The sequence below is a fragment of the Sciurus carolinensis genome, chromosome 16 (assembly GCF_902686445.1).
Source record: "Sciurus carolinensis chromosome 16, mSciCar1.2, whole genome shotgun sequence".
Classification (NCBI taxonomy): domain Eukaryota; kingdom Metazoa; phylum Chordata; class Mammalia; order Rodentia; family Sciuridae; genus Sciurus; species Sciurus carolinensis.
In genome coordinates, this window is record NC_062228.1 from 53152391 (window position 1) to 53285385 (window position 132995).

A 132995-nucleotide genomic window follows, 5' to 3' on the forward strand; every position below is an offset into this window, starting at 1 on the left:
TTAGCTAAGAAAGAGGCAGGATAATTGGGAAAGTCAGAGCATGTCTGAACTAACAGGAGCTGATAAGCAGGAACTATAAAACTGTCCTGTAAAACTTCTGATACCAGATTCCTGACCAAGGACAGAGTAAATAGGATGAGATAACAAAGGACTGTAAATGACAAAGTAAAATTATGGCTTGTGAAGCGTGTTATCCTAAGTTCTGAGCCGCTCTGACCCCCACCCCACCCCCAGGAAGGTTATCCTTAACAAGGTTCCTTCTCAGGCCTTCACAGATAAGGTGAGAGAAGTCTGTGTTTATACATTCTTTAATGTATATTAAAGAATATACATTAATATACATATAATTGCTGCGGGCAATTAGGGAAAAACCGGTGTTTATGCAGGTGCGGAAGCGCGAGGCTGCGGGTAATCTGGGGAAGCCTGTGTCTCTGTCTGTGTCTCTATCTATCATCCCCCCTCTCCAGTTAAAGTAAATTCATGGCTTTCCAAGGATATCTAAATGCTGGATTCAAAATAACCAATAAGAAATCTGTTGCTTACCGCGCGTGAAAGCTGCCCCTTTACCCTATAAAAAACCTGTACCCCAAAGCCCGGTGTGCCAGTTCACCGAAGCTCCGGCTGAGGTTTTGCTGAGCACCCACAGGCGCCTGTGTACCAAATAAATAGCCTCTTGCTTTTGCAGCCAGTGTCTTTGCGTGATCTTCCTTGGACAGGGGGACGGAGGGTCTTTCATTTGGAGGTTCCACCGAGATGTGCTGCCCCGAATCCCTGCCCGAGGAACTTCTGGAAGAACTACTGGGAGGTAAGCTGGCCAGCTCGAGCTCGTTGTCGTGTTGTCATATTTCTTTGCATGTCTGTTTCTACGTTTCTTGAGCGCAGCGTTTGTATGATCATGCGTGGTCACTTTGTACTTTGGGCAGCCCGAGAAGGAGTTGACGAACTCAGACTTCTCCCCTGCCACCCTGGGAGACGTCCTAGGGGTCTTGGTGCCCGATTCGTCGGGACTTGTTTGGTGCCCGATTCGTCGGGACTTATTTGGTGCCCGATTCGTCGGGACTTGTTTGGTGCCCAATTTGTCGGGACTTGTTTGGTGCTTGATTCGTCGGGACTTGTTTGGTGCCCGATTCGTCGGGACTTGTTTGGTGCCCAATTTGTCGGGACTTGTTTGGTGCTTGATTCGTCGGGACTTGTTTGGTGCCCGTTTCGTCGGGACTTGTTTTTGGCCGGAGGGGCTTGCACTCTCCGACATTTGATTTCTTCGGTCCGTGCCGAAGACGCGCAGCGTTTGTAATCTGTTGTCTGGTCTGTGTTTTCTTGTGTCCTGTGCCTGTTTCTTAAATTCCTTTTTTTACCAGCAAGACTGAAATGGGGCAATCCATGGTAACCCCCCTGAGTCTCACCCTCGACCATTGGCAAGACGTCCGGAACTGTGCCGGCAACTTGTCGGTCGAGGTCAAAAAGAAGAAGTGGGTAACCCTCTGCACTCTGAATGGCCAGCCTTCAACATAGGCTGGCCCAAAGAAGGGTCTTTGCGACTCTGTCGCATTTGAGTGACTCTCACATCTGAGCAGCTTTTGTGCTGCATTCTGGCAACTTGTCGCTTCTGGTTAACTCTTGGCCCCATTTGGGCATTGTGTTGCGCCTGGGCAACTCTATGATATAATTGGAAATTGTTTGTTTTTATTGACAAAGTACCAGCTAGTCAATTTTTGATTTAGCACGCTATGTGTCTGTCTGTGTATTGTACTATATGGTCTTTACTCTTGCCTTCTATTAAATTCTTTATTGTGTTAATCCGATCTTAGGCTTAGGGATACTCATTGCAGGGTACTTTACAGTCCTTCTCCTTGTTCCTGAGAGATTTGTTTACTCCAATCCCCCTAGGCAGAGAGCTCAGCAGCTCCATTCCTCAAAAGTAGTGAGAAATGATGTTTTGTGATCTTCTGCATTCAAACCTAACCTGATTTCTCAACCAGGAAGAAAAAGGGTTAAAAAGTCCTGGGTAATCCCCCCCCCCCCCCCCTCTGCCTGGCCTTGCCAAAGCCTGCATTGGAATGTAAACTGCAGCAGTCTCAGCGGGAAGGGGGGGGTAACCTGAAGAAGAAGAAAAAAAAAAGGTGTCCGTTTTAAACTTCTACACAGAACTAACTTATTTTCTAGGATTCTTTGTTTGTTTTGTTTTTCTCTAATGCTGTATTTTTGAGCTCATAATTTTGATCCTGCATACCTAGGTTAATGATCTTTTTCTTTTTGATCAGTTCTATTTTTATTCAACTAGAGTTTTTGAACATCTGTTACATTGCAATGGAGATAAAGTTACAAGGCCTTTGATTTTGTGTTATTTGTATGTCGTACTAATGTCATGTTTTGTCTGTATCAAAACTGAGCGCTCCTAAAATTAAAATTTAAAAATGGATCCAAATACTTTTAATTCACGTGATTTAAAGGTTTAATTCAAATTGGGTAAACTAATGAAAGTAAAATGTCTTTGAAAATAACTCACAAGTCCCTAGGTGGTCAAGCAAATAAAATATTGATGTTAATAAAATGTCTAATATCAATTGTTCCTAGGACTTTTCTTCAACAGGAAAGAGACAGCAAATACTGTTCAGGACACTTGACTGCTTTCTTGGTTTTTACAGAATAAGTGAATTAGAGTTAACATGTATGGGACTACTCAAATGTGTTTGTTGGTGACATCTGATTAATTTGCAAAATTAAAATGCTCATTGTTAAATAACATCAGGTACTCTTAACTCCTCAAATTCCATGGGGTATCATACTTAAACATTATTGGTGTTTTCATAGGTTGGTAAATAAAAGGGTTTAAACTTGCTTTGTGTCATCACTAAACTAAAAACAAGGTTATTAAGAGTTATGTCCTAACAAGTGCAATTCTATATACAAAGGGTCCCAAAAGTTTCAACTGTGTTTCAATTAGAGTACTAGAAATAACAAAATATTTAATCTTATTAAAATAGAGCAATTTATCTAAATTCAGAAATTTCATAAGAGTTGTTTCAGAATGTGAACAAAAAGGGGTCAACAAATAGGAAAGAGAAAATAAAAGGTTCTGGGTTTAAAAATATATTTAATAAAAAAAATGTTTCTGGGTAAGAAAGTGCCTGTGTGATGGAATACATGAGGGTCTAAGTAAGTGCTAAGAAAGTCTGTGTGTAAATAAAGGGCAAGTTTCAACAAGTCTGTGTGTAACTAAGTTGGTTGTGTGTATGTGAGACAGCTAAAGCTATTTAAGGTTTTTCCTAAAGTGAAATACTAATGTTCTGATATAAACCAAAGTTTAATCTATATGGTAAAATGACATGGTAAAATGGCAAGGATTTCTTAGAAACACTAATTTACTCTTTGTGTCTATTAAGTTTTATTCTTTAGAACAATTAGTCTTAAAAATTGGGGTGTATACAATTATGGTTAAACAACTGTTAAAGTATTGTACTGTGTTACAGAGTCTACATTTTTCTTAAAAAAACTAAATTTGGTAAGAAAAAAAGTGTCAAGGTAATTGTAAAATGGTTTCTAGTTGTATATTAAATGTGTTCATATTTTCCAGGTATACAAGTTTTTAAAGAAAGGAATTTATCAAGCTGCTATTCTCCAGATTAAACTTGTCTGTAATGGTAATGTTAAACTTATAAAGAGTAAATTTTAATTGGGGATTTATTTCTATCATTTAATGTTCTATTATGGGACAACAATGACTGAGATTGGGGTCCCTGACTTCATGACTGTAGCATGCCTGGTGCCTGGAAGTGTTCCTGTGTAGGAGCACAAGATGCCTAACTGCTGTGGCAGTAACCTCCCTGGGGAGGCTCTGTACAGGAGTCCTATCAGCTCTTACATTGATATCAGGCACACAGCTCTTGGGCAGAAAGAAATTGTTTTACTAGATAACCAGTGTTTCATCAGTTCCCTTCTCTAGATCCTGCCCACCTTACAGTAACTTTGGACAGTGGACTTATTTGAGAGCTACACAGAGTTCCTAACATTGCACTTTGCAGTTGTGGGAAAAAGTTATGTAGATGGTCTAGTCTCTGTAACTCTCCTGAAAACAAAGAATAATGCTTATATAGTCTTTAACTTAATAATAAGACATGTATAAATGTTGCTAACATAACTCTTTAGATGTACATTTCCATCAGAGAACAGAGCTCCATCTGATCTCAGCTTAATCTTCAAAATCTGTGTTTATAAACCTTTATTTTCTAATACTCCTTTGACCCTCACTGAACTTGAAAATTTGGTCATGCTGGTCATGACAAAAGGGGCAAAAATTACTTTTAGGATTAGAACATTTTACTTAAGATCTGTAAAGAGACACGCCTTACCTGAGATAAGACTCTGCCTCCCACCTTACTGCATGTTAGAGTGACTCCAAAATAAGTCAGACTTCAGCTTATTTAAAGTTATAATCAAAAGATTGGTTTTTGTTGTAAAATTACTATGGTCTCAAATAGGAAATATAATGTGGTTCTCAGTCAAGATTCAAGATAGCTATTATACAAGCAGAATATATTTTTACTCTTGCTAATTTCATTTTGTGAAACTGTTACCTGTTAATGTTTTGCAGAAGTAGCTGCTTCAAGAACACGCAACCTAGGTAACTTGTGATAATAAGCCATCACCTAACAGATAGTGGTAACAGATACCAGAACAGATAGTGGTAACTTCCAGAACTAATGCAGACTCCAGTTAGATAAAAGGGTAAATAACTGTAAAGTTATGGACATTAAAGTTAAAGCCCAGTACTCTTACTTTATGATTGGTGAAACTGGCTTGCTGGATAATTAAGATCAAACTTAGAGATTGGAATTAAATACAGAAGGAAAGATAGGCCAGTACTTGGATCTTTTGTCCTCAGTCAGCCTGAACCCACGAACAAGAGAACTTCTCTAAGGAGCTTTGCAACTCTGTGTCACACAACCTCCTGATCAAGGAGATTGTTGAGACTAGAGGATGAAAATCACTCAGTGCATCTGCTGCAGAGGAGGGTCATGGAAAAAGGGAGACACCCCTTAATGCTTCCAAAGGAAGTCACCTCATCAAGGAGACCCTGCCTAACCAATGGCACTGGTGGAGCTAAGAAGCTGCTCTTAAGTTCTCTACAAGTGGCCCCTGTGGGAACTCAGCTGACTCTTTAACAAGACAGGAACCAGGTCAATTTGACCAACTTGATCTTAGACACCCAGCAAAACAGTTAAAACCAAAATATAACCATTCTTGGGCATTTAAGAGAAATAATAATTAAATGTAACTTAAGATGTACACTTGTGTTAGTCCACTAGAATAAAAACTGGAAGCTACAAATGAAAGAAAGATTCTTCAGCAAATGTGCCTGATAACTATCAAGAGAAACTGCCAGAGTCAGAAGTTTTTAGTCAGTTTAAGGCCTGCAGACCTTCCTAAGCTACACAGGTAGACTTAATCTATGTTTGCTCGTATGATTACCTAGCCCTAAGTAACACAAGTATAGAGCTCGCTACTAAACACAGGTTATACCAATAAAGGGATATTTTACAAAAATCAGATGACATTAAGTAGCTTAACTATATTTTTTTGGGATATCTATGACATTAAGAGTTAAATGTTGTGTTTACATTCCTGATAACCTGGACAATGTTAAAGTTCCCAAATAAAGGCCTTGTCCTTTCCAGCCTTTGCTAGGTCTAGTTATGGGAACAATTTCTCAATTCTTCCACCCGCCTGGTAAGAGATTGACTTCTGTCATTTTCATGATACTCAGTGGCATGCTCCAGATGCTGCAACATTTACTGTGTACTAATTTCATTTCAGTACTCATGTCTTTTTGTTCTTCTATCATAGAAGCACCCACCCCCAGATGACTTTACAACCTGCTCTTCCCCAACCAGACTTCTACCTTGGATCCCTCGATTGACCCAATTTTTAAAAAAAAAAAGGAACTCCAAACTGCTTGCCCCTCACTGCCCCCTTTCAGCTTCGAAGCAGCCAGAACAACCGACGCCCCCTTTTCCTTAAAGCAGTTGGGAGTTCCTATAGCTAAAGGGGGGAGAGAACTGAAGAACAAAGGAGGCTTTAACCTGTGAAAGATGTGGGGTGTGCTCACTTCTTGGGACTTTTGGAATATCAGCCATGGCCCCCTTCTCCCTGCCAGGAGAAGTCTGTATTATTCCCTTTAAACAATCCAAACTATGGTCCTTACTCAACAGTACCAAATGATTAAGCAAACTGATAACCGAGGCAAGATGGACAAATGGATATAAGATTCTATCCATGATAAAGAAAAAGGGGGGAATGAAAAGATCCCTGCCCCACGAACTCAGGCCTATTTTAAGAGAAAAAGAAAAATTATTAACGGGGCATGTTAAAGGAATTTATCTGAAGATTTAGCTAAGAAAGAGGCAGGATAATTGGGAAAGTCAGAGCATGTCTGAACTAACAGGAGCTGATAAGCAGGAACTATAAAACTGTCCTGTAAAACTTCTGATACCAGATTCCTGACCAAGGACAGAGTAAATAGGATGAGATAACAAAGGACTGTAAATGAAAAAGTAAAATTATGGCTTGTGAAGCGTGTTATCCTAAGTTCTGAGCCGCTCTGACCCCCCCCCCCCCCAGGAAGGTTATCCTTAACAAGGTTCCTTCTCGGGCCTTCACAGATAAGATGAGAGAAGTCTGTGCTTATACATTCTTTACCATTTTACGACCCGTGCTGCGGGCAATTAGGGAAAAACCTGTGTTTATGCAGGTGCGGAAGTGTGAGGCTGCGGGCAATTTGGGGAAGCCTGTGTTTCTGTCTGTGTCTCTATCTATCATCCCCCCTCTCCAGTTAAAGTAAATTCATGGCTTTTCCAAGGATATCTAAATGCTGGATTCAAAATAACCAATAAGAAATCTGTTGCTTACCGCGCGTGAAAGCTGCCCCTTTACCCTATAAAAAACCTGTACCCCAAAGCCCGGTGTGCCAGTTCACCGAAGCTCCGGCTGAGGTTTTGCTGAGCACCCGCAGGCGCCTGTGTACCAAATAAATAGCCTCTTGCTTTTGCAGCCAGTGTCTTCGCGTGATCTTCCTTGGACAGGGGGACGGAGGGTCTTTCAGGGACGGCATTGAGGGAGCTGCTTCCTCCTCCTGGGAGGTACCAAGACTGCAAGTCAACCAGGAGCCTCCCCCAGGACAGCCCAGAAGGGAGACTTCCTGCCCTCTTCTCCCTCCTCCTGGACCTCCACCTTCCCTGGCATCTCCCTGACCTCCCACTCGTCCCTCCAGGCAGCTGAGGCTGGGTGTGGTGAACGGGGGCCTCTTCTCGCCTCAGACTCCTGATGTGGGGGCAGGGACAGGAAGCAGTGCTTAAGAAATGACCCTGGGGCCCCACTCCTGATCTCAGCACCCACCTGCCCTTTCCCATCAAGGTCAGATTAGCAAAGGCCTCCTTCGTGGTTAGAGAAGCCGAGGCCCAGAGAACTAAAAGGAACTAAAAACAATTATTTATTGAGCATTTATTGGGGGTGTAGCAGAATGCAACCACATCCCTCTCTCATGGAGGTGATGTTTCAACAAGAACTTGGAAGGAAAATAAAGAAGGTAAGATGATATGGCAATACCGCGGGGAGGTCAAGGCAGGAGCCTCTGGGGAGGTGTCGTGAGCAGAGGACTGCAGGAGAGGAGGGAGGGGAGCCAGCCATGTGAGGTTCTGGGGATAGCAGGTGCAAAGACCCTGAGATGGGCGTGGCTTGGCCCATCTGAAGACAGCAGGAGGCCAGGATGGGAGCAAATGTGGCCAAGGAGAGTGTGAGAAAGACGATGAGGTTGGAGAGGGGACAGGAAGACGCCTGTAGGACCCTAGGGACCATGGGAAGATCCTCCGTACACGCTGTGTTTGTGGAAGCCAGTGACGGCTGTGGCGGGAGGGGATCCAGTTGCATCACACACCTGGCAGGTGGCACAGCGAGCCCCCGTGGGCTCCTGATAATCCCCAGTGGGGCATTTGACTTCTTGTTTTGTGGCCACACGGTGTCAGAAGCCCTTTTAAGCCTGGGGAATTCCCATCCTAAGCCAGCTTCCATTGGAGAAGCCAAAACTACCAGAAACTCAGTTTCCCAGAATCCCTTGCAGCGACGGTTCCGTCATGTGGCCTGGACCGATCCAATCAAAAGCTAGGCCCTTGGGCCCCGCCCTCTACCTGCTCTAGCTGTGTCTCTCAGGAAGACCTGGCCCTGGGGAGCTTAGGACACCACCACATGTTCGCATTTCCGTCTCAGTCCTCAGAGCCCATCCCTTCTCCCTCCCCCCAGTTCCTGCCCTAGCTAAGGACCCCTCCATTGTCCTCTGCCCTGGATTCCTGTCTCAGTCTCCCCACCCCCACCTACTCCAAAATGCCGACTTCCCCTGTCCAGAGCCTGCAATGGCTCCCTAGTGCCCTCAAGATAAATTAGTGTTTGTTGACTAAGTAAAAAATGAAACGAAACCTCTCATGACTCCCCACCTGCCCTGCTCCAGCCCCTCCACGCCAGTCATCTTCGCCAACTGAGCTATGCATCTTCCTCCAGGGGCAGCTGCGGCTGCATCCTCCAGTGTGCTTGTTTTGACATTCTGTTATTTCAAATTTATTCTTATTTTTTATTTGGAGTGTATGGATATTCATATCTATTCATATCATGGTTTCTCTTCTCAGATTTACTTTTTTAAAATTAAGGTATTACATTCAGTAAAGTAAGTGCTCTAAGGGTCAATGAACTTACATATGTGTGTGTGTGTGTGTGTGTGTGTGTGTGTGTGTGTACACCTGAGTAGATACAGGATATTTTCCATACCACCTCCACACCCAAAGAGATAAAAAGCAAGACATCACTTACTGAAATACTATGCAACTGTTAAAAAATAAATAAAGCTGTTCTATATGTACAACTTTGGAAAAATTGGCAGGATTTTGTTTGTTTGGAGGTTTTGTTTGTTTGTTTGTTTTGGGTACCAGGGGTCCTTGACCACTGAGACACTTCTCAGCCCTTTTTATATTTATTTTGAGACAGTCTTGCTAAATTGCTTGGGGCCTCGCTTAGTTGCTGAGGCTGACCTCAAACTTGGAATCCTCCTGCCTCAGCCACTCAAGCTGCTGGGCCAAGATATATTGTCAAATGGGAAAAATAATAAAAATATACTTATTAGCCCCCAAATGCTGTGAAACACACCATTCCACAATCCAGAATGCAGTGTGTGTGTGTGTGTGTGTGTGTGTGTGTGTGTTGCTTGGGATGGAATTTAAATTTACCCAGCATGCACAAGGATCTAGTTTCCATCCCAACACCAAGAAAAAAGTTGGTTTAAAAAAAAAAAAAAAAAAAAAAAAAACAGCTGCCAGGCATATAGACACACACCTGTAATGCCAGCAGCTCAGGAGGCTGAGGCAGGAGGATGGCAAGTTCAAAGCCAGCCTCAGCAACTTAGCGAGGCCCTGAGCAAGTTAGCAGAAACCTATCGCAAAGGATAAAAAGGGCTGGGGATGTGGCTCCGTGGTTAAGTGCCCCAGGGTTCAATCCCGGTGCCAAAAAATTAATTAATTGAAAAAAAACAGTTGTGGATTGGGCTGAGGTGGTGGGTCTGTGCTGGGTCCAGCAGGGACCCTCTGCTTGGAAGTGGACGTGGGTGGGTGCGGGCTAAAGTGGAAGGAGCCTCTCAGGGAAGCTCTCCTCCCGGGGCTGCAGAACTTGTTCAGGTCTCTTAAGGTCCAAGCTCAGAACTGGCATGACTGACACCTGTGCCCCTCCACACTGACCAAAGTAAGTCAGGTCACGGAGCAATACCCAAAGCCAACGTCCACTCCATGGTAATGATTAGACCATTTGTGTTTTTCTTAAAGGGAGACACACTCCTTGTACATCCACACACAACTCACAGCTACTGAATATCTCAGGAAGGATGTTGGAAACCGGTTACTGTTTGCTTCTGGGAAGGATGGTAGGGTCAAGAAGAGACAAGAACTACTTTTTGCACTCTAGTATCTATGAATATAATTCCTTTTTTCTTTTCTTTCTTTCTTTCTTTTTTTTTTCTTTTCTTTTTTTGTACCAGGGATTGAACCTAGAGGTGCTTAACCACTGAGCCACATCCTCAACCCTTTTTCCGTTTTTATTTTGAGACAGGGTTGCACTAGGTTGCCTACCGCCTGGCTAAATTGCTGAGGCTGGGTTCAAACCGGCAATCCTCCTGTCTCAGCTTCCCAAGCTGCTGGGATTGCAGGTGAGCACCACCATACCTAGCTTTTCTTTCTGTCTTTTTTTTTTCAATTTTATTTTGAGACAGGTCTTGCTAAGTTGCTGAGGCTATCCTGGAACTTGCAATCCTCCTGCCTCAGCCTCCCAAGTAGCTGGAATTACAGGTGTGCACCACCATCCCTGGCTGTGAACATATTTTCTAACAGTGCATCACTTTTTATTATTTTTTTATTAAATATTTTTTATTTTTACAGACTGCATTTTGATTCATTGTACACAAATGGGGTACAACTTTTCATTTCTATGGTTGTACACAATGTAGATTCATACAATTCATGTAATCATACACATACATAGGGTAATACTGTCTGTCTCATTCTACTATCTTTCTGTACCCCACCCCCTCCCACCCCATTTTCCTCTACACCATCCAAAGTTCCTTCATTCTTCTCTTCCCCCTGCCATCCCCCCCATTATATATTGTCATGCACTTATCAGAGAAAACATTTGATTTTTTGGGCTTGGCCTATTTCACTTAACATGCGGCTGGGGAGATAGCTCAGTTGGTAGAGTGCTTGCCTTGCAAGCACAAGGCCCTGGGTTCAATCCCCAGCACCCAAAAAAAAAAAAAAAAAAAAAAAAACAAAAACTGTACTCACTCAACATGATATTTTCCAACTTCATCCATTTACCAGCAAATGCCATAATTTTATTCTTCTTTATGGCTTAGTAATATTCCATTGTGTATATATACCACAATTTCTTTATCTATTCATCAGTTGAAGGGCATCTAGGTTGGTTCCACAATCTAGCTATTGTGAATTGAGCAGCTATGAACATTGATGTGTCTGCATCACTAACGGTGCATTAGTTTTTAAATGAAACTGAGGTCAAGAAAGTTAAAAAAGTCCCCAATTTATCCACCCATTTTCCTAACTGGGCAAATCGAAGTATTCATTGAAAGATTTCTTTTTGCAGGGAGGGGTAACCGGGTATTGAACTCAGGGACACTAACCATTGAGCAACACCCCCAGCCCTATTTTGTATTTTATTTAGAGATTGGGTCTCACTGAGTTGCTTAGAGCCTCGCTCTTGTTGAGACTGGCTTTGAACTTGAGATCCTCCTGTCTTAGCCTCCTGAGCTTCTGGGATTATAGGTGTGCACCACCACGCCTGAATGCCTTCTTGACTGTGGTCTTTGATAAAGAATTTATGCCCTCTGGGCCTCAGTTTACTCATCTCTAGATGGGACTGGTCATAGTGAATGACTGTATGGATTCAAGGGTCTGCTACTCCTTGACTGTGGGACCTTGGAGGAATCCCTCAACCTCTCTGTGCCTCGTCTTCACTGTGGATTGGGGCTAATCAGAGTACCTGGGATGAAGATTACAGGAGGTGACTTACTGCATACAGGATTTGGCACAGGCCTGTTCACTGGCCTTGTGCAGAAGTGCTCGGTCCAGGGCCAGCCTGAAGAAATGTTTACCTTAGTTAACACTTTTCCCCTTTAATCTTTACCTCATTTAATCCTCCTGCGGTGGTTGTTTTACAGGTAAGGAGACAGAAGCTCAACAGAGATCACTGTTGCCCCAGGTTACATGGAAAGGACATGGTAAGACTAGGATTTGAACCCAGATCTGCCCCGGCCCCTTCCCTCTCCCCTCTCCCCACAGTGTCGACCAGCAGCTATGCTGTTCTAAGACTCTGTGGGGGATTTCTCACTCATCTTCTCCACAGCCTCACCAAGTAGGCTGCCCCTGGGTGTCTGGTTTCACAGACCAGGAACCTGAAACCCTGAGAGGCTACTTCCTAGTTAAGTGATCACACAGCCAACAAATGACCACGCTGGGCCACCTGATTCCAGTCCCCTCCCTACTTGAGGGAGCCCACCTCCATTCAGGGGCTCCCTGCCCCTCCAATCCTGCTAGCTGGAAATACCTCGAGGAGTTCGAGTTTTTTCCATGATCCAGTCAACACCCAGTCTCTAGAGTGCCTTCTGTTCTCTGTAGGGTGGCCCTGGGGACAGAGAATGGTGACTGACTCAGCCCTAGCCCTGTCCTGCCCTGCCCTCCGCAGTCTAGTATTGGAGACAGACTTGTCCCCAGACAGTGATGACCCCGACTGCGCAGGGCTAGGGGTATGGGAGCCCCAGAGACTGCAGGCCTGGGGTGGGGGTGGTGGGAGAGGGCTTCCTGGAGAAGGAAGCCTCTGCGTTGGGGATCGAAGAACGGGTTCCAAGCCACCCTGGAGTGGGCCTGGTCCACGGAGCAGCAGCGACCTCTGCTGGAAGAATCCCACAGTGCAGTGAGCTGACCTGTAAGGGATCCCAGGAACTCGGTTAGCTAAGTTCTATGGTTAAAAATCATGCACCCACTTCAGGGTTCTAGAACTTGACTCGTTCATTCGCCCAACAAATATCTATTGAGCACCTACTTTGCACCACGCTCTGTACTGGTGCCAAAGATACACTGTGGACAAGAGAGTCCTGCCCTCAGGAGGTGACATTCCAGTAGGGGGAAATAGGAACCAGTAATACAATCAGTAGCTAATAGATACCAAATACTTTCTATGTGCCAGGCCCTGAGTCAATCCTTGCAGGCTTCAACTGTTCCCACTTTACAGGTTAGAAAACTGAGGCACGGGGAGGTTCATTGCCTAAGGTTGCACAGTGAATGCTGGAATCGCATTTGAACCCAACACATTCCCTCACCAAGAATGTAACCTATGCTATGTAATATAACAGAGTGGTATATGTTACATAAAATGATTTTAGACCCTGAAAAGTTTCGTGAACAAAATCAAGCAGAAAAATGAAGTGACATTTCGGTAGGAAAGTGCCGATTAAAAGGAGCGATCGGAGCCGGGAATGGTGGCGCACGCCTGTAATCCCAGCAATTTGGGCGGCTGAGGCAGGAGGAATGCAAGTTCCAGATCAGCCTCAGCAATTTAGTGAGGCCCTAAGCAACTGAGTGAGACCCTGTCTCAAAATAAAAATAAAAAGGGCTGGGGCTGTGGCTCCGTGACTATCCGTGACTAAGTGCCCCTGGATTCAATCCTAAATACCCAAAAAAAAAAAAAAAAAAAAAAAGGAGCAATCAAGGAAGACCTCTTAGAGGAGGAGGCCTTTGAGAAGAGACTTGACAAACGATGAGATCAGTGGGAAGGGAGGTAAAGAATGTCGTCGGTCCGGGATCCAGAGTTTTGAAGGTCCCAAGTTTCCAAGATTCCAGCGCGGCCCTTCTGGCCTCAGGTCAGGTTCGACGTGGCCGGGAGGTGCGGGCCCACGGGAGCCGGAGGCGCTGGGATCCCGGTGGGCCGCGCGGAGGCAGGGGCCAAACTTCCAGCGGGAGGTGGGCGGGGCTGCACACCTGCGGGGGCGTGGCTTGCGGTCGCCCCGCCCCTCGAGGAGCCGCGGGGCCGAGCCGCGGGCGCAGCGGGCGCACGGGGCGGCGGCGGGGCGCAGCGGGCGGAGCGAGGCCGGGCGGTCCGGAGTCCTCCGCGGCCAGGTGGGCGCCGGAGAGGGGCGCAGGCGTCCGGGGAGCCGCGGTGCTGGGGGCGCGGGCGGGGACGAGGGCCGGGCCTGGCGCGCGCCCTGGGGCCCGCTGGCCTGTGAGCGGGACAGACCTGCGGCCCCCGGACGCCCCCGTCCAGACCGGGGCCTCCGGGGGTCCCCAGGCCCCGCCGCGCCGCGCCCTCCCCCGAGCTCAGGTAAACAGAGCGAGGATGGGGCGGGGCCTGGCGGAGGGAGGGGACCCTGGTGACCGCCGGGAGGCCGGCCGCCGCCGCCTGGGGAAGGGTGCGGGGCTGGGGCACGGTGATGGGGCCCGTGCGTGCGGCCCTGTGGTGCGTGTGTGTGCAGAAGAGAGCGGGGTCCGGCTGTGAGTGTGGAAGGGAGATGCGCTGCCCCGTAACCCAGGACCGTGTGGACGAGGTGGCAGCTTTCTGTGATGTGACCTCTGATTGTGCGTCTGGGATGGCGTGTGTGTGTGCTGGGAGCTGGGCCCTTCGTAGGACTTCGTGTGTGCAGCCAAGGATCCTGTGGCTTTAGTTGACCCTCCCCTGGCCGCTGTGTGTAGGATTAGACGTGGGTGTTGTGCGGCTGCGGTTGTCCTGCCTGTACGGTGGAGTGTGTGGGCACAGGGGACGGCAGTTGCCTTTTTGGTGGTGTGTCACCGTGGTGGTGCATGGAGCTGTGTGTGACTGTGGCCGGGGACTGTTTCATGGGACGGCGTGTGTGGAACCGTGGGGTTGGGAGTGAGGCCGTGAGTCCGGAGAGGAAGTGAGTGCGTGTGCGCGCGTGTGAGCGCTCTCCGCAGTTGCTGTGGACTGGCAGCGGAGAGCGGGGAGACCTCACTGTAGGGAGTAATGTGTGGCTGGGATTGTCCTGTGCCTGGGTGACAGGATGGAAGAGGAGAGCCATGTGTGGGCCGTGCCTGTGATTACTCTCCTGCTGGCTCTGCTGCTGTGCACGTGGGGCTCTGCATGAGCTGAGGGGCTGGTGTGTGTGTAGGTGACAGGCTGAGTGATGGATGGCTGTGGCAGAGCTGTGGTTTCTGTGGTGCCCTAGCCCCGGGGTGGTGTAGGTGAGGCCACATCTGAGATAAGGTTGGTGGGGGGGTTGTTACACTGACAAAACTGGGTGAACACTTTATGTGCTTGTGGTTGTCAGGCTGGCCCTTGATGGACTGTGGGGCCGTGAGTGTGACCTTCTATGTAGCGTGTGTGCACAGGGTGAGACAGTAGGGTGTATTATACAGACCTCCACCCCCGCACAGAAACTGGAGATGGATTCATTTCCAGATGGACCTGACTTAACGATGATTAGGAATAGTTGACTTACAGTTTGTGAAAGTGATGTGCATTCAGGAGAAACTGTACTTCGAACTCTGAGTTCCGAATTTTGATTTTTTCTTTCCTGGGCTAGCGATATGCCATGCCATCCTCTCTTGTGATGCTGGGCAGGACCAGTGACCTCAGTCCCTGGTCAACCTGGTGATCATTGGAGGAGCGGAGCAGCACTCTGCAGTGTGCTATGTTGGGCTCAGATGTCCAGGAGGTGGCTGCACGAAATCAGTTTTCAGCTTGTGATATTTTCAGTTTGCAACAGGTTTATCAGGACGCCGTGCCATGGATAAGTGGAGGAACATCTCTGTATACAGATACAGATGTATAGATATACCGAGAGTTTGTTGGTGATGGAGAGTCTGTGGTGTGTGAAGTGCATGGGACACTTACCATGCGTGATGATGGTCTGGCCAGCAGGTGTGGAGAGCTCAGGCTGCTGGTGGTGGACACGGTGCTGGTGGTGTGAAGCGCCTGAGAGGGCGCGCAGGCAGACAGGGCACTGCAGCCGCCCGCCCGTGGGCACCCGCGGCCCACAGAATATCCAACTCTGAGTTTGGGGCCATCGGTGTGTCTGGGTACCTGGGTGTGTGCCCTGTGAGTCTCCCTGGCCAGGCAGGGTGGAGGTAGAGGGAGTTGGAGGAAGTGGGGGAGATGGAGAAGGGGTCCTGTCCCCAGTGGATTCTTGGAGTGTGTTTGGAGGGGCTTCAGGGACGTAAGGAGGGGGTGGCTGCTCAGGGGACTGTGTGGGCATGGGAGGAAGTCATGGATGAGTGCAGGGACACAATTTGTGAGCAATTTGGGATTTGGTTGGATTTTGGGAGATGAAGGGCCGGGAGTATTCAGAGCCCCTCTCTGCGTGTGTTGGCTTGTATTTCTGAAAGGAGAATGCGTCTGTGTGTGGGGTTGTGTTTCCAGTGGGTGTTTCTAAAAGAAGAACGTACATGCGTGCACCTGAGGTCACATGTTGCATTAGGTCATGTTTCTGGAAGGACAATGTGGATGTGTGAGCTTGCGAGTTGAGCTGTGTTTTGTGGTCCTGGGGATTGAACCCAGGGGTGCTCTACCCCTGAGCCACATCCCCACCCCTTTATAATTCTTTTTATTGAGACAGGGTCTTACTAAGTTGCTGATGCTGGTCTCAAACTTGGCGATCTTCTACCTCTGCTCCGGAGCCGCTGGATTCCAAGTGCGCTGCCACACCCAGTTTGAGCTGTATTTTGAAGAGGAGAAAGTGTGTGTCGTATTCCTAAGATAAGAACAAGCATGTATTGTACCGTATGTCTAGTGAGGAAGTGTGTGTATGTCGAGAGGGAATGTGTGTGTTGTGTTGTTCGAAAGAAGGGCGTGTGCAAGTGTGTGTTGAGTTGTCTCTACGAGGAGAATGTGTGTTGCACTGTGTCTTTAAGAACTCGGGAGGAACCTGGGTTGGTGGCCACACCTCTAATCCTACCCACTAGGGAGACTGAGGCAGGAGGATTGCAAGGGGAGGCCAGCCTGGGCCATTTAGTGAGACCCTGTCTCAAAATAAAAAGGGCTGGGGAAGTGGCCCGGTGGTCAGTCATCCCGGGTTCAATTCCCCCGCACCAGAAGAAAACCTTGGGAGGGTGTGTGTAGACGCGATGGCGATGCATCGGATGAAGCCGTCATAAATTGAGGTGGGTTTGAGGACAGTTTTCTACAAGGACTCCAAAGGCATCACCAGCTAAGTGCCAGACCTGGTCACCCACAGGCAACCACGCAAAATCCCCCATGTGGGATCTCAGCTTATTAGGAGGCTTTAGACCTCCACTGTCACACAGCCAGTGACATCCGTGGGCCACACCTGTGCCACACGTGTGTTCCAACAGGCCCTGGGCTGGCTGAGCCTGTCTGTGGTGGAGGGTGGAGCCCCTGTCTCCTCAGGGTCCACGGAGCCCAGGAGCTACCATGCGGCCCCCTCCTTCTCCTCCCAACCTAGAGGCTCCTCTGCTTCCGGTGCCCCAGCCCCTGGCCCTCGCCTCCGCCCCACCCACCCTCGGTGGCCTGACTGGTTCCTAACAAAAACACCCTCAGAATGAGCTCACAGGGAGCTGCGCCTCCACGCGCCCCGCCCCCCACACCCAGCAGAGGAGGTGCCTTCGTCCCAGGGCACCCTGCCTGCTGGGAGCTCTGGGCCAGGCAGCTGGGGACCTTGGGTGGGGAGGGCCAGTGTGACTGGCCAAGTGCAGGTGGGGGGTTCAAGAGCCAGCGGTGTGCCCTCCTGGTTAATTACATATAGTAAACTTTTGGAATTGTCCTCAGGGGAGCCCTGGGTTCAGAAGACAGAGAAGGTGGACTAGAAAGGTAGCCCGGTGAGGGACCCACGGCAGGGACGGAAGTGGAGAGCAATTGGCTGGGATGAAGAGGGCTCAGGGGCAGAGACTGGCCAGGATGGGTGGACAGAGAGAGGCATGAGGAGAGGCTGGGATCTGACTGGCTGGCATGGCATGGGGACTGGCCTGCCTTGCGGTGGGTGACTCCCCCATGTCCCCTGCCACCCCCAGGAGCAGCCATGTCTGTGCAGGTGGCGGCCCCCGGGAGCATGGGGCTGGGTCCAGAGCGCCTGAACCCGGAGGAGCTGGTGCGGCAGACACGACAGGTGGTGCAGGGGCTGGAGGCCCTGCGGGCAGAGCACCGCAGCCTGGCTGGTCACCTGGCGGAAGCCCTGGCCGTGCAGGGCCCTGTGCCTGGCTCGGAGCTGCTGGAGGAGAAGCAGCAGGTGGTGGGCCACTCCCTGGAGGCCATCGAGCTGGGGCTAGGCGAGGCCCAGGTATGAGGGGCCAGGTGGTGGGGCTCAGGTCTGGGGGTCCAGGTATGCAGGGAAGCAAGTCTGAGGTGGAAAGGCGATGGGACACCGGCCTGGAGGGACAGGCTTCAGGCCAGGGACGGAGCCCGCAGCAGCATCAGTGTATGCCCTGAACTGGACGGGGTCCTCTGGTAGAGCGTGGGGGCCCAGGCCCAGCATGGCCGTTGTGGGGTTGGTGGCACCTGTGGGTCCTGGGGAGACTCTGGGTTCCATGGGTGAAATATGAAGTGGCCCTGAGAAGAGTCCCTCGGAGGCTCTGAGCACCCCATGGCGTCTGTAGCATCTGCAGGGTCCCAGGGAGAACGGGGGTGCTCCCCTGCCTGGCAGCCTGGCTGGGCCAGGACAGCCCTCAGCCCCGGCCCCGACCCTGACCCTGGCAGGTGCTGCTGGCCCTGTCGGCACACGTGGGCGTGCTGGAGGCTGAGAAGCAGCGGCTGCGGGCACAGGCCCGGAGGCTGGCGCAGGAGAACGCCTGGCTGCGCGAGGAGCTGGAGGAGACGCAGCGGCGGCTGCGGGCCAGCGAGGAGGCCGTGGCCCAGCTGGAGGAGGAGAAGAACCATCTCCAGTTCCTGGGGCAGCTGCGGCAGTATGACCCGCCCGAGGAGAGCCAGGTACCAGACAAGGCGGGGCGGGACACTGGCCATGACAGAGCTCCAAAAGTTCCCGTCCCTCCTCAGAACCCCAAGGCCTCCAGCACCTGTGAAGCCTTGAGCCCTCAGACCCACCAGAATTTCCCAAAAGCCCCCCTGGCTGCTCCACAAAGCCCCAGATCCTCCTCAAGTCCCAGGAGACCCTGAAGGCTTCTGATCAGCACCTCCCTCAAACCCCAAGATGGATTCAGGACCCCAGGCTCTGAAACAAGCCCCGTTCTCATGACTGCCGCTCTCCCGTCTCCCCGTAGCGACCTGAGTCCCCGCCTCGCAGAGACAGCCTGGCCTCCCTGTTCCCCAGTGAGGAGGAGGAGAGGAAAGGTGGGTGGAGCATGGCCAGGCTAGGGAGGGACCCCAAGTTCTCTGGGCAGGAGGGGGCCGGCAGGGCATGGTCAGGAGGAGGATGGGCAGGCGGCGGCATTGGCGGGGATGACAGGCAGGTGAGGCTGGGACCCGTGAAGGCGCCCCCCCCAGCACATCTGTCCCCAGCCCAGGACACATAGCACCAGCCGGTTAGATGCCTGTTCCCCAGCTCAGAAGTCAGCGTGGGGGCCCAGGCCCAGCATGGCCGTTGTGGGTTGGTGGCACCTGTGGTGACTCAGTGCCTGCCTCCCCTAGGCCCCGAAGCAGCAGCGGCCGCAGCAGCCCAGCAGGGCGGCTACGAGATCCCCGCCCGCCTTCGGACCCTGCACAACCTGGTGATCCAGTATGCGGGCCAGGGCCGCTACGAGGTCGCTGTGCCTCTGTGCCGCCAGGCCTTAGAGGACCTGGAGCGGAGCTCGGGCCACTGCCACCCTGACGTGGCCACCATGCTCAACATTCTGGCCCTGGTGTACCGGTGAGGGCTGTAGCTGACAGGGCCCACTCTTGGAAGCGGAAGGACCTGGCATCCCCTCAACGTGGGGCTCGTGGGCAAGAGGGGGCAGGGGGACAGGATGGGAGAGGACAGGAAAACAGGGAGGACAGCAGAGATGGTGGGAGTGGCCGAGACTCAAGTCAGCAAGGCACCAGACCCAAGTGGAGAGGAGAGATGGGGTGGCCAGAGGCTTGGCAGAGACCTGGCAGTGCGGGGACCACCGCTAGTCTTGGGAGGTGTGGGGAGACCCGAGGGGAGACCTGCAGGGTGCCACTCATGCCTGGCTCCCTGGGCCTGTCTGGACCAGCCCCGCCATCCCTGTGCCTGCCTCACAGGGACCAGAACAAGTACAAGGAGGCCACAGACCTCCTCCATGACGCCCTGCAGATCCGGGAGCAGACGCTGGGTCCTGAACACCCTGCGGTGAGTGGGGGCCCCAGGAGGAAGGGCCAGCCGAGCCCGCCCGGTCCAACCCGCACACCCCCGCCCTGCAGGTGGCCGCCACCCTCAACAACCTGGCAGTCCTCTACGGGAAGCGTGGGCGTTACCGGGAGGCAGAGCCCCTGTGCCAGCGCGCCCTGGAGATCCGTGAGAAGGTCCCCCTGCCCGATCCCAGAGGAGCCCTTACCCTGTGTAGCTGTGACCTGGTGCCATGTGACCTCTCCCTTTGATCCTCAACCTCTTGTGCCCCTCACATTTGGTACTGGGTCCCCAATTTGGGCCTAGATCACTCAATCACATGACCCATCCCTTGACCTTCAACTTCACCGTCACTGACCTCATATGCCCCATCCCAGTCCCGCTCTCTGATCTACCCTTGAACCCTGTATTCCACAAGTTTCTGCATCACTGTGGCCTCTGCCCCCTGTAACTCCTCTTTTATTCTATAATCCCTGCCCGATGGCTCCCATGGCAGTGCCACATCACAGGGCCCACCAACCCCATGACTCCAATGGCTTGTGACCCCCCAGGTCCTGGGCGCCGACCACCCAGACGTGGCCAAGCAGCTCAACAACCTGGCCCTGCTCTGCCAGAACCAGGGCAAGTTTGAGGATGTGGAACGGCACTACGCCCGCGCCCTGAGCATTTATGAGGCCCTGGGTGGCCCCCACGACCCCAACGTGGCCAAGACCAAGAACAACCTGGTAAGGTGCACGCGGCTGACGGGGCCCTGCCTGCAGGGGGTGCACCAGGAGCACCCAGGGGCTGAGGGGGCTCTGCCAGGCCCTTGGTGTCCTGTCACACCAGTCTGCAGGCAGGGCCCTGACTGAAGAGTCCCCTCAGCCCAGGAACTGGGAGCATCAGGAAACACAGAAGTGTGTGGCTGGAGGACATTCCAGCAAAGAGGACACGGGCAGGCCCAGATGCCAACAGCAGGCCTTTATTGCACCCACTATGGGCAGCCCCATCTCAGCACTTTCAAGAGCCGGGGCTAGTCACCCTGTTTGCACCCGGTACAGGCACAGAGGTGTCACTGGCCAAGGCAGGGCAGGGAACAGGCTGGTGGCAGCAGGCGTGTGCCCTCTGGGCTTCACCTGCTCCAGGGCAGGCCTCCGAGGAGGCGGCCTGGCTTCCTCCAAGAGCCCTGGGAGGCATGGCCAGGTTTGCACAGAGAAAGGTGGGCTGGGGGTCCCGAGAAGTTCCCAGATCACAGCCAAGGTCCCCACGCCCGCCCTCCCCACAGGCCTCTGCCTACCTGAAACAGAACAAGTACGAGCAGGCGGAGGAGCTGTACAGAGAGATCCTGAGCAGGGAGGGCCTGCCGCCACCAAGGGGTGAGCCCCGCCCGCCCGCCTGCCCCCTTCCAAGGGGCTCCCTAGGGCCCCTCTCAATGTCCCCCTCTGTCCCCCAGGAGCTCCCAACACAGGCACGGCTGGTGATGCAGAACAACAGGTGAGACAGGCTTTGCTGTGGCTCCTGATGGGGGTGGGGACCGACGGGCCAGCTAGGGTTCGGTCACTGTCCCGTGCCCTCCTCAGGCTCTGCGAAGGAGCAGCTCCTTCTCTAAGCTCCGCGAGTCTCTCCGGCGTGGAAGTGAGAAGCTGGTCTCCCGCCTCCGAGGGGAGGGCTTGGCAGGGGCCGCAGGGTGAGTGCTGGCTCTCGGTGGCAGAGCCCCTCCCCCCATGCTGCTCCTGGTGGCTCCCAGCTCCTCTGTGAAGGTCCAGCCTAGCGCGGAGAGGTCCTCCCAGAGCGGGAGCCAGACCTCCCGGGTTTCCCTTGTTCTTCTCTGGCCCATCCATTGCAGGATGAAGAGAGCCATGTCACTCAACATGCTGAACATGGATGGTCCCAGAGCGACTGGGGCTCAGGTGAGAGGGACACCTGGGCAAGGGTGGGGCGGAGCCATGGTGGCAGGGACTGGCAGGTTTCAGGTGGAGCACATCCCAGGACAGAAGGGAGGTTGTACCTGGGGTGGAGGCAGGGGGACAGGCATCGTGACAACTGGGGCAGAGACCCACTTTAACCACTCCCTGTGTCTGTCCCCAGCTCCCCAGTCGGCCCCTGAGTGAGGCCCCTCGGACCCTCAGTGCCAGTACCCAGGACCTGAGCCCCCGCTAACGCAGACAGGACCACGTGGCTGCAGCTTCTCCGGAAGAGCGGGGCGGGAGGCACAGGGTTGTCCATCTCCCCAGGACACCCCTGCCTGGGGGTGCCCAGCGGATGGGGCATCAGTGCTGCCCTCTCCCTGTAATTAAAGGCTGTATATTTGGAATGTCCACCTGAGGGGTCCTCTGAGCTGCTGGGACAGGGCCAGGCAAGATGAGGGAGTGGCCTCAGACTCCTTTGATGACCCTGCCCAGGTTCACAGCTGCTGGGCGATCTGCTCTATCCTCCGCAGCGTCTCCTCTGACTCCAGCTGCTCCAGGCTGAGCAGGGACAGACCCAGCTGATCCTCCTGCCGGGGTCAGAGAAAGGAAGTCAGACGGGACTGAGGAAGCTCTGTGGTGGGGAGATCCCAGGACTCGAGGGGCAGGAGGGACAGGTGGGCGAAAGGACAGGACTTCGAATTTGGAGATGTCCACAAAATCCAGAGCGTGCTGCCCATGTAAACAGAAGACAGGTGCCAGGGAGGGAGGCGGCCCCAGGGCGCGAGCGCCATGCTGGAGGAGGTCGCTTTCCCCTGGGCTTGCCTGGGGCCCTGGCCCTCCTCTGGGCTCCGGAGCTGGGCGTGTGCACAGTGAGGCAGCGGGCTGGGGGAGCGAGGGCCCGGGGCTCACCCGGTGGAAGGGCTGCGCCATCTGCCTCAGGAAGTACTTGGCGACCTGGACCCCCTCGTCAACAGTCAGGTTCAGGTTGGCGTCTGTGAGGTGCTCCTGGATCCAGCGAGGCAGCTTCCCCCGCTTGTCGGCCCTGGCAAACCGCTTTGTCGCGTGGCAGGGTCGGGGAGAGGGCGTCAGGCCGGGACTAGAGGAGCCGGGGCCACCCGCTGCCCCTGCCACCCTTCCCGGCTGGACGCTGAATGGGAGATAGCGTGGGGCTCAGAAGCCAGGGCGGGGCCCACGGGGACACACGTACTTTGTCGGCGAAGACCATGAGGCCGTAGTCCGTCTTGCCCCTGATGGCGCGGCCCACACACTGGGCTGCGTGGCGCATGGCGTCAAAGGTGAGGAAGTCGTTCTCGCGGATCTGGAACTGGTCCCGCAGGTATTCCAGCCGGGCCTGGGTGAGGGGTGAGGCGTCAGCAGGCAGGGCGGGAGCCACCCCTGCCCAGGTGCCCGCCCTCCCCCAGCCGCTCCACAGCCGCGAGTCCCTGGTGCGGCTCACCTTCAGAATGCGGCTCTGCGTGTAGACGTAGGGGACGCCAAACATGATGACCGCTCGCCCGAAGTGGTGCACTGCGGGCAGGGGCGGGGTCAGGAGGGAGCCCCGGGGTGCTGGGCGGGGCCTGCGGCCCAGGCTGAGGCCGCTGGACCCCCAGGGAGCAGACCCGGAGTGGTGGGCGGGTGCTCTAGAGCCGGGCAGGCCTGGGAGGGGAAGCCAGGTCCACTCACCAAAGTCGATTCCCTCAGACACTTTGCCCCGGGCCACTGACAGCAGGATGGCCCCTCGGCCATTCTCGCAGGCCTGGGGGGTGGGGCAGCCATGTCACCCTCAGAGCCGCCCCCTGAGCCCGCGGGCACTGCCTCAGCCTCCCCAGCCACACCCACCTCCTGATACTTCTCCAGGGCAACGCTGGTCTCTGCCCCGTCCTGGGTCTCAATGAAGAGCAGCTTGTTCCTCTGGATATTTTCAAGGATGCCCTAAGGAGGGACATCCAGAAGTCATGGCCCAGGTTGGCAGTGGATTCAGGGCGTGGCCATCGTGTGAACCCAGCCCTGCCACAGACTCCTGTGTAGGGGCCGTGCCTCTGGGCCTCAGCTTGCCCGTCTGGGACACACACGTGGAGGGAAGGACAGAATTGTCCAACCTCACTTTAGTGAGTCCAGTGGGAAAGGCGCGTGCGTGGCCCATGGTGACCAATCAGGACCCAGCGCCAAACCAGCGAGGGTGCAGGAGCTGACTGTAACCTCCCCGGGCCAGCGGAGGCTTCCCCGAGTGCACACACCACACTCTAATGGACAGTGAGGGACTCACGCTGGGACCGAGAGACCAGGGACAGAAACCAGCCCCCATGGTCACCTGTGCACTTCGCTGGGGACAGCTCTTTTCGGCGAATACTGTGGAAGCAAGTGGGGTTCAAATGACCTACTTCACCCACACACCCAGCTGAACTCCCCTGCCTCAGACACAGATGCGGAAGCTACAGCGTAGGCTCCACTTTCATCACCTCAGGGTAGCAAGACACAAATGGCACTCGGCCATCGTTCCTACTGTATGGAAAAAGCCTATACAAGGACAAGGCCACTGTCTCGGCTCTGCTCCCTGGAGCGCACTCATCTCACCTGGGAGTGCTCGAGCCCTGAGCGCTGGGCCAGAGCCGGGCAGAAGTGTGGCCCTCCCGCCACATCCTGCCGTGGCCGTGTGGCCGTGAGGAGCCCCCCCCCACCGTGCCCCAGGCCTGGCCACACGCTCCCCAGAGGGTTCCTGCAGGTTCTCCAGAGGCTCTGCCTGGAGTCCTGGTCCAGCCTTAATTCTCCAGAACCGTCACCCAACAAGAGCACGGTGCCCAGCGAGCCACACCTGCTCCCCACGTCCACACCCAGCAGTACGTGCTGGAGGGACAGTCACAGGGTAAGCCCGCAAAGAGCAGCCAGGCACCAGAGCCCACAGGCTACACTGGCTGAGCCCCCAACCTGGTGGGGACGGAGCAGGGCACAGGGGCGCGTGCCTTCCGTTCTACGCACGTCCCCGTGTGGTAGGGCCCTCCTGTCACGTGACGTGTCAGCACTGAGAACAGGAACGACGCCCACAGGAGCGGCACCAGGAGTGAGGGGCCTCCCTGAGCAGTGGCAGGAGGCTGGGCGTACCTGCTCATACCAGGAGGCCACAGTGCTCTCCATGTACTGGTAGCTGGTGAAGAAGGCCACGATGCCGTCAGGGACCACGGCGGACATCTCCAGCAGGAGGTTCCCATAGTTCCGGATCACAGCTGTGAGGGTCAGAGGTTGGGCCCCTGCTGGTCCATCGCCCGTTCCCTACCTTGAACTTGGGGTGAGGCCGTCGTAGGGCTGTTCACACCCCCCACCTCTCCTCCCTGGCCAGCCTCCTGAAGTCAGGCGTGGCCTGTGACTCGCCATAGTCGATGAGCGCAGAAGTGGCTTTAGGAGCCCACTACACTAGTGGCTGCACAGCCCACTACAATCGGTGATCCCTCCTGTCACAGTTGCCTCAGTGACATGGCCAAAGTTGGAGTCCCCAGAGTGAGGGGACCTGGGACGTCCCACCCCCATCAATGCAGAACAGACATGGCCCGAGGGTGAGAAGTAACTGCTAAGCTACCGGGTTTGAGGATACTTTGTTAAGGTGGCGCGACCTCGTCCATCTGGCACCCCTCCCTCCTGGAACCCACAGAAACCGACCCCGCAGGCAGCATACCAATATCTTCCCGGGTCTCAAATTTGGAGCTGATGGCCACCTGGTCATTACCCCTGCCGATGATCTGGAGCAAGCAAGAGGTCACAATAAGGGAAGCAGCCGCAGTGTCGCAACATACGAGTGCTTCACCTGCTACTGCCATTCAAAGCTTTAAATAGATACAGTGTCACTGGATGAACCCTTGGCTTACCTGTTACTGGTGTTGTATGAACACGTGACCTGGCTCAGGAGAGGCAATTCACCTGCCCACAGTCACACAGCAAGCGAACAGCAGAAAAAGGACTGAGCCCGAGGAGCCTGTCCACGCTCCCAACCAGCAGCTACACCCCAGCCAGCCCCGAGTGCTGGGCTGACTGTCCAAAACATGGCTCGCCACCAACGTGCACCCCTGGCCATCCTCACAAAGCCACTGTGCAGCAGGTGGTCGTTCTGGGGCCACAATCCCTGAAGGGTAATTCCAAATGCTGGAAAGCTCTGTCAAACCCTGCGCTGACCTGAGTCCACTTAGAGGCGGCTTACCCACCTCATGGGACTCTTCAAAAGCTTGTGCAGGGCTGGGCTGCAGCTCAGTGGGAGAGCCCTTGCCTCGAGTGTGTGGGGCCCTGGGTTCCATCCCAGCTCCACAAAAAGAAAAAAACACCTCTAAAGCCTGGAAAATTCCAACTTCCAAAATATGTCCAGACTCTGGGCATGTGTTAAGCTGCCCATTTACCAAGGAGACTGATGCAGAGAGGAAGTCTCACCTACTCAGATCCCAGCCGGGCAATAAACTAAATGGGCAAAGCCACGTGTTCATTCTCTGAATCCTCTCAGTGGCGTTGGGAGATCAGAGAGGAGGCAGTTCCACCTCACAGATCAGAGCTGGGCACAGTGGCACAGTCTTACTATCCCAGCAGATTGGGAGTCTAAGGCAGGAGGATCACAAGTTCAAAGCCAGCCTCACATTTAGTGAGGCCCTGAGCAACTTAGGCTCAGTGGTTAAGTGCCCTGGTTCAATCTCCGGTATCAAAAAAAAAAAAAAAAAAAAAAAACCAGAGAGGAGATGGGCTTTGCGATCCAGGCCCACATCCAGGCCCACAGGAGCAGCACTGAGCCCGCCCACCTGAATGGAGACCTGTCACTCAGCTGAACAGCTCTCCTACCTGAGGAAGGGCAGACAGGCTGCGAGAGGAAGGCACCCCTAACCCCACCCTCTCCACTCACCATGGGGCACAGGCAGACTCGGGCCAGTGTCATTGTGAAGGTTGCCATGGTGACGGGGTGGAAGTCCAGGATCTTGGGGTAGATGTCCAGTGGGGACAGCGTCTGTAGGAGGGACAGCAAGAGGGATGTCATCAGGACCACGCAGGTACCAGGAACCCAGGGTGGAGGACTGGAGGGGTCAGGGGAAGGCTCCTCACCCCAGAGGTGATGATGACAGACTGGAAGCGCTCGAACACAGGTTTGATGGCCAGGGAGGCGTCCATGCAGCTGCGGGAGCAGACCCGGGCAGTGAGGGCCGGGCCAGGAGGGCGGGGCCCTGCCAACCTGCCTGTCATGCCCACTCGGACACAGGGTCCCACCTGAAGTGCAGGACAGGGTTGGCAATGGTTGGGGTCCTGTCATCAAAGGGCTCGATGATGATGGTGAAGCCTAGAGGACAGACGGAGGCCAGTGAGACCCCCCACCAGGTCGCCCCCCATTCCACCACTCCCACAAAGCAACTGCTGCTTCTGCCCAGTCCCCACCCCTGGGGCAAATGGGACCAAACACCAGCGTCCCAAGCCCCAAACGCAGGTGCCTGAGCCCAAACACACCCCAGCCTGCCTGCCCCGCGGGCTGACCTCCGCGAGGGTCACGGGAGCACTGAGCTTCGTCCCTCAGTCATGGGAGGCCCGCCCAGGACCCAAGCACAGGCCCCTGCCACAGCCCTCCCTTCCATCCGGGCCATCGGCAACCCACAGGGCTGCCTCCAAAATATCCCTGTGCTCTGCCCAGTCCTGGCCAGCCACCATCTCACCCAGGGATCCAGAATCACCGTGGGACCCAGCACCACCCTCACCTCCCCTCACTCGCCAGCCTCCTGCCTGACCTTTGAAAAGCAGCTCACCCTTTCCCACTCCCACTCGCTGGAAAGCGTCCCAGCAGCCCTGGTGGCCATTTGAGCCTTTGTTCACAGTCAGCTCCCAGGGTGGAGTGCGAGGCCAACGTGAGGCCTGGCTTCCAGCCCCAGCGCTCAGAGCGGAGCCCCTCCGGCGGGTCCTTGGCCAGTCTGCCCCCAACAGGTAAGTAGCAACACACCCCGTTTTTCACAACTAGTGCCTTCCAGTATTGTCTTTGTTTATTTCTTTGCTACTGAATTTCCCCTCTAGAACATAACTTCCAGGAGGTCAGGGATGAGGCCTCTTTTGGGTCCTGGGTTTCCACAGCGCCTGGCCAGGCCTTCTGTTACATAAATAAACGAATGAATGAATTCGCATATTCAGTTTCACTTAGTAAAAAACAATCAAGTCCTCTGTGCCTGGCCCTGTGCTGAGGACACAGCAGTGGCCAAAGACAGCCTGGGGCCTGCACACCAGGGCACACAGTCCAGGAGGAGAGCAACGGTTCAGAGTGGGCAGGGTTGCGGCAGAGGAGATGGGGCAGGTGGCACGGTCCAGCCTTGGGCTCAGGGAGGGCTGGAGGTGGCCTCTGCTGGGCCAGGACTGGAGGGCGAGGGGAGGTGGCTGGGAGATGATGAAGACGGAGAAGAATGTTCCAGCCAATGCATGTGAAGAGCCGGCTGGTAGACAGGGAACAGGTACAAGGCAAAGGCCACGAGGAGGACAGCAGGACAGAGGAGGCCTCAGGAGGCACGTCCAGCGTGCTTGCTGACAGCCTGGGTGGGAGGAGACCCTCCTCCTGTGAGGCCCAGCTTCGTGACCTAGTTTCCCGGTAATCCCCAGGGATTGGGCTGAGCCCTCGGTCAGCTTAGGGGCGGACCCTGACTGAAGCCTTCAGAATGTCCCCCTCTCCCACAAGCCGGAGACCTGAGTGTCCTCAACTAATCCACCCGAGGGTCCTCACACCACTAACGTGCTTCCCAGATCTCAGCCTCTCTTCCCACATCTCTCTCCAAACTACCCCTTCCTCTGTCCCCAGGCTCCTGCCCCCTCCTCTCCTGCTCAGGTACCTGCCGTCCACCCCAACAACTGCCCCCAGTCCCTGCCAGGAGTTTTTTAAAGCACAAATCTGATCTGGCACCTCCCTTGCTCAGAACCTGCCATGGCTCCCCACTGCCCTCAGTCACACAGTGACCAACTCCTTGCCACGCCCCAGAGGAAGCTGCCCCGCAGCACGCAGGGTGCATCTCATACCCAGCACGTCCTTCCCCACTGTGGCCTGAGGGAGCCTCTGCAGATGCAAATCTGAGCACAAGGCTCACTCACTCAGGAACTATCTATCTGTGGCTCCCCAGTGCCCTCAAAATAGAGCCCAGCCTCCAAGCCAGCCCTACAAGGCCTGTGTCCAAACCCCTGCCAGCAGCAGTTCAGGCTTGGCTGGGACCCTGATTCCAGCTGCCAGGAGACTCAGTAGAAGCAAGAAGTGAGCTTACCCTTAGCGTAGGTGCTGACCAGGGTGGCGAAGTTGGCAAGAAGAGTGAGCGGGGAGAAGTCGGCCAGGTCAGCGATCTCCAAGGTGTGCAGGAGGGAGCGGAGGCGCTCAGCACAGAACCTGGTGGCAGGCGGGCGGGGTCGGGGGCAGAGGGAAGGACAAGATCAGAGGCCCCTTTCTCTGCTGTGGGGTCTCCTCAAAACAAGACCCAGAGCCACACCCAGAACCTCACGATCACATCACTCGTCCTGCACGACCACGCGTCTCACGCACACCAGTTTCTCCTACCTCTCAGGCACCTTGGTGACACTGCCACAGTCCCCCACCCTCAGGAGGAATACGATCACACACACCCTCATGTAGACACGTGTCAACTGCACCGACACACAGAGCCACCAGCCAGTGGCACACAGGTAGGCCCGCAGAGCTCGCCCCTCAGGGACGGGTCCGGAGCAGGAGCGCCTGGCTTTGGAGCCTGGTGGGTGGTCAGACTTTCAAGCCGGCCTCCCAGACCACAAGCCTGTCTGTGGCCCCAGCTGACCCAGGTGCCCTTAGGTTCTCCCTGCCCTGCCGTGGGGATCACCTGTCTGGGTATGTCTGTCTCCTCCACTGGGTCAGGAGCCCCATGAGGGTGGCCTAGGCCATCTCAGTCACCGCTGCATCCCCAGAACACCGCGGGCACTTGGGAACACATGCTGAGTGACAGAGCCCCTGTTTCTACCCTTGTAAGTTCCTATCTGGGGGAGGTGAGCAAAGTCACGTCAAGAGCGGCTCCACTCCCTCGGGGGCAGGGCAGCCAGGGGCTGCAGAGTCCTACAGAGCTGGTTTCAAAGTCACAACCACCATGCAGTGCCGAGACTGGGTGAGTGTGTCCCCTCTCAGAGGCCCAGTGTCCTCATCTGCAGCACAGGACATCACACAGGGGATGCGGCCGGGATAAGGCACATGGAGGGCTTAGCTGATCACAGGTACAAGGTCAGCTGTTGGCTCTGCTGCCCTCTCCCTCACCCACCTGAAGACACCCACCCACGTTACAAAGAAAACTGAGGCTCAGAGGAAACCAATGATCTGCAAACCCAAATCAGCAAGGGCAAGTCCAGGTGCCCCTCTTCCTCTTCCTGCTCCACTACCTGCTGGCTCCATGCCCCAGGAGGCTGAGCCTCCACTCAGTGCTCCCAGACTGCACCGTGGGGAGGCTCCGGCCCCAGCGCGGGGTGAAGGCAGTGTTGCACAGTGCGAGGCACTGGCAGGAGGTGACATGGGTCTGGGGGCCGGGGGCATTTTCCCCAAGCGCCAGTCCTGCCGCACCTTGGGATTCTGGTCTCGGCTTCCGTCAGAAGCCTCTCTCCAGGGCCTGTCCTGCTGGTTCCTGACGCTCCCAGGGCTGGGGTGCAGCTCAGCAGGACAGCACTTGCCTAGCACACTGGAGGCCCTGGGTTCCGTCCCCAGCACCAAAAGCACCAGAAGCAAAAAAAGTATCCGAGCTGCTGTCAGCACATCCCCTCCATAAACAGCGCCTGTTAAACTCTCTTCAGGCAAATCCCTGATCCAGCTGTGCGCTGCCTGCCAGGCCCGCCCAACCCAGCGACCCAGAGTCTCCAACCTTGCCCAGTTAGGCCAGCCAGCGTCCAGGTGGCCCCTGCCAACACCTCACTCCCAACACTGGCAACGCAGTGGCCCACAGTACGGGTGTGGAGGACAAGGCCCCACAGATAAGTGGCTGGGATCCGCTCCCAGTGCCGCAGGCACCCAGCTCCCAGCCGCGGCCTCACCTGAGGGGCTTGCGCTGGATGCACACCCGCTGGGCCAGGTTGCTCAGGAAGGCCGGCGGGCTCTCCTGGACCACGTGCTGCACGCGCAGCCGCCACTTGACGTACTCTAGCAGCCGCCGCAGGAAGCCAAGGAAGTGCTCAGCCGTGCGGATGGAGCCGGGCACCGCCTCTGCGGGGGAGGAGGGTCAGCCAGTTGGCAGGGGAGATGGGGGGCAGGAGGCAGGTGGGCGGCGAGGGCGGCGGCTCACCCTGCAGCACCTCATCGGGCAGCACGGGGTTGGCCAGGTGGGCATCAGTCTCTCGGGCAGCACTGGCCTCCCGCAGCCCCTCCACCAGGCGGCGGTACTCATCGCGCAGGCGGTGCTCATCCGTCTCCTTGATCCTGCAGGACACATGCAGGGGACCAGAATAGCACCGCATCCCTGGGGGCTGGGGAGGGTCTCTGGCCAGGCAGGCACCAGGCCTCGGCTGTTCCCCCCATCCCCGCCAGCACCTGAGCACTGTCTTCTGCAGGGTCTCCAGGTTGCCCTGGCACCTGTCGAGGGTCCGGCGGGTGAGGTTGACACTCATGGAGTCGATACAGACGTTGTCTAGAGAACAGAGGGCGCGGGCTGGGCTGTGGGACCGGCAGGCTGGAGGTCTGAGGGGCTGCCACCACCTCTGTACCCAGGTCCCTCCTTACCAATGTTGTGGGCCTCATCAAAGACCACGACGGCCTTGCGGGCCAGCTCCTTGGACACCAGGTCTGCTATCTTGGGGTCCAGGAGGTAGTGGTAGCTATAAACCACAACGTTGGCGTGCAGGATCTGGGGGAGGACAGGGCACTCTAGCCTGCCTGACACCCCACTGCCACACGCCTCCCTCGCAGGCCCACGGAGGCAGACGACACAAGGGGAGAGACACGTGCAGGGCCAAAAGACCCCAGGTCACACAGGCGAGGCTCAGAGGCTAAGGGTTAGACACTGACAGACACAGGCAGCCCACCACCCTCACACCCACCCCTCTGCCCATCCCCGTGAGCCTCACTGAGTAGCGGGCGAGGAAGTAGGGGCACCAGCCCTGGCGCTGGCCCAGGGCTTTCAGGTCATCCAGGTTGTAGATCCCGGCAGGGAGGGGTGCCTGGCGCCCATGGGCATCGAACTCCTGGGGCGGGGCGAGGGGGCAGAGGTCAGGAAGACTGGCTGCCCCAGCATCTTGGCCCTCCCGCCCTCCCTCGGCCAGCCCCCCGGGCACCTCGTAGAAGCGGCAGTGGGGCATGCTGGCGTCCTGCTGGTACTGTGCCCGCACGTAGGAGGCCGTGAGGCTGTGGCATTTCCCATCGACGTCCTTCCCAAAGCGTAGGGGTGTCACCTAGGGGCACGGGGGACAGCTCGGTACTGAGACATGCTGGCCTGGACTTCTGGACAATTCGAACCTCAACCTGTTTTATTACTGGTCAGCACACCAGGGGACTCGTCATGGGGAGCCGGACTGCGGCCCAGTCAGACTCACCACTACCCGAGGGTAGCTGTCCCTTTTTGAAAGGCTTGGGACCAGAAGTGTTCAGGATTTCGGATTTCAGATGTCGTTCGGATTCTTGAAGTAGATGCATATACGTAATGAGATATCTTGGGGATGGAACCCAAGACTAAATGTGAAATTCGTTTATGGTTCATTCATGTACACAGGCTAAATTTTATACAGTACTTTGAGTGTGCCTGTATTTCAACTTTCACCAATCATACGAAGTCAGGTGTAGAATTTTTCACCTGTGATGTCATATTGGCACTCAAAGAGTTTAGATCTTGAAATATTTTGGATTTTTTTTGAATGTTCAACCTGCTAATTTTTTTTTTTTTTTTTTTTTTTTGGTTTTGGTTTTGATACCAGGGATTGAACCTGGGGGCACTTAACCACATCCCCAGTCCTTTTTTATCATTTACTTAAAGATGGTCTCTCACTGAGTTGCTTAGTGCCTTGCAAAGTTGCTGAGGCTGGCTTTGAACTTGCAATCCTCCTGCCTCAGATTCCTGAGCCCACTGGGATTACAGGTGTGCACCACCATGCCCAGCCAACCTGTATTTTTTTTTTTTAGTTGTTGATGGACCTTTATTTTTTATTTATTTATATGCAGTGCTGAGACTCGAACCCAGTGCTTCATACATGCTAAGCAAATGCTCCACCACTAAGCCACCACCTCAACTCGAAACCTGTATTTTTAAAACATTAAGCCTTGGGCTTGGGATGGAGCTGAGTGGAAGAACACTTGCCCAGCATGCACAAGGCCTTGGGTTTGATTCCCAGCCACAAAAAAGTGAATGAATAAATAAATAAACCATAAAACCTTCAGGAAACTTTAGTTCCAGACCCACAGTCTGAGAGCCCACAGTCCTTGTCCTATTCTGTACCCATCAAGGCTCTGATGTGTGGCAGCCCAGGGCTGCCTTTCCCTTCAACAAGAGGGCTCTGGAGCCAGGTGTGGTAGCACACACCTATAATCCCAATGACTCAGGAGGCTGAGGCAGGAGGATTAAGTTTGAGGCCAGCCTCAGCTACTTAGTAAGAACCTGTCTCAAAAGAAAAAAAAAAAAAAAAAAAATTAAAAAGGGCCGGGGATGTAGCTCAGGGGTAGAACGTCCCTGGGTTCAATTCCCAAATCCAAGGGAAACAAACAAACAAAAAACCAAAAAGGGAGTGCTCGGGGGCTGCTGACCCTTCTCTTTTGTTATTTTTGGCTTTTTTCCTGCCAACCCTTCTTCCTTTCTGCATTTCCTTGATCATGGAGGTCTGTGCTACTTTTTATCATCCCATGTATGTACCACTTCTCATATATTCTTTTTTTTTTTTTTTTTTCTTCCCGGTCCTGGGGATTGAACCCAGGGCCTTGTGCTTGCATTACCAACCAAGCTATGTCCCCAGCCCAGACTTCTCATATATTCTTACACATAATGTGACATGCATTCCATGAGTGGCCGCACCGCAAGCACTTAGAAATACCTAGCACATGCTAAGTGCAACAGTTCTATAACAATTTAATAACTAATATTCTATGCCATATATTATGCATAAAAACATCATAATTTCTAAGACTCTTTTAGCTCTTTGTACTGCTAAGGGTCTCGACTGTACCATCTCACCCAATCTCATCAACTGTATGAGACAGATGCTTAATTATACCCATTTTATAGAAGGGAAGACTGAGACCCAGGTGCCCCAAATCACCTATCCAAAAATACATGGTTAATAAATTTCAGAGCCAGGAAGTCAGGCCTGCCAGACTTGGGGAGCTGGAGGAGATAAGCAGGTTCCCAGGAGGAGGTACACTCACCTGGGCCATGAATAAGAAATAAGAATTTGATAAGGAAATTCTGTTCACAGCCCCCACATACGTCCTGAGAAGTTCTCATACTCCCTGAGAAGCTCTCATCTGGGCACCTAGGACTTGTGGTTGAATGGACCTGGGACTCAGGGCAAGAGGAAGGAATGGGTAATCACCTCAGGATGAATACACAGGTTCTTGCGGGAGCTCAGAGCCAGCCCCAAAAATGGCAGCTTCTCGTCCTCTTGCTTTTCATAGAAACTGAGCAACTTGCGAAGCTCTTCAATCACCTGCTCAAATAGTCGAGGGGCAGGGGCTTGGTGCCTCGGAAAGCTCCAGCCCCTGCCCTGCCAGGTCCCAGCCTTTCGCCAGCTTCCCAACCACATTAGGCTAGGAAGGGCAACCACCAGGGGACCAGAGATGTCCTGGAAGAGCAGGGGATGGGCATGGGGTCCACTCCAGCCTACCTTCTCAATCTCTGGCACTGTCCTTGAGCAGTAGATGAGTTTGGTCACCTCCAGTGGATATGCCTGCCAAGGACGAGTGGGCTCAGTTCTGGTCCAGCACCTTTCCTCTCCCTGGGCTCAGGGGGTCACTTACCCGCTGGTAGGCCATGATCAGCGCCAGTAGGGACACTGTCTTCCCAGTGCCCGAGGGCATCTCTAGGACTCCATGACCCTGTGTGTTGGGGCAGGAAAGACAGACGCTGACTCTCAGAACGTGAAACACGAACTTTGGGGACCCTACCTCAACTGCCACCACCTGAGACCATCAAGACAACACAGAAATTAAGGTCTGCGTCCCAGGGGCAGTGGGTTTGCACCTCATTTCTGTCACTCCTTGTTGAGTGGTCTTCGGTAAGTACGTGTCCCTCTCTGGGCCATAGTATTCTCATCTCCAAAACAGGCCTAACACTACGCCCTTACTCAGCATGACAATGAGGACATATGAGAAACTGTGGGTTAAATATCTGACATAGCCGGGTAGGGTGGCGCATGCCTATAATCCCAGTGGCTCGGGAGGTTGAGGCAGGAGGCTCTCCAGTTCAAAGCCAGCCTCAGCAACAGCAAGGTGCTAAGCAACTCAGTGAGACCCTGTCTCTAAATCAAAATACAAAAAAGGGCTGGGGATGTGGCTCAGTGGTTGAGTACCCCTGAGTTCAATCCCTGGTAACCCCCCCCCCCCAAAAAAAGAAAAAAACACATATATAAAGTACAATGAACACTTTTTCTTCTAGTTTAGCAAAAGCTTCCAAGCACTTACTGTGTGCTTAGTGCTATGTCTAAATATCTTTGATATTTGGGGCCAAAAAAATACTTGGGTTATGGGGAAGCTGTTCTGTGAGCTGCAGGATGTCTCGCACCTATGGCCTCTACCTACCCAATGCCAGTAGCTCCTTTCCTCCTGGGATGACAACCAGGAATATACCCAGATGCTGCCAAATGTCCTCTGGGGGTCAAAACCATCCTCACTTGGGAACTGCTGCCTTTTGTGTATTAACAACAACACCCTGAGGTGAAAGTTACTGTGTGTGTGTGTGTGTGTCCATGCCCTGCACAAGCTGCTGGGAATGGGACCCAGGGCCTCACACATGCTAGCAAAGTGCTAGCTCCACTTTACAGAGGTGGAAACCATGGCAGGAGGTTAAGTGATTCTCCCAAGGGTGCCTGGCTGACAGCCTGTGCGTCCAGCATTCCAAACCAGGTAGCACCCACTCCAAAGTCTGTATATTGGTAAGTACTGGGCAATTCAGCTGCTCCTATTAACCTTTACTGTTTCAGCTTCTTGTTTTTGTTTTTGGCAGTCCTGGGGGTTTGAACCCAGGCCTTACCCATGCTAGGCAAGTGTCCTGTCACTGAGCTACACCCCCAGCTCAAACCATTGTTAGATAACAGGAGATTTTGGACTCCTGGATCTTGAGAACCTCAGATAGATTGATTTTTTCGGCATGGGGACTGAACCCAAGGGCGCTCTTCCACCAAGTTACATCTCCAGTCCTTTTATTTTTATTATTTTGGGACAGGGTCTCGCTAAGTTGCCCAGGCTGGCCTCGACCTTTCGATCCTCCTGCTTCAGCCTCCCGAGTCGCTGGGATTACAGGCGCCAGCCACCGCGCCCAGAAAGCCTTGGATTTTTAAAACCCAACGATCTGCAATCTCAGCCTTAGATCCCCACAAACGGCGCTACCTGTCAAGAGGGCAGCGCGGGCCGGGCCCACCCACCTTGGCGTCCAGCGTGCGTTTGAGCTCCAGCATGTAGGAGAACTGCTCCGGGTAGATGTAATCGTACGGGAAGTAGACCAGCAGCCCGTCCACGTTGAGCCTGGCGGCGGGGGCTGTGGGGTCAGTCCCCGCCCCCTCAGCCCCTCTCCAGCCTCCACACTCCCCCGCCGTGAGGTCCGACGTCCCCAGGTTTCCCAGGAGACCCTCGACCCCCTCCGCGTCTCCTCCCCACGGTCTCATCGCCGCCCCGCCGGTCCCCGCAGCCATCCCCACGCCACCCCTTCAGTCTCCCCTCGCCCGGCCGGGTCCTCACGCGCGTCCACCGGACCCTCATCTTCCAGACCCCCGCACCCGACCCCGAACCGCTATTTTCCGCCCCACTCTCACTTCATGGCGGCGGCCGCGGCGTGCAGAGGAGCGGGCTCGCCTTCCTTATGAATATTCAGCGAGGGGCGGGGACGTGGGGGGGTGTCCTGGAGAAACTGCTCCACCTTCGTCAGTACACCATTGGCTGAACGTGCCCGTCACTCCATTGGGACGGAGCCAATCGGGATATTGCGCATGCGCATAGAGACGCAAAAGCGGATTTCAGGGAAAGGCGGTGTCGGAGGCATTGCTGTGGATCGTCGAGGACCAGGTACAAAACATAGACAGAAGAGAGCCGAGAGAATCGATTCAATCCATTACTCAGATCTTCCGGTGGGCGCAGATCAGTAATCCCAGCAACACGGGAGATTGAAGCGAGAGGCTCGTAACTTCGAGGCCATCCTGGGAACTTTACTGAGACCCTGTCTCAAAATACAAGTAGCTAAATTAATTACTTAAAAAGGCCTAGGGACTTAGTTTACTAGTAGGGTACCCCTGGGTTCAGTCCCCAACATGGGAGTGGGGTGGATTAGATCTTACTGTACCTGCTCAGATTGAGTAGTGAATAGATTCTAGGAGAGAATGACAGGGAAATTAGGAACACTTTCGAGGCCAAAAGTTAGCAATGGTTTTGCCGTATCAGACAAACATGCATTTATAAACTACTTGCTGTGTCCTAATCTTGGGATAAGTAATTTAGAAATAGTTCCTCCTGTTTATCCAGTGCCCACTCTTTGCCACTCTGTGCTTTTTTAATCAGGAAATAATGGAAAGGCACACGGTTTGGTGTCTAAGGTGTGGGCTCTGCATCAGAACACCTGGGTTCAAATCCCGACTCCACTGTTAACTGTGACCTTGATCAAACTACTTCTCTGGGATTCCACCTCAATAGCTGGAAAGAAGGAACAATTAAATGATCTACAATGTAAGTGCTGCTTAAATTAACGCCTATAAAGCAGTTAAAGCTGGACTTAGCAAACACTAAGCATTTGATAAGTGCTAATTTCTGTTTGCTCAACAAATAATTATGGGGCATCTGCTGTGTTCCAGATCCTGTCCGGGAACATGTCCATGACTACTCTGGCTCCTGTCCTCAAAGAACAATATTAAGGGGCTGGGGAGATAGCTCAGATGGTAGAGTGCTTGCCTTGTAAGCACAAGGCCCTGGGTTCGATCCCCAGCACCCCAAAAAAAAAAAAAAAAAAAAAGAACAATATTAAATGTACAAGAAGCATATGAAGCCAGGTGTGGTGGCAGATGCCTGTAATCCCAGCATCTTAAAGGCCGAGGTAGGAGGATCACAAGTTCAAAGCCAATCTCTAACCAACTTAGTGAGACCCTGTCTCTAAATAAAATATAAAAAGGGTTAGGGATCACACCCTTGGGTTCAACCCCTGGTACCAAAAACAAACAAACAAACAAACAAAATATATGATAGTAAGTGTGGCATATACTGTGAAGGAAATTTTCAGAAAACCATAAAGTCTTTACCGGGATTCCTGCTATGGTCTGTGGAGTATATTGACCAGAGTCATCAGGAAAGTCTTCCTAGAAGAACTGAGGTTTGGGTGGAGCCAGAAAGGATGAGAAGGAGCTATCCAGCCCATGGGGGTGGAGGAAGGAAGTGGGAAGGGTGTTATAGGAAGAGACCATCATATTCAAAAGCTCTGAGACCAGAAGAGAGCAGACCCTGAAAGGAAGCCACTGTGGCTAGAGCTCAGAGACTAGGACGGAGAGTAGAAGGTAGTGCAGCTGGATGGGCAGGCGGGTCCAGATCAGAGCTCCTTCCTGCGGCCTTCAGAACCCTCTCAAACTAGCCCACTCCTCATTGCCCTTGTGCCAACCCATCTCATCTCTCTCTGATCTCCTTCTGTCTCCCTCAACTCACTCATTTCCACCAGGCCGGCCTCCTTGCTGTAGGAGCCGAACACCAGACCCATCCCAGCTACCTCTGCCTGGAGTGCTCTTGCCCCTGATGGTCGGCTCACTCACCTCCTTTGGGTCTTTGCTCAAATGTCACCTTCTCAGCTCAGCAGAGTGGCACACTCCTATAATCTCAGTGACTCAGGAGGCTGAGGCAGGAGAATCATAAATTCAAGGCCAGTCTCAGCAATTTAGCGAGAACCTGTCTCACAATAAAAAGGACTGGGGATATAGCTTGGTGGTAGGGCACTCTGGGGGTCAATCCCCAACCAGAGAAAATAAGAGTCACCTTCTCAATGAGACCTTTGCATGCTTCCACGCACACACTCTACATTTCCCTTGCTGGCTTCATTCTTCTTCAGAGCCCATCTAGCCATGGTTATTTATTTTGTTTAGAATGTCAACTCTAAGAGAACAAAAATTTTCTTCATTTTATTCACTTCCGGATCTGTAGAGCCTACAGCCATGCCTGGCATACAGTAGGGTCTCAGCTGTGGAGGGCAATGGTCACGTTTGCATTTTGAACTCATAAGTCACTTAAGGTGCCCTGTGACACATAAACTGGAGGAAATAAGACTGACAAACAGAAGCCAGTCAGGGCCAAGGCTAGGGTGGGAGAGAAGAAGGATCATGTCATTGAATCCTCGTGACAGTTCTGTAAATTATATATTTGAGGGCCAGGCTGTGACTGCAGCTCACAGGTAGAGCCTATGCTTAGCATGCACAAGACCCTGGGTTCAATCCTTAGCACCAGGAATAATTTTTAAAATTAAATAAAATAGAATGCTGGAGTTACATGTCCCAGGCTCTGTGCTAAATACCCTGTTACCTCCCTGACGTCATCTTCTGCTGTTTTCCCTCAACCCCACTCCTCCAGGCACACATGGGCCTCTGGTTCTGCCATCCAGGCAACAGGCCCTCTTGCAGTAGTTAACCGTTTCTGTATAAATTACCCCAAATATCTCAGTTACAAACAACAGCATTTCTCTCATTTCTTTGTGTGTGTGTGTGTGTGTGCGTGCTGGGGATGGAACCCACAGCCTCACGCATGCTAGGCAAGTGCTCTACCACTGAACTATTTCTCTAGCCTTTAAAAAAAAAGCTTATTTTGTGGCAGCGGAGATGGAACCCAAGGGTGCTCTACCACTACATCCCCAATTCTTTTTCTAAATTTTGGGACAGGGTCTTACTAAGTTGCTGAGGCTGGCCTTGAACTTGCGATCCTCCTGCCTCAGCCTCCCAAGTCACTGGGATTATTAGTGTGAACTGTGCCTGGCTTATTATCTGTTTCTGTAGATCTGGAGCTGAACACAGCTGCGGTCATCTTAAAGCCCCACTGGGAAAGGGTCCGCTGGGAAACGGTCCCTGGAGGGGATTGCTATAGGATTCAGGTCCTTCCTGGCCCCTGCCTTGCAGGCGTTTTCAAGGGCAGCTTGTCTCATCAAAGCCAGAAAGCTAGAATGTGACCAGATCAGGTTCTTGGATCCAGAGTTTTAGGAATGAACACTGGACTCAGAAACTTTGAGCTCAGGCAGCACTATAGTAGGAATGAGGTCTGCTTGAGCCAGAAGGCAGGCAGCCCTGAGCCTGTGCCAACTCCAGCAAAGACCAGGAGGGAAGGGCTTTAAAGGTCTGTACGGGAGGCAGGAACTCGGTCTCCTGATGTCATCACATGCAGAGTCGGGACTTCTTTTGCGCCTGTGCTCTTCTTCATCAGGGGTCACAGTCATTACCATCTTTTTTTCTTTTTGGTACTGGGGATTGAACCCAGGGGTGATAACCACTGAGCCACATCCCCAGCCCTTTTTAAATATTTTTTTTATTTAGAGACAGGGTCTCGCTCAGTTGCTTAGGGCCGCACTAAGTTGCTGAGGCTGGCTTTGAACTTGGGATCCTCCTGCCTCAGCCCCACCCGCCACCCCTGCTGCTGGGATTTCAGGAGAGCTCCAACGCCTCCATCCTTGGCTCAGTACCATCTTGTGTCCATCTAGAGGTGTGCGTTTTCCTAGGCTGATAAGGTAAAGGTGACTGTTTCACATACGCTTTGGTTTCTCAGCATCTGGCACTGCCTTTGCCATTTGGGAAAGTCTGTGATATTTTTTTCCAATAGCGCAGACCCCACTTCCGCTGGAGCTGGCGTTCATTGCTGCTGACCACAGAGGCTCAGAAGGCCCAGCTGAATTTTCCGCCTCCCATCTTCTCATTGCCACAGACTTGGAGACCAGCTTACCTTTGAACTCCTAATTCTCTAGTATGGCTGTTAACCCCTTAAGACTGAGAGCTCGATTGGCTGTCTTATTTCCCCTGAGATGTTTATCCCTTTGTCCGTAAGGGGTCCTGTTTTTCCTGGAGGTTCCTGACTATGTCAAGAAGAGCCAGAGAGATATGGAAGCAAGATGGAAGTTACTGTTGACTTTTAGAACCTCATCTCAGAAGTGCTCCTTCTGTGTTCTGTTTCTTAGACTTTGTCACTATACCCCGCTTATGCTCAGGGGAGAGAATTACCACCTGGGGGGTTTAGAACGAAATGACCGACTGGCAATATCCTGCTCCGGGTCTTTGCAATTGCGGTTTTCTTTGGGGAGTGGGGGGACAGCTCTGTGTGGAGGGCTTGCCTGGCACACAGAGCCCTGGGATCAGGAGCCAGGGAGCTGATGCTGGAGTGTCTCTGGCCCCTAAACATCATCTCAAATCCAACTCTAACAGGAAGATTCCTTTCAAAGGTGAAGGAAGGGGCCAGGAGCCAAGGAATGCAAAGAATGCGGCTCTGGACGCCAGAAAGGAAGGGCATGAATTCTCCCAAGAGCCTCTGGGAAAGATGGTTCTGCCAAGGTCTTGGTTTCAGCCCAGTGCTAGTGAACTGGGACTTCCGACCTTCAAAAGAGTCAGAAAGCTGGGCACAGTGGAGCACGCCTGTCTGTCATCCCAGTGGCTTGGGAGGCTGAGGCAAGAGGACCTTGAGTTCAAAACCAGCCTCAGCAACTCAGCAAGACCCTGTCTCTAAATAAAATAAAGGGGGACTGGGGATGTGGCTCAGTGTTAAGCACCCCTGGTGCCAAAGGTCGTGGGGAAAATAAATATGTGATTTTAAGCCACAGAGTCTGGGACATTTGCTACGGCAGCCACAGGAAACACACCTCCCAACCTGGCACAAGGGCTTCACCACCTCCCCATGACTTGGTTTTTCTCTCATGGTGGTCACCACTGAATCTGAAGTAGATTTTGCTCATCATTTTATTTATTTATTTATTTATTTATTTATTTATCTATTTATCTATTTATTTATTTATTTTTACTTTGTGTGTCTCCCACGGACTTTTTCTTTCTTTCTTTCTTTCTGTTTTTTTTTTTTGGGGGGTATTGGGGAGTGGACCCAGGGGTGCTTAACCACTGAGCCACATCCCAGCCCTTTTTTTGTATTTTATTTTGTCACGGGATCTCCCTGAGTTGCTTAGGGCCTCGCTAACTTGCTGAGGTTGACTTTGAGCTCAGGATCCCTCTGCCTTAGCCTCCTGAGCTGCTGAAATTACAGGCATGTGCCACCGTGCCCAGTCAGCTGGGACATTTTATAACTGTGTCAAGGATAATTTCAAACACACAGTTGAAAGAAGAGTAGAACAAACCCCACATACTCATACTGTGCAGTATTTGACTCTGGGCTCATCTTGCCTCTTCTACGCACCCCCTTACCCCCCAGACCGTTATTTTGAAGCAAATCTCACGTATCATTTCATCCATAAGTATTTCAAAATGTCTCTCTAAAATTGAGGACTCTGTGAAAACAACTCATTAGCCAACTCACAGAAAGTAGTAATCCTTGTTTAATATCGTCAAAGGTCCACAGTGTATGAATTTGACAGTAGAGACCTTAGTCTCCTTGTTCACTGCTGTGTTCCCAGCTTCAGACAATGGCAAACAATAGGTGCTCAAAAATGGGAATGAATGACTGAATACTCATGATGATCCCTAAGATACTACCATGATCCATTTAAGATGGAGAAACAGGCCCAGCAAGCAGAGAATCTTTCCTAAATTTCTCCAGTGATAAATCTAGATTTTCTTCCTTCCTTCCAAGCTAGGTTTATGTCACTCAGATATATGAAGGGCTGAGCAGGTAGAGCTTAGGGTGGCCACAGCGTCAGGCCGAGGGCTGGTGGAAGAACTGCAGCCAGGAGACTGGTAGGAATCAAACACAGGACCCTAGTGACATAACCCACCCCAAGGAGACACACCTCCTTCCTGCACACCCTCTGGTCAAGCACCAGCAGCCCTTGTGCCAGAGCCTGTGCCATGGTGTTTGGGCTTTAGGACTCTGCATATGTCTGGGTGTGGTGTCGCAAGCCTGTAATCCCAGAGACTCAGGAGGCTGAAGCAGGAAGATTGAGAGTTCAAAGCCAGTCTCAGCAAAAGTGAGGCACTAAGCAACTCAGTGAGACTCTGTCTCTAAATAAAATACAAAATAGGGCTGCGGATGTGGCTCCAAATCTGTGAGTTAAGTAAATCTCTTTTCTTTATAAAGTTAACTTACCTTGGGTAGTTTGTTAGAGTGGCGAAAAGCTAACTAATACATACTATAAAATAAAAGATACAAAAGAGGAATGTTAAGCACAGAAAAGAGGAAGGATTCACCTCTGGTCAGGGAAGTCCCTTAGAAAGTGACCGCTTTAAGACTGCTTTGCCAGGGGATGAGGGCATAGCTCAGTGGTAGAGCACCTGCCCAACATGCGGAGGCCCCACATCCCCAAAGTCACAAAACAAACAAACAAAAAACACACTGGTTTGCCCAAAGTGAGCATTTATTAAGTCAGAACAGAATCAAAAGAGAAGGGAATCGATTTCTGTGCAAACTACCTTTATTTATAAAGAAAAAGTTCCCCATTTATGTTATAAACATAAAACCAGCACTCTGTGAAGGCACTTGACTGGGGAGAGAGGGGGGAGGATGCTGGTAGAAATCAACAGGCCTCCCCCCGAACCCCAGGGCTTCTGGGAGACACAGGATCGGAGGTGACTCCAGGAAAGTCAGTTGGTGGGGTCACAAATCCCAGGCTCAGCTGGGATGGCGGGTTGGCTTGCAGACAGCGAGGAGTGATTGGCAGTTGGGGCAGGAGGCACTTTGGACGGGATCTGCCTTGGCAAATGCAGAGGCTCTCCTACCCCCAAGATTCCCAGCCTTGCCCCTCGGACCTCCCATGGATAAGGCAGATTCCTAGACTTAAGGCTGAAGTTTTCCTCCCCGGGCTTCTGGAAGAGCTGAGAACTGGTGGCCAGGGCCCCACGGCCACCCCTGCAGGGCTGGGGGCACGGTAAACACGGCAGTATGTGGAGTGGGAGGCCTGGGGCGAGGGCAGGCCAGCTTGCTCTCGTCGCCTGGGAGAACATCCTTCTGTCTTGCTAGACTTTATTCCTCTGAGGCTTCACCCTGGGGAAGAGCTGAGGGAAGCAGACCTTCAGGCAGACATCAGGGGCTCCCAACCTTCATCCTGCCCAACACCCACCCCACAGAGCTGGGCTGCCTCCATCCCCCATCCTTCCTCATGGGCCCCCCCCCCAGAACCCAGAACCCCAAGTCTGAACCCAGAACCCCAACACACAAGGCCTTCGCACCAGCAGCCATGACGGAAGCGGGTATCCTGAGGCTCTTCATCGACCATGAAGGCGATGCCTGTTTCTCCCACCACCGGGGCTTCTCCTGAATCCCAGCTCTACCCGAATATTCTTTCCCAGGAAGATAATGGACCCCTCACTCCTGGGAGAATCTTCTCTAACTTTATAGAAGTTAGAGTTCTGCTCCAAGGCACCCTCCTAAGGCACCCTACTGCTGAGCCCCAGCCCCCGCCCTATTGATTTATCAAGAGAGGGACCAACTAAGTTGCCAAGGAGTGTCAGACTTGGCACCCTCCTGTCTCGGCCTCGCCAGTCGCTGGGGTCACATTCAGGTGCCAGAGTGCACAGCTATAATGTACAATTCCTTACCTTTTCCTCATCACTAAGGTGGGATTTTTTAAAAACCTTTTCATTCTTTTTAATTAAACTTTATAGTTATACATAGTAGTTGGGTTCATCCCAATCAGATGGGATTCTTTTAACCTCCCCATCAAAATAATCGGGGATGATAATAAAACTTTTTTTTTTTTTTTTTTTTGCAGGGTTAGGAATGGAACCCAGAACCTTGCCCAGCTAGATAGGCCACACCCCCCAGCCCAGCAGAAACACCTGATCGAGCAGGAACCAAATGGCAGTACGGGTGAGGGCCTCACAAAGCACCAGCCCTGACAGGCTCTTCCTCACCTGCTCCCCCGACTCCCTTCCCCACCGTTACCACGGCGGGTTTGCTTCTCCCTCCACCCAGGGGGGACCCTTCTGCGGCTTCCCATTCCCCTGGGCTGGGCTTCTCCCTCCCTTTTCCTGTGAGGTCCGCCCCACACTGCCGCCACGAGGTCCTCACCCCGAAGTAGTTGCGCGGCACATAGCCCTCCTGGCCATGCAGCGTGGCCCACCACCAGTCGGTCTCCTCCGGCCCGTCCCTCCGCAGGATGGTGACAGACTCGCCCTCACGGAAGGACAGCTCGTCCCCGAACTCGGCACTGTAGTCCCAGAGAGCGTACACCGCCCCACTGTGCATCAGCCCCATGCTCTGCTCCACGTCTGAAAGGCCACGATCGCCACCGTGAGAGCCCGGCTAAGCGCCGCCAAGTGGCGCCCGCTGGGGATAGTGGCTGACCTGGGACCTGGCACTTTCCGCACAGCGGGACTAGCCAAGTTGTGCATGCCCATGTCAGGGGACGGGAGCCAGAGGGAAAGTCAGATGCCGGAATTGGCAGCCTCTAACATTCCAGGACCCAGGACGCGGGTCAGCGTCCCCCATTCCCCGGTGTACACTGTTGAATCACTGGAGTCCATGGTCCCTCACGCCAAACTATGATAGAAGTTGCTTTTCCAGGTGTGCAGAAGAGACCCCACGCTAATCCCCGAGGTTTCCCGCTACTCGCCCTCCCTGGGGGAGGGGCACTAGGTGATGCAGCCCGGCCCCCAGAGATGGTACAGCCTCTAGACCCCCCTCAAGAGGAGCAGTCCCTAGGTCTCCCAGCAGCACGGCTTCTCACCTGCCAGGTGTGTAGTGCTGTGTCTCAGGCAGGTGGTAGAGCCACCTGCTCAGCCCTGTGCCAGGCACGTGGTGCAGCTGAAACTCCGACTTCCCACCCCAGGCGAGAAGGCAGCGGAGCAGCACTATCTCCACCGCCACGCCCTCCCTGCAGGTGTCCAGCTGATGGCACTGCCTGGGTCCCCCTTCTCCCTAAAAATGGCACAGCCCCCCACTGCCACGCCTCTCCCTGCAGGTGCTCCATCCCACTTCCCTCTCTCCCAAGATCCCGCCAAGGGGCTGGTGCGGCACCCAGGTCCTCCTCTCCCCGTTGGGCGTAGCCTGCGCAGCGGCCAGCCCTTGAGCCCCAGCCAGGCCCGCACCTGCCAGGTAGGTGGCGCAGTCGGCGTAGCCCTCCCGGTAGGGGTCGCACTTCTCGATGGCGGTGGCGCCGTCGCTGAGAGTGGTGGCGAAGATTGCGGCGCCGTGCTGCACAAGCACGGTGCAGATGGCCGTGTCGTTGCACGACGCCGCGCAGTGCAGCGGTGTCCTAGGCACGGGAGGCAAGCGTGAGGGGGCCGCGCCAGCCCGCCGGCCACCCACGCCCCCGCCCGCCCCCTGCGGCTTAGGCCTCACCAGCCGTGGCTGTCAGGGGAGTTGACGTTGGCGCCCGCGGCGATGAGGAAGTCCACGATGGGGTAGTTGGCGCCGCAGATGGCGTTGTGCAGTGCGGTGATGCCCTCCTCGTTGGGCTGGCTCGGGTCGTTCATCTGGTGGACCGCGAAGGGACTCAGTCCAGTGGATGCCTCCCCACACCCGCGCCCTCCCGCTCAGTGCCCCTCACCTCCTTCACCGCCTGCTGCACCACTTCCAGCTCCCCGGTCAGCGCCGCGTCCAGCAGCAGCACGAGCGGGTTGAGACGCGCCCGCCGGGCCTTGCGTGGGGAGCCCGCCTTCCGCAGCACTGAGCGCATCTCCTGCGGGACAGGGTGGGGACCTCAGAGACCAGGAGGGATTGTTGGCACTGCAAACCCATTACGGGGCCGCGGGGGACCCCAGGTTTAAGAACCCGGCGGCAGCCACCCAGATCACGCATCTACACAGGGGGAGGGCTGGGATTCGCACCCAGGAGGGAGGTGAGTCCCAGTCCAGAGGGGCTGGGGTGCCACGTCCTCCCAGACGCTTCAGGTCCCTGTGACAGTACATAACTTTGGATCTTGAGCCCCGAGACCTGCGAGTGGCTGAGAGGCCTTGGAGTGGGCCAAGTAATTCTAGACCTTCAAGGCAATGATTGTGGAAGCCGGTTATTCCCTATCCACACAGACACACGTGCACGCACATGTATGTGCACGCGCATATATATGAATATACAAAATAAGATCCATATTAAAACATATAGGTAAAATGACAAGCATGGCAAGATGTTACCAGGTCTCAATTCCAGAGGTTTGGAATGTGAGTATTTATCATATTATTCCTTGTGCTTTCTTATTTTTAACTTTCCTACCAGACGATTGATTTGCACGGAGTGTGTGTGTATGCAGTGTTAGTTATTCTGGTCTTGGTTGTCTCCAGCATTTCAATGATTGCAAGATTCTGGAATTTAGAGATCCTAAGAGGCACCGAATCCAAAGTCTTCTGATGCTCAGTTATTTTTCTTTCCTTTCTTTTTTCCAGTACTGGGGATTGAACCCAGGACCCGGTGCATTCTAGGCAAGAGCTCTACCACTGAGCTACAATCCCCAGCTCCTTTAAAAATTTTTTTGAGACAGGTTCTTGCTAAGTTGCCCAAGCTAGCCTCAAACCTGTGATCCTCCTGTTTCAGCCTCCTGAGTGGCTAGGATTACAGATATGCCCTGTTATTTCAAGTTTCCAATATGCTGTGATTGTAGAAATGCTAAGCTGTACTATTTCAAATTGTGGAGGGGTCAGGGTTTTGCAATCCTGAGATTCTAGGACTGAGGACTTTCATATTTTGCTGTTAGCATTTCATTGCAAAAGCCTGAAGGAAATAATCAAAATGTTTAGCATAGTCCTGAGTACTGAGATTTTTGCCCTTCTTATTGATTTCTGTTTCTCCCATGTTTTCTATGTTGTTTATATATTATTTTATTATAGAAAGTGTTAATTGAAAATATTACTCTTTTTCAAAAATGTTTTTGTAGTTGTAGATGGACAACTTTATTTTTTTTTTTAATTTTTATGTGGGCTGAGAATTGAACCCAGTGCCTCACACAGTGCTAGGTAAATGCTCTACCACTGAGCTACAACCCTGGCCCCTGTTTTTTTAAATAAAATAAAAGCCCATTGACAACTAAAAAAATTTTTAAATGACTTTTAAATTAATTAATTAATTAAAATGTTAATTTTATTTGATTAATATTAAATATTAATGAGCATGGTGGCACTTGCCTGTAATCCCAGTGACTCAGGAGACTGAGACAGGAGGATCACAAGTTCCAGGTCAGCCTCAGAAATTTATGGAGGCCCTAAGCAACTTAGTGAGACCCTATGTCCAAATAAAACAATAAAAAGGGCTGGGGATGTGGCTCAGTGGTAAAGCACCTCTGATTTCAATCTCTGGAACCAATAACAAATAAATAAATAGCTCTTGTATTACAACCTAGTAGTGCACTAACCTGTGACTTTATAATTCAAATTATGAATTTTTGATTTTCAGTTTTGGTAACTTCAAAAATCATTAACAATGAGTCTGCAATATTAACTATAATCCTAGGATCCTGTTTTTTAAACTTCCTGTGTTCTAGAATTCCAATATTTTACTGCCCTGAGGTTGTGATAGTTTCTTTTTTTTTTTTTTTTTTTTTTTGGTACCAGGGATTGAACCCAGGGGTGCTTCACTGAGCTACATCCCAGCCCTTTACTGTATTTTATTTAGTGACAGGGTCTCGCTGAGTTGCTTAGCACCTCATTAAGTTGCTGCGGCTGGCTTTGAACTCGTGATCCTCCTGCCTCAGCCTCCTGAGTCACTGGGATAGCAGGCGTGTGCCACCGTGCCCGGCAAGAGTTTAATTCTTGAATTCTGGGTCTTTTCAAGTTCTTTGTGGCCAGGACATTGCGATTCTTTGATGGGACAATTCTCCCATTTCGAGATATCATTCTTTCCCTCTCGATCTCAGGTTCCTGAGCCTGTGTGTTCCTTGGCTCTACCCTGGAGGGGCTGGGAACGGGCATTCTGGGGTGTCTGCTTCACGCCCACTTCTCTGGAAACTGTCCCAGGCACGTGGACACTCGGTGTTCAGGACAGTCCATCTGACTACAACCGCCCCAGCCACGGCGCACACTCAATACCAAGATCGGCAGGAGACCGTGCCCTGGGCACATGACAATGGTGGCAGTTAGCGGTTTGGCGCCAGGCACCATTCTACCCACTCGACACACCTGACCTTCACGGCAACCTCATGAGGTGGCTGTTATTCTCACAATTCACAAATGAGGACACTGAGGCCCAGAGAGGCTAAGTGTCTCACCCAAGAATGCACAGCGGGTAAGTGGCGCACAGCCAGGACTCGGGCCAGCTCTGCAGCAATACCCTTAACTACATGGCCCCAGGGACCAGAGACTCCGTCTTCAGAGCAGGGGAGAGTGGATTCCCAGACTCCCGGACGCGTGCCTGGAAGAGCGCTGCCTCGTGCGTAGGCGCCCTGCTCTGCAGGCTTCCTGTTGCAGCCGCTGCCCCAGCCGCTAGCAGACGCACCCGGCTTCCTTGTGTTACTCACCATGCTCTGTGGCTGCTCTGCTGGGCTGCTCTGGGGTGGGGCTGGGGGTGGTATGGGAGCTGGTGGGGCAGGAGCAGGGGGCCCGGCCCTGGCCTCAGATCCCTCAGTGATGGGGGACAGCTCTGGCTCAGGCCCCCCAGGCCCTGGCCCTCCATGGCGATGGAAGAGGCGGCTGATGATCTGCTGGTACTGCTTCTTGTGAGTGGGGGGCAGGGCCACGGCAGGGCTCTGCTCCATGGAGCCCCTGCGCTTGAGGGGCCGGGGAATCTCTGCCAGCACCCGTGCCACCTCCTCCAGCTCAGGAACCGACTGAGCCTCAGGGGGCAGTGCTGGCTGCAGCCTCGTGGGGCTGAGGGGCCGAGTTACAGTGCCTTCATCTGCATCGCCAGCCTCCAGTACGGGTGTCAGCAGCCCCTCTAGCTCTGGCTCAGCCTCTGTCTCGGCAGGGGGTTTGAGGAGGCCTAGCAGGAACAAGAAACCAATCAGAGGACAAGTCCTCTGGAGGCCCCCAAGACTCTCCACAACTTCCGGGGCCTGCAATCACCACCTTATTTGCTGTGTGACCTCAGGGCAGTTTCTTGCCCTCTCTGGGCTACATGTTCCCTGGACTGTGAATAATATACAATCATACCTCCCATTTACTGAGCACTTAGGATGCACCTGGCATTTTACATGCTGGTCATGCTGAACTCTCCCCACTACTTTCTGAAGTAGATAGGCTATCGTCTCCATACTATGAGAAGGAAATCTGAACCTCAATGAGAATAACTGAGTTACCCAAAGTCACACAGCTGGCTGACTCGAGTCTACTCCTAGCAACCATGACAGACTTGATTTTCCAAGATCTTCAGGCTTTCCTCTCCTAGCATCTCAGGCAGAAAATTTCTGCCAGAAGTAGAATCCCAGCATTTAATGATCTCTTCTCTCTGTCTTATTGCCCTCTGGCTGTGCGAGCTGCGCGTGGTGGTGCACCTCTGTAATCCCAGGGGCTCAGGAGGCCGAGACAGGATGACTGCAAGTTCAAAGCCAGTCTAGCAACCTAGCAAGGCTCTAAGCAACTTAGTGAGACCCTGTCTCTAAATAAAAAACAAAAAGGGTTGGAGGTGTGGCTAAGTGGTTAAGCATCCCTGGGTTCAATCCCTGGTCCCAAAGAAAGCAAGCAAGCAGGTGGAAATAGCAACGATCACTTTTTTTCTTTTTGTACTGGGAATTGAACCCAGGTGCACCTTACCATTGAGCTACATCCCCAGCCATATATAAAGAGTATATATATATAAATTTTAATTTTGAGACAGGGTCTTGCTAAGGTGCTGACAACTCATTAAGTTGCTGAGGCTGGCCTTGAGTTGTGATCCTCCTGCCTCAGCCTCCTCCCAAGTTCCTGGGATTTTAGGCGTGCTCCACCGCACCCAGTGGAACAATCACTATTATGACACAATCCCTATCACACTCCTATAAAGTAGACATTAATCTCTCTTCACAGATGGGCAAACAGATACTCAGACAAGTTAGGTAACTCATCCTGAGTCACACAGTAAGTCAGTGGTGGAAAGAGGCTGAAATCCTCTCTGCTTAACTCCATGGATCTCATATCAAAAATAATTATTATAACAAATGATAGCTACTGTGGGATATGCATTGGCCCTATTTCAAGGACTGGATATGGTTTAATACCATCTCCCAATAAGATAGGTTCTATCGGGGCTGGAGTTGTGGCTCAGCATGCATGAGGCACTGGGTTCGATTCTCAGCACCACATATAAATAAATAAAAAATAAAGGTTCATTGATAACTAAAATAAAATTTTTAAAAAACTTATTAAAAAAAGATAGGTTTTTCATTGTTCAGCTTTTACACTCAAGGAAACTGAGGCCCACAGAGGTGACGTGCCACACCTGAGGTCGCACAGTGTGGAGCAGGCAGGCTGGCCCCAGGGCCCAGCTGAACCATGGTACAATCCCTGGCTCCTGTGCCAATTCCCAAGTTCATCCGGCCTAACTCTCTGTAGGGACAGTGACTAGAAGGAGATGTTCTCCCAGCTGATCTGTCCCTGTCGTTGTCCTCCCTTCAACCAGCCCTCTGGGGCCCCGTTATTGACTCACCTTCATTTGCCGGTGGCCATGTCTGTTGAGGGACCTGGTGGGCTGGGGCCTGGGGTTGGGACTGGGGCTGGGGCTGGGGCTGGGGCTGAGGCTGAGGCTGGGGCTGAGGCTGGGGCTGAGGCTGGGGCTGGGGTTGGGGCTGGGGCTGGGGGGGCAACTGGGGTTGTGGCTGGGGCTGCAGTTGGGTCTGGGGGGCCGGCTGGGGCTGAGGAGGCAGTTTAGGTGGGGGTGCTCGGGAGAAGATGGGGGACCCAGGGAGCATGGCCCTGCTGGCCCCCTGCTCCCAGAATGCATTCTGCAACTTGAATATCATGCTGAGGGGGATGGGGCGCTGGCGAGGGGCCCTGCGGGGCTGGGGGCTGGAGGGCGGCATGGGGATGCGGCTGACAGGCTGCCAGCTGCGGGGCAAAGTGCCTGACGGCGCTGCGGAGCCCAGCGAGCGGCGGTAGCTGCCCACGTCAGAACGCCTGTCGTTGGCGAGAGGCGAGACCTTGTAATTGCGGGGCAGGGTGGCGCTGGTGAGGTTGTCCTGGGGGATAGAGAGAGGAAACGTGGGCGTGGGCAGGGAGCAGAGGCTCGGGTGGGAAAGGGAAGGGACAAGGGAGAGGAGGCAGGAAGCCAGAGGGGTTAGGGCTCAGGAGGGGTGGAAATCAGGATGAAGAAGGAGGCGCAAGGAGACCAGGCTCTGCCAGGAGGAGGCTGGTCCCACTCCCTCAACTGACCTCACTGGTCCCTCACCTTGCCGGTGGCCCCCAGCCCATCCAGGCTGCTCTCTCTCCAGGGCAGCAGCTGCAGGCCGGGCGAGGCGGGCCGCGCAAAGACGTCCAGGCCTGAAGGGCAGGAATCATTAGAGCAGGGGTGGGGGGGTCCTCGCCTCGGGTCCCCCAGCTCCCAGCCTCGCTCGCTCACGTTCATAGCTGGAGGTCTGCGTAGATTTCTTCTCGTACGCCACATCCAGATCAGACTCGTTCCAGGCTTTCGGGGGCCGCCGGCGCAGCGTCAGGTCGTCTGGGTGGATGGTTGCGCATGAGGATGTGATGGCGGGCTGGACCCCAGCCCCCGTCACCCCGCAAGTTCAGGGCCCCTGACTCACCTTGCGCGCGCAGAGGCGGGGCGAAGGCGCTGCCGCCCGCGCCCAGCAGGGGACTCCCGAAGGCCGACGGTGTGTCGTAGGCGGCCACAGGCGGGCGCGGGGAGGGTCCGCGCTCGGGGAAGAAGGCCTGGGGCCCCTCCGCCAAAGGGCTGCCACGCGGGGAGCCCGCGCGGCCCAGGAAGTCGAAGGGCGTGGGGGGACCTTGCTGACGGAGCGTGCCTGACCCCGGCCGCGGGGAGGGCGCACGGCCGAGGGGGCTGGCGGCGCCTTCGAAGGCGCGCGGCCGGGGTGAGGGCGCGCGATCCAGGCTACCATAGGCGTCCGGCTGCAGATAGAGCGAGGTGCGCGGAGACGATGGACGGCCCTTAGGGGACAGCGGGCTGTAGGGGTGCAGGGCCGGGGCACTCTCGGAGCGTCCGAACTGGGTGTCTGCGCTGTCCGTGGCTGCCTTCCGGGGGGACCCTCGGCTGCCGAGAGGCTCGGGGACCGGGCTGGAGCTGTAGCGGGACAGCTGTGGGAGGCCAGGGCATTGAGGGGTGAAAGGACACGTTAGTAGAGGGGTCTATGGGGGAAGTCAGAAGAGGTCATCAAAGTTCAACCCAGAGGAGGGCACCAGGGTGGAAATTTTGGCACAGTGAGCTCAGATGTGCTGTTGGGGAAGGAGCCCTGACTTCGGGCTCAGGCTAGCCTGCCACTGTTTGCACAACTTAGGATAAAGCCCCTTTGCTTCCCGGGATCCTGTAGGACATCCACCTCTACCGGTCCTCTCTTTCAAGTGTCCTTGAATACCTACGACCTACACAACCATAGTGAGCAGCCTTGACTGAAATCCAAGCCTCCGACCTGGGGTGTGGGGAGAAAAGAAGCTGGCTTGGGGGGGTCAGGGCAGGAACCAGGCTCACCCTAGGGGGGACTTCAGCCTGCGGGCCAGGAAGAGCTGGCGAGTCTGACCACAGCAACTCAAGCTGCTTGGTCAGTTCGTCCACCTTGGCCGCTGCCGTGTCCAGCTCCATCTGCTTCAGATCCATGTGCTTCATGGCCAGCGCTGGGCGGGCGGGAGTGAAGGTAAGGACCCGGCCTCCTGGCAGCGTCCCGCCCCGCAAGCCCCGCCCCCGACCCCAGCTCACACTGAAAGTTCAGGTCCAGAAGGTCCCGCGCGCTCTGGAATGCCTCGCTGTCCATGGTGCCGGCTGGAGCGGGGCGCCTGCGTGGTGGGGGAGCCGGCTCAGACCCCGCCCTCAGGGACCGCTGTGCCTGCAGGAGCCCGACAGCGCCTCTACTCTTCTTTCCTCCGCCAGATGCGCTTTACCCTTCCACTTCCCAGATGGGAAATGTCCACTGCTTCAAAGCCCAGTCCATTCACTACCTAGAAGTCCAAACCCGTTCTAGAAGGCTCCAGACACTTTTCTCTGGGAGAGACACTTTTCTCTCTTTACATGGTTCCTTGTTCATCTCTTTATCTCTGTCCTAATAAAATGAATTCCTTCAATGAGCATCTTTTTTTTTGGGGGGGGGGGCATACAGGGGATTGAACTCAGGGGCACTCGACCACTGAGCCACATCTCCAGCCCTTTTTTTGTATTTTATTTAGAGACAGGGTCTCACTGAGTTGCTTAGCGCCTCGATTTTCTTGCGGCTGGCTTTGAACTCACGATCCTCCTGCCTCAGCCTCCCGAGCCACTGGGATTACGAGTGTGCGCCACCGTGCCCAGTTATGAGTATCTATTGATTATCTACCATATGCCAATGAACATGGAATGAAATTGCAACTATCAGTTACTGTGCTAGGGACCACCTAGGGACCAGAAGACTCTGCTAAATGCTAGAGGTATTTTTTTTTTTTCAGTAATAGTTGTGCCGCTTCACACGTCCCAGACTCCATGCCCATTATTTAAGAGTTTAATATAATAAAAACAAGAACGACTGATTGAGGGGTCACTGCCTTCAAGAATTGCGCTAAATGCATTGTGCTCCATACCTCATTCCATGGTCAAAAGCGCCTTAGCAGATGAGAAAGTAAGGCACAGAGAGATTTGTTCAAGTTCACCCTGCAAGAAGTCTGTAGAGCTGGGTTTCACATCAGGATCTAACTTGCTAATCCTATGTCCTCTCCACCAGACTGGAGGAGTCCCAGAGGGCAGTGACTGCTCAGTTTCTTCTCCTCAAGAGTCCCCATCCAGAGGAGGCCTGGCTCACACTGACCCATTGTTAGGAGGAGGAACAGGGAGGTGGCCGGGATTGGATGGGCAGTTGTGGCCACTGGCCCAGTGGGAGGGACCTAGGCCACCAGGAACCGGTCAAGCCAGCCCCATCTCCATCCCCATGGTAGCCGCCACGCCTGACAGCCCTGTCACCTCCTTGCTACATCCATCTCTTAGCTTTGGCCATAAGATGTGGGCAGCAGGGCGGGCTGGGGCATGCTGTCTGCAGCCTTCATCTGGGAAACCACGGAAACAGAACCTGTTGGAGCTGGCGGCTCATTTGGGTGTACTGGGAGTGTGTGGCCTTGGGCGATGATCCTCTCCACTCCTGGGGCCTCGGTTTCCCCACAGTGGAAGGAGGAGGTTAACGATTCTGAGAAGTCCTTTCTATCTCTAAGAGCCGTCCATTCCGAAGATATAGGGAACTTGAGATTGTAATTAAAGTTCTTCACAGACGGAATCCCTCAACTTGAGAATTGTTGGAAAGTTCTAAGTCCAAGATTCTAACTTGGGAACATTCTAGAATTCTCTAATTTGGCTAGCCCAGAATTGTTTTCCTATTCCACTTTTTAGAGACCACACTGTCTTCGAAGTCTCTGGCAGATAAAAATAGGAGCAAGGAGTCAGACTCCCTTATTCAAGTACAGCAGGATCTCTGTCAGACTTTGGCCAGGCCTCAGTTTCCTAATCTGTAAAATGGGGATAAATAACTGTTCACCTCATAGGACTATTGTGAGGATCCATCTGGTCTGAAGGAGCAGTAGGAATTCAGAGTTCTGGGAATTGAGACCTCAGAAAGTAGAGGCTATAGGAATCAAAACTCGGGGATTTTAGAATCTCAGAGATACACAGGAACCACTGCGTCTGTCAAAATATAAAAACGATCAATTTTATGCGGCCTCCAGTGCCAGCATTCGACAGTAAGCGGTTCTTTTGGGGGACTGCATGATTCTCAGATTCCACGCCGACATCCGAAGGAAATGCCAGCAATGGGTGTGGGGTTGTCCCGGAGGCTGGCGCCGGGACCGCCAGAGGGCGCACCGTCACCGCCCGACCCCAGCCCCGCGGGCGGACACCACTGAGCTCAGAGCTCGGGAATGCGCGGCGGGCCCGGGCAGGTGCTCACCTCCCGGGGCAGGGGAGCGGGGCCGGGCGGGGCGCGAGGGCGGGGCGCGAGGGCGGGGCGCGGGCCGCGTCTCTGTTCCCAGGCTCCTGCCCCCGCCCTCCGCCCTCAGGTCCTCTAGCCCGGGCATCCCTCCAACTTCAGCTCCCCCTCCCGCGGGCTCCCATCCGCCCCCAGGTGTCCTCCCCTGGGCTCCCCTCTTCACGCCTCCTCTGCACCCCAGCCAGGTTCTTTGGGGTTAAGGATCCCGCGGGCTTCCTGGAGGAGTCGTCCCCAGTAGGAACAAAGTCAGGACGCCCGAATAGGCTGGGAACACCTAGATGGGCATCCTACAGCTTTGTCCCGACACGATCACTGGACGAGGCCCCACCTTCTCTGGGGCTTATTTTCCCCTCTGTGGAATGGGCTAGGGACTTCCCCTCTCAGCCTCTGCCTCCACTAGCTACTTAGCTTCTCTGTACCTGTTGCCTCATGTGTATAATGGGTGAATTAATAGCTTCACCTCAAAAAGGTGTGAGGATCCGGTGACCTGATTGATCTACAGTGTTAAGAAGAGTGTGTGCAGGAAATAAAGTTCACACATCCGGAATTCTAAATCAACAGCCTGCCTTGGCAGTTCATTAAGATAAGACAAGGTCAGGCCACGTGAGGGCTGAAGATCTTGAGTAATTTTTCTCTCAAAAGGGTCCTCTGAACTCTGAGATTTTAAAAGTCCTAAGTTTCAATGCCTCTGCTCTCAGCTTGCCAGACCCAAGGATCTCAGAGTTCTAAACTCCTCCTGTACATTCCGGAGTTCTGCCCAGTGATCATGCCCAGTAACTTGGGGACTGGGACAGGGAGAACCTTGGAAGATTCCAGGCAGAAGCTGGCAAGAGCCCAGAGTGTGGGCAGCGTCTGCCCTCCAGTCTCAGTTTCCCCACTAGTAGGGAGAAGTCCTCCCCTGGGTCGCAACCCTCCTTACTGGTAACTCACAGGTCCAGCTTTTGGGCAGTTGCCTGAGACTTCTCTAGACAATGGATCCATCCTGTCTCCCTGCCAGAGCTGAGCCTGGCATGACCTGAGCCCTGTTTTGGCAGTTAAGTTATTATTTTTAACTTCATTTCGGGCTGCCACCAAATGCCCTTCAAGCCCAGACATTAGCAAACACCCCTCTCCCTGTTTAATCCCCCCTCATGACGCATGGAGGTGGAGAAAAGGGGGGAGAGAGAGGGAGGTGTCTGCCTGCCCCTGCCCTCCCCCTGCCTCAAGGACAGACACCTCCAGAATTAGCCTCTATCCCTCCCTTATCTCTCACAATACCTCAGGTCATACAGTGGGAGTGGAAGTGACATTTCTCACTTCAGGGTCAGGACAAGGAGCTCTGGGAGGGAGGTTAGTTAGACACTCTGGTGGAATCCTGCCCCCCAGAGAGATGCCACAAGAGGAAGGAAGAGGTCAAATCCTGACCCCCCAACTCTGCTGTCACCTCTAAGCCTCAGTTTACCAATTCCTCTTTGTGTAACGCTTAAGTGGCAGACCAAACCAGCATTCTGGAATTCCGCCCTAGGCTCTAGAATGACCTCTACAAACCCCAGATGTTTCTCATCCCCATGTGGCAATGGGAGGCTCCCTCACCCCCGCCAGGGGGCGCCCTGGGGCGGACGTCCCTGCTCTGGTTAGGCAGGTCTGACGCCTCAGTTAATGACATGTTGGGGTTCGCTCAGCGGCACAAGGGAGGTTGGAGAACTGCCCCGGTTTTCTCACCCCCTGCCCCCACCCTAGAGCCGGAAAGTGGGAAGAGGGCCGGGCCATACCCTCCGGAGGGACCCCGGGTCCTTGTCCCGTTCCATTTCAGAGACCAGGTTCCACTATGCCCGACCCACCCTTAATTCTGCTGAGAGAGCTAGGGGCCCAACGGAGGAGGCAGCCGGAGGACGGTAGGGGTGACCACCCATTCCAGAGCCTCTCGTCCAAGCTCCCACTTCTGCCTAAGAATCAGGGATCCGAGACCCCAATATTTTCCTAGGATTCAGAAGACTTCCAAGAGCCCGCAGCTCGAGAGACTCAGGAATCCCACCTACAACGTCTCACTGGACCCCTTTGAACCTGAGTCCTCTATTGAAGAACTCAGGCATACAAACCCTCTCTCCTTCCACCCAGTTATTCAGACATCCTAGTTCTCTTTTCCAGGTACCCTGGCATCTGCGCACCCCAAATTCTGCCCTGAGACCTGGCGTCCAAGTCCCTTCCCACTCCCCCCAGGGACGCGGTGTCTGGTTCCTCCAGGGTCGCTGGATCCCTGGAGGGTGGAACTCACGGTCCGGGGCAGATCCTGGCACCGGGGGGTCTTCCTCCGGCTCCAGCTCCAGCTGCTGGGAGCGGAGGACGGGGCGGGGCAGGCGCTGGGAACAGGTTAGACGACGTGACTCCGGCTGAAAGGAGGCGGGTCCCCGCAGGGGAGGGGGAGCAGATATCACCTGGAGCACCCTGGGACTTGTAGTCCTAAGGGGGCAGGACGCAGACATTTCCATATGGATTCATTCTAAATCCATTTCACAGACAGGAAGAGCAAGGTCCAGAAGTTAAGGGTGAGCCGGCCAGCAAGACACAGAAGGGTAGAGACTCCCACCTCAGGTAGCTGCAGAAGACGAACTCCTGAGCCCTTCCCCACCCCTCCAGGCTCAGTTTCCCCTTTCCAAGTGAAAATTTGGACGCGACCAAAGGAGTAGAAAATTGGAGGCTGGGGGAAAGTCACAGGCTCCAATTCACAGCTTTAAGGCTAAATTGTAACCCTTTGGGTCTCTGAACTTCAGTCTCGCGGTGGGTGAAAAGGGGCGGAATGAAGATATACAGCATTTCCCAGCAAGAGCCCAATGGAGCTGAACTACAATCCCCAGTAGCACCCGCGACCGACGTCGGCGCCTCGCAGCTTGGGATAATCTGGGAATTGTAGTCTCAGAGCCCGTAGGGGCGGCTCCCCTAACTTTCTCTCGCCCACTGGCGGGTCACTGTTTGGAGATCCCTGGCGGAAAGAACATTTCCCATTCCCTTTGACCCTCCTTCTGCTCTGGCAAGCCGCAGAGGAAGGGGGAACCCCAAGTCTGGAGTTGGATCCGAAATCTCGACAAAGGGGACGGGAAACGGCGCTGACACACTGGCCAAGAATGCAGTCGGGTCACCCTGTTTAGTCACTGTCCCGCGGCTCCACCCGCCGCCCCACGCGGTGCAGTTTTGGTGGGAAGGGGCGTGGGCGCGTCCCCCAAATTCGCATCCACGTGCCGCTGTTTACACGCGCCTCGGGGCAGGGAGGGGTCGGCGATGAGAACTTCTGACCCTTCAAACTTCCTCAAAGCCATAAGGGATATTTCTCAAGCACCGGACCAGATCCTCCAGGGCATTTATGAGTCTCCTTTGATCCACGAGCCCCGCCCCTTAGCCAGCACAGTTCCAGTTCCACGCGTGTCCCGCTTCCTAGGCTCCACCCCACAGACCTGCAGGCTCCTCCCCTTGTGTTTCCCGCTACCAGAATCCAGAAGCCCCGCCCCTAGCTGGTACTTAAAGCCCTGCTGGGAAAATTAGTCCGTTCCTCCATTTTTCGAACTCTCCCTCTCAAGTCTTAAATTTCCAAGGCATCTAGACCTCTCCAGAAGAGATTCTATCGCTGCAAGCACAGTCCTGCCAACCAGGATCCTTACCTGCCTCTTTAAGAATTTCAGCCCAATCGTTCTTCCTGTCTCTTTAAAAGAGTTAGAGCCTATCACTGTGACTGCCCCTTTAAGACGATGTTGGAACAACTCATATCTGAGATAGTGTGGGGGAGGCTCGCCGAGACCTGGCGCGGCTCTGACTCCCTCGCACAGTGAATCGCCGTCTTTCTGGAGCTCATTTTGGTAATATATTCCTTTCTTGCTAGTCTGCACTAGATAAGTGGAAACACCCCTCATTTCTGCCCAACAGAGCAAACGGCGTCGAGCGACACCCCCTGCGCTCCCCTTCCACTTGGGCACTTCGGAGAGAGGCCCCGCCCCTTTCGACCCACGTGGTCGTCAGGGTTCGCTCAATGCTGGCTGCTGTGTCTGCGCGCTGCTTGGGACTCGGGATGGCGGCGACCCAGCCCGCTGGTGAGCGGACATGTGGACTGGGGTCTGTAGGAGGAGAAAGGGGCACCCAGTAAAGTTCTGGTGAAAAAAGGAGCCTCCCGCAGACGGGGAAGAAAGCGTACCTTCCAACGATGGCGCCGGCAATGTGGGCCGAGAGGGAACCTCGAGGGGAATAGCGGTGGAAAGAAAGGCGCCCCCAGGGGTGGGAATGGGGACGACCCTGGAGAACAGGTGGGCACTGGATTGACGTGGTGAGAAACGGAACACTCACGAGGTTGGGACTGATGGATCAGTGGGCGCCCTTCGGGATTGGATGTCAACAGATCCCCGTTTCCCCTCCCCCCGCAGGTGCTGCTCGGTTCTCATGTCCCCCAAACTTTACCGCAATCCCCCCAGCCTCAGAAGCTCGTTTCTCCTTGGAGGAGCTGTCTGGCCCAGATACAGAGCTGTGGCTTATCCAGGCCCCTGCGAACTTTTCCCCAGACTGGTGAGTGGTCCCACCCACCTCCTGGGAATACTTCCCTCTCCAGAAGCAGAACTTGGGGGGTATTTGGACGGATCCATTGACTTACCAAACGAAACTGACCAAAGTTCTGCCCTCCCTCTTATTCCCTCAGCCTCAACGGGCGGCTGGTGCCTCTCTTGGGCTCCCAGACAGTGAAGGGCAAGTTGGCAGGCCAGCGGCTGCGCTATCAGGTCCTCAGCAGCAGTGGCACCCTCGAAGGAGAAGCAACCCTACTGGCTCCCTCAGTCCACGCAGGTGGTGGACTTACTTGTGCCCCAGCCCCCCAGGGCAGCCTAAGGATCTTTGAGGGTCCCCAAGAATCCCCATCAGGGACCCCTCTGCAGCCCATTCCAGCAAGTCCCCCACCACAAATCCCCCCTGGCCTGAGGCCTCGATTCTGTGCCTTTGGAGGGCGCCCCCCAGTCACAGGGCCTGGGTCAACTTTGGCACTGAAGTCACCTGCATTGGGGAAGAGGAAAAAGAAGCGGCAGATGCCAGAGGCCTCGGCTACACAGGAGGCAGTGAATGGGTATGGGGCCCTGGAGGTGGACACAACTTTGGGGTCCCTAGAAGTCGATGTAGGGAAGAAAAAGAAAAAGCAGCCAGTAGAGGTGATGGAGTCTGTGGTAACAGAGCCCACGGCTGAGATGCTGGAGCCTCTGGGAGCCCTATTCCCATCCACCTCGAAGAAGAAGAAGAAGAAGCCCAAAGGGGCCGAAGCAGTGGATCCGAAAGTGGGGATGCCAGGACCAGAAAGAGAGATGGTGGAGCCGGAGCTGCTGGTGCAAGCAGAGTCTCCTGAAGAGTCAGCCCTGTCCCCCGGCAAGAGGAAGAAGAGAAGAAAAGGGGCAGAAATGGAGCTGGTGGAAGGGTCAGTGGTTGAGAGTCAGCCACAGGTGAAGGTGGAGCTGCAGGAGGAAGCCATCCCACTGCCCCCCAGGAGGAAGAAGAAGAAGAAGAGGCAAGGTGCGGTGGCGGAGCCAGGGGCTGACGCTGCGGAGCCTGAGTGGAGGCCTCTGGTGCTGTGTGCAGACAGAACAGAGCCTGAGCTGCCAGGCGACCTGGGGCCTTGGGCTGAGGCAGCTCTGGTGTCTAAGAAGAGGAAGAAGAAAGAAAAGTGGCAAAACGTGATGCTCGAGCCGGGGACAGAGGTGGCAGAGCCTGAGCTGCCAGGTGACACTGAGCCTCAAGAAGCTCCAGCATCTACCAAAAAGAAGAAGAGAGAGAGGGGACACAAAAGGACAGAGCCAGGGACTGAGATGACTGAGCCACCACAGGGGACAATGGAGCTTGAGCTGCCTGGTGAGGGTGAGCCTGAGGTCAGCGCAGCACCAAGACTGACCAAGAAGCAGCAGCAGTGGCAGGAAGGTGAGATGCCAGAGGGGCTACCCCGGGAGGAGGTTCCAGTGCCACTGCTAAACCTGGAGTCTGGGGAGGTGGCTTCCAGAGGACGAGAGAAGAAGCGGAAGAGGAAGCCACAGCAGGATCCTGTGTAGCCTCCCCAGTTAAACTGAGGAACGTAAACCCCCCCTGGGCATCAGATGAGCAAAGCATCAGACCCAGACAGACCCTGAACCCCAACAGCACCTGCCCCAGTAACCCAGCAGGAGCCTGGCCTCAAAGAATGCTTTATTGTCACACTGGGGGTGGCAGCTGTTCATCGTGGCACTTTGAGGAAAGGTTCATGCAGGACATCAAACAGCCTGCGGGCCTGGGGCGGGGAGCGAAAGGACCCAGTCATTAAATGAGCCATGTGTTTGCTGCATCTGGAGTGAGGTTGTGGCTTTTTCTCCCAGCCTGCAGGGCCAGGGAGACAGGAGAGAAGCAGCCCATCTGGATTCTCCCCCACAATGGCTGACTGAGCCTGGGTCGGCCCCACCCACTTAGACCTGCCTCCCCATCTGCAAGACAGGCAGATGGTTGCTGGGCCTCTGGAAACTTGGAAACTCTGGGATCTGAGGTCTGGTTGATTTGGGGCCCCTCAAGTCCCCACCCCTCAAGTCCTTTCCCAGAGCACTTACCTTCTGGGGGCCCAGCCCTGGGCACAAGGCCAGGTCTTCCCGTGATGCAGAAATGAGCTGCTCCAGGGACTGGGAGGGTGGAAGCCAAGGGTCAGGGAGGTGACGCTAAACCCCACCCTGGCCCAGCTGATGAGGGGCCTCAGGTACTCCTGGGAGGAGGTGAGGAATGGGGGGCAGGGAGGTGGCAGGGTGTGGGCTTCTTAGAACAGGTAAGGAGGGGAAGCGCCTGGCAGAGCAGGGCAGCTGGTCCTTACTCCAAAGGTGGCCAGCAGGGTCTGACTGTCTGTTTTGTTGACAGACTTCACGGTGGTCAGACATTCCGTGACCTGGAAGGGAGCAGCAGAAAGCCCAGTAAGACCTAGCCCGGAGGGCAGGGCTGGGCCACTGCCGGTCCCCAGACTGCCTAGCATGCAAGAGGTGCTCAATAAGTGTTTTCTTTTTGTGGGGGGCTGATTACAAGGTCATATCAGAGTGATCCCTGACTAGCCTAGGGTGTGGGTCACGTGAAATGAATCCTGCTTATCTGAGGAACTGGTTCCACCCAGGAAGACCAGAGGCACTAGGGGTACAAAACCAGTCTACTGCCTGTCCCTGCATGAGCCAGAGCAAGGGAGCTGACCACTCTGGCCTCCATTTTGGGCAAGTGGTGTTCCCAGTAAAACCCAGAGAACTTGGACATCACTCGGATGCAGCTAAGACGCGGCCCAGCCTGCAGCACTGTGACGGCCAGCATGCCTGGGTGGGGGTCGCTGCTGCCCTGGTTCAAATGGCAGCCCTGCCAGTCATGGCTGTGTGACTTGGGGAAGTCACTCCCCTCCCTCCCTCAGGAGATGGGGCTCCAGGTTATAACTAGGTTTTGGAGTTGATGTGCCAGCTCCAGGGAGGCCCGGATGTAGGGGCTGTGAATGCCGGGACCGGACTGACCACAGGTCCTCCGGCTGACACTTCTGCACAGGAGAACCTCCAAGGAAGGCATCAGTGGCAGGTCCCTCAGCAAACTCCCTGAATGGCTGTTGAGTGCTGGGTGGTGCTGGGGACACATCAGGCACTGAGCCAACTCCAGTTCTGCCCTCCTGGGCGCCAGTTCAGTGGGGAGACCAGTGGGCAGGGCTGGGACAGGGGAGCACAGTGAGGACCTCTGGCTGGCTGGGGCTCGGGGAGGACTTCCTGGAGGAGGGAGCATCAGAGCTGGGAGGCCCACGATGGAATCGGGCGGGTACCCGGTGGAGGAGAGTGCAAAAGCTCAAAGGGAAGAGCTAGGCCCGGGAGGAGCGCGGGCCCGCGAGGGCACTGGGGAGCCATGGCAGGACTGGGAGCCGGAGGACAGGGTCAGCTCTGCACTCAAAAGACTGCTCCGGGTGGGAGAGGCAGAGGGGACCGGGCAGGAAGGAGAGCCCGATAAGACTCGCCCTGGGACCAGAACTGAAGCTCAGCCACCCAGGAGCTTTGGTGAGACCCAGGCAGGTACGGGAGGTGTCTGGGAGCGTGGGAGGCCTCACCCGGGACACAAAGTCCTGTTCCAGCTTCTCCATCAGAAGGTCTGCCGGCTTCTGCTCGTAGGCTTTGTAGGTCTCCAGGTAGCGCCCGGCTTCCTCGGGGCTAGGGTGACAGGACACACATCAGCCAGGTGAGGGCCCTCATGTTCTAGACTGGCTTCACTTCACAGCAGTGATTGCTAATGCTGTAAATTCCAAACTCTAACAGAAAAATGGAAGTTGTCGCTCCCCTGTGGCCCTGGCCAGAATCCCTGCTGGGTGGAGCTGGCATGTCTCTTCTGGCTCAGGCCTTGCTTCCAACCTGGGTGACCCTGGGCCAGTGACTTTATCTCTGCGGATCTGTTTCCTCATCTGTAAAGTGGGGTGATGGTCAGACTGTGACGACAGGAGTCACTGTGTCCACCCTCAGGGCCTGGCTCTCAGAGGCCTATTTAAGAATTAGCTCAGAAATCCCGGTGGTTCAGGAGATGGAGGCAGGAGGATCGCAAGTTTGATCCCATCCTCAGCAACTTAGTGAGAACTTGTCTCAAAATAAAAAAGGGCTGGGGATGTGGCTCAGTGGTAAAGTACCCCTGGGTTCAACTCCCAGTGCCAAAATAAGAAAAAAGGAAAAAACAAATACCAGGTCTTTTGGAAGGGAGGCTGGCACTCCTGTTCTGGGCCTTTTGCTGGGTAAAGAGGGAGGGAATCGGGAAACTCCATTTATTTTCTGAAGTGCAGAAAGAAGACAACCTCACTAAGTATTCAGATTCCCACCACAGAGAAAAATGAGCTTCTGAAGATTTTTGTGGTGCTAGAGACAGAACCGGACTCCCTCATGCTGGGCAAGGGCTCTGCCACAGGACTACAGCCCCAGCCTGACACACGGCTTTTGAAACTGATAAAAAGGGTCTAGTGAGCAGAGCAAAGTAACTCAAGAACATGAGTGTCAAGAGATGATGGCCGGGCTAGGGAGAGAGCTCAGTCGGTAGAGGGCTTGCCTCTCAAGCTCAAGGCCCTGAGTTCGATCCCCAGCACCACAAAAAAAAAAAGAGAGAGAAATGATGGCCTTTTTTTCTCTTTGGAACTCAGCAGTGAGTTAAAGGAAATAAAGCACAGTGGGCCTCCCTATCCGCGGTTCCTTGGGATGGGCACTGCGCATGGGCCCTTGACGGCCGCATCTGTACTGAGCATGTGCAGACCTTTCCCTTGCCATTACTCCCTAAACAATACATATTTTATGTAAACACCTATTTGCATAGCATTTACACTGTATTAGGTATTTAAAATAATCTAGAGGAAATGTAAAGGCTGTTGGAGGCAGGGCGAAGCTGTGGGAGCCAGTGTGTAGCAAGCAGGAGTCCCTGGTTCTGTCTCCAGCACAGCAAAAAAAAAAAAAAAAAGGATCTGGGGCAGGTGCACAGTCCACAGACTGATCCACAGCCAGCATTCAGGCTGGCATCCCACAGGGGTCAGGGAACTGATCCCCTCTGCTCCTGAGGGACCACTCTCTTTGTCTTGGGGCCATTTTTGAGTCTTCAGAGTGGAGCTAGTAATGAATGTCTGTTGATTGAATGTTGATTTTTCTTCTTAAAAAGACATCCACTCTTCCGGTGGGTTTCCTGTCGCTGCAGGGGACACTGTCATTATGGATCCTTTGTTTAACAGCCTATCTGGTTCTACAGTCTACTTTTTTTCCACTCTGCAATATAATCAGCACACATTTCCACATCAGCAGACAGAGCTTGACTTTGTTAATTTAATGGCTGCAAAACATTCCAGCATCCAGACGTAAAGACACGGAGACTTCCCTTCCTGTGCAGGGGCCTCAAGAGTACCAGACACCATGCTAAACCCTTTATGTTCAGAAGCTTCCAGACTCCCCTGAGAGGATCTGTCAGGCAGTAACTATTTTCAAGCTGTTATAGAGGCCAGTAGGCCACTTGCCCAAGATTCTGAAGCCAGTGAGGAAGCCAGGCAGCCCCATGGAGTTTGTCCACCTGGGCCAGGCTCTTAACACTGCCCTGTTTCTTCCCACAAAACAGAAAGATTTTAATACTTTTAAAAAATGTACAACTAATACAAATACATTTTCCAAAGTGTCATGCAGTTTAGAGTTGCACACCCTAAAGAGGGCACAGAATTACAAATATGTTCTGTCCTATGAATATAGCCAGGCAGAAGTGGGGGTTGCTGGTAACAGAAAAGACTGGACACTACCCAAGAGTTGGCCAGTGGGTGGTGCTGTGACCTGGTCTATCTGTGTGATGGAATATAATACAGCTGTGTAAAAAGGATGTGGACCTTTTTAAGAAGGGAGCTGGAAATCCTAAGGAGACATGAAGGAACCACAGATACATGTTGCCTAAGGAAGGCTACAGATACTATATGATCCTGACCACATGACATTAAGGCAAAACTGAAGACAGTAAAAAGACCAGTAATTGCCAGTGGTTGAGTAGGAGGAAGGGAGGCTGAATAAGTGGAGCACAGGAGTTTTAGGGCAGAAAAGCCATCTAATGATGCAATGAGGAGGGACACATGGAGTCCTCTGTATCACCCACCATCTTGCTATGTCCTAACCGAAAAATCACAGAAAGCCTTGACCTCTGAGACCTGCTGGCAGCTGATTTTTCCCAGCTTCCATGGACCCTTCAGAGGCCTGGAACGTTCCCAGGGATGGACGGACGTCGATGCTGTCACACACACTGATAGAAACTGGCCTGACCTGAACCAGGTGCCTTGGGCCCTTGGTCAGTACAGCCCTGGGCCCTGGCCGAGCCACACCCACCCAGAGCCTCTTGCTCTCAATGTCCATTACCAGGACCCGCTGCTGCCTGCCCTGTAGGTCCCCTAAGAAACACTTTGGATGATTCACTATGCTTTCTTTGGAATCCACAATGTTCCCATCTTGGGACAGTTTGGGGACATTCCCTTATGAAAACTTCTGTAGGTTTGACAGGATGAAAAAAAACTGTTAAGTCCCACAGAATGTACAACACAAACAATGAACCCTAAGTAGACGAGGGACTTCATTAGTGATGTGCACAGAGGTGCCTGGGCTGTAACATGCATCACACAGGACCATGCGAGGTGCTGGGCTGGGGCTCAGTGGTGGAGCGCTCACCTAGCACAGGTGAGGCCCTGGGATCCAGCCTCAGCACCGCAGAGAAACACAAAGATCACACAAGATCCAGGGCAGGGGTGCAGGGCCTGAGGATCCTCCCACTCTCCAGTCGACCTTCCCACCAACCTAAACTGGTCTAAAAAAGTCTACTCACTGAAAAAGGGGAAAAGTCTCATGGAAGAGGAGGGTAGAATGGAGTCCCAGGGGCCGGGGGAGGAGGGGGCACCAGTGGGAACCAGGTGCCAGGCTGGCAAGAAGCGCTGCTGGGCAACTACTGCGTACAGGTGACGGTCATGCGCCATGTGCTTCAAAAGCTAGAAAAAAAAGCACCTCGAAAGTGGTCATGATGAAGCAATGGTAACCAAGGAGACAGGTGTGACAGCCTGTTTTAACCATCACAGTGCACATATGTGCCAACGCGTCACACGGATGGGTGTGGTGGCCCACCCCTGAAATCCCAGCAGCTCAGGAGGCTGAGGCAGGAGGATGGAAAGTTTAAGGCCAGCCTCAGCAACTCAGGGAAGTCCTAAGCAATTCAGCGAGACCCTGTCTCTAAATAAAATATAGGGCTGGGATGTGGCTCAGTGGTTAAGTGCCCTGGGATCAATCGCCAGTACCAAGAAAAAGATTTCTTATCAATTTTTTATCATAGTTTTTCTTTTTGAGTTTAAAGCTGTAGGGATGGAAGGAGTTACTGTATTTGTGCACAAGGCCCTGGTTCCATCCCAGCACCCAAAAAAAAAAAAAAAAAAAAAGGCTATAAACTCACCAGGGTTTAACTTTGCTCATGGTGTGAGGAAGGGACCCTTTTTCCCAGTTGGAAAGCCAGTCTAACTGGTCTTTAGATACCTACACGTGGAACTGACTTTGCAGCCCGAAGCGCCCAACACTGTCCTGAAAATGTGATCGACATGGGGCCATGGCTGCTACTCCACAGGGAGGTGAGGACGTCATTTTACAGCTGAGGATACCCAGGCCCTGAGAGAGGCAGAGCCTGGAGCGGGCTCACACGGGGTGTCCAGGGACAAGAAGGGAGCGCTGAGTGGAGGGGGAGAGGGAAAGCGGGCATGGAGGTGAGGAGGAGGCGGGGAGGGAGCCACAGCCTCACCTCCAGGCAAGGATCAGCGTGCAGTCGGCCAGGATGCACATCTTCGCCAGCTCCTTGAGGGCCTGCTGAGGGTCTTTCTGGAGGAGAAAATCAGCATTAGGGACCTGGCAGAAAGTGAGGACTGACTGTCTGCAAACGCAGTAGCTCAAGACGTCAAGCGCCTTTCACGCACCCCACACCCTCCAAGCCCCTACAGGGTGCCAGCCTGCGCTGGGCAGCAGCAGGACCCAGCAGAGACTCATGGCCCTGCCTGCCCTCCTTCATAGTCTAATGAGGGGAACAGACCTGTCCCTAGACAGGACCTGGAGCAGTCAGGAATGGCTTCCTGGAGGAGGGGTCATCTGAGCTGAGGCCTGGAGGAGGAGGAGACAAGGAAGCACAGAGGAGGACAGGGAACTCCAGGCACAGGTTGGCGAGAGGACGGGACAGCAGGGGCTTGAGGAACTGCGATTTGCTCCAGTAGGGTGGGATGGACTGAGGCGAAGGTGACTGAAGGGGAGCTGGACGGGGGACCTGGAAAGGTGGGGAGCACAGGTTGTGCAGGGCCTCATGGGCTATGGAAAGGCACGAGGGTACCCGGGAGTCATGGGAGAGTGTGCAGGGAGGGGGTTGACCTCATATGTGTTTTTTAGGAAGACCTCTCTGGTCACTGTAAGGACAGGAAGGGTCAAGACTGGAGGCCATAAGACCAGGAAGGAGGCAGGGGCAGGGACCCAGGAGGGGACTAGATTGGGGTAAGGGCTGTGGGGACACAGAATGAAGTAGATGTAAGAGAAATTTAGGTGGCAGAGGGCTAGGACTGGCTGATGGGGGTGTGAAGGAAACAGATCATCTTACTGTCCCATCTCTTTGCCAACACAGGGTGTTGGTGACCTGTGTCAATCTCAGATATGAAAAATGGTTCCTTGCTGAAGGCTCTTTGGGGATTGAACCCAGGGTGCTTAACCTCTGAGTCACATCCCCAACCCATTTTATTTTTTATTAAGAGATAGGGTCTCACTGAGTTGCTTAGAGCCTCACTAAGTTTCTGAAGCTGGCTTTGAACTCCAATCCTCCTGCCTCAGCCTCCTGCACCACAATTCCCGGCCTCACAGAGGTTTCAACACGCCTTTCTTCGTGGAAGGGATTCAACAGTCCGTTTCATAATGGTGAGGCTCACTACCCATTTCACAGAAGGGAAGGGTGAGGCTGACGAGGAGTGATCCCACTTACCACGTCCACCTGGACCAGCAGGATGCGCAGGGCGAAGGTCTTCCCCAGGCTCTGCAGTCGCTCATGGATGTAGTCTGGGTGGAGGTTGTGGTAGCGGAGGCTGGTGAGGCAGAGGAGACAGTAGGTTGGGGTCTGTCTCCTTGAGACACCAGAAGCCCCATCTGCACTCCCCTGCAACCTGACCTGGACACCAGCCACCGTGAGTGTAGCATGGGCCACCTGCCTGGCTGGGGCGAGGCCCACAGAAACTAAGTGGCCTGCAAAGAAGGCGTGCTCCACTGCCAGGCTGTGGCTTCCTGAAGGCTGGACCCCAGCTTCTTCACTGAGTGGGGAGGAGGCTTGGGCTTCAGGGGGACAGGAGCAGGGTCCCCAGAGTCCCTGCACAGGGCCCAGGGGATGCTATCCAACTGGCTTCAGAGCAGGGGCAGGAGGGGCCCGAGGCCTAGAGCCATCTCCCCCAGCAGCCTGCGGCTCTCCCAGCCACAGGAAGGGAGCTTGCCTAACTGAGACGGAGCTCAGAGAATCCTCCTGTCAGCTCGCCAGGAATGTTGGGGACATGAGACCCTAAGCTTCCTCCCTCAGACCCAGGGGTCCAGGCCCAGCCTCCTCCCTCAGACCCGGGGGTCCAGGCCCAGCCTCCTCCCTCAGACCCAGGGTTCAGGCCCAGCCTCCTCCCTCAGACCCAGGGGTCCAGCCCAGCCTCCTCCCTCACACCCAGGGGTCCAGCCCAGCCTCCTCCCTCAGACCCAGGGGTCCAGGCCCAGCCTCCTCCCTCAGACCCAGGGTCCAGGCCTAGCCTCCTCCCTCAGGCCTCCGCTGTGATCACTTTGGGTCCCTCCAGGTCAAGACTCCTTCTTCCAGCACAGGGTCACACATAGGCCCAGAGCCAGCAGAATGGAGCAGAGCAGTCTCCCGCCCGAGGAATGGCCCAGAGTGCTAAAACATGCCCCCCCCCAGCCTCCTGGGCAGCCCTTCCCAAAGGGTGGCTGGTGCTCCAGAGCCCCGGAGCTCACCTGAGGAAGAGGGCACAGGTGCTCTGGCCCAGCACGTAGTCGGGGACCACTTCACCAAATTCCCAGGGCACGTTGCGCACGAACTTCAGCACCGGGTTGCCCCTCTGGGAGGAAGCGCAAGAGCCATTCACAGGGATGACCCCTGGACCAGGGGACCAGGGTCAGCAGCCAGGCAGGGCCCTCTGCCTCGCCTCTGGATCTTTCCCAGTGTCTCCCTTGTCCTTTGCCACACTCCTCCCCGCCAGGCCGACCTGCCTGCATCCATTCATTCACTTTCCTTTGCAGCACTGGATGGACATGGAACCAGGGTCTCCCGCATACTAGGCAAGCCCTCTACCACTGAGCTACACCCACAGCCCTTTTTAATATTTTTTTACTTTGAGACAGGTCCTCACCAAGTTGCTCAGGCTGTCCTCAAACTTGAGATCCTCCTGCCTCAGTCTCCCAAGCAGGAGGCTTACAGGCTTGCACTGATGCTACTGGCCTTTACTAAAGGGCTTACAGTCTGGCTGCAGCCCCAATCCATGTCCTGTGGTCTGCAGGACACGGCCCCTCGACATCCACCTCAGCATCATCCACACTGGCCCCTCCTCCCGTCCTCATCTCAGAGAAAGCCCCACTGTGCAGATGGAGGCTCATCCTGGATGCTTCTCTGTCCCCTCCTCAGGTGGAACTTGGACCATCTAAACATCCCTCATGAATGTCCCCTCCTCTACTGCACAGCCCCTGCCCAAGTTCCCAGCTTGCCCGTTCTGGGCTCCTGCTAGGGTCGCCCTTCCTGACTACCCTTCAAATGGCAGCGAGAGAGGACTTTTTTTAATGTTTTTGTGGTGGTGGGGATTGAACCCCGAGCCTCTCACAGGCTAGGCAGGCGCTTTACCATTGAGCTGCACCCCCGGCTGCAGCACGGATCTGCTTCTTCCCCACTCTAAACCCCACCATGGCTCCCCAGTGCCCTCAGGAAGCCCAAGCTCCTCCCTTGGCCTGTCACCCTCCAAAGACTGGCACTGCTCATGGCCAGGCCCTTCTCTCCCACCTCTCCTCGTACCTTACTGAACGCAGGCTGCAGCCCCAGCAGGACATCCTTTACGACACACTCTGATCCTAACCTAATCCATTAAAATATGCTCACGGAGAACCTGGCACGTGTCTCAGTGTTGGGACTATCGCAGTGACCAAGACAGACCAAGATCTTATGAAGGGCACATAGTATGAAGCTGTGACATGATAAAAATATGTATTTGGGCCAGGTGGGGTGGCACACACCTGTAATCCCAGCTACTCAGGAGGCTGAGGCAGGAGGATCATAAGTTGGAGACCAGCCCTGGCAAGCAACGTGGCAAGTCCCTGTCTCAAAATAAATAAAAAGGACTGAGGTGGAGCTCAGGGGGGAGTGCCCCTGGGTCAAATCCCTAGTACCAACAAGAAGGAAAGATCTCTAACTGGGTCTCGGCCCCGGGGGCCTGACCCAGAGCTCCCGAGTCCCTTGCAGACAAGGCGCTAAGAGAACTTTCTGTTCTGACATTTGGTCTCTGACCCGGATTCCTCGCGGTACTGAGCGCCTAAGACCTTTGGAATTTCTGGAGTGATAACATCTGACACGGAGCTCTAAATCCTTTGGAATTCCAGGGTGTTGGGAGCAACTTGTTTTCCTTGGGTGGCTCCTGCTGGCTGCAGCGTGGGGGATAGTGGCCAGAGGAGTCAATCCTGGACTATAGGGTTGGGGGCTTTCAGTCCCACCCCCACTCGGGGGGACTGAGGGCAGAGCTGATCAGCAATGGCCAGTGATGTCACCGGTCCTTTCTGTGCAATGAGGTCCCCACAGGCCTTCGAAGGCTGGGGTCCAGGGAGCTTCCTGATCGCAGCACACGTGCAGGCTCCTAGAGGGGGTTGTCCAAAGCACGAGGGGGCTCCCACCCAGCCACCTTCTCTGCCTGGTGCACCTCTTCATCCCGGTGCTCACCCACATCCTCTCCCATATTCCCTATTCATAAAACAGTAAACGAAAGTATTTCCCTGAGTTCTGTGAGCTGCTTTGGTAAATTAGTTGAAACTAAGGAGAGGGTGGTGGAAACCTCTGGTTTATAAGTCAGGTAGGTAGGGTCAGTCTTGGGCCTGGGCCCTGCACCTGTGGGATCTGAGGCTATCCCCAAGGAGGGAGTGGCGGAACTGAGTTAACCTGTAGGACTCCTAGCTGGTGTCCGAGGGAGAACTGCCTAGGGTCAGGGAACCTCCACATATCCGGTATCAGAAGTGCCCTGTTGCCAGGCGCAGTGGCGCACACCTGTAATCCCAGCAGATCCAGAGCCTGAGGCAGGAGGATCATGAGTTCAAAGCCAGCCTCAGCAACTGAGTGAGACCCTGTCTCTAAATAAAATACAAAATAGGGCTGGGGATGTGACTCAGAGGTTAAGCATCCCCAGGTTCAATCCCCCACATCCAGAAAAAAAAAAAAAAATTGTGTTGAGTGATGCATGAGAGCAAAAAGGAAAAAAGAGACTCTTTTCCTTTTCTTTCAGGGATAGTATGCAAAGTAATCACACAATGAATGTGTAATTACCAAGTGAGGTGAAATTTGGATCTAAACAGCAGATAAGATGTGCTATCGTAGTAGGAGCCTGGGTAGTCAGAGCAGCTGACGTGGGAAGAGTCTGTGGGGGTCCCAAGTCTCATATGGCCCTGGGCCATCGGACCTGAGGCCCCTGGGAGCCTTGGAAGGGTTATGAGCAAGGAAGGAATAGAACCTGATATTTATTTTATGTGCATGTGCAGTGCTGGGGTTGGAACCCAGGGCCTCATCCACATCAAGCAAGTACTCTACTCTACCCCAGTCCACCAAATTTAATTTTTTTGTTTGTTTGTTTATTTTTGGTACCAGGGATTGAACCCAGGGACACTTAACCACTGAGCAACATCCCCAGTCCTTTTCTATTTTTTATAAATAAAATTACACCTGTATTCCCAGTGGCTCAGGAGGCTGAGGCAGAATTGTGAGTTCCAAGCCAAACTCAGCAATTAAGGAACGCTGTCTCAAAAAAGAGAAGAAAAGGCCAGGTGCCATGGTGCACACCTGTAATCCCAGCAGCTTGGGAGGCTGAGGCAGGAGGATCGTGAGTTTAAAGAGACTCAGCAAGACCCTGTCTCTAAATAAAATTTTAAAAAGGTCTGGGGATGTGGCGCAAGAGGTTCAGTGGCCCTGGATTCAATCTCTGGTACCAAAAGAAAAAGAAAAACGAGAGTTAGGCACCAGCTGAGGGCACCTGGAGGCTTCCCTTGTCGGCTGCTGTGAATGATGGACCATGGACACTCAGGCCTGGGTTTTTGTGGATGTGCGTTTCCATTTCTCCTGAGTCCACCCCTAGAAGTAGAATGGCTGGGTCAAATGGTTGGGCCATGTGACAGCTCTCCATTTCACTTGTGCGTGTGCATGTGCATGTGTATGTGTGTGCGTGTGCGTGTGCGTGTGCGTGTGTGTGGTTCTGGAGATTGAAACACAGGAGCTCTACCACAGAGCTACATCCCAGCCCTTTTTATTTTTTACTTTTGTTTTTGTTACCAGTGATTGAACCCAGGGGCACTTAACTCCTGCGCCACATCCCCCATCCCCAGCCTTTTTTTTTTTTTGAGACAGGGTCTTGCCATGATGCCCAGGCTGGCCTCCAACTTGCGATCCTCTTGTCTCAGCCTCCTGAGTTTCTTGACTCACAAGACTGTGCTATGGTGCCCAGCTTGTTCATTGTTCTGGTGACAGCCTTCCTGGTGGGCAGGGAGTAGTATCTCATTGTGCTTCAGATGTCATTTCTCTGGTGGCAACAGTGATGAGCCTTCTCATGTGCTTGGGCCCTGTCATCCCCTGCCTAGGACGCTGGCTCTATCAGACTTTCCCTGTTTCCTTTCCACCACTCTATCCCCAGAGCAGAAGTAGCATTCCAAACTCTCCGTGCATCTCTGAGAACTAAAGAGGTGCAAGGATCCCCATTTAAAGGCACCAGATGGGTTGAGTCACTGGCCCAAGGCCACACAGCCATTGCATGGCAGAACAGGGATTCAAACTCTGACCTGTGTTCATTCAATATATTTTTACTAAATGAACCGAAACAGCTGCACCTACACAGTCACAGTCCCAGCAAGCAGAGCTGGGCCACCCTCAACACACAGGTGGTGAATGAATGGTGGCACTGCTCAAACGAAGTGGCTAGAACTCTGCCAACCAGACCCCCTGCGCCCACCAGAGCCATCCCACAACAGGTTTCCCACCAGAAATCTCCAAGCTCCGCTCCGTCTCCCTCCTCACCTGCCGGGGGCTCACGATGATGCTGTTGGATTTTGCTCCTGGTTTCAGGGCCTGGTTGGGGGTCTCTCCTGCCAGGGGTTCTGACACTGTGGGGCACGTGGCTCCAGCCCCTCCTGGAGGCCGTGAGATGGCATACTCAGCATAGGTCTGAGGGGACACCTGGGCAGAGGTCTCCACAGTAGGAAGGCTCCCTGTGGATCTGAACAAGGGCTTGGCCTGTGGGGAGGAACAGGGGTCACAGGGGGCCAGAGAGGGAACACTGAACCCCTGTGAGTCCCTCCCCTTCCTCTGGCTTGGCACATCAGTCACAAATTCACGTTTTGCAAAAGTAGGGTTCAGACCACATAAAACACATAAAAGTAGGGTTCAGACCACATAGGGCCACCCGCGGGCTGCCAGTCTCGGCCTCTGCCTTGGCCCTGTTAGAACTGCTCTGCCATCTGTTTACAGACTGGAAAACTGAGACTTGCCAGAAAAAGGGCTGCTTCACCAAGGCCACCCAGGCCCCCACACCTAACCACGCTGTGGCCCTGGAGATCTCTTCCAACCACTCCATTCCCAGGCGTCCCCCATCTCCTCGTCCTACCCCTGCAGGAGGGACCTCATCCTCGTCCAGCGGTATTACAAATTTTTTCCTTGAGGGTGGCCCTGCAGGCTGCGGCCCCGCCTCCTCGTCCTTCCCTGGTTCCATTAGGAGCCTGAAAGGGAAGAGGTGGTGGCAGGAGCGAGTGAGGCACTGGCGTCTGCATTCCCACCCTCCTAGCAGGGACCCCCACGGACAGCCGTCCCCCGCACCCCCCCCCCACAAAATCCAGTGTCCCAAAACGTTAAGTCCCAAATATCCAGAGCCCAAGGTAGCAGAAAGCCGCACCCCAAGGGCCACTCCGCCCATCGGCCTTCTGCCCGCCCCGCCCGCTCCGGGTCCCTGGGTTCCTTCGCCCCGCCCCTCGCGCCCTGGGCACCTCGCGCTCCGCCCCTCTGTCTCCGCGGGCCGTTGGCCCGGCCCCCAAGGCTCGCACCTGGACGCCCTGGGTCGCGTCCAGGCGGGTCGCAGACACTGCAAAGGTTGGCCTCTGCGGCTGCCATTCGCCACCTGCGGCCTCCACCTCCCGCCCCTCTCACCCTTACCTGGGGTCTCAGCACCACGAGGACTCACTCACCTGCTAGCCCCAAATCCGGGAGGGAAAGACGGCAGGGGATCGAGGTGACGTCCCGCCAGCGCGGCTAGCGTGGCCCCAGTTCTCCTCACTTCCGGTCTCTCTGGCCCGCGGCCCGTCTCACTGCTCCCCACCGGGTAGAGCATAGAGAGGGGCGGCCCTCCGCCGCCCTCTATGTTCCTGGAGGACCGCGGAGGATTGGCAAGGAAAGAGGCGTGGGTCTGCGGGCTTCAGGGCCCAGGGTGGCAAGAGGTTCAGTTCCCTTGTCCTGTTGAGCGCCTCCTGTATTCCTGGGCTCCGGGCAGAGCTCAGTGGAGAAGAGATGGCGGGAAATCGAACTAGGTCCCCCCCTCAGTACAGAGAAACTTGGATTTGAATCCCAAATTGGCCATTGACTTGGCCTCAGTTTCCCCATCATTCATTCATTCCACAACATTCGCCAAACGCCTCCTCAGCTGCCCGCGCTGTGCGGGAAGGTGCTTGTGACAGCGGTGACCCAGAAGGGCCCTGGGCTGCCCCTCCAGAGGGCCTTACATCCAGTGGGAGACCAGCCACGTTCCCAAACAATGACCATCCAGAGTGGGAGGGACGGGCGACCCCACCGGGTGTGGATGGGAGTTAGGGCGAGCGCCTGACCCAGCCCGGGAGTCAGGAAGGGCTTCCTGGAGGAAGGGACATCCGAGCGGAGACTTGGTTGATGAGTTAGTATTAGTCATTTCCTGAAAGGATAGTATCACACTGTTCTAACTTGTAACTCTCTGATTGCTAAGGAAATAGAACATGTTTTTGTGAGTTTATTGGTCTTAGATATTTTACGTTCTGTGAGTTGCTTGCTCATATCCTTTGCCCATTTTTTAAATGGCTCGTATGCCTTTTTTTATTACTATTAATTTATAGGAGTACGTTCTGGATTCTGATTCTAATTCTTAGTCAGTCCAGTGTATTGCCAGCGTTTCCTCCTCGTTTGTACTGTTTTAGCTTTATTTACTTAGAAGTTCTTCGGGCTTATTCACACCTGTTTGTTAATCTGTTGCATCCTGGCTTTTGCTCTTGCTGGTTTAGAGACCTGCCACACCTCAAGGTCGTCCCTGGATGTTCTATCATTTTTTTCTGAACGTTTCCTAGTTTTGATTTTATGTTTCCATTGTTATTGCCTAGCAGATTTATTTTTTGAAAATGCACTGATTTAGGATAGATGTAGCACTTTGTACCCAAGGCCAGCCCATTCCCCACTACTCTGACATTCTGCCTGTGTCACCTACCAGATTCCCATCCAAACGCACGCCCATTCTGACATTTCTGTTGAGCCCACTGCCCCCTGCCTCATCACAGATGACCATCTCTCCCTGCTTCCCAGGTCAGCCTTTTAGCTGTGAGTCTGGCTCTTTGTCCAAATTTCCCTATTTTATAAGGACACCAGTCATATTGGATGAGGGCCCATCCTGCCACCCCAATACCATATTGTAATATGAACCTGAACACCTCAGGAAAGACCCTGTTTCTGAATAAGGTCACTTTCTGAGATACCAGGATTAGGACTTAAGAATTTCTTTGGGGGACATGATTCAACCTATGACAATCCTTCCCCCCACCGTTGGCACTGAGGATCGAACCCAGGGGCACTCTACCACTGAGCTACATCCCCAGCCCTTTTTACCCTTTATTTTTTTTTAATGTTTTCTATTAGAAGATGGGCACAATATATTATTTTATATTTATATGTGGTCCTGAGGATCAAACTCAGTGCATCACATGTGCTAGGCAAGCACTCTGCCACTGAACCACAACCCCAGCTACCCTTTTTACTTTTAGAGACAGTGTCTCACCAAGTGGCTGAGGCTGGCCTCAAACTTGAGATCCTCCTGCCTCAGCCTCCTGAGTAGGTGGGATTACAGGTGTGCTCTTCTTCCCGGGCTCATTTTACTTCTTGTTGGAGTATCTTTACTACTATTTGTGTGTGTGTGTGTGTGTGTGTGTGTGTGTGTGTGTTTTCAGTGCTGGGAATCAAATCCAGGGCTTCACACATGCTACGCAAATGTTCTACCATTGAGCCACACCCGCGACCTACTCCCTACTAATTCTTTGAGAGTGTATCTGTAAATAGCACTTTTTTTTAGATTTTCATCTGAAAATCTCTTTTGTTCTCTTATTCTCACAGTTGGAATCTGGAATTCTGGGTTCTTAGTTCTTTTTCTTGCAAAGTTAGAAGCAATTGCTGTTCTTTCTCTCTGACTTCTGGGTGGCCTCTGAGAAAAGTTTTGACCCACCTGATCCTCCTTCCTTCACAGACAGTCTCGTCAGTAAGTGTAATTCCACACCCACCCACCCCAGGTCACTAATTAGCAGCGTGACCCTGAGCCAGCAACTCATTTCTGTATGTCAGTCTGCTCATCTCTAAAATGGGTATAACAACAGTACAATTGTTACCAGGATGAAACTAGTTAATATGTGTAGAGTGCTGAGAACCGGGCTGGATCCGCAGTAGAAGGTATATTACTAGGATTTGTCAAGTTTGCCTTTGACCTAGTCCTGGGAGGTGGGGCTGGAGCTGCCATTGCGTCACAGTTCTCCACCCAGGACCTCCACATGGGGCTTCCGAACCCAGGGTCCTGTGGATGAACCCAGAACAGAAGCCCAGCCCTACAGAAAGCCCACCGCCAGCCTCAGTTTCCCCATCTGCAATTGCTGAGGACTCAGTAGGACCAGCGTCGGGTCTCGAGATGGACCCGTTCGCTCACCCCTCGATACCGATGCACTGAGCACCTCAGGTGCCCGCCCGCTGGTGGGCCCTGGGGCGCAGCTGCGCAGTCACCTGCTGTGCACCCGGCCCCGGCATCATTCGTTCACTGGAAAGACGAGAGAACCGAGGCCCGAGCGGCTTAAAGAAGCACCACGCATTTGTGTCCCTGAATCCCAGGGCGGAGAGCGTCGGTGGGAGGCCACCAGGGGAGCGGGGCACGACTCGTCCCCGCGCAGCCGGGGAATGGCACCGCCGGCGCTGCCCCTGCAACTCCCGCCGCCTGCGCCAGGGGGCGCCGGCGCGCCGCCAGAAGGTTTGGTTGGGGGCGCGGCGCCGCGGGCAGAAGCTCCCGGAAGGGACCGTGACTGCAGCTGGCGCTGGGTCCCCGCCCCGTCCCGCCGGAGCGTTTCCCGCCACTCGGGAGCAGCACAGCCCGCCGCCTGCGGTCGGCCTAACTTCGAGCGACTGGGGAGGGGCGCGCGAGTGGCCCCGGCGGTGCCAAGCTGGCTCTCTACGCGCGTCCCTGCCCCGGGAAGCCCCGCCGGCACCCGGCGTGACGAGTTCGAATCCCGGCGTCCCCGCGGAGCCGCGTCCTCGCTCCAGACGCCCCGAGTCCACCGTCCAGCCGCCACCCAGCTGCGCGGGCGACGGTGGGACCCCGGGCCGCCCCTGGTCCCAGCCCCAGGTCCCCCTGCACCCCGGAAGGGCTGAGAGCTCGGGGCCCTGGAGGCGGGGCGCGGCCGGGGGCACAGTGACCAGGCCGGTGTCCCCGCCGCCTCTAAACTTAGCCGCGGTGACGCGCGGCCCGGCCATCGCGGCGGGGCCGGGGACGCAGGGGGCCCGAGCGGAGGGGGGCGGCGCGGCTCCGCGAGCCTCTATTTATAGCGCCCGGAGCCCGAAATAGCGCGGAACCGAGCGGCCGGGATGACGCGGTAGCCGCCGGGGGCTGACTCACCCGGGCCCAAGCGGAGGCCCCCGGATGGGGGACAGTGGAGGCGCCTGGACCCGACCCTGCACTCTCCGGGACGCTTTTTTTGCTGGGACATCCCAAGTGAATAAGACGTGGGTGGATCTGCAGCAAAAGTGAAGAACTGCAGCATGAGAGGTTGAAGTTGGCTCAGAGGTGGAACTTTCACCCAAGAGTCCAGAATTGAGGAAGTCTTTAAGCAAAAAGAGTGGTTGGGAAGGAAAGAAGTTAAGCCAGATATACACATCTGTTTCTCACCCACAGAACTGAGGCGTTTTGGAGGTAGAGGCCCCTGCTCAGTCTTCGTTCCAGTCTTCGTTTGTCATGACTCTGCATGCTGTTCCCACTCCCTAGAATGCCTTTCCTGCCTTCTCAGCCTTTGAGAGCTCACTCACCCTTGAGGACCAGGAACTGAGGGCAACCTCTTACAAATAGAAAATCCGCGTGGGAAGCCTCACGAGGGCTGAGCCAGGACCGCATGTCATCACCGCGTCCCTAACACAGCACAGGACAAGCCTCAGGAGGAATTAACTGCATGAATAAAAAGTGTTAGTAAGAAAATAAGATGAGCCTCCTGAGGTTCCCTAGCAGTGTTTACTGTATGCTAGAGTGAGGGCAGCCTCCAGGTGACCCAGGGCCTCGCCAGGGCCCTCCTGGTATCAGCCAAGACTCAGAAACTGAGTGAGGGCCAAGCCCCACTGCCTGCAGTCAGGACTGACTCTTGAGCCAAGGTCACCCAGCCCCAGAGGCATTCAGTTCCCAGGAGGGGGCGGTTCTCAAAGTGCAGCATGCGGAACCCTGGGGGTTCCCCTTCCTCTCGAGGATGTCAGCATTATCATCATAGACCAGGGGCAGCGCCGCGCCTGTAATCCCAGTGACTCTGGAGGCTGAGGCAGGACGATCACAAGTTGAAGGACAGTTTGGGCAACTAACAGGACCCTGTCTCAAGTAAAAAATTTAAAAAGGGGCTGGGGATGTAGCTCCGTGGTAGAGCACCCCTGGATTCAAGCCCCAGTACCCAAACCGAACGTATTTGCACATATACGTATGCATACAACACCTTTCTCAAGAATTTTTGAAAATGTTTTTTCATTGAAATATGGTACATTACAGGAAAATTTATTTTTTAGCAACTCAATACATATTCCCTACATTGCTGTTTTATTTTCTAAATACATAAACATTGATAGTTATCACTTACATCAACGAAAACCCCTCAGTCATTGTTAAGAACATAAGGGAGGCTGCATATGGTGGTACCTACCTGTAATCCCAGCAGCTCAGGAGGCTGAGGCAGGAGGATTGCAAATGCAAAGCCAGCCTCAACAATTTAGGGAGACCCTGTCTCAAAAAAATAGAAAGGCCTGAGGATGTAGCTCAGTGATCAAGCGCCCCCTGGGTCCAATCCCTGGCACCAAAAAGAAAAAAAGAACATAGAGGAGCTATGACCAAAAAGTTTGAGACTCTCTGAAATAACCATCGAACAAGCCTGGTGTCATGAAGGACAAAAATGTGGGGGTGTTGTGGGGCGCAGTGGCACACACCTGTAATCCCAGCGACTCAGGAGGCTGAGGCTGGAGGATGGAGAGTTCAAAGCCAGCCTCAGCAACTTAGCGAGGCTCTAAGCAACTCATTTTAAATAAAATGTAAAAAAGTGCTGGGGATGGGGCTCAGTGGTTAAGTGCCCCTGATTCAATGCCCAGTAATCCCCCCAAAAAAGATTGTTGGGTGTTGTGTTAACAGGGTTGGGGGCAGAGAAGGCTCCTCTGTCAAGGAGGAGTTAAGAAGGGATTCACCGGGTAACTGGGATCTGCTGGAGAGCTTCCAGGCAGGAGAAGCCCCGGGGCCGGAAGTTGCTCAGTAGGTTTGGAGGTCTCTGTGGCAAGAGCAGAGGAAGTTGGGGGACAAGAGCTTGACAATTAAGGGACAGACCATGCAGGCCCTTGAGACTGTGGCATTTCATTCCGAGTGCAGAGTGGGTTCTAGAGACAGCAGGGGTGGAGCAGGAAGCCCAGGGAAAGGTCTCGGGCGCTGGAGGTAGAGTCTTGGGCCCAGGGTCCAGGTGCAATGGCCAATATGAGCCAGCAGGGCAGATGTGGGAAGAAGGTCGAGGCTTGTCACCGAGCACCTCAGGGTGGGAGCAACCTTCGAGGCAACCCAGTGGTGACGACAGGTAAGCAAGAGGGAACTTGGGGCTCATGATCAAAATCTGAGCCACCGTCACACAAGCTGCATTACTTTTCTAGTTTATGAGTGCTTATAATTCTTAGCTGGTTAATAATATTGAATAAAGTTGACTAATTCTCTAACTGGCAACCTCGCCAAATTCTCATCTTAAGATACTTTGTGGATTCTTAGGTTTTTCTTAAAAATGATCTGAAAAGCAGTTTTACCCAACTCCTTCCAATCTTTACATCCCATTTATTTTTCTTGTCTTATAGCATTTGCGAAGACTTCCAGACTTATGTTAAACAATAAAGTTGATTGAGTCTCCGTTACTCCACACCACAACCTTCTGAGATGACTTATCTCACATTTTACCCATTAAAATGTGGGGTGTTGTGTTATACACATTTTACAGAGAGGGAAACTGAGGAACAGAGAGGTTAGGCTTTTGTTCAAGGACACACAGCATGTAAGCAACCAAATCAGAACTCCACTCAAAGGTTTTTTTTTTTTTTTTTTAGTACCAGAGATGGAACCCAGGGGGTTTAACCACTGAGCCACCTCCCCAGACCTTTTAACTTTTTTTTTTTTTTTTTTTGTTTGCAGTTCTGAGGATTGAACCCAGGGCCTTGTGCTTGCGAGGCAAGCACTCTACCAACTGAGCTATATCCCCAGCCCCTTAACTTTTTATTTTGAGACAGGGTCTCACTAAGTTCCTTAGGGTCTTGCTGAGCTGCTGAGGCTGGCTCCCAAATTTCTATCCTCCTGCCTCAACCTCCCGAGTTGCTGGTATCACAGGCGTGCACCACCACACCTGGCTCACATGTGGTTTTTGGGACTGGTTCTTGTGACTTGTTCAAGGTGAGAGATGCTGACAGTGTAAGATCCACATTGGATTTTAAAGACATAGAGTGTTGAAATGCATGTAAAAAAATCCCCTTAATAATTGCCATTAAACTACAAAGTTTGCATAGTTAAGGAAACAAGTAAGAGCATGAAGAGAGAGCCTACAGAATGGGAGAAAATCTTGGCCACCTGCTCCTATGATAGGGGATTAATATGCAGAATATACAAAGAACATAAAAACTTAACACCAGAACAGTAATAATAATAACTCAATCAATAATTGGGCAAAAGAACTAAACAGAAACTTCTCAAAAGTAGAAACACAAATGGTCAAAAGGTACATGAAAAAATGTTCTACATCTCTAGCAATCAGGGAAATGCAAATCAAAACTACACTAAGATTCCATCTCACTCCAGTCCAAATGGCAATGATCAAGAATATGAGGGCTGGGGAGATAGCTCAGTTGGTAAAGTGCTTGCCTTGCAAGCACAGGGCGCTGGGTTCGAGCCCCAGCACCGCAAAAAAAAAAAAAAAAGAATATGAACAATACATGCTGGTAAGGTTGGGAGGAAAAGGTACCCTGAACATTGTTGGTGGGACTGCAGACTAGTACCACCACTCTGGAAAGCAATATGGAGATTCCTCCAAACACCAGGGATGGAGCCACCATGTGACCCAGTGATCCCACTCCTTGGTATTTTCCCAAAAGATCTAAAGTCAGCATATGCAGCAATACAGTGATCAGCCACCTCAACGTTCACAGCGGCACAATTTGCAATAGCTGAATTATAGAATCAACCCAGATGCCCACTAAGAAACTGTAGTATACGTATATAATGGAGTTCTACTCGGCCATAAAAAATAAAATTATGGCATTTCCCAGTGAACGGATGGAAATGGAGAATATCATGCTTAGTGAAATAAGCCAAACTCAGAAACTCAGAGGGTCAATGTTTTCTCATATGGGGAAAGCTAGAGTAAAAAAAGGGGGAGGAAGGATAGGATAACATAAAGAATCAAACAAATATAAATTAATAGACATGCAAAAGGCAGCCCAATAGAGGAAGGAGAATAGGAGAGGGGAGGAAGGTGGAGAGGAGAGGGGAGCACCATGGACAGAAATCGATTCCCAAGCACGCACGAGTTTGTTGGGATGAACCCAATGACTAGGTATAGCCATTAAGCTCTAATTTTAAAAATTAAATAATAATTGCTGGTAGTGAGGTTATATCCAGTCATATAAAACACAACAAAATGATTCCTACATTTTTAAAAATAATTATTTTTATTTATTTTTAAACTTAATTTTTTGCAGTGCTGGGGACTGAACCCAGGGCCTTGTGCTTTGGAGGCACACACTTTACCAACTGAGCTACAACCCCAGCTCTATTTTTAAGCTTTTGTTTATTCATTTATTTTCATTAACTTTTTTTTGACAGTGAAAAATTTTTTTTTAGAATTCTTTTCACACATGTATACCGGGTAATAATATCTGTCTCACAATCTACTGTCCTTCCATCCCAACCACCCCACCCCACCCCTCCCCTCACTCCCCTCCACATAATCCAAAGTTCCTTCATTCTTCCCTACCCACCCCCCACTATGGATCGGTGTCCACTTATCAGATAAAACATTCAGCCTTTGGTTTTTTGGGATTGGCTTATTTCACTTAGCATGATATTCTCCAGTTCCATCCATTTACCTGCAAATACCATAATTTCATTCTTCTTTAAGACTGAGTAATATTCCATTGTATGTGTACCACAGTTGCTTTATCCATTCTTTTGTTGAAGGGCACCTAGGTTGGTTCCATAGTTTCGCTATTGTGAACTGAGCTGCTGTAAACAATGATGTGGCTGTGTCACTGTAGTGTGCTGATTTTAAGTCCTTTGGGTATAAACCAAGGAGTGGGATAGCTGGGTCAAATCGTGGTTCCATTCCTAGTTTTCTAAGGCATCTCCATACTGCTTTCCAGAGTGGGTGCACCAACCTGCAGCCCCTCCAGCAATGTCTTAGTGTGCCTTTTCCCCACATCCTCGCCAACACTTACTATTGCTTGTATTCTTGATAATTGCCATTCTGACCAGAGTGAGATAAAATCTTAGAGCAGTTTTAATTTGCATTTCTCTAATTGCAAGAAATGATGAACATTTTTTCAGATGTTTGTTGATCCATTGTATTTCTTCTTCTGTGAAGTGTCTGTTCCTTTCCTTAGCCCATTTATTGATTGGGTTATTTGTGGGGGTTTTTTGGTGTCATTTTTTTTGAGTTCTTTCTACATCTTGTATTCCTACATTTTCTACACATTTTTTTAGAAGTAAAATCACACTTGTGAGTTGGGTGGGTGACATACACTTGTAGTTCCAGCTACTCAGGAGGTTGAGGCAGGTGGGTTATACATTCAAGGTCAACTTTGGGAATTTAGTGAGTCCTTGTCTCAAAAAGAAAAAAAATTATTATTATTTTTTTTTTTTGTATCAGGGATCTAACTTAGGGGCACTTAACCACGGAGCCACATCCCCAGCCCTTTTGAAAATATTTTATTTAGAGATAGGGTCTAGCTGAGTTGCTTAGGGTCTCAATAAGTTGCTGGTTTTGAACCCTTAATCCTCCTGCGCCACTGAGATTACAGGGTTCTTGAAGGAGGGCCAGTTGCCAGCAGTTCCAGGGGCCAGGTGGAGTCGGATCTTGAGGAGTGAGGAAGTGCCCAGAGGGCGGGCAGAGGCATACTGGAGCGCGGCTCACTGGGGAAAGACACACAGTGGCACACAGTGGAGTGAGAGATGGGATCAAAGAAGGTGGCAGCATCCGGGCCACTTGGGGTCTTGTGGATCAGAGGAATGGAGGACTAGGGAGCCCCAGCAGGCTCTGAGCAGGAGAGGGACCTGACAAGGGTGGGTCTGCACTTTAGCAAGGTCCCTCTGGATCAGAGGGGGGCAGCATTGGGGAAGGAGACCAGGAAGGAGGCTGGCAGGGTGTGAAATCTTTAAAAGTCAGACTGGAGATGAGTGATGAACCGTGGGGAGGCTGGAGGCAGGTGGAGGCCCAGGCCTCCAGTCCAGGTGAGGGCAGGGTGGTGCCTGAGCCGGGAATCCTGGGTGGGGCAGAGGCACAGGTGTTCTGGGAGGCCCTGCGGTCAGGGTGAAGCCCAGTGCACACCCAGGGGGAGGCGTTCAAGAGGTGGCTGGATCCGGGGTCCAGGAGCAGCCAGACGCCATGTGCACAGAGGGTACTGGGATCCTGGGCGGAGAGGGGGAGGGTGTGCTGGGACAACTTCACTGCACTGGACCGAACCTTTATGTCCCCCAGTTTCATCCGAGGAAACCCTAACCCCCATGGGGGGCTCTTGGAGGCCGAGGCCTTTGGAAGGTGGCCTTATCTTGAGGGCGGGGCCCCACAAATGGAATTAGGAACCCCAGAGAGCTCTCTTGCCACCACAGAGGAGGTAGCCAGCGGGCTGATGTGGCCCCCACGCCTCCCGGGGCTTTCTTCCTGAGTCCTGTCGTAGAAAGCCTTGACCTCTGAGACCTGCGGGCAGCGGGTTTCTCCAGCCTCCGTGGACCCAGCAGAGGCCTGGAACGTTCCCAGGGACAGACGGGTGTCCATGCTGTCACACACACTGATAGAAACTGGCCCCAACCTGGGCCAGGTGCCTGGGGTCCCCAGATCAGCACAGCCCTGGGTCCTGGCCAAGGCCACAACCCACCCGGAGCCTCTGGCTCTCAGTGTCCATCATCAGCGCCCACTGCTGCCCACTCCCTAGGTCCCCTAAGAAATGCTTTGGATGGTTCACCCTGTGTGTAACCCATCTTTGAAATCCGAATGGGTCCCATTTCAGGACACTTTGGGGCTCTCCCGGTGGGAATTCCCCTGCTGCCACTTTTGGAGTGACCCCTACCTTGGCTGCTGCTGGATGAGACAAGGGCCATCTAGGACCTGGAAGACCCCCGCCCTGTTGGCCCCCTGGGGAGGAGATTTCCAGACTCTGAACTGGGAGCAATGAGTTCCTGTTATTTCGAAGCCACCCAGTCTGCAGTACTTAATTGTAGCCACCATTAGCCAGCAGTGGCTGTAGACATGTCCTAAGAGCCCAGGTTCTCAGGCAGGACTGCACCTGGGGACTTGGAGTGCCTGCTCAGAGCCCACACAGGGAGCTGCCTGGTGAGGGAGCCCGGATGCTTGCCCACAGGAGACATGAAAATTCCCGACCAGCCCAGGCCTCACAGGGTCACTGCCTCAGGGTACAACCTTGTATACCCAGGACCAGTTCTTGGGGATCATGGAGAGGGATAGGGAATTAATCAGGAGTCTCTCAACCTCAGATGCAAACTGGTTTAGGACAATGTATTGACTCTGCAAAAAAAAGTCAAGCAGTGCTGGGTAATCCCAGCCAATCAGGAGGCTGGGACAGGAGGATCTCAAGTTTGAGGCCAGCCCCAGCAATTTAGTGAGGCCCTAAGCAACTTAGAGAGACCCTGTCTCAAAATAAAAAAATAGAAAGGGCCCAGTACCAAAAAAAAAAAAAAAAAAAAAAAAAAAAAAAAAAAGGTAGTAACCAGCTTCAGTCACGGCTGGATTCAGGGGTCCAACTGATGATATGAAGTCACTGTCCCTATTTCTCTGTGCATTTTCCCCCCGGGGGCAGGCTCTCCTTGAATAGCAAAGATAACCTCAGAAGCTCTGGACTCACATCCCACCTTCTTGGCAATCCCAGAGGTCACCTACCTGACGGTCCCACAGCCATCATTAACTGGGCCCTGTGGTGGGGTCCGTTGCTCAACCCTGAATCAGTCACTATGGTCAGAGGACGGACAAACCAGAATGGGTTGATTAGTTGGGCCTGGGTCACACGCCCTTCTCTGGAAAGGGAAGATGAGGTGAGTCCCAAGACAACCAGGTGAGCTGAAATTTAGAGCGGGGGAGTTTCCCAAAGACCGCGCTGGATGGCGTGGCAGAGGACTGGCAAAGCCACAGAGGCCAGCGCAGCTAGGAGGTGGGAGAGATGGGAAGCAGGTTTCCTATGGGCTCAGGGTTATGGGAAGAGCATGAGGTTCAGCCTCCAGCGAAACATGCCAATGCGACCTTCCCGTGCCCGGCACTGAGCAGGTGCGGAATAAAGGGTAGCCGTATCCCTAAAATGTCCATCAACATCTACTAAAAATAAGTGACGTCCGTATGCTGAGAGGAAAGGTGCTCGCCAGCACAGGAGGGGACCAAGGTGAAGGCGAAGGGCCTGGGGTGGGGGCTCAACCCCCGCTGGTCCCTCTCCAGGAGCACGAGATAGACTGAGGTGTCGCCGTGCTAGGGGAGTGCTCTGCTCGGAACCACAGGCTGCCCTCCTCTTTATTGTAATGTCATCCTACCTTATTTACCCTACGGTGCTTAAAACAATCTGAAATCATTTATTTTCTTTCTGCCCCCGCCCCAGGCACTGGAACCTCAGTCCCCTGAGCGCAGGGATCTTGGTCTTGTTCACCACTTGGTCTTGTCCCCACAGCCTAGCGCGGTGCCTCACACCGGCAGGACCTTGACAAATAAATCTTGAATGACTAGATAAATATTACGAATAGAACCAAAGAGTGCTGGGTCACACGCTGTGATCCCAGCGACTTGGGAGGCTGAGGCAGGAGGACCGCAAGTTCTAGGTCAGCCTGGCCAGACCCTGAACCTAAATAAATAAATAAATGAATGAATGAAAAGGGCTGGGGCGCAGCTCGGTGGTGGAGCACCCCTGGCTTCACCCCAGTGCCACAAAACAACCAAACTGCCCAGAGTTCTGAGGGGTAGTGAGCGCCCCACCACGGGAGGCATCCAAGCGGACGCTGAGTGATCGTCCCTTGCCATGCACTCGAGTTAATTCCCGCCGCGGGGTCCAACGCTGGCCTCAGTTTCCTCATTGTGCCGAGGTGCCGGGACGCTCTGGGCTCCGCTCCTGCCTGCCGTCCCCGCGGGCGCCGCCAGGGGGCGCAACGCCGCCGCCACAGCTCGCAGTCGGCGCCCGGCGGACGCGTCCCGACGTCGCTGGAATGTTCTGCGCGGCGGCGGCGGCGGCAGCCGGCTCCGAGCTCCGGACTCCGGGAGCGAGCTGCGCGTGCGGCGCGGGTCGAGCGCACGGAGCGGGGACTCAGGCGCGCCCCCGGCCGCGGGGCTCGCGAGGGGCGCGCACGGCCTCGGGGACCCGCGCGGCGCAGCGTCCATTTTTACCCCAGCGCCGCTAAAAATAGGCGCTGCGCTGGGAGCGGAGCCCGAAATAGCGGCCCCCAGATAAGGCAGGACGACTCAGCGCTTCCGGGGAGCGGAAGGGAGGCAGGAGGGGGAGCGGCCTGTCCCCGGCGCCCCCACTCCATCCATCCCGCCGCCACGCTCGCCTCCCGCCGCGACCCCAGCCCCCGCTGTCGCTAGCCCCGCGGGTCCCTGCCCTCCTCGCAGTCCTGTCCCCCAGCCTCAGCCTCACCTCCATCCTCATCCCGCAACCTACCCTACTCCTGCCCTGTTCTCCCATGTCGCCCATCTCGTGCCCTCCGGAGTGTGCTCCTATCCCAGTCCTCAAACCCAACCCCTGGGGGTGGAGGGTCACAGGAGGTCCGAGCGAGGCTGGCGTGAGGGTCCGACTTCTCGGTCTGTTTCTACAGAGGGCAGCTAGGCTTAGGTTTGGGTCTGGGGACTTGTCTCAGGTGCTGGGCAGGGTTCATCCTGTGGCCAGAGTTGGAGCTTATGCTGGGGATAGGTGCAGTTCTTTTGTGACTAAGTTTAGGGTCTCTGTGTTCCCAGAGTCGGGGTTCAGACTGAGACCCATTGCTTTGGTCACCAATCTTAATTCCACCAAGGTTCTAAGCTCCTTTCCAAGTCAGTGATTGGATACAACAGCTCCAGGCAGTGGGGACAGTCAGAACCCTGCCAGATCTCCCAGGCACTAGAACCTTCCGAGACCCTTCCCGTCCTCATGTTCCGTGACTTTCAGTGCCTTCGCCAGGAATCATGCCTCGAGGATCTGCGCTGCATTTTCCAGCCCTTCGCTGCGACTTCTAGTCTCTAAAATGGAACTGCCCTGCCTGTGTGGCTCTAGGAAGGGGACTACACCAGACAGATGTTAGTTCAATGACAATATAGGCCCAACAGCTTGGCTGTGGATGGGAGGCAGCCTCAAGGGGTGGTTCCTGGGGACCAAGCTTCAGCCAGGTGTCAATTGCTATGCTGTGTGGATAGGGACCCGCACACACAGTGGGATAGGGCTGGAGTACCCTGTAAGGCTAGAGGAGTCATGTAGTTGGGATCAAGGAATTACCAGGCTGGACCAGACCACACAGGGCCTGGTGGGCCAGAGCGAGGAGACCCCAGCGGCACTGGGGAGCCAGGGCCGGGTCTGAGCAGGGCAGGTCTGCTTTAGTGAGACTCCTGGTTGCCTTGTGGAGGTACACTGAGCAGAGGGCCTGAACTTCGGTGGGAGTGGGAAGTCCGGGAGGTGGGAAGGAGAAGGGAGCAGGGTTGTTATTTTTTATTTTTTAATTTTTTTGGCTGCTTTTAGTTTTTATGGTGCTGGGGATCAACCCAGGGCTTCAACATGCTGGGGAGCCCTCTGTCACTGAGCTGCAGCCCAGCTGGAGAGAGCAGATTTGAGAGACTGTGAGGAGGCACGAAGGACCAGATGTGGTGACTGAGTTGCTGAGGGATGGGGACACACTGGAATGAGGCACAGGTCCCACTCAGATGGGGTCCTTTCAGATGAGGCCTGGAGAGGGACGCAGCTAGTGTGGGTGGAAGGGCTCCAAGCAGGTTCAAAGTCAGTCCGGAGATGGTCACTTTTAAATCTTTTTGTTTACTTATTTTTGACATAACATTTGTACATATTAATGAGGTGCAATGTGATGGTTTAGTTCATGTATATATTGGGTAATGATCAAATCAGGGTAACTAGCATATTCACCACCTTAAACTTTTAGTTTTTATTATTTCTTTATGGTATCTACTTTTTAAAAATTTTTAATTTTTATTTTATGTTACTTTATGTTTTGCTATTGGGAGGTGAACCAGAGGTGCTTAGCCACTGAGCCACATCCCCAGTTCTTTTTTTTTTTTTCAGATGGGGATCTTAGTTGCTTATGGCCTTGCTAAGTGCTGAGACTGACCTCAAACTTGTGATCCTCCTGCCTCAGCCTCCTAAGTCACTGGGATTGCAGGCATGCTCCACCAAGCCTGGCATGGTACCTACTTTTTAATGTTTTAACAAACGCAAAAGGATGTACCTTGAAAAAATAAATTTCAGTGGACATGATGGCACACACCTGTAATCTCAGCAGCTGTGGAGGCCGAAGCAGGAGGATTGCAAGTTCAAGGCCAGCTTCAGCAAGTTAGCAAGACTCTGTCTCAAAATAAAAGAATAAAAAGGACCAGAGATGTAGCTCAGTGGTAGAGTGTCCCTGAGTTCCATCCCCAGCAGAAAAAACAAAAAAGTAAATTTCCCTCCACCCTCTAATCCCAGCTTCCCAATGGTAACCCTTTCTTATGTGTATGGCCAGTAGGATTCATTGAGCTTCCACAGTGTCACCCACCTGTGCTAAGTCGTCACAGCAGTGAACCCGCTGGAGTCACCCTCCCTGGGTTAGCCAGATACCACTGCCATGCCCATTTTAGAAAGGGGGAAACAGGCTTGGAGAGGCACAGGTACTGACTCTGAAGGTTTCTCAAAATTGGAGGCCTGGATGAGATCAGAGAGGCCGGGGCACAGATGCCAAGGACCTGGGGAGAGGAGTCAGGATTCCAGGAAGGCTGGCTGGAGGAGTGAGGGCGGCAGCAAGGCCCTTCAGCCCCTTCTGAAGGAGGGTTGGATGGAAGTAGATCATTCCCTCTGGGAGGTTGAGGTACCATCAGCAGCAGGGCAGTGCCCCCTTGGAAGGCCCCCAGAAGTGTTTATGTGAGGAGAGTGAGGTTGCATGATGACATCCTAGGGACACACCTCGGTGACAACACAGCCGGCTGTGTATGACGTCTGAGTGATTCTCCAACTGGCTGTTACAACCAGCATCTCTAGTCATGCCCTGTGGGGGGGATGAGAATGGGAGGAAATGACAGGCGGGGGGGTGGGGGGGACTGAAGTCACGCAGAGGATAGGGACTGAGGAGCTGAAGGACGTGTTCTGTCCTGTGCACTAAGGAGGTAGACCTCAAGGAGGGGCCGCTGGGACCAGTCACAGTTTGGGAAGGAGTCTTTCCAGGGACTTTAGGGATCAAGGACTCCAGTTTTGTTAATTGCTGATTTGCCCATCACCTCGACAGTAACTGGGACAGAACAAGTGCTCAGTGCATCTTTCTTGAATGGACGAATCAAGTGAAAGGAGTCAGCACTCTCTGGGACTCAGTTTACCCTCTTGGCTAAAAGCCGTAGTAATTGCCTCGAACAGGGGCGTCGCTGAGCATACCCGTGCCCACCCTGGTCTCAAATCCAAACCTCCTTTCTCAATTGGGAAGCGAAGGAGCAAGAAAAGGAGTTCGCGCCTCGGGTGGACCCGCCCCTTGTGACGTCACGAACCGCTCCGGGATCCCGACCCAGGCCCCGCCCTCGGGATGGGGGGAGGAGAGGAACCCGCGAGCCCCGACTCCAGCCGCTTCCCCGGGAGCAGGCGTGCCTGGCAAGGTTACATAACCCGTCGTCGCGTCCCCAAGGACGTCGCCGGACGTCCTGGCTAAGCCGGGGACAATGGGCGGCTTGGCCATTGTCCAGGAGTCTGGAAGTGGCAAGCCTCCCCGCTCTGATTCACCCTGGTTTCCGGCCGGTTTCGGCCTTCTCAGGGATCTTTGTCTCCCCTAAACCCCACACTACCTCCTAGGCCCCCTCCGCTGCAGCCTTTCCCGACCCGGCACACAGCTGTCCTCTATGCCCGCACTCCCGGCCAGGCGACAAGTCCTCCCAAACTCCTTGCCTTCCATCGCCACTTGTAATTCCCTAAACTTCCAGTTTCCCACATCCTTCGTTCATCCACCAGGGTCTCTTCCGGTTCCATAAACTATCCCCACTATTCTGTCCCTGTCCTTCCCGTCCCCTCCCTAGGCTCCCGAATATTCCCCCGGTGTCACTCTGTCTTCTCCGACTCCTCCCCCTTTCCTGAAACTGACCCCTGATCGACTTTCTCGTCCGGGAATCCCAGCTTCCCAATCCTTTTTCGTCTCCCCGAAACTTGCCCCAATAGCCCTACCTCGTCCCCCTAGTCCCGTTCCTCCCCCTTCCCCAACGTGGCTCCCCAGGGCCCCTCCTAGGCTGCCCGCGCCCCTCCCGGCCGGCTCCCACGACGGGCGCAGGTTCCCATGCAGCACTCGCGGCGGTGGCCCAGAGACCCAGTTTGCAGAGGCAAAACATCGGTCTCCAGGCAACAGGCCCCGCCCCGCCCCGGGGCGGCGCGGGGGCAGGGCAGACTGCTCAGCCGCGGGGCCCGGACTGGGAGCGGAGCCTAGGCAGACGCACAGAACCCCCGGCCTCGGTCTCCAGAGGCCTGGCACACACAGACCCCCAGCCCCGAGGCTGCAACTCGAAAACAGGACCCCGGAGCCCAAAACTTGGAGACGTACGTGGAAACTTTGGCCACAGTGTGCTGTTCAGAGGCGTAGAAATAAGGAGAGACCACGCGAACAATCAACAGTCGAGCAAGGATGGGCCCCAGAAATAAGCAGAGATGGTGCGATTAAAAATAGGCAGCCCTCAGACCCGCAGGGACGCCCCTGATGACGGGACAATCTATCTCAGATCTTCACGGCCTTCGCACTCTGTCCCAGGGACTTCCCCTTGTGGACTCTCAGTTTCATAGCTATAAAATTGGGGACATTAATACGCAGCACTTAGCAAATAGATCTGTTGCGAAGATTTAGTGAATTCCCTCGTGAATTCTCAGACCTAGCACCACCCCTCGCACATACCATTCTTCATGCCTTCATTCAACGATACTGCATCTGCTCTATGCCAGGCACTGGCAAGCACTGTGGGCATAGAGCAGCCAACAAGACAAAGATCTCTGTCCGTTGGGGAGTTTACCCTTTGGGAGTGGGAAGGGGGATTACCTCCACACAAATGTACAGTAAATACATACCAGTGAGCAAACTATATAGTCCTCTGGAAAGTAAGAAATGCTGGGGCTGCAGAGAGGGAGGGTTGAGGGCTGTCACTGTAAATGAGGTGGCCACGGAAGGCCTAAGTGAAATAGTTGAGCAAAGACCGGGAGCTGGTGAGGAAGAGGCCATACAGATATCTGGGCTGTGCATCCTGATCGGAGGGAACAGCAAGTTCAAAGACCTTAAGGTGCGAACATGTCTGGTCTGTTGGAACAGGAAGAGGCCAGGGTGGTGTAGAGAACAAGGGGAGGCTGTAACAGCAGATGAGGTCAGAGAGATTAAGGGGCCACTGTGCATGGCATGGGGAAGCCTTTGATGAGCCTGGAATCCTGGGAACAAAAGAGGGGTGTGAGTTGATATGGATTCCAACAGGATCCCTCTGGCTGTGTGGGGGGAACAGACTTTGGAGGACAAGGTGGAGGCAGGAGGCAACTACAGAGGTCCTGGTGGGAGGGGACTTGGACTAGGACATAGTAGGGATCCAATTCAGGAGGTGTTTGAACTTGGAGCTGCGGAGTTGGCCAATAAGCACATTCCTGGCAAGCCCTCAGCAGATGGCAACAGTTACCATTATGTTAGTCACCCCATCCCCATAGAAGTCATTACCTTCCCCATTTTACAGATACAGAAACTGAGGCCCAAAGAGGTCATTCAACTTGCCCAAGAACTCATGGCTCAGTCTGGCTGCAAAGATGGGCAAGTCCAAGTCCATACATCCAGACGTAACATCCTCAGTGCCCGGAGCTACACCCAACCCTCCACTTGCCCATGTGGGTCCAAGGACTCCTGGGGCAGTACCCTCATGGGCCACACCCAGGAGGGTGTGGTCTGGACCCAACAGGGAGAATGCTGCCTGACTGGTGCTCAGTTGTCAGGTAGTTACCCTGCTGGGCCAGGACACTTGCTCAGAGGCAGGCAGTCACATGCTGAGAGGGTGCACCCAGAACCTCCCAGCCTGGCATCTGCCTCCCACACCAAATCACAGCACCCCTGTGCTGCTTGCAGAGACCTGTTAGACACTGTCACACATGCCCACAGAGATGTGGCCCTCTGCTCTTGAATTTTCAGCAGGTGTGCAGAAGACACAATTTTTTTGTCTTTATCAATTTACTTCCCTTATCTTTCTCCTTCCCTCCCTTCCTCCCTCCCTTTCCCTTTTGACTGTGTCTCTGCCTTGCTTCCTCTAACATCTTTGTCTCTAACCCCACCTCAACCCCTGCTCTACCCCTTTTGCTCCTGCACACTCAGGATCCTCTCTGTGCGGGGCAGTGACTCTTATCTATGGCTGTGTAGCTCATAGAACCTCACCTATTATGTGGCCTAAGAACCTGGCACTGGGATAAATATGTAGGGGCCCCAGGCCAGCAGTTCCAGCTCGCTGCTCAAAACCACCCAGGAATTGTCTTACATACCAATCCCTGGGCCTCTTTCCATGAAATTCTGACTCGCAGCTTGTCTGTGTGGGATTGGAGAAATCCACCTTTAAAATGTTCCTTGGGGCAAGGGGTGGGGGCGCATGCCTGTCATCCCAGCAGCTTGGGAGACTGAGGCAGGAGGATGGCAAGTTCAAGGCCAGCCTCAGCAATGGTGAGGTGCTAAGCAGCTCAGTGAGACCCTGTCTCTAAATAAAATACAAAATAGGACTGGGGATGTGGCTCAGTGATCGAGTGCCCCTGAGTTCAATCCCTAGTACCCCCCCCCCGCAAAAAAAATGTTCCTTGGTGATTGGGATCCCTACCCATCTGTACCTAATTTTGCAGATGGGAAAAGCAGAGGCCCAGAGAATGGAGGGCCCACCCCAACATCACACAGCAGTCAACCAGAAGGGGATCCATGCTGCTCAGATCTTCCTTAGACTCTCTTTGGGAACAAGTTGGTGGAAAGTAAATAACAAAATAAGAGAGAAAGGGGACTGGAATGGAATTCAGGGGAACAAAAGAAAACAGTGACAGAGACAGAGATGGTGAGAGAGAGATTAGAGAGACAGGAGTCAGAAAGCTGCAAAGAGATGAGACCCATTAAGAGTCAAACTGAGAAAGACAAAAACTACTTAGGGTCCAGAGAAAACCCATCCCCCCAGGATAGGTAATGTTTTTTTGAACCAGACAGTTTACATGTGGCCCATGCTTTGCAGGCCCTCCTTCCTACAAGCAGTCAGAGGTTTGGCAATCTCAGGCTCACCAAGCCAGGTCCCCTCCCTGGGCCTGCTATGTAGGATGCACATTAAACACATTTATATAACCTGCCCTCTGTGCAGAATCTAGGAGTTTTACATAACGACGTAGCGCCATGAGTCATGCCATAGACATGGGGCACTGACCTGACACGCCCAATGAGAGGGGACCCCCGCCCAGGACTGTTACCTGCAAGTGACTCTAAGAGATGTAAGGCATTCCAGGTTTCACCGAGAAGTAAATAGAGAATCAGAGAGGGCAAGGCACTTGCTTGGGATCACTCAGCAAGGATTTAACAGGACAAGGATTCAAACTGCATCTGCCAGTATCCAGTGCTCATCCTTAACAAGTGGAGAAAATAATAAAAACACCACTAATATGCAAAAACCCCAGCACTGATTTCACTGTGCTGCATTAGTACCTAACAAACACTTCATTTATTCCAAAATTAATTAAGCCTATTATATACAGAGCACTTACTACGTAGTGCCTCACAGAATTTCATAAAGTCACAATTCTGGAGGTGTGTGTTGTTATCAGTCCCTCTTCAGGAAGGAAAGAGGCTCATAGGAAGTCACAGGTCAAGGTCACAAAGCGGATATTTGAATCCACCTACTCCCATGCATATCTGCCGGCAAGTGTACCTGTGCTCTCTGGCAATCAGTATCACACTAACATCTCACATACTTCAGTTGAAATAACAACAGCTCTCGCCTCGTGCCTCTGTCTCTCTCTGTCTCAAAGGGTCTAACCCAGCCTTCAAATCCACTAAACCCCTCGATGCCTGGAAGGAACCCTATTCTCTCCCTGAAAAGCTGGGTCTCCCAGAGCCACCAGTAAAGTGCACCTGCCCCTTTAAGAAAGCGAACAGTCGGCCGGCGTTGCCAGGCAGCGCTGCGGCGGTTGCTAGGCAACGTCAACAAACCACCGGGCTGCCGCCGTCCCCGTGCGCTCCCCCCTCGCCCGCGCAGACGCGGTGACGCGACCGACTGTGGAACGCCGTCGCCTAGCGACGTGAGGGTTGTTTGTCCCCGGCCAGGCGGCGCGGCCGCACCGCTCGCAGCCAGGACAGGCCGGGGCGGACAGACGGGCCGACCCGGAGCCCGGGAGGGGGGAGGCTGCGGTGATGGAGCGGGGGAGACCGGGCCCCCAAATTGCGGGTTTCCCTGTAGACAGCCGCCGTCTGCTGGCGCCCGCTCCTCCCGTCTGCCCCGGGGCCGCCTCCGTTCGGGTGTCTGTCCGTCGGCGCCCCCTCCTCCCCGGCACGTCTGTCTGTCCAGCGCCTCCCGCGCGGTGACTGTCTCATCCCCCTAAACAATAACAACCCGGAGAGGGACAGGCGCACCTCTCCGGCCTGCCGCTTTGCCCTCACCTCCAAGGTCTCTGGGAGCACTATTTCGACTAGGGCCCCAGCCGCGGAGACGCGGCACCGGGAGCAACCTGTCGCGCGCACTCCCGGCCGCTGAGCGCTCCTTCCCGTGCGTTCCGGTCCCATCGCGCGGTTCTTGCCTGTCTCTCCCAGCCTCTCTCGTCAGATGGTCGGCTCTCAGCCACTCCATCCTGTGTCCGGGAAGCTGTCCACAGCAGAAGGTCCTACTAACTCATCCCCACTACACACCCCCAACAAGCCCCGTCCAGCAGCTTCATGTGATCAGGGCCGGGCCGAATCTCAGCACAGAGAAGCTGGGTGTGTGACTGTGTGAGTGGATGTGACTGCAGGTGAATGCAGGATGGAGATCTCTTGCACATCTGGGGATCCTGCACCAGAGCAGCTGAGGCGTCCACTGAGTGACAGTAACTGCCCCAGTGAGCCAGCAGCTTCTGGCGTGTGCTTTTGTGTATCAGGGTGTGTGGACGTTGGTGTTGTGTATGTGTGTGTAGTTGTAGTCTTTGCACGTGGGCATATGTGTGAAACAGAGTGTGTAAGGACCTTGGACATCTATGGTTTTACCTCAGGCTGTGCATTTCTGGCACTCCGTGTATGTCCCCGGGTGTAACTGCCAGGACCTGGTGTTTGTGTGCACATGATCTCCTGCGGTTCCCTCCCCAGCATTTATCACAATTTCTGAATTAAGGACCCAGGCGTCCGTGTCCAGTGCCTGTGCACTGTGAGTGATCCTCCAGGTGGACTGCTGGCAGAGTTCATACAGAAAGTATTTAGAAAGTGCTTGGCACAAAACAAAATGTCCAAGATACCATCAGTCTTGCTTGCCATAAGAATTGTGAACCCTTGTATGCATGTGTCCACAACCTGCCACTAGTTCTGTGGTCCTGAGTTAGTGGGTACCAAAGTCTGTGTGGGTTCCCTTCTACACAATGAGCATGTTCATGGACCAACCCCAGGGGCAGCTGTGACCAAATGAAGCTGTGTCTGGAAGTCTTGACCCCACAGCAAGTGAGCACTCAGTGTCTACCAGGCCAGTGCTGATCATCACTGTGGAGTGCACATGCTGGGGAAGGCAGGTAAGGATTAGGGTGGAATTTGGGGAGAAGGGCTAGAGGTTCAAATTCCCCAATGGGACTGGGAATGTGGAAAGTCAAAGAGACAAGAAAGTGCACCTGCTGAAGCAGGTTGGTAAAAGAGCAGACTCCAGAAAGGACTTCCTCCAAGGACTGTTTGGGAGTCAAGATACTGGAGCTGTCTGGAAAGTTTGGTGGAGGAACAGAAACCAGATAGAATCTTGCAAGTTGGAAGAAACACCAATAGCAATAAAAATAAGGCACGACAAGCAGACTCTACTGGGGGGGGGGTGCTGATTAAATGTTGGTTGTAGGTTTCCCCTCCCTGTGCTGCATTGAACCCTGGGTTTCATATTCACTAGGCCAGGGCTCTACCATTGAGCTCGATCCACCCCCAGCCCCTGGCTAAAAGCTGAATGGCGGATTGAACGGCTGAAGAACTATCAGCCACAGCCCCTGGTCTGAGGGGCAGGTGGGGCTGTTGCTGGGCCCTGGCCTCGGAGACCCTCTCCTGCCGCCCCAGCCGGAGGTTCCCACAGCGCCCGGCCACGGAGGGTGTGGAGGGGGCCAGGAAGGGAGTGTCGCCGGCGGCCGGTAGCGGCCTGCTGGAGAGCTGCCCAGTGTCTGCCGGAGGAAGAGGGCAGCTCGAGCCTGAGTCACCTCGGAGAAACCCCGGCCGCATACCTGGCCGCTGACATCACCCGGCCAGGGCACCCCTGGTGGCCTAGACAAGCGGACTGAATCACAGACGGAATTCAGCCACCCTGGGCGCGGGCACGTGGCCGGCTGTGACCCCCAGGACACCCCCGCGTGGCCGTCTGGCTGCGGAGGCGCGCAGGCCGCATGAGGGTCAGTGAGGGGGCATGGGACCTGAGTCAGGGACAGGGTGGCTCAAGCCAGAGACCACCTGGCCGCAGGCATCCCCGCGGTGCAGGAAGAGAAAGTTAAGGGAGGAAGGCGGTGGGTGGGGAGGCCCCCGGCGGGTGAGGAGGAAGCCCGGCGGGCGTGACGGGAGGCTGTGGCTTGTGGGCAGCGGTGGGTGACCCGCGGTGTGGGATGGGGTCTGGGTATTTGCGCAGAGAATGGAGAAGTTTAAGGCAGCGGATCGGAGAACAATGGCTTCAGCAGACAATGCGTGCAGGAGCCCACGCACTTGACCCAGCATGGGAGGCTCTGGAACCCCACTACACACAGCCTATAGGTCGGGCAAGTCCCCTAAGGCCCCAGTTTCCTTATCAGTTAGTGGCAGTAAAAATCATCACTATTTTGTTTGATAATCATAATATCCGATTACATCATTATTATTAATAACTTACACGGCTCATACTTCCTGCAAGGCACTGTTTTAGGCCCTTTGCCTGTCGCTGGGGATGTCTTCAGCGGTAGAGACCTTGCTTAGCACACTTGCTCAGGCCCCGGGTTCCAGCCCCTGCACCGGCTGGGAGCCAGGCGTTATCCTCCTCACTCTACAGATGAGCTCACGGTGGCTCAGAGAAGTTAAGTGACTTGCCCAGTGTCACACAGCTAGTCTAGTGTCCTCCTCCTACTTTTATGGGGAGGATTAAACAAGAATGCAGTGGACCTGTAGTGCCTGGGATGGCGCCTGGTACAAGGTTAGTCTTCTCAATTGACTCAGTTGTCATTATTGTCATGTAATTTCCATCCTTAAGTCCAGATGGAAAGGACTCCAAAACACCCTCACCACTGTGGTCCGGTCCTACTTCTTAGCTACCACAGTCCTGCCTGTTGTCTTTTTATTTTTTTTTTTTTGACCAAGGATTGAACCCAGGGGTGCTTAACCACTGAGCCACATCCCAGCACTTTTTATTTTGAGACAGGGTCCTGCTAAGTTGTTTAGAGCCTCACTAAATTGCCGAGGCTGGCTTTGAACTTGTGATCTTCCTGCCTCGGCCTTCTGAGCCGCTAGGGTTACAGGCGTATCTCTTCTTTGGACTCTCGTGTCCACAGTTGGGAGAAAGTGCTTCAGGGGATGCCCTCCTCACCCAGATCTCAGAACTAGGCAATGGTCGCCTAGCCCCACCCCCACCAGGAAGTCCTCCAGGCTTGCTCCAGCCTCACCTAGCACTCCTGCCAGCCAATGCCTGGAGTGGCTGCAGCCAGTGACGCCCCATCTCACCATCACCCATCACCCCATCAGCATCTGGGTTGATGCAGCTCCCCACAGGGAGGGGGCAGACAGCGGCCCTGGGCCAGGGCCTGAGACAAACCGGCATCGGAGTGCCTCTGAGCCTTCCACTTAGTTCTGTGGCTGCAGCCGTGCGCGCACCTGGGTATGTCTGCCCTGCCCTGCCTGCGAGTCCACGTGTGAACTGCGTGCGTGGTTGTGAGTGTGTGGGGGAGAGGCTGAGCCATGGCGGGAGCCGGGTGTGTGACCGGAGTGTCCGGCGCCTGGGGTGCCTAGTTCTGCAGGGTTTGTGGACCAGAGCAAGTCAGAGGGCCTTTAGGGGCTCTCGGGACTCCTGCGCTGCGACTGGACCGCTGCACAAGCGTCGTGTGTGGATCCTGAGAGATCCTGTGCGTCCGCGTTCTGGGTGTCCCCGCGGTGTGTGTGGACAGGTGTGTGTCGGGCTGTGAACACCACTGAGTGCACGTACAGTGTGTGTTTAGCTGTGCGTGCGTGATGGGCGCGTGCACAGCCATTTGAGCGTCGACACTCTCCTTACACCTCGACTGTCCACCTCTGTAAACTGGCGGCCCTGGGCAGACATCCTTCCGTTTCCATGGTTTGGATTCTGCAAACCAAACCCCCTTCCTCCCACCCAGCCAGGAAGCCCCCAGACTCCAGCTCAGCTCAGTTGCTCCTGGGGCAGAGCAGGTGGTTCACCACCTGGACTCAGCCCCCTGGCGGCACCTGGTTGGTGACGTCCTCACCTGTGGTCCACAGCAATGGCAAAGCAAGATAGGCCCGGACACGTTTCTATCCAACGTGGTCAGGGCCTAGGAATCAATAACGAACGGCCAGGATTCGTTTACTCCACAAATATTTCCTAAGCACCTACGGAGTTCCCTGCACGAGGCTAGGGATGTGGCAGTGACCAGGACAGTGTCAGTCCAGCCTGTCTACAGTTATGCACCCCACAGAGCTGCAAGCAGGAGTCTGGGACGAGGGGTCCCGAGCCAGCGAGGGATCAGGAGGGCTTCCTGGAGACCCAGAGGAGTGAGCCAGAGGAAGCAAAGGGATGGCACTCTGGGAAGCGGGAGGAGCTCAGGCGGCTGCAACAGGAAGCGGAGCAGGAGAGGGGAGGCCCGGCACACGGCGCCCGCAGCTCATGCCAGGCTTCCTGGGCCACCGTGAACGCAGAACGCAGGGCTACTGGGAGGGGCCAGCTGGCAGTTCCCAACCTGGGCCGCTCTGCTTCCCTGAAGCTCCAGGAACACCCACTCCAGGGAGCTTCCAGGACCAGGGTGCCGCCCAGCCAGCCGGGATCTCCCACTATGTGATGCTGGGCCCCAAGGAGGCAGCAGGTGCCCGGGGGACCTCAGAAGTGACTGGCATGGCATAGAAGGCAGATGCACACATGCATGCTCCCCGCCTCGCTCTTCCTGTGCCCCAGAAACATCCACAGGTCCTGGTCTTGGGGCCCTTGTTGCAGAGGTTGGGCTCCCCCCGGGGCTTACGGAAGATGACCACTCCAGATCTCCAGGCCATTCATGGCCACGTGAAGAGTCCTGAGGTGCTGCTCCCAGGCTTAACGCCCCTGCGCCTCAGTTTCCTTTTCTGTACAAAGAGGATAACAATGAGTTACTTATGGGGTCAGTGTGGGGTCACGCCCCAGAGCACAGATCCTGCCTCTTCCCCTCACTCAAGTCCTCCCCCTCCTACCAGGATTGAGCCCAAGGAGTTGAACTTGACTTTTCTCCTGCACCCTCTGGAGGGCAGGTGTGTGTGTGCATATGAGGGAGACTGCGTGCATGTCTTCAGAGCCACCTGTTCCTTGGACATGGGAGGCACAGCGCCTAGGGCCCATGATCCACATAGGTGGCCCACAAAGATGGAGGGAGCTTATGTGTGTAAAAATCAGGATGAGCCAGGTGCAGTGGCAACTCAGGAGGCTGAGACTGGAGGATTGCAAGTTCAAGGCCAGCCTCAGCAAGGTAGTGAGACCCTAGGCAACTTAGTGAGATCCTGTCTCAGAATAAAAAGGGATGGGGATGTGGTTCCATGGTAAAGCACTCCTGGGTTCAACCCCCCATATCCACCCCCCCCACCAATTTTTTTTTTTAAAAGTCAGGATGACTTTTTTTAAAAAAAAAAAATTCTAAAACAGCATCTCACTAAGTTGCTGAGGCTGGCTTCGAACTTCAATCCTCCTACCTCAGCCTCTTGAGTCACAGGGATTATAGGCCACTATGCTGGCTAGGATGACTTCATTTTAATAACAAAATAAGCATCTGCACTATGCCAGAAACCTCATGGAATCCCCCACCCACCCCATAAACTGGGGACTGTTTCTGTCTTCCTTTCCCAGATAGGGAAACAGTCTCCAGATGTCACCAGCTCAAGTTCACCCAGATGTGAAGTGGTAGAGCCAGAGTGTGAGCTGAGGCCACCTGGCTCTAGGTTTTTGAGGGGCGGACGTAAATGCCCAGTGTCTGTGTGAGTGTGTGAGTGTGATGCAGGTAAACCACCCCCCACCCCAATTCTACATCTCAGTGTGAACGGTTGTGCAAAGCACAGGCTCTGAAGCCCCACACCCTGCATGCTCAGCCCACCTCTGCCAGGCACTTGCTGTGTGACCCCAGGTCAGTGACCTCACCTCTCTGGGCTTTTGTTTCCTTGCTTATAAATTTTAGTTCTTCCCTCTTATTGGTGTTATGAGAATTAAGATAGTAAATAAAAGCACTTGTGAAGAATTTGCTCGTTATTGTTGAACCGAAGGTGTTTCTGCCAGATGTGTATATATTTTTTTTGTGGGGTGGGGGTGGGGATGGGGATTGAACCCAGGGCCATTTAAGCCATGACCCATGTCCCCAGCCCTTTTTATTTTTTATCTTGACCTTGAACTTGAGAGCCTTCTGCTTTAGTCTCCCAAGTCTGGGATTACAGGCAAGTGCCACGGTGCCCTGTTCGGGAGGCGTAGCTCTTGGCCTGAATGTTTGTGTGTCTGCCGACCGTGATCTCCGACTGTTGCAGGTGGTGTGTGTGTGCATTAAGGTTTAGCAGTTCCTGTGTGTGTGGGGTCCGTCCCCATCCCTGTCCCTGTCATCTGAATTTGTCTCCTGTGTGTGTGGACGCGTGTCCTGTGTTTGTAGCCGTGTGACGGCGTGTGTCTGCAGGCAGGTGTGCCTGTGAGGCAGTGTCTGTGGTTGTGTGTGCGGCTGCTCGGGGGCAGATGTCCGAGTGCCCGAGTGTGGCCCTGTGGATCCTGAATGCACACGACGGCTTTGTGGATGCTGGGTGCCACCTGTGCTGTGTGTGAAGGTCTTGGGCGGCCATGGTGCGAACTTGTGTCTCCTTTATTCCATGGAACAGGAGCTGAGGGGCTTGGGACAGGAGACTGAGGGGTCACTCCCTGTCTGATGCCAGTGCCGAGTCATTGCCTGCTGGTGGCTGCTGTGTCATCTAGTCCTGGCAGCAGACAGAGGGGGCGTGGGGGAACCAGGTGAGGCTAGGCTTGTGTCTGGAAATCTCAACCACCCCTTATCGCCACCACCCATGTCAGTCTAGGCTTCCAGAGCTCCCGTCCCCTCACCACTCTGACGGCAGGGAATTAGGCTCTCCTGGGGAACAGGCGCCACTCCCTCCTCCTGTTTGGCCTCAAAACTGCTGTGTGACCCACAGACAAGCCCTCCCCCTCTCTGGGACTACAGAGTCAACATATTTAAGGCGCTTCTCCATCTGTGCCCAGGGCTGGGCCAGGCCATACACTGGGAGTGCGGGGGTCTCTGGGGCTTGTGCAGCAGCTGGGGGCTCATTTCTCAGTGGTGCTTCAGAGTTGGGGACTGTGGTATCAGAAATACTTTAGTTAGACTCTTGAACCCTGTTTGTTAACTGGGCTGCCCCAGGTAAGTTGCTTTATAACTCTGAGCCAAAGTTGCACACCATGAGCAGTTCCAGCTGATTGCAAAGTTTATAAACGCCCCACAAAAGTAAGCTACTATGACACGAATATCATTTACACAATCCCTGGACACAGGTTTTTCAGGGTGTTTCACCCAGTCAGGCAGGTCACAGAAATCAGGGAGGAAATTGAAAGAGTCGTAGTTCTCAGTAGGTCCCCCCTGGGCTGTGGTTTACACCTATAATCCCAGCTATTGGGGAGAGTAGGGCAGGAAGATCTGTTGAGTATAGGAGTTCAAGGCCAGTCTGGGCAACATAGTGGAGACCCTGTCTCAAAAACAAGGGTAGGCACTCCAGAATTTGACAATTCTAGGTTTGAATTTCTTGCAATGCAGTCAGGTGCAGTGACTCAGGCCTGTAATCTTAGTGACTCAGGAGGCTGAGACAGGAGGATCACAAGATCAAAGCCAGCCTCAGCAACTTATGGAGGCCCTAAGCAAAATTTAGCCAGACTGTCTCAAAATAAAAAAGTCGGAGGAGCTGGGGGCGGTAGTTCACACCTGTAAATTCCAGCAGCTTGGGAGGCTGAGGCAGGATGACATGAGTTCAAAGCCAGCCTCAGCAAAAGTGAGGTGCTAGGCAACTCAGTGAGACCCTGTGGCTAAATAAAATACAAAAAGGGCTGGGGATGTGTGTGGCTCAGTGGTTGAGTGCCGCTGAGTTCAATTCCCGGTAACACCCTCCTCCAAAAAAAAGGCGGAGGATGTGGTTCAGTGATTAAGCACCCCTGGGTTCACCCCTGGTACCTACATTAATAAATTTCTTGCAATGGGATCTTAGGCAAATCACTTGATGTCTACAAGTATCATTTTCCTGTTTTTATAAAATGAATGAAGTTTTTTTTTCTCCCTTAACTCCCAAAGTTGTTTTAAGGATTATACATCCAGTATTGGAAGATTTAGTCTAGGATCTGGTTCTTGCTAAGCGCTAAATATGTCTATTATTATTATTATTATTATTATTATTATTATTTTCACGCCCACTCATTTTTGCTGTCTCTTGATAAGTCTATAAAGCAGGCAGGAGAGGCCACCAACACCATCACTCAGGGGCTTCGCCCCCTATCGTTCTTATCTCCTCCAAACCTGCATGCCTCCCAAGAGCGGGACCGCGAGGCCAGCCGGGTCCAAAATACACATCCTTCGCTCTGCTGGGAAAAGTGAAGCTGAAGGTCAAGAGAGGGGAAACATTTTCCAAGCTCAGCGAGCCAAGGCAGAAGCTGAGACTAGCCTGAAGACTCGAACCCCACCTCCACTTTCACCTGGAGCATCACAGCCCTTGCAATCCCGCTCCGGACTCAGTTTCCCCGCCTACGTGGCTGCACCACACTAATTAGGGTCTCCTTTTGGAGATCTGCTCTTCCTCTCGATTGGGGGCGCTGCACCAGCGGCAGAAGGGCGGCTGGGGGCGCCAGAAGTTAAAGAAGACCCTCAAGTTGGGGGCCTCCCACACCAGGGTCAGCAGGGCCCTTCCCCGGACAATTTAAGCGCCTATTAATACCAGCCCCCGGGGCGGCTTAGCACTGCGCAGGCGCGGGCGGGTTCCGCAGGCACACGGGGTGCGCGCCGAGAACGAGCGAGGGATTCCCTCTGACGTCATTGCTAGGATACCAAACAAACACTCGGCCTCGCCGGCCGAGCTCCTTATATGGCTAATTGCGTCACAGGAACTCCGGGGAGGCGGGGCCGGGATCTCCTCCTGCCGAGTGGGCCGGAACGTAGCCCCCGAGACCCCAGAGGTTGCAAGGGTCATACAGGTGACCAAATAGAACCTAAGGAAGACCCCTTGATGAACAGCGCAAGACTCTGTTTAACCCGGACTAAGATTTTGGGAAGTTTGCGGAGCGCGGGGCGGGTGACGTAAGCAAGGGGGCGGGTCCCGGGCATATAAATACAGGCTGGCGGTTCTGGGTTTCATTCATAAGACTGAGAGCTACCGCCACGGCAGGGACACGCGGAGCCGGGACTTGGGGAGTTGATTATTGTGGTTCTTCTTCTTGAGGATCGTGAAATTTATTATTTTTTCCGGAAAGAAAGTTTTGGAAGAATTCTTCTAGATATTTCTTCGTGTATTTTGGAGGAGCGACTTTTTTCGTCTTATTACTCCCCTCCCCCCGTGAGACCCGCCGGACGCGTGGAAGAGACCGCACCCGAAGCGAATTCTGTAACAGCGGACAGCGCTTTCGGCTTCTGGGGGAGCGATCCCCGCTTGTTTCTGCGTCCTACGGAACCTGAACTTTCGGGAGGTCCAGCGGCATCCGTAGGGGTCTGGACACTTCAGAAAGACTGCACAGAAAGTTTGTCACTGTTGGAGCAGGACGAAGGCCCTCCCGGAGCTTCACCGAACAAGCTTACTTTGGGGACGCCCTCGGCTCACCCAGGACTCGCACCTTACTTATCCACCCGGTCATAGCCTTGGCTTCCCGGCGACCTCAGCGTGGTCACAGGGCCCCCCCTGTGCCCAGGGAAATGTTTCAGGCTTTTCCCGGAGACTACGACTCCGGTTCCCGGTGCAGCTCTTCACCCTCCGCCGAGTCTCAGTATCTGTCTTCGGTGGACTCCTTCGGCAGTCCACCCGCCGCCGCCGCCTCCCAGGTAAGTTCTAGATGATAGAGGTACTGTTTTGTAGGTCTTATATTTTAAGTTTAGGGTGATGAGAACACCCGCCACCCATCAAAGCCGCGCTAAAACCCAGGATGTGGAAGGCGCACTTTGCAAACTGCAAAGAATCGGGAGATGTTTGCAATCGGTCCTATGCGCGGAGCGCGGAGAGGGACTGCAGCTGGGCAAGCTTTGTGTGTGTATGTGTGTGTTGGGAGGGGGGAATGCTCCGCTCAGTGCAACGTGTATACCGCAGCAGAGCGCAGAACTTTTAGCCGGCTCCGGACAGTCCGCGGCTTAGATCCCCAACCTGAAGCTAGCCGAGTTAGACAGATGGGGGAAATCTCGGGAAGCTACTAGTAGCTTCTTCCTCTCTCTTTCTCCTTCCGAGTGGCGATTCTAGCACCGGGTCGCCCTCCACCCAGCGGGAAAGCGGGCCTCGAACCCTCAGCCGCGCTGCCTCCGCCTCCTGCGCTGATACGTAACGGGGGACCCGTGCGTAACGGCTGACGCGCTGGAATCCTCCGTCTGACGCGGGGCACGCACGGCGCGCGGCGCCCCCTTCGTCCGCCCCGCCCCTGACGTCCCGGGAGCGTTCTATTTTGGAACGCCGAGGCCACGTTGCTAAGGGAGGGGGCAGCCTGGCGTTCTGATTGGTCGCCGCTGCGCGGGCTTTGGCCAATCAACTTTCCCTTCTTATTTGTAGGGCTCAGTTCCCTTCCCCCTCTCTGTCCCCGGAACCCGTGGTTCCTCGGCGCTTGGGTCTCTTATGGAACTCTAGGAAGAGAGCGAGGGGACTCCTGACGCGACGAGAGTGACTTCTTTGTGATCCTATGGGTCTCAGAGGACCTTCCGGGGGCCTGGCCCCTCGGCTCTCAGGAGCAGGAGATGTCTGTTTGTGTGCCGGCATTTTTTCGGGATATCTAGTGGCCGTCACCTTCTTCTCCAGGCACACGGAGAAACCCTTTTATTCCTTCTGCTCCGGACGCCCGGTTCATCTGGTGTGTCTGAAGACAGGACTAGAACCGCTAGCGAGAGGGAAACCAGCCAGGTGGTCTCCAGGAGCTCCGCCCCCTCTGAGTTCCCAGGGCGCTGATTGGCCGGCGAGCCAGCCCGTCCCTCACCACGCCCCCCGGGAGAGTAGTTCAGCCTAAAGAGCAATTCCAGGATTCCACTTGCGGGTTGGGGGGCGATGAGCGCTTCTAGGGCTTGGGGGCGCGGGTCCTACACCATCCCCCCTCCGCGACAATCCGAAGGAGCCCGATTGTCACTTTTCTTTACCTGTCCGTCTACCTTAACCTGTCACTTGTCACGGTCTCACTGGGGAGAGGCAGTTACTTGAAACGATGCTCTCAACTCCTAGGCCTATCCCCCAACACCCTTTTAACTGGGATCCACGCCCCTTCCCGAGACCTCGCACAGAGGGGTGTGTGTATGTGTGTGTGTAGAGGAAGGCTTGGTCTAAGGCCTCTCCCTCTCCCTCCCCTTGCCTCTGGGGTGGGGGTGGGGTGTTGTGGCTGTGTGTGTGGCTGTGGCTCCGTCCCGGTGGTTCTGTCACCCGGCTGTGTCCAGCCTCCTCCCCACCCCCCACACCTAAGAGTCACCAACCCGGGGTGTGATTCACCACCCGCTGGAACTGTGCAACCTTTCCCCGAGGAAGAAGGAGGAGGTAGAAGCCAGTTGAGCAGAAATCCTCTCATTAACCACTGCGTCACGGTGTAGTGGAAGGGTGGGTGTTGTGGCTTTTTGCCTGTGACACACACATCCACACCCGCTCACCCTGTGCTCACTCACGGGGTCGGTGTGTGTTATGTGTGTTGGGTGTGTGTGTGTCGGTGTCTTTGTTTGTGTGTCTACGCCTGTGTGTGTATGTGTCACCCCGTAGGAGTGCGCCGGTCTGGGGGAAATGCCCGGTTCCTTCGTGCCCACGGTCACCGCGATCACAACCAGCCAGGACCTCCAGTGGCTCGTGCAACCCACCCTCATCTCTTCCATGGCCCAGTCCCAGGGGCAGCCACTGACCTCCCAGCCCCCGGCAGTAGACCCCTACGACATGCCAGGAACCAGCTACTCCACACCAGGCATGAGTGGCTACAGCAGTGGCGGAGCTAGTGGCAGTGGCGGGCCTTCAACCAGCGGAACTACAAGCGGACCTGGGCCTGTCCGCCCAGCCCGAGCCCGGCCTAGGAGACCCCGAGAGGAGACGGTGAGCATGGGGCATCAGAAGTTGGCCTGCTGGGGGAGAAAGTGAGAGATGCAGGAACTTTGGCACTGTCGGGTAGGGGTCTGCTAAGGTCTTAAGGCTGCAGAAACCCTGTCATTCCTGCTGTAGTAGAGGGTCCTGTTTTGGCTCTTGGGGGTTCTGGAAGAAGAGGAGGTTTGGCATGGATGGAGAAAGTGTGCTGTGTCCCCAAACCTCATGGCCTGTATCTCCCCTACTTAGCTTACCCCAGAGGAAGAGGAGAAGCGAAGGGTTCGCCGAGAACGGAATAAGTTGGCAGCAGCTAAATGTAGGAACCGAAGGAGGGAGCTGACTGACCGGCTGCAGGCGGTAAGGATGGTACCTGGCCAGGGTGAGGGTGTGCTGAGGGGCTCTCTCCCTGTTCTCTATCCCCTACCTCCAGCAGTGCCTCATGCTGGGATGAAAACATGGGTCTAGGGACAGTGGGACCAGGTGGGGTGGCCCTGGCACACACAGTTCCCTGCATACTTGTGTCCACTCCTGGCCACTCCTCGTGCACCATTCTCCTGGCCTTCCCACCTAGAGGGGAGCTCCAGTCATTTCTACATTTGGTCATGGGCATGCAAAATATTTTTGCCTCAGTTTCTCCTTTCTCTTCAACCCCTCAACAGATCTTCCGGGCCCCTTTTACTTTGAACATTCTGGGAGAGTCTGTGAAAGTAATTATCTTACCATATGTCAAATCCCCATCTTCTGCCCCAGCTACCCACAGTTCTCCAGAACTTGGGCTGGTGGCATTCACCCAAACCCCCTCCTCTCTATGCCCTATCTCAGCCTAAGAGTTCCCTACTTTATGCCTACTGTGTGGTCTGCTACACCTTGAGAAAGCCAGGGAAATTCTCTACTTCCCTACTGGATCTCTTCCCTGGGAGCTGGAGGAAAAACAGCAGGGATGACATTGAAAACCCATGACAATTGTTTATTCACTCAACAAACCTCTGAGTACTTCCTGCACACCAGAGACTTCCATGTGCACCTGGTCTCCTTCCCAGCCATCCACTGGACAGATGGGGAAACTGAGACTTGCAGGAGGCAAGTCCTCCAGCATACTGGGACTCCAATCTCAGGGGCGTTTCCTTTGGGTTCGGAGCTGCAGCTTCCAGCTCAGCAGCAAGTCTAGGGGGAGCCAGGAGCCACCTTCGCTAGTCACTGATGGACCTTTGCTCATTTCTCCTTCTCTCCTCTGACCTGGCTTCGGGGCCTCAGGAGACAGATCAGCTGGAGGAAGAAAAGGCAGAACTGGAGTCGGAGATCGCCGAGCTCCAAAAGGAGAAGGAACGTCTGGAGTTTGTGCTGGTGGCCCACAAACCGGGTTGCAAGATCCCCTACGAAGAGGGGCCCGGGCCCGGCCCCCTGGCGGAGGTGAGAGATTTGCCGGGGTCAGCATCCGCTAAGGAAGATGGTTACAGCTGGCTGCTGCCGCCCCCGCCACCACCGCCCCTGCCCTTCCAGACCAGCCAAGACGCACCCCCCAACCTGACGGCTTCTCTCTTTACACACAGTGAAGTTCAAGTCCTCGGCGACCCTTTCCCCGTTGTTAACCCTTCGTACACTTCCTCGTTTGTCCTCACCTGCCCGGAAGTCTCCGCGTTCGCCGGCGCCCAACGCACCAGCGGCAGTGACCAGCCTTCCGACCCCCTGAACTCGCCCTCCCTTCTTGCTCTGTGAACTCTTTAGACACACAAAACAAACAATCACACAAGGGAGAGAGATTTGGACGAGGAGGAGAGAGGGGAAGAGACAGAGGGTGTGTGACCTCCCTGACTCTTCTGTCTGACCCTCTGCCGCCACTGCCATCGGACAGGAGGACCTCCTTGTGTTTTGTGCGGGCCTCTTGTTTCTGTGCCCCGGCGAGGCTGGAGAGCTGGTGACTTTGGGGACAGGGGGTGGGAAGGGAATGGATACCCCAGATACCTGTTGGTCCTCTCACTTCAATCCAACCTCTGGGGATGGGTGGGCGTGGGGCGCGGGAAAGGGTGCGTGCGGGGAGGGCGGGGGCTGGAGGCGGGGCGGGAGCGCGCAGAGAGGCCCAAGGAGGACAGGCCACCCTCCCACGCCCTCCCTCGGGGGCTGACCAGACCGGCTCCCCCGGCACCCGACCTTGGCTTATCTATCCCACGTTTCCATGAGGTTAGAGCCTCCTCTGGGCAGATTTGAGCCCCCCAGAGGGCAGCCGATGGCCCCTCTGAAGACCTGCTTCCCCTGCAGACCTGTTCTGAAATGTGAACTTCTCCCCGCCATCAGCCGCTCCCTCCGGGCAGAACCGGCCGGGATGGGCCCCTCCCGCTTCCTAGGCCCCCACCTCATCGCCGCCCGCCCTCCTTTCCGACTGCAGTATTATGCCAGCCCCTCCGCCGCCCTGCCGTCCTTGTTGGGCCTCTCTGGGTTCAGGCAGCAGGGGGCGCTGCGCCGCCGTCCTGCTGGAGTGCTTTATACTGTGAATGAGCCGCCGATGGCGGGTGGGCCGGGTGGGCGACCCCCGCTCCCCAAAGCCTTCCTTCGGTCTCCCCTTCCCCACCGTCTCCTGCCCCCGGACAATGAGTTAGATCCAAAGGGGCGACAGACTCGAGGCGGGACAGTGATCTGTGCCCCCGGCCTCTCTCCCCTTAGGACCCTGGGCCGAGCCCTGGCCTTTTTCTTTAAGGCCCTGCCTCCTTCCCCGCCTAGGACGCCAACTTCTCCCTGCCCTCGGCGCCCCGTCCTCTCTAGAGAGGGAGCGAGGGGCTCGGCAGTCTCCGGAGAAGTTTTAAGGGCTGAGGCTTTGGCCCCCGACCCCCAATATTTTGGGACTAGCGAACTCGGAGGGGCTGGGCTCCCACCATCCCGCCCCCGCCCCTCCAGCCCGAATCTGGGTCTGGCTGTCCCACCCCGCCTGTCCTTGTGCTTCACCTCCCGGGAATTTCACCCGGAGGCAGATTTATATTTTTTAATATGGGGGGTGGGTCCCGCCCCCTCCGTGCTGCATGGACCACACATTCCACGCCCGGCCCAGACCCTCCCGAGCTATTTATCCCTTTCCTGGTTTCCGAAAGGCACTTATATCTATTATGTATAAATAAATATATTATATATGGGTGTGTGTGTGTGCGCGCGTGTGAGTGTGTGAGCGCTTCTGCATTTAAAAGCGTGCAGTGGAGTTGGAAACTGCTTCTGGAAACTTCGAATCAGTCCGTCTCTGGCTGTCTCTATCAGACTGTCTCTCTTCTCATTGTCTAGGCCCCTCCAGCTGTTCTGACAGTCCCTGACTGTCTTCCAGAGTGTCTCTTCTCCGCCTGTTTTTTCTCTGGCCATGTCCACCTGTCTTCTTTCTGACTGTCCCTGATCCTCCAGCTGTCTGCTGACTCTGGGTTTGTTGGGGACATGAGATTTTATATTTGTGAGTAAGTTGAAGGATGGGAGATTTGTACGAGCTCTAGAGCCTCATCGTTGAGAATTCTGGGTGCGAGTGTGAGACTTTGTGCGGGGCCTGCCCCTGCCAATCACAATTTATTGACTCCCCAAACCCCACTCCATGCTGTATTTGTGATTCTTTTGTATTTTGCACCTGACCCGGGGGGCTGGGGCAGGCTGGCATTGGACTGCTCCCCTCCCCCCTTGGTTCTGCACTGTCGCCAATAAAAAGCTCTTAAAAATGCACGCACCAGGCCTCTGTGTCTATTTTCTCTTGGCATTCATTATCTGGCTTCCTTTCAGCAGGAGAAAGTAAGGTTAGATTGCTAGGAAGACTATGCACACCCACAAACACACACAGGAACTCTACAGCAGGATAGAAGGAGGCTAGACAGTCAGGAGGCCTTCCCATGCACACAGACCGTGCCTCCTAGTAAGGAGGCAGAATATTAGCTGTGGGGTGCTGATGGGTTTCAGAGGTGTCCCAGTGACGGAGAAATTTAAACTGAAACTTGAATGTCCAATGGCTTAAGCAAAAGTTAAGGGGGTAAAACCTTCCATAGGAGAGGTTTTAGAAATCTGAACTTCCAACAAATGGAGACCATTCAGGCTGTGAACAGAGACCACAGAATTATATAAACTACAAAATCTTGGATGTCTTGCATTCAAGATGAGTGTCCTTTGTTTGTGTGACCAATTCTTTTGTGTTATGAACATATTGAGCTGGACCCAGAACTAACTAAAAAAAAAAAAAAAAAGTCACTTTGTCTTTTCCAAAATACAGCGGAGCCATCCCCACTGCAGATTCCTAGGCCTCTCTTATCGCATGGCAACAAGTAATCTAGGAATGGAGTGGTTGGTGGGGTCATTTGAATTTTTTTGTTGTTTCTTTGTTTATTTTTGGTACCAGGGATTGAACCCAGGCGCTTAAGTCAGCCACATCTCCAGATCTTTTTGGTTTTTATTTTGAGACAGGATCTCACTAAGTTATCGAGGGCCTCCCTAAGTTGCTGAGGCTGGCTTTGAACTTGCAATCCTCCCACCACCGAGTCAGGCTTAAATTTCTTAGTAAATGAATAAACAGGAGAATTTTTTTTGTATAACTAATGAGGCTTGAACCCAGGGGCTATCCCCACATCCCAGTCCTTTTTATATTTTATTTTTTTTAAATAAAAATCTTTTGTAGTTATAGATGGACAGAATGCCTTCATTTTGCTTATTTTTATGTGGTGCTAAGGATCAAACTCAGTGCCTCACACATGCTAGGCAAGCGCTCTAACACTGAACTACAGCCCCAGCCCTATTTTTTATTTTGAGATACAGTTGTGCTAAGTTGCCCTGGTTGACCTGCAACTTGCAGTCCTCCTGCCTCAGCCCCTTAAGTCGCTGGGATTATGGGTGTGCACCCCTGGACCAGGCTGGAATTAATCTTAATTAATTTAAAAAATATTTTTTTACATGTGATAAGCACCTACCCTAGGGATACTGCAGAGACTGAGCCCCAGACCCTGGCCTCCTAAGACTCATAGTCCAGTGGGGGACACAGACCAGTCCCCAATCAGGGACAACACAAAGTAAATAGGGCTGGGGGAGCCTTTGAGGCTAAAGGAGCCCAGCAAGACTTCTTGGAGGAGGCGGCAGCAGAGCTGAGTCCTAGAGCATAAGGGGAAAGTATAGAAGGGAACGGAAGAAGACTGAGGCCAAACAACAGCAGGCGCGAAGATCTGCTGGTGGGGAGAGGGCTTCATATATTGAGGGAGCTGGGGGTTCAGGGTGTCCGGAGCAAAAGGTGGAGAGAGAGAGATTGACAGGTTCCAGTCTCTTCAGGCAATTTAATTTCTAAGCTACAGAGTTTAGATCTTGAGGACCTTAGGGAGCCGTGGCAGGTTTTGAGCTTTAGGTTGATTCCTCCAGTCACCAGATTAAGAGTGACGTGGGGTGGCCTGGGCTTGTGGCTTAGTGGCAGAGTGCTTGCCTAGCATGTGTGAGGCCCTGGGTTCAATTCTCAGCACTGCATATAAACAAATGAATAAAATAAAGGTAATTAAAAAATAAAATAAAGGTCCACTGACAACTAAAATTACAACTAAAAATTAAATATTCATATAAATGTACACACATTTATTATAGGTATGTAAATATATATATGTATATGTATATGTATATATGAGGGGAGCTGGGCTGGGGTGGTGCATGCCTGTAATTCTAGTGGCTCAGGAGCCTGATCAAAAGTTCAAAGCCAGACGCAGCAGCAATTTAGCAAGTCCCTAAGTCCCTAAGCAAGTAAGCAAGTCACTGAGACCCCAGGGTTCAGTGGTTAAGCACACCCCTGGATTCAATACCTGGTACCCCCCTCCCCCAAACAAAAGAGAGGCTGGAAGAGAGAGGAGGAAGACCGAGAAGGCCAGCTTGGAACAGGACAGGGGGTTGGACTTGGAGAAGAGGAAGGATTTAAGAGACATTTAGGAGGCAGAAGGGATGGGACTTGTCCAGCAGCTAGCTTGGGAAGTACAATACAGGGCAGTAGTAAATAGCACAGGGCCTACCAAAGCTGGGTGTGGGTGTAGTGACCTGATCTTGGAAAAGAGGTTTCAATTGCCTGGGACTTAATGTTCTTATCTGCAGAATGGGCTTGTCCTGGCCAGTCAGGGAGCTTGTGCATGCCACGTGCACAGTGAAGGTATGGCTGTTCCCATCCCCCTAGGCGGGTACTGGGGCCACCCTGATCCCTGACTGATCCCTGACCTAAACCACTTCCCCTTGTTAGCTAATCCTTCGTTCTAAGTGCCTGCCGCCTCCCCAGGGGAGGGCTCCCTGTTAGAGGCCCTCGCGTTCTCTGCCTTTCCCGGTAGTTATCCCCTTTGCAGTTGTTCATTAAATGTGCAATTACACGATTGTTTCATGTTTGTCTGACGCACCGGACGGGCTGCACCATGAAGTCAGGGCTAGGGCTGTCATCTCCATCGTGTCCCCGGCACCACCCGGATAAAAGGCTGGCCCCCAAACAGCTATTCAAGGAACGCTTTCTGAATGAATGAATGAATGAATGAATGAACGAACGAATGAACGAGTGAATATTTGACTAATCAGTGCATGCACGTTTCGATAAACAAGTGAGCAAATGAGCCAATGAAGGAGAAAAATCCAAATCCCCAAATTGTAAACATTCTAGAACTATGTAGATGAAATGTTCATCTTTTAGAATCATGTTTTATGTTCCCGGGGAAAAGTAAACAGAGAGACGCGTGTGGCAAGAGAGTACATGGCGATGTAGAAAACTGTAGCGACCTCTAGGTGCCGGCAGAAGAAGAATCCTTTAGAGAACACGCTTCGCTGAAAATGAAAAAGTTATAAAGCAACCGCCCGAAAGGTGGAATTGAACCACTCTGTCGCTAGACAGCTACAGGTTTGAAGCCTGCACCCCAGACCACTGAGGATCATCCGGGCAGGTAAGGTTTTTCCCACGGAGCTATATAAAGGTCAAAAATTTCTATATTTTACAGTTGTGGTCATTCAAACTAGATATATACGGGATAACGAATCCCAACACATTTAAATTACGTGCACACACTTATCACAACGGATGTCTTTTAAATTTTTTTTTACAGTTATGACATCAATAATCCTCATAGTGTAAACCACCTAATTTACATGGCGCCGTGCATCCTGGGAAGCAGAGCCCGGGGACCTGGCCAGTAGTTAAAGGGCCAGGAGCTCCTTTTTCCAAAGTGAAAAGTCGGTTTTTTAAGAGAACAGGCTCAAAATTCGGCACCCAGAAACCCTATTCCCGGAAGAATCCCAATTCTTCCGCGGAAAAGTGAGTGAGTTCCTGGCAGGGCCTGATTTAGCCCAGCCCCATAGGCGCCGCGCAGGCAGCTATGGGGCTAGTGCGCCGCCTGCTGTTCCTTTGCGTGACTGCGGGAAGCGTCTCCTGAGTCCCAGGCACTGTCCTAGCTTCTGGAAATGACACACATCTTGTCCCATTGCATTTAAACACTAGAGACCATCAGTTTCTACACTTGCGTGTTATGGTCAGGGAAACTGAGGCTCAGAAACGAATAAGATCATATCCCAGTTCACACGACCCATCCACCTGGAAGAATCAAACATGTGCCATTATAATTATGATTACCAAAAAAGGGGATTCTTTCAGAATCCAAATCAGTGATTCCTTGACAACAATATGATTCTCCCGCATGAAACTCCCCCATGACTTCCATCTCCGAGTACAAGTCTCAGTTCTCTCCCAGGTTTACAAATCTCTATTCTCTAAACCCTTTCTGCCCTCCGACCCCCCTCTGCCCTTTTCCCCTTGTGCACCTGGCTGCAGGCATGCAGTTCTCCCGCTGCTCACACCAGTTCGTGTTTCCTCCTCAGGGCTTTTGTTCGCTGGTCCCCGAGCCTGGGTTTCTTTTTCACCCTGTATTTGAGGCCTCCTTTCGCTCTGGCCTCTGCTCAAATATTAACACTGACTGCCCAGTTTAAAATAGCAAGCCCTGCACACTATCCCCTCCCCTGATGGGCTTTCCTCCTTCGCCCTCCTCACCACTGGCTCTGTGTCTTACATGCCTGTTGTCTGTCTGTCCCCAGTACAATATCAGCTCCTTGAAACTATGGACTTTGTTTTTGTCCACTGCTGTGACCCTAGTCCCTAAGGGTGCTGGGCACGTAGGGGATGTTCAGGAAACATTTGTAAGATGAATGAAAGAACGTGGTCACCGTTTTTCTTTGAGCCTCTGGCTCCCCATCTGTGTAACAGGTCTGAATCAACGGATCTCAAGGACGAACCACGGTGAGTCCCTGGGAGTAAACTTCTGGCTGCTGGAAGGCTGTCAATAAAGTCTGCTTCCATCTTCAAACCCTGGGGCTGCCAAGGATGAGGCTTGGGGGCTTTAGTCATTCCTGGACCCATAATTCAACCAGCCTCTCTCCTCACTACATTTTTATAAATACTATGAACTAAATCTAGGGGTTCTTCCCTACTGAGATACATTTCCAGTCCTTCTTATTTTTAATTTGAGATAGGATCTCACAAAGTTGTTGAGGGGCTCTTTAGATTGCTAAGGCTGGCCTTCAACTTGTGATCCTATAGTTTCAGCCTCCAGAGTCCCTAGGATTACAAGCATGCCTTCCCCTGCTATGCGATTGAAGAAAGAACACTTTGCCTTAGGAAAACTAAGAATGAAAGCATCTTGGAAATGTTGCTGTTCTTTTAAACTTGGAAATTTAAAATCTTGTGCTTGCTTGGAAAATAAAGATTCAAGATAAGTCTCCTAAGCCCCTGTTGTTTTAGATAGCTACAGCTGGGCAGCTCCTGTATACAAATTCAGTGACTGTAACTACTACTTAGAATATCATTATCTATCTCCTAAAATGGTCCATCCGCTAGGGGCAAGTGAGATGATTTTATGTGATGCATGAACTGATATTTTAGACGTTAATATTTTTGTGTTTATCTTTACTCTTATCTTCTATTTCTGGCAAGTAATACTGGCTTTCTTTCAAGATGAGGAAATAACATTTTTTGTTCTTTTTAGATATGCATGACAGTAGAGTGTATTTAAAAAATTTTTTTTAGTTGTAGATAGACGCAATACCTTTGTTTTATTTATTTTTTTTTTTACATGGTGCTGAGGATCAAACCCAGTGCCTTACACGTGGTAGGCAAGTGCTCTACCACGGAACCACAGCCCCAGCCCCCAGTAGGGTGTATTTTGACATATTATACATATATGGAGTATAACTAATTCTAATTAGTATCCCATTCTTTTGGTTGTACATGATGTGGATTTCACTGGTCCTGTATTCATAGATGAACAAAGGAAAGTGATGTTTGATTCATTCCCATCCCCCCCTTCCCCTCATTCCCCCTTGCCTAATCCAGTGAACTTTTATTCTGCCCTCCCCCTCCCTTATTACGTGTTAGCATCCACATATCAGAGAGAACATTCGGTCTTTGGTTTTTTTGGGATTAGCTTATTTCTTTAGCATATTCTCCAATTAAATCCATTTACTGACAAATGCCATAATTCATTCTTCTTTAAGGCTAATATTCCATTGTGTATATATACCACATTTTCTTTATCCATTCATCTGTTGAAGGGCACCTAGGTTGGTTCCATAGCTTGGTTACTGGGAATTGAGCTATTATAAACTTTGATGTGGCCCTGGCACTGTAGTATGCTGATTGGGACATAACATTTCTTTATAAAATACTTTGGTTCTATTTATTTATTTTTGTGTGGTGCTGGGGATGGAGCCCAGGGCCATGCATAGGCTAGGTAAGTGCTATCATTGAGTTAAATCCTGACTCAGCTTAATTTTATTCATTTTAAAATTTTTGATACTGGGGATTGAACAGAGGGACTCTCAACCACTGACCTACTTCCCCAGGCCTTTTTATTTTTTGAGACAGGGTCTAAGTTGCTGAGACTGGTCTCCAACTTGTGATCCTCCTGCCTCAGTCTCCCATGTCAGTGGAATTATGGGTATGTGCCCCGTCTTCTCCAGCCCCAGCTTTATTTCTTAATCAATTTAAAGAAGAATATCAGGTAAATTGCAGAACAGTTGGTTTAAGGGACGTGAAGGACATGAGGGGCTGACAGGTTTGGGAAACCATGTTATGATAAACAATAGCAGTTTGTGTTTACTGAGCATTTATTATATGCCAGGCCTGGGCATTTAACCAAGGGCTTTACATGTAGGTATGGTTAGGGTGACAGTCTTCCATTGGAGAAAACCTAGACTTTGAGGGGTGAAGTCACTTCCTCAGGGTCACACAGTCAAAATGTAGTGGAGTTGAGATTCAATCCCAGGTCCGTGGACTTTCAGACCTCCTCCTTTTCCCCCAATTTAGTTTTGGAACTCGAAACCCACAGAGGTCATGAGGGACATAGTTCCAAGGCAATGGGAACAGAGAGCAGTTGATATGAAAGACATTTGGGAGGTAGCCTAGATATGACTTCCTGACTGATTAGGTATGGGAGGTGAGGAAGGAGGAGGCCAGAATCTGGGCCTCTGTCGACATGACAATGTGGGCAATCGGGACATCCCTGAGTTGGAAGTCGGGTAGCATGAGGAAGAAGTCTGGGATAAGGGAGTCTTCCAGAAGATCACTGGACAGTGGGTCTGGGTCTCAGGTGAGATGGCTGTGCAGTAGGCAGTGTGGGCTCCATTAGTGATGTCTGCCTGCAGCACAGGCCTGGAACGTGGCTGCCAAGGCTCAATTAGCCCTGGAATGGGTGGTCTCTCAGCATCTTCCCTGGATCACTTAATAATCTAAATAGATGGTGGAGGGGGCTTCTTCCACAAGATGGGTAAAGTTCTCCCGGAGTATCGCTTAAGTGCTTTCCAGTGCACGAAGTGAAAGCTGGAGGGGACTTGAAGCACAGGAGGCCTTGGGTTTTCCACAGGAGTCTTTATTACAGTGTAAATCCAAGCTCAGGCCTCCCTTGGGCCCCATGCAAAGCCCCTGCTTTGGGGCTAGCGGTGTCCTGCAGACACCAACCCCTCACAGCGCTTTCAGCGGCCTGACCGCGGAAGTGCAGGGCAGCGCCCTGTCTAGTCAACTACAAGTCCCAGCAGGCCCCGCGGCCAAGGTGCCTTGCCTTTCCGAAACTCCTAGAGCAGAGCCTCTTGGGAAATGTAGTCCTGGCCGCTCAATCTGAGCTGTTTACCAGGTGGGAGTGATCTTGGACACCCACCGGGAAATGGCTCAGGCCGAAGGGCAGTGAGGGTGGGGTTAGCAAGGAGATGGACGGGGACAGAGGGCTGCTGGGGTTGGGGGAAGGCGTCCCTCGGCAGAGACACCCCTCTCATTCGGCTTTGGCTTTGGATCCGGAGGCTGCAGCTGCTGCTGAGGCAAGGGCTCCAGTCCCTGGGATTTTAGCTCGGATCCTGGGGGGAGAACGGCTTGGAGTCACCAGATGTGGTCTAAGATGCCAGAGGCCACGGGGACTTAGGGAAAACTGAACTGGGAAACTAGCTGAGTGCTCCAACCAGCCCCTGCCTCCACCTAATGGTCTGCATTGGAATTATTTCTCATTCTGCTCTGAGAGATTTAGGGACCCATGCAAGGCTCGAGTGTCTGGGAAGGTAGAAGGAAAATGTTCCCAGGCTCCCCATTTCCCCTCCCGTCCAACTCCACCTCCACTTACTTAGCTTTGATGTGGCTCAACTGATTGGTCACCAACCCCACATACTGGTCGATCTGGGCCTGGGGAAACCAAGGAGGAAAAGAAAGTATTGGAAGGAATTCTCTTCAATTCATGCAGGAGGTGCTTTCTCACCCACCTCTAAATCAGAAGCTGTGGGCAGTGGTCCACCACTCTACCTTCAACTCTAACAAAATCCCCTTGGATGTTAGAGTTTCAAGTGTAAGGTCAGTGTCCGGGCGATGCTCCTCATGGGCAGAGATGTCAGACCCGCAAGTATCTCTCTGCCAAGTGTACCTCTGTCCCTAAGCACCCTGGTTAATCCTTGAGTGAGTGTGTGTGTGTGTGTGTGTGTGTGTGTGTGTGTGTCTGTTGTAGGGTATGGCAAGGGTTGGAGGGTAATGAGTCCCTGAGTGAACTGACTTAAATATTAGTTTAATTCACAATGTTAGCTGACTCTGTCTCGGTGACTCCAACCTGTGAGTGGGGGGAGTTAGGTCCACCTCTCTGACAGGACATGTATCATTTGGCTCTCAGCTGGGTGGAGAAGGAAGTGTCAGTTAATCTGCCCATCTCTGGATAGGATAGATGTCAGTTGGTCCTGGACAAACCACTGTTCAGGATAACAATCACCTCACCCAATTTTGAATGACATGAGGGTCAATCCTTGACCGTTTCAGGCAGTGAAGGCATTTGTCGGTGGGCCTACCCTTGCCTGGGATGGGTGTCAGACCCAGCTCTGTGCAGGGGTACAATGCATTGGTCTGTCTGTGTGTTTCAGTTTCTAGTGGTATGGGGGAAAGGTGGCATGTGTACACCTGCCTTTCTCTGGCTGGATAAGCGCTGTTCAGCCCCAGGTGTGGCAGAAAGAGGAGCAGCCAGGCTTGGCCTCTTTGGCTAGGACATACCAGTTGGACTTTGGATCTACCATCAGCTACCATCAGACCTTGGATCTACCATGAGAGGATGAGTTAGTTCATCTGCCCTGGATTGCGGTATGTCAGCCATATCCTGATCCTGTCAATTAAAATGCCTGTCTCTGGTTATTAGGCATATTTGACTCTAATCTGATGAAGGGCAGCAGCCAGAAACCTGGGTCTGGCTGGGACATCTGTCAGTGAGTGGGACCCTGGTTCTGGAAGGGAGACAGTCAGAACACCCGTGTTTGGCCCTGGCACTTGCCACACGCACCTGGTGCTGCCGATACAGCAGAGGAACGGTGAATAAAGCAATCACTCCTGCAGGTACAGAGACGGGGGTCAGGGTCCTCATGGGAGGTCAACAGCTGCGGCTACAGCTTCATCCCCCACCAAACCCCAGCAGCCCACCTCCCCACCTTGCCCTCCATAGCCATCCCAGCTCACCCAGAATGAGAAGAGTCAAGCCATTGAAGACGGCACCCACGAAGGTCAAGATGTAGAAGAGTAGGGCCAGCTGGGGGTGAGGGTCAGGGTCATCAGGGTCTACGGGCTGGGAACCTACCCAGCCATGGCCCTCCCGTCCCCCTCCCGGGGGCCTAGAGGTGAGCGCTGGGAACCCAGGAGGGCTGTGGGCGGGGGCTTCAGGACACCTTGAGGGAATCCACCAGGTCTTCTACGAGGAAGAAGTGCCGCAGCTGCGTGGCTGTAGAGATCACGTGGGAGGCGATCTGTTGGGACAAGCGTTCTGTCTGCTCGCGAGTCAAGGTCAGATCCACATCCAGGTAGGCCCTGATGGGACAAAGGAGTGTGGAGTGAGTCAGTGGGTGGACGTGGGAGGAGGGGAGCTCAAACAAGGGCAATAAATGAGGGTTGGGGAGAAAACCAGTTAGGACTGAGGGACAAATAATGGAACCACATCAATGTCAGGGTCATAAGAAGGGATGGGATCAGGAACTAAGGGATCCAGGTTAAGATCAGAGATTAGTGTTGGGGGTCATGAATCAGAACTGGCTTTAACGTCGGGCAGAGTAGAAAGTCAGAATGGGCCAGGGCCAGGCGCCAGTTGGTGGCTGACTTGAGCTCATGGGTCACGATTCAGGGCCAGTGCTGGGGTCTGACGGGGTCGGGGTCAGGGGTTCTCACTGAAAGGGGTTGGCTCCATCCCCCCGGTGCACAGCCTGCAGCACTTTGCGGTAAACCCTGAGAGAGATGGTGCCGCAGAGCAGCAACAGAGCCACATGGGCGGCCACCGACACGATGCTAAAGTGCAGGAGGCAGAGGAGGGAGACCATGAGGCCAGTGAAGACCACTCCTGACGTCCTCGTGTCCTTCCAGTACAGCAGGTCCGCCACTGTGGAGGGGGAGGCATCAGGCTGGGGCTTGGATCTGGCCTGTTTGACCTCTTGATCCCATTTCTGTCCCACACCTGAACCATGCTTTCTCAACAGTGCACCTGAGCCCTCATCTGACTTCCAATTTTTTTTTTTTTTTTTTTTTTTTTTTTGGGGGTGGGAGGATAATGAGGATTTAACTGAGGGGCAATTGACCACTGAGCTATACCCCAGCCCTTTTTAATTAATTAATTTTTTATTTTGAGACCGGGTCTTGCTAAGTTGCTGAGAGTCTGGCTAAATTGCTGAGGCTGGCCTTGAACTTGTAATCCTCCTGCCTCAGCCTCCGAAGTCACGGGGTTCCAGGCATCTGCCAATGGCTTTAATTCACTGGTTTTAAGAGCTAAGTGACTTACCCTAGTGTGGTTGCTCTTTCTTTTTCTTTCCTTCCAGGTACTGGGGGGATTGAATCCAGGGGCATTCTATCATTGAGCTATACCCCCAGCCCCTTCTGTTTTTTATTTTGGGACAGGGTCTGGCTAAGTTGTTCAGATTGGCCTGGAACTTGCTCTCCTTCTGCTCCAGCCTCCTCTGTGGCTAGGTTTATATGCAAGCACCTCCACCCCAATGGGCGCATCCCTCACTCTCCTCAATCCCATAGTATCAGGGGCTTTCACTTTGTTTTCTAAGCCCTCCTTCCCTTCCCCACCACAGTGAGGCAAGCACCCTCCTTCCACAGATACTCTTACCTCCTGGAGCTTCTATTTCTGAGATAGAATCCCAGGGGTGGAATTGCTGTGTGGACCAGCTGTGTATTTTTTAATGTCATGAATTTTATCAGGTGGCTTACCAGCAAGACTCACAAGTCTTATTTCCAAGAGCAACATAAGAGTGATCTTTTCTCAACATCCTGCCCTGCAATGGAGGTTGTTCTTTTTCATTTTTGCTAGGTTGACAGCGTGGTGATAATTCCTTGAGAGTCTGACCAACACGTTTTCCTAAGTCCTAAATATATTCATAATTCCACGCTCCTTTCTAAGCCCTAACTTAAATTTCTGACCCACTTCAGAGACCCTCAACTCACTTCCCAAGCCTTGCCTGAGCACTATAGTGACTTCCAGCTTTCAAGGGTTCATCTTTTAAAACTTCAACCATCCTCCCAATAACCCAGATTCACTTCAGCCCCAGATTGTGAGCTCAGTGGCATTCTATTTCCTTCCAGACCCTCCCCATCGCCCCACCGTCACTCCAAATCCAACTGACCCATCCCATACCCACACCAGCCCCACTCCCCCTCACTTCTGTATTCTCCCCACATCCATCCTGGCGTTTACCTCTAAATAGGAACGGACCCCTAACTCCCCAATGCAAAGGCCCTCCCAGGCAGGTTCCCCAAAGTCCTTGCCAGTAGGTGGGGGAGGGGCCGGGTCGCCTGAGGCGGGGGCTAAGTTTAGGCACGCTGGGGGGAGGGGGCCTCGCGCCTGCAGCTGTGCTGGCTCGTCCAATCTCTGAGTGACAGCACCGCCTGGGCCTGAGGCTGGGGGAGGGGACCTTGCTGCTCCCGAGCCTCAAAGCCCAGGCTGGGAGCAGAGGGGACCCCATACGCCCTCTAAACCCTCCCTAGACTCCCCCTGTTTCCCCCAGCCCCAGCTTGCAGTGCCGGCGAATTCCGGAACAATAGGAAGCATGCTCCAGATTGGGGCAGATCAGGGCAAATCTGTACCCTTTCTGTTGTTCCCCCAACCCCAGTTCCAGGCTGCTGGGTAAACCCACCTTTACTCCCCATCTTGACTCCAAGGCAGAGGCTGCAGACACCGCTGCTTCTCGGAAATTTTGCCCACTTGTGGAACCCGGGGGGAGGGAGTAGAGGGGCGGAGCCCCTTTGTACCCAGCCAATGGCTGTTCATAGAGGTGGGGCCAATCCCAAAATTGGAACTCTTTGTAAACAGCCTAGAACCGTGATGTCTATAACCAACCTATGGCGGTTTCTGGAGCCAAAGTACATTTTAAAGTAAGACTGGGTCTATTTACAATTGGTCAAAATAGATGTGGTCAGGGAAGAAAAGAGTTTTAAAAGGTGTAGAATTTACTTATAAAAATACCATAGCTAGCCGGGCATGGTGGCGCCTGCCTGTAATCCCAGCGGCTTGGGAGGCTGAGGCAGGAGGATGGCAAGTTCAAAGTCAATCTTAGAAATCTAGCAAAGCCCCGAGCAACTTAGCGATACCCTGTCTTAAAATAAAAAAAATAAAATAAAACGGGCTGGGGATGTGGCTCAATGGTTACGCGCCCTTGAGTTCAATCCCTGGTACAAAATAAATACATTTATTAATTAATCCTATAGCTACATCCAGGAGAAAATCTATAGTTTCAGAAATTTGGCCTGTCCACAATTGGCATGTAGCGGGGGCATGTAGGGAGTCCAAAAAAGGGAGGATTCATTTTTAGCAATCAGTCAGTCCTAATGCTTGAAGGAAAGCTAACTTCTCTAGTGGGCGGGTAACTTCATAGAGGAAGCCAATGGTAATCTCAGAAATTATGCCAAAGGAGAGACCTTTCTTCCCTGCCCTGTGTTCCTATGCTAGGTTGGTCCCTTTAAATTCCAGCCCTCCCACCTTTTGCATGCTGTAGTCCAATGGAGGATCTGCACGCATACCGCTTACCTAGAAGGTGTGGCTGTAGTGTGAATTCTGATTGGTCCCTGCTATGGAGACACTGTCCCGTGATTGGCTCCCGCTCCAGTGGTCCCCATGGCTCCTCTTCCTCGTCCAGCGAGGGCTCATCAGGCCCAGAGTTCGAATCCGGGGATCCTGGTGGGGACGGGGACAGGCCTCGGGTGTCCTACAGCCGGGGCTGGGCTGGGGAGTCAAGACCTCAGGTGGCGAGGACTGAACAAATTCGCGTTGTCGGTCCAATTCTGGCGCGGTAGAGAGAGAAGGCCGTGAGCGTTCTCCCCGCGAGACCACCCACCCTTCTTGGTTTAGATCCAACTCGGACATCTCACCTTCCTTAGCCTCTCCCTCCTCCAATCCATCGGGTTCCTCGTCTTCCAGAGGAGTGGAGCTGCTGGTGGCAGAGTCCTCCCCAGATCCCACTCCCCTGGCAGCCCAGCTCAGCTGGTCCAGCCTCAGCCTTAGGTCCTCCAGAGGGCGTTCAGCAGGAGGTGCGGTGTCAGGATCACCCCGGCGTCCAGGCTCTGGGGATTGGCTCAGGCTGGGGATGCTCTCCAAGCTGTCTCCTAGGCCGGGCTGAGGGGGCAGGTCTCGGGGTTCTGAGATTGAACGGCCCTGAGGCCGGGGGCGGCGGGTAGCTGAATCTCTACGGCCCCCGGAGCCCACCACACCATCGAAGGCGATGTAGGAGAAGGTCAGCTCCCGGGGGGTACCCCAGTCCTGCGACGTGGTCTCTTCCTCATCATCCTCTGAGAATTCCCGGGCTGTGTGCAGCTCCCGAAAATCGGAGTCGTCGTTTCCTCCTGCAGGGAGTAAAGAGGGTCTGTGAGCAGAATCCTCACCTTTGCAGCTGTAATCCCTTTCAGTTCCCACCCTCATGTCCCCCCTCCACTTACCTTCTGTGGAATCAGGGGTAGAAGAGGCTGTAGATGGAGCTTCTTCTGCGAGAGGGAAAGAAATCAAGACTCTAAGAAGCTTAAACTCTGAATCACAGAAGTGTGCCGGTCCTGGAATCTAGGATGGTCTGAATTAAGGAATCTTAGAAATTTGAGTCACAGGATTCTTAGGACATTCTGCATACAGACTGCAAAATCTTAGCATCGCTGCTATCAGAAGCTCAGAGTTGTACAAGTTCCTATCCAGGAATCTTAATCTTAGAGTCCTTAAATTAGGAATCTTGGGAGGTTTCAATTTATTCTTTCAACAATCATTTACTGAGAACTTCCTATGTACCAGGCACTGTTCTAGGCCCTGGGGATGCAGCTATGAACAAAAGAAACAAAATCCCTGCCCTCTTAGAGGCTACATCCTCTGGGAGAGGCAGACATATAAGTAAATATACGACACAGAGTCTTAATAAGTATGTGAAGAAAATAAATCAGGGTAAAAGGAGAGGAGAAGAGGTCTTGTTTCAGATAAGATGATCAAGAAGCCTTCTCTGTTAAGATGATATTTGAACAAAGACCTAAATGAAGTGAAGAAGCCATGAGGACCTCTAGGAAGAGCTTTCCAGGCGAGGGGAAAGCCAGTGCAAAGTCCCTGAGGCAAGCACTATGCTTAGTATATGCAGTGAACAGAGCGGTGTGACTGGAGCAAAGTGAGTGGGAGAAAGGGCAGGATATGACAGGGGGACCAGTGGGGGCGTTGCAGGGAGGGGGCAAATCAATGAACAGGGACTCTCTTTGTAATCCCAGATAAGAACAAGATCTTAGAATGTTGGGATGAGAAGAAATTATTAGAATTTTGGCATCTGGACCCTCCAGCCATGCTAGTGGCTAGATCTGAGTATGTTGCCATCCCCAGCTGTCAGAACCACCCTGCGTGGGCCAGAGGATGGTAAACACGGACCACTAGAGCTCCGGACTCAGAGATCAGGAGGATCGGACCAAGCATTTTCAACTGAGAATCTAACCCCTAAGAGCTCGATTGGGCCTCCACATACAGGAGATGCTCAACACCGTCTGGTAATTGAAACCAGATGCCCCCTGCCCCCACCTCGCTTCCTCGGCTGGAGAATCAGCGGCCTAGAGCTTAGTGGGTCTTCCCCAGGGTTGCCGCTAATGAGTGGAAAAGCCCGCTAAAGACCCAGGAGTCCTTGCACCAACCCAGGGATGACTTTTCTGGGGACAGGGGATTGGACAATTTGGCTAGGTTAGGGCTGCTTCCAGGGTAGAAGACGAAGGCGGGTAATGGGAAGTCATACCTCTCTTCTCCATCCTGGCTCTGCCCCTCTATTCAACCCTCTCCCCGCCAGCTGCGGCCAGCACCAGAGCCAGGGGACAGCTCCCCGCGCACCTCCTTATCCCGGGGCTGGGCGGGGCGACACATCCTAGCTCCCTGCGCGCCGGGGTCCAGCGATCTCAGTGTCCCCACCTCCTCCCTGGTTCACCCGGGTCAGGCTGCCCCCGCGGCTGCCAGAGCGCGGGGGGAGGGGAGAGCATCCTTTGTCTCCTTCGTCTCCTCCCTCCATCCCGGCTCTCCTGCGGCCCAGCGCCGAGGGAATATCAGGAGGACCCTACTCGGGCTGAGACCCACGCCAGGCCAGAGCCTCCCTACTCACTGCAGTGGGCGAAGACCGGCAGGACCTGCCCCATGGCCCCCCTCGGGCCTGCATCGGGACCCCAGCCCACTCCGGCCGCGCCGCCCTGGGCCCGGGGCCGCGGGCGCTCATCTCCGCCGCGCCCACGCCACCGCCGCCATCCTCGCCGCCTCCTCCTCCGGGGCTGCTCCAGCAGCCGCCGCCGCCGCCGCCCTCTGCTCGGCTGGGCGAGGGCGGGCGGAGCCGCGTCGGGAAGGCACTGCAGAGCGGGACCGGGGGCGGGGCCAGAGGACCCGCGGGGCGGAACCTGAGGGAGGGCGAGGGGGCGGGGAAACACCGAGGAACACGGGAGAGGGCGTGGCCTTTTTACTAGAGGGGCGGGGCTATGAGGGTAGAGGACGCGCCTAAAGGGCGGGGTCTATAAAGAAGTGGGCTCAGCCTTTGGAGGAAGAGGAACAGAGCCTGGGATAGGGTGAAGGGCAGGATGCTTAGGCCGAGAGGATGGGGGCGTGGATCCCAGAGTTGGAGCAGATCTAGGGGCGGCACTGAAGAACGGTTAAAGAATCTAGCGCTCTGAGGTAGGATCCGAACCTAGGTTTGCAGAGGGAATGAGAAAGAGGGCGAGAAGAAAGTAGTCAGAAACTTCCGAGGCAAGGGGTGGAGCTAATAACCGTTGTAGAATTATTCAAATTATTGGGCGGGGTCATAGCTAGAGGTGTGACCTAGTGGGACTAGGCACCAGAGAGGGTGCGGCCCAGAAGGTGGCCATAACTGGAGAGAAGAGGCCAGCTTCATGTAGCGGGAGTTTAGTTTAGAGGCGATTCCAGGACTACAAAAATTGATCTCTTTTTTTCCTTCTAGTACTGCGGATTGAACCCAGGTCTTGTTGCATGTTAGGCAAGCACTCTGCCCCTGAGCTACATCCCTAATCCAGGACTGCAAAAATTGGGAAACTCAGACTGTGGGCTTGAATTGATGGGCAGGATCTGATAGATAAAGCAGCTGAACCCCTGGATAATGGTCCAAAGGGAAGCAGTCAGTAAAATATTTAAAGGTTTTACTGGAGGCTGGACCACTGAGGTGGGCGGAGCTTAGGTTCAGCCGGGCAGGGAAAACACAGGATTTAGAGCTAATTTCTCTGTGACACCGACGAACGTGTTCTGATTCAGTTTCCTCTTCTGCAAATTGGTGATGGTGACCTATAATAGTGTGTCAAATATTGTAGGTGTGTGTAATAGTTTGCTGCTGTTATTGTTTTTTTTCTCACCCAGATCCCAAACCCCACTTTGAAGATGTGGAAGAAAGGAATCCCAGGAATGGAATTACTTTTAGTGATCCGACTTGGGTGCAGGTCAAGGGATAGGAAAGAGATTTACTTGGTTTAAAATCTCACAGCGAGGGATTAACAGTGAGAGGGGGGGTTGGGGGGTAGGTGCAGAGGGTGGAGACTTCCTGATAATAGGATGGCGGCCCTTGCGAGTCTGCTGGACTGTCTCCTTTGGCCGGCTCGCAAGGAAGAAGAGGCGGAGAAGGAGGAGGAAGCTGGCGCCGACGGGCCTCAGTCTCTCCTGGCTGCGCCGCGATGCTCCCAGAGGCCACACGGGGGTGTGGCAGCATCCTGGGGCCTGCGCTTCGGAGCCAGCGCAGCTCAGGGTTGGCGAGCGCATATGGAGGACGCGCACTGCGCTTGGCTCTCATTGCCTGGGCTGCCGCCTGGCTGGGCTTTCTTCGCTGTCCTCGACGGCCACGGAGGGGCGCGAGTTGCCCGCTTTGGCGCGCGCCACCTGCCAGGCCACGTGCTTGAGGAGCTAGGCCCAGCTCCTAGCGAACCCGAGGGCGTGAGCCAGGCGCTGCGCCGAGCCTTCCTGAATGCCGACGAGCGACTGCGCTCGCTCTGGCCCCATGGCGAACCCGGCGGCTCCACCGCGGTGGTGTTGCTCGTCTCCCAGCGCTTTCTATACCTGGCGCACTGTGGTGACTCGCGCGCCGTGCTGAGCCGCGCCGGCGCCTTGGCCTTCAGCACCGAGGACCACCGGCCCCTCCGGCCGCGGGAACGGGAGCGCATCTATAACGCGGGCGGCACCATCCGCCGCCGGCGCGTCGAGGGCTCTCTGGCAGTATCTCGAGCACTGGGCGATTTTGCTTACAAAGGGGCTCCAGGGAGGCCCCCAGAACTGCAGCTCATTTCCGCGGAGCCTGAGGTGGCTGCACTGGCACGCCAGACTGAGGACGAGTTCGTGCTCCTGGCCTCTGACGGCGTGTGGGACGCGATGTCTGGCGCTGCCCTGGTGGGACTGGTGGCATCGCGCCTCAGTTTGGGCCTGGCCCCAGAGCTTCTCTGCGCGCAGCTGTTGGACACGTGTCTGTGCAAGGTCCTGGGGGCGGGGCATGGCATCGCTGAGGCTTGAGCATAGAGTGCTCATAGAGAGCGTTTGGGGGAGAAGGGACTTTGATAGACCAGGTATTGGGGATCAACTCTCTAGCGTGTCTCTCTCTGGTATGTCTGCTGGAATGGGCAGGGACAAAATACCGAGAGGGCTGAGCCTGAGGTATGCTTTAAGACAAAGGGAGCCTGGCACGGTGGTGCAACCTGTAATCCCAGCAGCTCAGGAGGCTGAGGCAGGAGGATCCCGAGTTCAAAACCAGACTTAACAATTTAGCGAGGCTCTAAGCAACTGAGCGAGACCCTGTCTCAAAATAAAAAAAATAAAAAGGGATTGGGGATCTGGGGTTGTGACTTATTGGTAGAGCACTTGCCTAGCATGTGTGAAGCACTGAGTTCCATTCTCAGCACCACATATAAATAAATGAATAAAATAAAGGTCCATCAACAACTTAAAAAATAAAATGGGCTAGGAATGTGGCTCAATGGTTAAGGCCCTCTGGATTCAATTCCCAGTACCAAAAAAAAAAAAAAAAAAAGACAAAGGGCGAGTAATGCTAGATAGGTAAGTGGGAGGGAGTTAAGATAGAGGAACTTCATATAAAAGGTGTGGTTCTCTTTTAATAGGGCGGGGCTAGGACAGGGAGAAATCTGTCCAAGTGGAAGAGGGTTTTGACTGGCAGATGGGTGAGACTTGAGGGGCAGAGGTGTAACTAGACTGGGGAGGACTTGTACATTGGGATCGTTGGTAAGCTAAGCTTTTGAAGACTTGAAACCCCTTGCAGTAGCCTTCAACCCCTGCTGCCGGCTCCCTTTTCTTCACTTTATCCAGGGCAGCCTGGACAACATGACCTGCATCGTGGTTTGCTTCCCAGGGGCTCCCAGCGCTAATGAGGAGGCCATCAGGAGGGAGCTTGAGCTGGATACCGCCCTGGGCCGCAGAGTCGCTGGTGAGCATGCACCCAGCACCCCACGGGAGGGGCGTTGGCAAGCAGGGGCTCTCCATAACCCTTACCTCTCCTCAGAGTTGTATGCTTCTGCTCAGGAGCCCCCCAGCCTAAACACAGTTTTCAGGACTCTGGCCTCTGAGGACATCCCGGATTTACCTCCTGGCGGAGGACTGCACTGCAAGTGAGTGGTGGGGGGTGGGGTGGGGGCGGGGTTGTTAGGAGAGTCTCCTGAGAGCCTTCCTCTGCCCTCCAGGGCCGCCGTCATTGCTGAAGCTTATTCTCGGCTCTTCCAGGGCCCAGAAGAGTGTCGAGAGGTAAGGATCCTCTGGTTTGTTTATGTTGTGCTGGGGCTTGGACCCAGGGCCTTATGCACTCTACCACTCCACTACACCCTTGCCAAGGACCTGTGTTCTTGAAGGATTGTCTTAGGGGTACATAATGCGGGAGCAGGTAAACTTCCTAGTGATGGGGAATTGTGTGTGTGTGTGTGTGTGTGTGTTGATGTTGTTGGTTTGTGGGGGGAGGCACTAGGGATTTTTTTTTTTTTTTAATACTAGGAATCTAACTCAGGAGCACTTAACCACTGAACCACATCCCCAACCCTTTTAAAATATTTTATTTAGAGACAGGGTCTCACTGAGTTGCTTAGGGCTTCACTAAGTTGCTGAGGCTGGCTTTGAACTCATAATCCTCCTGCCTCAGCTTCCCAAGCCACTGGAATTGTAAGGCTGCCCACTATGCCTGGCTGGTAATAGGGATTTCACCCAGGGACACTTTACCAATAAGCTACATCCCCAGCCCTTTCTATTATTTTGAGACAGGGTCTTTCTAAGTTGCTGCAGCTGGCTTTGAACTGTGAACCTCCTGAGTCAGCCTGGGAGCACAGGTGTGCACAACTACGCCCAGAGGTGATGGGAAGTTTGAAGCCAGTGAGGACAAAGAACTTGCCTGATATATTGACACATGCTCACTCCTGGCCCTGAATCATTGTGAGCTTGCAGAGAAGAGCTATGATTCCCTGCCAAGAAATGTAGCCCCTGCCGCACTTATACAGCCCCATCAACCCAAGCACAACCTCTCGCTCCAGGAATAAGGCAGAAAATTTCAGGGAATGCTAATGACCAATTCCAAGGCCTGGGTGCTCATCAGACATGAACCACCAGGTTATCTGAGGATGGCCAAGGTCTTGACCAGATAGCTGAGACAACCAAAGACACAGATGTTCAACTAAGGCTTGGAGTGGAGATCAAGGGAGGAAATCTGAGGGGGGAAGGCCCCAAGGCCTTTGCATGGCAGAGAAGGGAGTTGGGGTATTATCATGTGAATGAGCAATGGTTGTGGATAATTTCTCAGCAGCAGAAGGAGGTATTTGCCAGGATTCTTTGAGTTTTGAGTGACAGAAACCCAATTCACCCTGGGAAAGCAAAGCGGGGAAT

At 53.6% G+C, this 132995-nt stretch overlaps 9 protein-coding genes and 2 non-coding genes across 22 annotated transcripts in view; 4 read left to right on the forward strand and 7 right to left on the reverse strand.

The window, feature by feature from the left end:
* Positions 1–13721: 13721 nt before the first annotated feature.
* On the forward strand, positions 13722–22101 carry Klc3 (kinesin light chain 3). Of its 2 annotated transcripts, XM_047528216.1 has the most exons (14): positions 13722–13917; positions 16166–16285; positions 17577–17842; positions 18259–18489; positions 18780–18849; positions 19147–19366; positions 19720–19807; positions 19879–19980; positions 20356–20529; positions 21069–21159; positions 21237–21277; positions 21364–21470; positions 21630–21693; positions 21872–22101. In XM_047528216.1, the coding sequence occupies exons 3-14, from the start codon at positions 17585–17587 to the stop codon at positions 21941–21943; spliced, it is 1518 nt and encodes a 505-aa protein (XP_047384172.1). In that variant the 5' UTR covers positions 13722–13917; positions 16166–16285; positions 17577–17584; the 3' UTR covers positions 21944–22101. The 2 variants fall into 2 exon arrangements, 1 of the variants encoding a protein (XP_047384172.1); XR_007105386.1 differs by having other exon boundaries at positions 21237–21693; positions 21872–21957.
* Positions 20757–36666, reverse strand: Ercc2 (ERCC excision repair 2, TFIIH core complex helicase subunit). 3 transcript variants are annotated; one of them, XR_007105385.1, is made up of 24 exons: positions 36613–36666; positions 36226–36325; positions 34604–34681; positions 34471–34533; positions 34180–34293; positions 31939–32055; positions 31732–31848; positions 31388–31511; positions 31199–31295; positions 30954–31087; positions 30706–30874; positions 28935–29053; positions 26923–26992; positions 26761–26830; positions 26564–26665; positions 25361–25424; positions 24793–24914; positions 23533–23625; positions 23377–23449; positions 23150–23220; positions 22901–23044; positions 22603–22746; positions 22105–22280; positions 20757–21791 (listed from the first exon to the last, which is right to left on the reverse strand). XR_007105385.1 is itself a non-coding variant. In XM_047528214.1 (23 exons), exons 1-23 carry the CDS (start codon positions 36615–36617, stop codon positions 22188–22190), a joined length of 2283 nt encoding a protein of 760 aa, XP_047384170.1. In that variant the 5' UTR covers positions 36618–36666; the 3' UTR covers positions 20757–22187. The 3 variants fall into 3 exon arrangements, 2 of the variants coding, with proteins under 2 accessions (XP_047384170.1, XP_047384171.1); XM_047528214.1 differs by having other exon boundaries at positions 20757–22280; XM_047528215.1 differs by lacking the exon at positions 36613–36666 and adding an exon at positions 36539–36557 and having other exon boundaries at positions 20757–22280.
* A 6679-nt stretch (positions 36667–43345) lies between these two features.
* Positions 43346–59549, reverse strand: Ppp1r13l (protein phosphatase 1 regulatory subunit 13 like). Of its 6 annotated transcripts, none has more exons than XM_047527697.1 (14): positions 58153–58268; positions 55452–55597; positions 53660–53736; positions 53435–53577; positions 52533–53043; positions 52349–52447; positions 52178–52269; positions 51440–51968; positions 49338–49798; positions 46443–46574; positions 46235–46368; positions 45982–46148; positions 44963–45162; positions 43346–43947 (listed from the first exon to the last, which is right to left on the reverse strand). In XM_047527697.1, the coding sequence occupies exons 2-14, from the start codon at positions 55475–55477 to the stop codon at positions 43909–43911; spliced, it is 2610 nt and encodes an 869-aa protein (XP_047383653.1). In that variant the 5' UTR covers positions 55478–55597; positions 58153–58268; the 3' UTR covers positions 43346–43908. The 6 variants fall into 6 exon arrangements, with proteins under 6 accessions (XP_047383653.1, XP_047383656.1, XP_047383658.1 ...); XM_047527700.1 differs by having other exon boundaries at positions 53660–53999; XM_047527702.1 differs by lacking the exons at positions 55452–55597; positions 58153–58268 and adding an exon at positions 59531–59549.
* Positions 59550–59808: 259 nt separating this feature from the next.
* Positions 59809–62205, forward strand: Polr1g (RNA polymerase I subunit G). 2 transcript variants are annotated; one of them, XM_047527704.1, is made up of 3 exons: positions 59809–59956; positions 60284–60422; positions 60553–62205. In XM_047527704.1, the coding sequence occupies exons 1-3, from the start codon at positions 59896–59898 to the stop codon at positions 61934–61936; spliced, it is 1584 nt and encodes a 527-aa protein (XP_047383660.1). In that variant the 5' UTR covers positions 59809–59895; the 3' UTR covers positions 61937–62205. The 2 variants fall into 2 exon arrangements, with proteins under 2 accessions (XP_047383660.1, XP_047383659.1); XM_047527703.1 differs by lacking the exon at positions 59809–59956 and having other exon boundaries at positions 59971–60422.
* Ercc1 (ERCC excision repair 1, endonuclease non-catalytic subunit) lies at positions 62051–76197 on the reverse strand. Of its 2 annotated transcripts, none has more exons than XM_047527706.1 (10): positions 75851–76197; positions 75277–75388; positions 74691–74906; positions 70397–70500; positions 69384–69483; positions 68172–68248; positions 63961–64060; positions 62716–62787; positions 62462–62530; positions 62051–62151 (listed from the first exon to the last, which is right to left on the reverse strand). In XM_047527706.1, exons 1-10 carry the CDS (start codon positions 75991–75993, stop codon positions 62098–62100), a joined length of 1047 nt encoding a protein of 348 aa, XP_047383662.1. In that variant the 5' UTR covers positions 75994–76197; the 3' UTR covers positions 62051–62097. The 2 variants fall into 2 exon arrangements, with proteins under 2 accessions (XP_047383662.1, XP_047383661.1); XM_047527705.1 differs by lacking the exon at positions 75851–76197 and adding an exon at positions 75562–75582.
* A 2021-nt stretch (positions 76198–78218) lies between these two features.
* LOC124966451 (translation initiation factor IF-2-like) lies at positions 78219–79950 on the reverse strand. Its single transcript, XM_047527707.1, has 2 exons — positions 79813–79950; positions 78219–79659 (listed from the first exon to the last, which is right to left on the reverse strand). The coding sequence occupies exon 2, from the start codon at positions 79398–79400 to the stop codon at positions 78612–78614; it is 789 nt and encodes a 262-aa protein (XP_047383663.1). The 5' UTR covers positions 79401–79659; positions 79813–79950; the 3' UTR covers positions 78219–78611.
* A 3926-nt stretch (positions 79951–83876) lies between these two features.
* Trnaw-cca (transfer RNA tryptophan (anticodon CCA)) lies at positions 83877–83950 on the reverse strand. The gene has a single exon. It is a non-coding gene; the product is annotated as a tRNA-Trp (tRNA).
* Positions 83951–106289: 22339 nt separating this feature from the next.
* On the forward strand, positions 106290–112857 carry Fosb (FosB proto-oncogene, AP-1 transcription factor subunit). 2 transcript variants are annotated; one of them, XM_047529401.1, is made up of 5 exons: positions 106290–106973; positions 108865–109185; positions 109423–109530; positions 110428–110583; positions 110724–110865. In XM_047529401.1, the coding sequence occupies exons 1-5, from the start codon at positions 106848–106850 to the stop codon at positions 110724–110726; spliced, it is 714 nt and encodes a 237-aa protein (XP_047385357.1). In that variant the 5' UTR covers positions 106290–106847; the 3' UTR covers positions 110727–110865. The 2 variants fall into 2 exon arrangements, with proteins under 2 accessions (XP_047385357.1, XP_047385356.1); XM_047529400.1 differs by having other exon boundaries at positions 110428–112857.
* Positions 112858–115971: 3114 nt separating this feature from the next.
* On the reverse strand, positions 115972–116058 carry Trnastop-uca (transfer RNA opal suppressor (anticodon UCA)). The gene has a single exon. It is a non-coding gene; the product is annotated as a tRNA-Sec (tRNA).
* Positions 116059–119287: 3229 nt separating this feature from the next.
* Positions 119288–128458, reverse strand: Rtn2 (reticulon 2). Its single transcript, XM_047528866.1, is given in 11 exon segments — positions 119288–120507; positions 120768–120826; positions 121956–122002; positions 122129–122198; positions 122335–122473; positions 122828–123035; positions 125679–125843; positions 125846–125932; positions 126020–126490; positions 126584–126628; positions 128248–128458. Coding segments are annotated over 11 exon segments (1407 nt in total). The 5' UTR covers positions 128282–128458; the 3' UTR covers positions 119288–120425.
* Positions 128459–129689: 1231 nt separating this feature from the next.
* Positions 129690–132995, forward strand: part of Ppm1n (protein phosphatase, Mg2+/Mn2+ dependent 1N (putative)) — a 4804-nt gene continuing 1498 nt past the window's right edge. The window contains exons 1-4 of the mRNA XM_047527203.1: positions 129690–130598; positions 131442–131559; positions 131635–131740; positions 131813–131873. Of these exons, the coding sequence (XP_047383159.1) occupies positions 129690–130598; positions 131442–131559; positions 131635–131740; positions 131813–131873 (1194 nt within the window). The remainder of the gene's footprint in view (positions 130599–131441; positions 131560–131634; positions 131741–131812; positions 131874–132995) is intronic.

Bases quoted from the DNA above. Each gene is read 5' to 3' on its own strand.
- Klc3 (XM_047528216.1), top strand. From the start codon at position 17,585: ATGTCTGTGCAGGTGGCGGCCCCCGGGAGCATGGGGCTGGGTCCAGAG. The intron at 20,530-21,068 runs GTAAGGTGCACG...CCCTCCCCACAG, and splicing joins CCAAGACCAAGAACAACCTG to GCCTCTGCCTACCTGAAACA. The intron at 21,471-21,629 runs GTGAGTGCTGGC...CATCCATTGCAG, and splicing joins GGCTTGGCAGGGGCCGCAGG to GATGAAGAGAGCCATGTCAC.
- Ercc2 (XM_047528214.1), bottom strand. The intron at 34,682-36,225 runs GTGGGTGGGCCC...CCCAACACACAG, and splicing joins AACGCACGCTGGACGCCAAG to GGTCATGGAGTCCTAGAGAT. The intron at 31,296-31,387 runs GTAAGGAGGGAC...TCTGTTCTCTAG, and splicing joins TGATGAGGCCCACAACATTG to ACAACGTCTGTATCGACTCC.
- Ppp1r13l (XM_047527697.1), bottom strand. From the start codon at position 55,477: ATGGATCCTCACAATAGTCCTATGAG. The intron at 53,578-53,659 runs GTGAGCTGGGGT...CCGCCCGCCCAG, and splicing joins TCTGGACCTGAACTTTCAGT to CGCTGGCCATGAAGCACATG. The intron at 45,163-45,981 runs GTGCGGGCCTGG...GTGGCCTTTCAG, and splicing joins CTGCGCCACCTACCTGGCAG to ACGTGGAGCAGAGCATGGGG.
- Polr1g (XM_047527703.1), top strand. From the start codon at position 60,220: ATGGATCAGTGGGCGCCCTTCGGGATTGGATGTCAACAGATCCCCGTT. The intron at 60,423-60,552 runs GTGAGTGGTCCC...TTATTCCCTCAG, and splicing joins GCGAACTTTTCCCCAGACTG to CCTCAACGGGCGGCTGGTGC.
- Ercc1 (XM_047527706.1), bottom strand. From the start codon at position 75,993: ATGCTCTACCCGGTGGGGAGCAGTGAGACGGGCCGCGGGCCAGAGAGA. The intron at 75,389-75,850 runs GTGAGTGAGTCC...CTTCCCTTTCAG, and splicing joins CCCGGATTTGGGGCTAGCAG to GCTCCTAATGGAACCAGGGA. The intron at 74,907-75,276 runs GTAGGACGAGGA...TCCTCCCCACAG, and splicing joins ATGAGGTCCCTCCTGCAGGG to GCCAAGCCCTTGTTCAGATC.
- LOC124966451 (XM_047527707.1), bottom strand. From the start codon at position 79,400: ATGGCCGGGCCGCGCGTCACCGCGGCTAAGTTTAGAGGCGGCGGGGAC.
- Fosb (XM_047529400.1), top strand. From the start codon at position 106,848: ATGTTTCAGGCTTTTCCCGGAGACTACGACTCCGGTTCCCGGTGCAGC. The intron at 106,974-108,864 runs GTAAGTTCTAGA...GTCACCCCGTAG, and splicing joins CCGCCGCCGCCGCCTCCCAG to GAGTGCGCCGGTCTGGGGGA. The intron at 109,186-109,422 runs GTGAGCATGGGG...TCCCCTACTTAG, and splicing joins GGAGACCCCGAGAGGAGACG to CTTACCCCAGAGGAAGAGGA.